Source organism: Pelobates fuscus, chromosome 2 (genome assembly GCF_036172605.1).
Source record: "Pelobates fuscus isolate aPelFus1 chromosome 2, aPelFus1.pri, whole genome shotgun sequence".
NCBI lineage: Eukaryota > Metazoa > Chordata > Amphibia > Anura > Pelobatidae > Pelobates > Pelobates fuscus.
This window is the reverse complement of record NC_086318.1, coordinates 216469846-216614024: the sequence shown is the minus strand read 5'-3', so window position 1 is coordinate 216614024 and position 144179 is coordinate 216469846. Positions and strand designations below refer to the sequence as shown.

The 144179-nt window shown below is 42.6% G+C and overlaps 1 protein-coding gene across 5 annotated transcripts; it reads left to right on the top strand.

Moving 5' to 3' along the window:
* Positions 1-49375: 49375 nt before the first annotated feature.
* MTCL3 (MTCL family member 3) lies at positions 49376-115337 on the top strand. Of its 5 annotated transcripts, XM_063443170.1 has the most exons (8): positions 49376-49591; positions 51970-52194; positions 56886-57044; positions 58307-58378; positions 61061-62233; positions 67088-67375; positions 81735-81886; positions 86450-86617. In XM_063443170.1, the coding sequence occupies exons 1-6, from the start codon at positions 49412-49414 to the stop codon at positions 67196-67198; spliced, it is 1920 nt and encodes a 639-aa protein (XP_063299240.1). In that variant the 5' UTR covers positions 49376-49411; the 3' UTR covers positions 67199-67375; positions 81735-81886; positions 86450-86617. The 5 variants fall into 5 exon arrangements, with proteins under 5 accessions (XP_063299240.1, XP_063299241.1, XP_063299237.1 ...); XM_063443171.1 differs by lacking the exons at positions 49376-49591; positions 51970-52194; positions 56886-57044; ... (1 more) ...; positions 61061-62233; positions 67088-67375 and adding exons at positions 92173-92424; positions 97984-98292; positions 98386-98465; positions 102425-103634; positions 114411-115337 and having other exon boundaries at positions 81725-81886; XM_063443167.1 differs by lacking the exons at positions 49376-49591; positions 51970-52194; positions 56886-57044; ... (2 more) ...; positions 67088-67375; positions 81735-81886 and adding exons at positions 82406-82996; positions 92173-92424; positions 97984-98292; ... (1 more) ...; positions 102425-103634; positions 114411-115337.
* Positions 115338-144179: the final 28842 nt, after the last annotated feature.

Below are 144179 nucleotides of genomic sequence, written 5' to 3'. Positions count from 1 at the left end.
GTGTGGAGAAGTGGTGGGTTAGCCGCCATGGGACACCCATGGGTGTGAAGTGTTCGAGAGCCATACTGACGGATGAGTCAGCCTATCAGGGTCAGATCTAGGGACAGTCTTGCACTTTGCATTAACACCTAGCTAGCGGCCACGGGGTTTCTGTGCCTTTGGGTTAACACGTCCTCCTGGTACTAACTTAATAAAGTTTTATCTCTTAGAATCTAACATTTCATAGGGGGGACTGATGTGGGATTATTTAAAAATCCTTATTGTACGTGTATTCAATTATTGCACTAACTCCATTTTAACTTTATACTGTGACAATCCTCCATTTTGTCCTCCTAACCAGACTTCTTCAATCCTCCATTTTGTCCTCATAACCTAACTCGTTCATTTTAAAACTACCTTACATGACAGAATTTCCCAGCACATCTAATACAATAGACAAAGACTGTATTTTCTATAAAGACATGATTAACACAGGAATTGCTGACTTTTCCTTAGATTTGCAACATAGTATAATTTGAAGGCCATGAGAACACAGTAGTAATGAAATGTTCTATTCATAAGAGACCTTGCACCTGGCCACGAGGCCTGAGATCACCGACCGTGTAAAATGACGCTCAAGACCCCTTGTCCCCCACCCGTGTCCAGAACAATCCCACCTCTTGGTGGGTGGACACGGGACTAACCACTTAGTTTTTTGAGCCAATTAATAATATTGATAGGTGGACACTAATCCCGACACTTAACAATTAATCCAATTAATGATGTTTATTTGCTGATATTCTAATAATCAATGATGACGTAAAATGTCTCTTAAAAGGACCTGCGCGTCCGCTTTTTAATCACTTGCCAATAAATTTTCTCGAAGTTATTTTAACCTGAACCTTGTGTGTCAGACTTAATTACTTCAGCGTATATACGCAATTTAATTTTATTGATTTGGACAGGAACAGATAGACATTTAAACATTTTGGTTTACTGCTAAAAAGTACCATAACAAACATATGCGCGGTTCGATCCGCCCCCTATTCGTCATCATTGAGTAAACTTTGGCCCTGTGCCTCACAGTCAGCAGACACATTCCAGCCAATCAGCAGCAGACCCTCCCCTTCAGACCCACCTCCTGTACAGCATCCATTTTACATTAATTGTGAAGCTGCATTCTTAGTGAGAGGAGGGACAGTGTAGCTGCTGCTGATTTGATAGGGAAATTGATAGCTAGGCTAGTGTATTCAGTGTCCACTACAGTCCTGAAGGACTCATCTGATCTCTGCTGTAAGGACAGCACCCCAAAAAGCCATTTTTAGGGCTAGAACATCAGTCTGCTTTTTTTTCCTGTGTAATCTAATTGCAGTTGCCTGCCTGCCAGCTTCTGTGTCAGGCTCACAGTGGGTACTGTGCCCACTTGCCCAGTGCCACCACTCATATCTGGTGTCACAATAGCTTGCATTTAAAAACAAAAAATGTTTTTCACTCTAATAGATTGAATAGCAGTTAGTTGTCTGCAAGCGTCTGTGTGTCAGGCCTACAGCGTGTACTCTGCCAACCTCTGCCAGTGCACAGTGCCACTCCTATCTGGTGTCACAATAGCTTGCATTTAAAAACAAAACAGTTTTTCACTGTTATAGATTTAATAGCAGTTAGTTGTCTTCAAGCGTGTGTGTCAGGCCTACAGCGTCTACTCTGCCAACCTCTGCCAGTGCACAGTGCCACTCATATCTGGTGTCGCAATAGCGTGCATTTAAAAACAAAAACATTATTTTCACTGTAATAGATTGAATAGCAGTTAGTTGTCTGCAAGCGTCTGTGTGTCAGGTCAACAGCGTGTACTCTGCCAACCTCTGCCAGTGCACAGTGCCACTCATATCTGGTGTCACAATAGCGTGCATTTAAAAACAAAAAAAGGTTTTGACTGTAATATAATAGCAGTCAGTGTCCTTCATAAGTGTGTGTCAGGCCTACAGCGTGTACTCTGCCAACCTCTGCCAGTGCACAGTGCCACTCATATCTGGTGTTACAATAGCGTGCATTTAAAAACAAAAAAAGTTTTTGACTGTAATCTAATAGCAGTCAGTGTCCTTCATAAGTGTGTGTCAGGCCTACAGCGTGTACTCTGCCAACCTCTGCCAGTGCACAGTGCCACTCATATCTGGTGTCACAATAGCTTGCATTTAAAAACAAAAAAAGTTTTTGACTGTAATCTAATAGCAGTCCGTGTCCTTCAAGTGGGTGTCAGGCCTACAGCGTCTACTCTGCCAACCTCTGCCAGTGCACAGTGCCACTCATATCTGGTGTCACAATAGCGTGCATTTAAAAACCCAAAAACTTTTTTCACTGTTATAGATTGAATAGCAGTTAGTTGTCTTCAAGCGGGTGTGTCAGGCCACTAATTAACCACTAATCCAAAAAAAAATGCCAGGCAGAGGCAGGTCACCCCGCAGGGGCCGTCGTGGTCGTGGTGCTGTGATTCCCTTTTGCCCTAGAATAATGCCCAGTTTTCAGAGGCCACGTACCCTGAACTTGAAAAGTTCTGAGGACATAGTTGACTGGCTAACACAGGACACACAATCTTCTACAGCTTCCGCTCGGAACCTTGACGCACCATCCTCCTCCAGCTTAGCTTTGGGCACCTCTCAAGATACCACTCACCCGCCTGCCGCCACCACCAACACTAGCACCACAGCCGCTTCACTTGATCTGTCAGAGGAGTTATTTACACATCCGTTTGAAGAAATGAGTGATGCGCAACCATTATTGCCAGAGGATGTAGATAACAGGGATATGTCTCAGTCAGGCAGCATTACACACATGGACGTACGGTGTGATGATGATGATATTGTACTTGTTGCTGCTTCCTTTGCTGAGTTGTCAGATACAAGTGAAGCAGTTGATGATGACGATGCGTCCATGGATGTCACGTGGGTGCCCGCTCGGCAAGAAGAAGAACAGGGCGAAAGTTCAGATGGGAAGACAGAGAAGAGGAGGAGACGAGTTGGAAGCGGGGGGTGGGGGGTCGTCGCAAGGAGCTAGTGGCACAGTCAGACAGCATGCATCGGCACCCAGGGTCAGCCCGACAGTACGCCAATCAACGCATGCTGTGTCCACCACCAGAATGCCGTCATTGCAGAGCTCAGCAGTGTGGCATTTTTTTGTGTGTCTGCCTCTGACAACAGCGATGCCATTTGCAACCTGTGCCAAAAGAAACTGAGTCGTAGGAAGTCCAACACACACCTAGGTACAACTGCTTTGCATAGGCACATGATCGCACATCACAAACGCCTATGGGATCAACACATGAGTACAAGCAGCACACAAACTCAAAGCCGCCATCCTCCACCTGGTCCAGCATCTTCAGCCACATCAACCACTGCTGTCCTCCTTGCCCCCTCTCAACCATCCGCCACTCCGTCTCTCGCCTTGAGCAGTTCCCGCTCATCTGCCCACAGTCAGGTGTCTGTCAAGGACATGTTTGAGCGTAAGAAGCCAATGTCACAAAGTCAGCCCCTTGCCCGGTGTCTGACAGCTGACTTGTCTGAACTATTAGCCTGCCAGCTTTTACATTACAAGCTGGTGGAGTCTGAGGCGTTCAAAAAATTTGTAGCTATTGGGACACCGCAGTGGAAGGTACCCAGACGAAATTTCTTTTCACAAAAGGCAATCCCCAACCTGTACTCGATTGTGCAAAAGGAAGTAATGGCATGTCTGGCACACAGTGTTGGGGCAAGGGTCCATCTGACCACTGATACCTGGTCTGCAAAGCATGGTCAGGGCAGGTATATCACCTACACTGCGCATTGGGTAAACCTGCTGACAGCTGCCAAGCATGGAATGCTTGGCTCTGCAGAGGAGTTGGTGACACCGCCACGACTTGCAGGCAGGCCTGCTGCCACCTCCTCTACTCCTCCCACTCCATTCTCTTCCATAACCTCCTCGGCTGAGTCCTCTTCTGCTGCTGCGTCTTGCTCCACATCAACGGCATCCCCCCAGCTCCCCAGGTACTATTCCACATCCACTATTCCACTATTCCACATTGTTTGTGACAACGGAACAAATTTGTTGGCGGCATTGAAGTTGGGCAAGTTGACACATGTGCCGTGCATGGCACATGTGTGTAATCTGATCGTACAACCCTTTGTGCATAAGTACACAGGCTTACAGGACGTCCTGAAGCAGGCCAGGAAGGTGTGTGGCCATTTCAGGCGTTCCTACACGGCCATGGCGCACTTTGCAGATATCCAGCGGCGAAACAACATGCCAGTGAGGTGCTTGATTTGCGACAGCCCGACACGTTGGAATTCAACACTCCTAATGTTCGACCGCCTGCTCCAACAAGAAAAAGCCGTTAATGAATATTTGTATGACCGGGGTGTTAGGACAGCCTCTGGGGAGCTGGGAATTTTTTTGCCATGTTACTGGACGCTCATGCGCAATACCTGTAGGCTCATGCGTCCTTTTGAGGAGGTGACAAACCTAGTCAGTCGGACCGAAGGCACCATCAGCGACATCATACCATTTGTTTTCTTCCTGGAGCATGCCCTGCGAAGAGTGCTGGATCAGGCCGTAGATGAGCGTGAAGAGGAAGAGGAAGAGTTGTGGTCACCATCACCACCAGAAACCGCCTTATCAGCATCGCTTGCTGGACCTGCGGCAACGCTGGAAGATTGTGGACCTGCGGCAACGCTGGAAGATTGTGAGGAAGAGGAGTCAGAGGAGGAATGTGGCTTTGAGGAGGAGGAGGAAGACCAATCACAACAGGCATCCCAGGGTGCTCATTGTCACCTATCTGGTACCCGTGGTGTTGTACGTGGCTGGGGGCAAGAACATACCTTCATTGAGATCACTGAGGAGGAGGAACGGGAAATGAGTAGCTCGGCATCCAACCTTGTGCAAATGGGGTCTTTCATGCTGTCGTGCCTGTTGAGGGACCCTTGTATAAAAAGGCTGAAGGAGAACGACCTGTACTGGGTGTCCACGCTACTAGACCCCCGGTATAAGCAGAAAGTGGCTGAAATGTTACCAAATTACAACAAGTCGGAAAGGATGCAGCATTTGCAAAATATATTAAAACGTATGCTTTACACAGCATATAAGGGTGATGTCACAGCACAATGAGAATCTAACAGGGGAAGAGTTGTAAGTAATCCTCCTTCTCCCACGACCACGCCGGTAAGGACAGGACGCTTTACAGACGTGTTGTTGATGGAGGACATGCAGCTTTTTAAGTCCTACGCATCGCCACAGCCCTTTGGGGTTCACCCTCAGAGAACGACTCGACCGACAGGTAGCAGACTACCTCGCCTTAACTGCAGATATCGACACTCTGAGGAGCGATGAACCCCTTCACTACTGGGTGTGCAGGCTTGACCTGTGGCCTGAGCTATCCCAACTTGCGATAGAACTTCTGGCCTGCCCCGCTTCAAGTGTCCTGTCAGAAAGGACCTTCAGTGCAGCAGGAGGTATTGTCACTGAGACGAGAAGTCGCCTAGGTCAAAAAAGTCTAGATTACCTCACCTTTATTAAGATGAATGAGGGATGGATCCCGAAGGGACTGACAGTGTGCGATACATTCGACTAAAAGAGGCCTGATAAGATGAGCTGCCTTGGGCTAAAAATGGTCCACACCCTGCTGTATTTTAGCTCTGAATGCCGGTTGACTTGCGTGACTTATCCGCCACCAGCTAGGGTTCAAGCCGCAATGTTTTAGGGCACTTTCTGCCTGGGAAACAAACATCAATTTTTCTGGCCGCTGCTACAGCAGCGGCTGCAACAATACCTAATTTGTCAGGCATGTGTACATGCCTAATTTTTCGGGCCTCTGGTGCTGCACTGTGGCTTAAAAAACCAAACCAAAAAAAAGGCACATAACAGGGATTAAACTGATAGGAATAGTACTACTTAACACATCACTCCTATCTGGTGGCACATTAGATTGCACGCGCAGTGCCCCAAATTTGAAGTAGGAGGACCGACCAAGCATCTTTTTCCATCTCCCGGTTCCTAAAATCGATGCCATATACACGTCCCCTGATAGGGCGCCAGCCCGTTATTCTCTTGGGCGCCAGCTCGTTATTCTCTTTTTCACTTCACTAGGGACACTTTACTGCACTATGGGCACTTAGACCCACTCTTTGTCTTGCACAGTGTTATTCCTAGCCAGCATCTGTGATGGGAAATCAGGCAGTCATCTAAACGTTTAGATTGAGCTTTAGCTTAGAACAACCTTGCAGGTGTTTAAGGAGATTAGGGCTAGTTTAGAGGATTCTTCTTATACCTCTCTGAGTCTTTATAGCCCTTCTACCTATCCAGCATTTCTGGAAACTAGTGTATCAGCGTCCCTGAGGACAGGTGTCAATCCATATCTGCCAAGTGACCCTATGTAGGGGGAACAGTCCCTATTCTGCTCTGTGTCAGTGTGTATCAGGGTCTCTGAGGACAGGTGTCAATCCATATGTCAAGGTGTCAATATGTCATATGTCAGGTGTCAATCCATATCCATTGTGATTTAGGAATGTTAGGTGATTTATGCCCTTTATGGATTAAAACCAGACTCTGCATCAACTGTGTAATTTTCCATGGGAGTTTTGCCATGGATCACCCTCCGGCATGCCACAATCCAGGTGTTCACACAACACACACACACACACACACACTGCATACACTGACACAACACACACACTACATACACTGACACAACACACACACTACATACACTGACACAACACACACACTACATACACTGACACAACACACACTACATACACTGACACAACACACACACACACTGCATACACTGACACAACACACACACTACATACACTGACACTACATACACTGACACAACACACACACACTACATACACTGACACAACACACACTACATACACTAACACAACACACACACACACTGCATACACTGACACAAGACACACAAACTACATACACTGACAAAACACACACACTGCATACACTGACACAACACACACACACACACACTACATACACTGACACAACACACACACACACACTGCATAAACTGACACAACACACACAAACTACATACACTGACAAAACACACACACTGCATACACTGACACAACACACACACACTACATACACTGACACAACACACAGACATACACACTACATACACTGACACAACACACACACACACACTGCATACACTGACACAACACACATACTACATACACTGACACAACACACACACACTACATACACACTAACACAACACACACACGACATACACTGACACAACACACACACTGCATATACCAACACAACACACACTGCATACACTAACACAACACACACTGCATACACTAACACAACACACACACTGCATACACTAACACAACACACACTCTGCATACACTGACACAACACACACACTGCATACACTAACACAGCACACACTGCATATACTAACACAACACACACTGCATACACTAACACAACACACACTGCATACACTAACACAACACACTCTGCATACACTGACAAAACACACACTGCATACACTAATACAACACACACTGCATACACTAACACACACAGTGCATACACTAATACAATACACACACTGCATTCACTAATACAACATGCACTCTGCATACACTACACACTAACACACTCACTGCATCCACTATACTGACACACACTCTGCATTCGCTACACATTACCACACTCTGCATTCACTACACTAAGACACACTCTGCATCCGCTACACACTAACACACTCTGCATTCACTACACTAACACACACTCTGCATCCGCTACACACTAACACACTCTCTGCATTCACTACACATTAACACTCTGCATTCACTACACTAACACAGACTCTGCATCCGCTACACACTAACACACTCTCTGCATTCACTACACATTAACACACTCTCTGCATTCACTACACTAACACACTCTCTGCATTCACTACACTAACACACTATCTACATTCACCACATTAACACACTCTCTGCATTCACTACACATTAACACACACTCTGCATTCACTACAAATTTACACACACACTACATTCATTACACTGACACACTCTGCATTCACTACACCCTAACACACACTCTGCATTTATTACACACTAACACACACTCTGCATTCACTAAACTATGCACACACTCTGGATTCACTATACTGACACACACTCTGCATTCACTACACTAACATACACTCTGCATCAACTGTACACACAGCATCCACTACACAAACATCCTGTATTCACAGTACACACACTACATCCACCACAAATTGAAACATTCTGCATTCACTATACACAGACAGTGTCTAATACACACACTTCATCCACTACAGACACTGCATCCACTAAACACATTTCATCTAGTACATACAAACACTACATCCACTACACAAACACACACTACATCACTGTACACACACTACATCCACTACTCAAACACTCTCTGCATTCACTACACATTAACACTCTGCATTCACTACACTAACACACACTCTGCATCCGCTACACACTAAAACACCCTCTGCATTCACTACACATTAACACACACTCTGCATTCACTACACATTTACAAACACTCTGCATTCACTGCACTAACACACACACTACATTCATTACACTGACAAACTCTGCATTCACTACACACTAACACACACTCTGCATTCATTACACACTAACACACACTCTGCATTCATTACACACTAACACACACTCTGCATTCACTAAACTATGCACACACTCTGGATTCACTATACTGACACACACTCTGCATTAACTGTACACACAGCATCCACTACACAAACATCCTGTATTCACAGTACACACACTACATCCACCACAAATTGAAACACTCTGCATTCACTATACACAGACACTGCGTCTAATACACACACTACATCAACTACAGACACTGCATCCACTAAACACATTTCATCTAGTACATACAAACACTACATCCACTACACAAACACACACTACATCACTGTACACACACTACATCCACTACTCAAACACACTCTGCGTTCACTATACACACTGCATCCGCTACACTAACACACTCTGCATCACTGCACAAACAGTATCTAATGCACACAAACACTACATCCATTACACACATTCTAATTCACTTCCACTATACACACCACATTCAGTCCCGCATCATTGTCAGCGGACTAGGTAGGGCGTGGGCGGGCCCAGGAGGGAGGGGGAGGGGTGGGGAGGGTGAGGAGGGGGGGGCCCAGACTTTGTGCTTTGTCAGGGGCCCCAAAATTTCTGATGGCAGCCCTGACTAGGTTTTTTTAACAATGAGCAGCCACTAGACATGCCCCTACTCGCGATATAGCGAGTAGGGGCAGCATTTAAGTAATATTTACTTAGTATTAGTAAATGTGCCTGAGAGACCAATTTAGGTCTTTCAGCCTTTTGGTAGATAGCTCCCTAATACCGTGGGAATACCGCGGCACGAATAGGATTGGAGTTTCATTCATTAGAATGAAATTCCGATCTGAATAAAGTCCCAAATTTCGTCCTAAAACAAATGGAGAAACTGTTCTCATTCTGTTAGGACGCAATTGACAGGACGTTCGGCAATACTGACAGGATAATTTCTCTGACCACCGGAAATGAAGCAAACTTTGCTCCTCCGCTGGTCAGAGATGGTCAGGCGTAGGAAACCCCCATAAGACAAATAGTCCCTACTTCGGCTTATGTTTTAAAGATAACTAGAGCAGACAGGAAGAAATGAAGAACAGATCCTTACAGAGGGAGAGAAGAGGAATCGATTAAAGAAAGGTAAGTTCGGCATGACAGTGCCGCTTTAAATGATTATCTTGTTTCCCCTAAAGAAACTTTCATCATACAAGCACAAAGTGATGATATAATTATTTAATATTACCTGGTCGCCATCTAGGGGTCATACTCAGTAATTACATTATTCAATGGTGATCCACTGCAACTTCAATAATTGATCAAATGTTTTATTTGTGAATGTGATAAATTTAAATATGTGCTTGGACCACTGCATAACTGATTACATTTACACTATACGTTATTGTTACCATGTTCACTTAATATTAGACTTGTACCCAGACAGAAAGCTCGGTTTGTTTGAATTGTTTCATTAGAAAATTAAAAAAAAGATTCTTTAGGACTGAATTATGCAATGGTTTGGTTTGTCCGAATTTTGGTTGCATGTTTTACTTGCAAATGAAATTTGGATAGGGGCTTGCATCTTAACCTCTCACTCCTTCCTTAAATTAATAAATAAAAGCCCTTAGTTGTTCTCACAAGGTTGCATACCCTTGTTGAGCTGGTAATATATGTACCATTTTGAAAAAAACTCGAGGGAGCAGGCAAAACACATTTCTTTTATTTCTTATGGGATTCATATTTAACTGTAGGTTATAAGAGAATGGCACAATCATAAAACAAAACATGGTAACAAAGAAAAGTCTACATACCCGTAGTTCTTAATACTGTGTATTGCCCCCTTTAGCATCATTGACAGCGTGCAGTCTTTTGTAATAGTTGTCTATGGGGCCACTAATTCTTGCAGGTGGTATAGCTGCCCATTCGTCTTGGCAAAATGCCTCCTGGTCATGCAAAGTCTTTGGTTGTCTTGCACGTTTGAGATCTCCCCAGAGTGGCTCGATGATACTAAGGTCAGGAGACTGTGATAGCCACTCCAGAACCTTCACCTTTTTCTGCTGTAACCACTGGAGGGTCAACTTGGCCTTGTAATTAGGGTGATTGTCATGCTGGAAAGTCCAAGAGCGTCCCATGCGCAGCGTTTGTGCAGAAGAATGCAAATTGTCTGCCAGTATTTTCTGATAACATGCTGCATTCATCTTGCCATCAATTTTCACAAGTTTCCCCGTGCCTTTAGAGCTCACACACCCAAAACATCAGTGAGCCACCACCATGCTTCACAGTGGGGATGGTATTATTTTCACTATAGGCCATGATCTATTTTGGTCTCATCACTCTAAATTACAGTGTGCCAGAAGCTGTGAGGCGTGTCAAGGTGTTGTCGGGCATATGGTAACTAGGCTTTTTTGTGGCATTATGGCAGTAAAGGCTTCTTTCTGGCAACTCGACCATGCAGCTCATTTTTGCAGCTCATTTATTGTGCTCCTTGAAACAACCAGACTGTCTTTTTTCAGAGCAACATGTATTTCTCCTGAGGTTACCTGTGGGTTTTTTTTTGTATCCCGAACAATTCTTCTGGCAGTTATGGCTGAAATCTTTCTTGGTCTACCTGACCTTGGCTTGGTATCAAGAGATCCCTGCATTTTCCACTTCTTAATAAGTGATTGAACAGTACTCACTGGCATTTTCAAGGATTTGGAAATCTTTTTACATCATTGTGAATCTTTATAAAGTTTCATTATCTTGTTACGCAGGTCTTTTGACAGTTCTTTTCTGCTTCCCATGGCTCAGTATCTAGTTTGCTCAGTGTATCCACATGAGAGCTAAGAAACTCATTGACTACTTATACACAGACACTAATTGCAATTTAAAAAGCCACAGGTGTGGGAAAGTAACCTTTAATTGCCATTTTAACCTGTGTGTGTGTCACCTTGTGTGTCTGTAACAAGGCCAAACATTCAAAGTACCGTATATACTCGAGTATAAGTCGAGTTTTTCAGCACATTATTTGTGCTGAAAAACCCCAACTCGACTTATACTCGAGTCAATGTCTGTATTATGGCAATTTACATTGCCATAATACAGACAATGGGGCTGTGTGCGTTTACTTACCTCTCCTGCAGCTCCTGTCAGCTCCCTTCTCCTCCGCGCCGGTCCGGTCAGCACCTCTGTCAGCTCCCAGTGTAAGTCTCGCGAGAGCCGTGGGGTCATGGTGCAGCTCTCGCGAGACTTACACTGGGAGCTGACAGGGGAGCTGACCGGACCGGCGCGGAGGAGAAGGGAGCTGACAGGAGCTGCAGGAGAGGTAAGTGCTTCCTGCCAGCCCCCCTCCACTGAACTGCCAATGCCACTGGACCACCAGGCAGTGAGAGCCCCCCTCCCTGCCATGTATCAAATAGGGAGGGGGGACAAAAAAAATAAATAATAATAAAATAAAAAATAATAAAATAAAAAATAATAATACAACAAAAATTATTAAAATAATTTAAAAAAATAATAATAAAAAATGCCCACCCCCCACCAAGGCTCTGCAACACACACACACACACACTGCACTCATACACACACACTGCACTCATACACACATTGCACTCATATACACACACTGCATTCATACACACACACTGCATTCATACACACACACTGCATTCATTATATACACACACGGTAAATAAATATTAAATTAATATACTTTTTTTAGGATCTAATTTTATTTAGAAATGTACCAGTAGCTGCTGCATTTCCCACACTAGTCTTATACTCGAGTATATATGGTATATGAAACTTTTGATAAGGGCCATTTGGGTGACTTCTGTTATCATTATGATTTAATAAGGAGCCAAACAACTATATGATAATAAATGGCTTTATATGATTACTGTCCTTCAATAAAAGCCATTTTTTTTTTTACATGATCAATCATAGTTTCAAAATTTCACAATTTCTGCCAGGGTATGCAAACTTTCGAGCACAACTCTAATTTTGGAAAAAAATGACAGAAGTTGGATAAGGGGAAGAATGTTGGTTGTGCCTGTCAAACAATAGGTTGTTTCTAGGGGGACACAGCACATCATTGTTAAAATGGAGTAATCGCCGCATTGGCTCATGGCAATCCCTCTTCATAACCCCTGGGAAAAGAGGAATGGGTGCTTGTGCCAGTAGGACCTGACATTTTGCTTTATCACAATACCCTTCACTAGGGTTAGGGCCAAAAATGTTTTCATTTCTGCGACATCAGTAGGGTGTCACATGTTTTTTCTACTGTAGTCTGACACGGAATTCAAAGACAGCTACTGGCTGGCATACAGGTCACTTATGTCATTGCACATAAATAGCCTAAAATAGCTCACACTTGCTCACAAACATCTACCATTGTTGTGATGTCAGGTGTAGCCATGAATGGGGGTATTTCTGAGACAGTAAAGTTAGGGGGTTACATTTCCTCTGGAACCGTGGGGCATCCTTCAAGTCGACGGTGGTGGGGCACTATCACTGGAGGGGCTCACTGTCATAGGCTATCATAGTGTCACTGCCTGAGGTTGCCAGAATGGTGTAATCTCCTGCACCATATAGTAGCACTCTACATTTACCTGTCACATCACTCTGATTGGTTAGCTTGAAATCAAGCCAATCAGAGTGCGCTGTGTCATTTTACACAGCGTGAGAAAGTTCTTTGGAATTTTCCCACGCTGTGTAATTTGACTCATAACTCTCTGATTGGTTACTTTCAATTCACCAATCAGAGTGTTGTTATGAGTCAAATTACACAGCATGGGAACATTCCAAATAACTTTCCCACGCTGTGTAAAATGACACAGAGCACTCTGATTGGTGGATTTCAAGCTAACCAATCAGAGTGTTGTGACAGGTAAATGTAAAGACTTACCTGCCAGTCTCTTCATTTACCTGTCAGAGCACTCTGATTGGATGGCTTAAACCCACCAATCAGAGTGCTCTGAGCCTAATTGCAGGGCGGGGCAAGGCTTTATAAGCCTTCCCCCACCCTGCAGGGCTCAGTCTGCGCGGAGCCCTCCATGGGTGAAAATGTATATATTTTTTTTTAAAGTGCGTCGGTTATTATGAATTTTTAGAAGAAAGAAGACATCAAATGGTAAGTTTATTTTTATTACAGGTATTTAGCTTATAGTCCCCCCTCATTATTTTTAGGATGAGGGTGGTAGGTAGGGTTTTTTTTTTGGGGGGGGGAGAGGGTGACGGGGGGGGTTGCATTTTTATTTAGGGCCCACAGCCCAGGGGTGGGGGCCAGGGGGGAGGACAATAGGTTCCCCCGCTTATTCTAAATTTAGGGCCCCCACCCGCCGCTAAGGGGGGGGCCGGGGGGCGGGAGGTCAGTAGGTCCCCCCTCATTGTTATGCAGGGACCCCACACACCGCACAGGGGTGGGGGCCGGGGGAGAGGACAGTAGGTCCCCCCCTCATTCTTTTTTAGGGCCCCCACCCAACGCTCAGGGGTGGGGGCCAGGGGGGAGGACAGTAGGTCCCCCTTATTCTAAATTTAGGGCCCCCACCCACTGCTCAGGGCTGAGGTGGGGGACAGGGGCTGAGTAAGGTGACAGGTAGAGATGTCCCGAATAGTTCGCTGGCGAATAGTTCCCAGCGAATATGCGATGTTTGGTCCGCCCCCTATTCGTCATCATTGAGTAAACTTTGACCCTGTACCTCACAGTCAGCAGACACATTCCAGCCAATCAGCAGCAGACCCTCCCTCCCAGACCCTCCCACCTCCTGGACAGCATCCATTTTAGATTCATTTGGAAGCTGCATTCTTTTTTTTTTTTTTTATTCTTTTTTTTTTTTTAAGTGCAGTGAACATACACGTAGTGACAATGACATATGGTGCAATGCAAAACGTTGGAATACAGACTTAGAGTTATGAAACAAAATGTCAAGAGGAACTGCACATTTTTAAAATATAAAACAATCATGCTAGGTAAACTTGTCTTGATATAAGTGAAAAGCATGGCATAGGGGAATCGTCAGACATGTTGAGAGTGTTCGTAAGTTTGAATACACATGCTTGAACTGAAGAGGGGTAAGGGGATTAACACCACCAGTTATAGATCAACATGTGTGAATCAGAATATCAAAACTAGAAATAAGTAGACTAAATAACCTCTTAGTGAGTGCTGTTAAATGCTAGACAACTGACTACACCTCATAACAAGGGCATTTTAGATTCTCAGCAGCAGAGATGTTTTAGCCAATTCCTCTGACATGCTTCAGAGAGTGTTCGTATCTACTCGCATCCATGTGCCGCTTAGTAGTGCTTCCACCGCCTGCCGGGTGCACCAGAGGATCGCTCAGACCACGAGGGTCAGCAGGTCGGCGCATCAGCACCCTTGCTCCCCGAGCCCAGTCCACTGTGGAAGAAGATGCCTGGTCGCCCCCAGCCCTCCAGCTTCAGTATAAGTAACCTGTGAGGTTCTGGGATCGGTCCTGTTCAGTCGTGGGCGGCTGGTTGGCGTGCCATCACCCCTGGCTCTCTGTTCCGAAGGAGAGCACAATGCTGGGGCACCACTGGAGATCTCTTCCATCCTAGGTGAGGTGAGTAGCAAAGCCCTCTGCCGTGATTCATCTGATTCCAGAAGGCTGCACAGAGAGCATCAAAGGCTGCATGGAACTTAGCTTCCCTGTGTGGGCTTGATTGCTCTGTCGGAGTGGCGGCCATCTTAGCTGTGACACAATGGCTCGTTTTGTCAGGGTGAGTAGTGGCCATTTAGCCTTGTGGGTTACTTTAGCCTTTCCCTGGTGGGGACCAGGATAACCCCCACCGGTCCAGAGGGGGGGGGGGGGGGAACGGGGCTGTAGATATGAGGTGCAGACACGATGAGAGCTCCAGGCCGGGAGATCGGCCGCTTCTCCCTGCCACAGAACCCCCAGAGCAGATAGGTCGCAGGACAGTGCGTAGTCATAGGCTGCTACAAACTTGATCAGGTAAGCTCCCTGGTGTTCAGGAACAGGTAAGTGTTCAGTGAGCAGCCTCCAAAGGTATTATTCCCTCTGTGGGTCTCACTTTGCAGGCTGTATGCAGGGAGCTCACTTCATGCACGTCCGTCCGCCATGCTGGCCAGGCCCCGCCCCCCCCGGACGCTGCATTCTTAGTGAGAGGAGGGACAGTGTAGCTGCTGCTGATTTAATAGGGAAATCGATAGCTAGGCTAGTGTATTCAGTGTCCACTACAGTCCTGAAGGACTCATCTGATCTCTGCTGTAAGGACAGCACCCCAAAAAGCCCTTTTTAGGGCTAGAACATAAGTCTGCTTTTTTTTTTTCTGTGTAATCTAATTGCAGTTGCCTGCCTGCCTGCCTGCCAGCGTGTGTGTCAGGCTCACACCGTATACTGTACCCACTTGCCCAGTGCCACCACTCATATCTGGTGTCACAATAGCTTGCATTTAAAAAAAAACAAAAAACTTTTTTGACTGTAATATAATAGCAGTTAGTTTCCTTCACACGTGTGCGTTTCAGGGCCTGCCAGGGCACAGTGTCACACCAGTGCAACTCATATCTGGTGTAACACTAGTGTACATTTAAAAAAACAAACATTTTTTGGACTGTGAAATAATAGCAGTCAGTTTCCTTCACGCGTGTGTGTTTCAGGGCCTGCCAGGGCACAGTGTCACACCAGTGCAACTCATATCTGGTGTAACAGTAGTGTACATTTAAAAAACAAAACACTTTTTTGACTGTGAAATAACAGCAGTCAGTTTCCTTCACGCGTGTGTGTTTCAGGGCCTGCCAGGGCACAGTATCACACCAGTGCAACTCATATCTGTTGTCACAGTAGCTTGCACGCATAGTACCACTAATCGAAAAAAAAATGACAGGCAGAGGCAGGCCACCCCGCAGGGGCCGTCGTGGTCGTGGTGCTGTGATTCCCTTTGGCCCTAGAATAATGCCCAGTGTTCAGAGGCCACGTACCCTGAACTCGAAAAGTTCTGAGGACATAGTTGACTGGCTAACACAGGACACCCAATCTTCTACAGCTTCCGCTCGGAACCTTGACGCACCATCCTCCTCCAGCTTAGCTTCGGGCACCTCTCAAGTTACCACTCGCCCACCTGCCGCCACCACCAACACTAGCACCACAGCCGCTTCACTTGATCTGTCAGAGGAGTTATTTACACATCAGTTGGAAGAAATGAGTGATGCGCAACCATTATTGCCAGAGGATGTAGATAACAGGGATATGTCTCAGTCAGGCAGCATTACACACATGGACGTACGGTGTGATGATGATGATGTTGTACCCGCTGCTGCTTCCTTTGCTGAGTTGTCAGATACAAGTGAAGCGGTTGATGATGACGATGCGTCCGTGAATGTCACGTGGGTGCCCGCTAGAAAAGAAGAAGAACAGGGGGAAAGTTCAGATGGGGAGACAGAGAGGAGGAGGAGATGAGTTGGAAGCAGGGGGAGGTCGTCGCAAGGAGCTAGTGGCACAGTCAGACAGCATGCATCGGCACCCGGGGTCAGACAGACAGCACGCCAATCAACGCATGCTGTTGCCACCACCAGAATGCCGTCATTGCAGAGCTCAGCAGTGTGGCATTTTTTTTTGTGTCTGCCTCTGACAACAGCGATGCCATTTGCAACCTGTGCCAAAAGAAACTGAGTCGTGGGAAGTCCAACACCCACCTAGGTACAATTGCTTTGCGAAGGCACATGATCGCACATCACAAACACCTATGGGATCAACACATGAGTACAAGCAGCACACAAACTCAAAGCCGCCATCCTCCTCCTGGACCAGCATCTTCAGCCACGTCAACCACTGCTGTCCTCCTTGCCCCCTCTCAACCATCCGCCACTCCGTCTCTCGCCTTGAGCAGTTCCTGCTCATCTGCCCACAGTCAGGTGTCTGTCAAGGACATGTTTGAGCGTAAGAAGCCAATGTCACAAAGTCACCCCCTTGCCCGGCATCTGACAGCTGGCTTGTCTGAACTATTAGCCCGCCAGCTTTTACCATACAAGCTGGTGGAGTCTGAAGCGTTCCAAAAATTTGTAGCTATTGGGACACCGCAGTGGAAAGTACCCGGCCGAAATTTCTTTGCCCAAAAGGCAATTCCCAACCTGTACTCGATTGTGCAAAAGGAAGTAATGGCATGTCTGGCACACAGTGTTGGGGCAAGGGTCCATCTGACCACTGATACCTGGTCTGCAAAGCATGGTCAGGGCAGGTATATCAACTACACTGCGCATTGGGTAAACCTGCTGACGGCTGCCAAGCATGGAATGCGTGGCTCTGCAGAGGAGTTGGTGACACCGCCACGACTTGCAGGCAGGCCTGCTGCCACCTCCTCTACTCCTCCTACTCCATCCTCTTCCATAACCTCCTCGGCTGAGTCCTCTTCTGCTGCTGCGTCTTGCTCCACATCAACGGCACCCCCCCAGCTCCCCAGGTACTATTCCACATCCCGGATACGGCAGTGTCACGCCGTCTTGGGGTTGACTTGCCTGAAAGCATAGAGTCAAACCGGACCAGCACTCCTGTCCGCCCTGAACGCACAGGTGGATCAGTGGCTGACTCCGCACCAACTGGAGATCGGCAAAGTGGTTTGTGACAATGGAAAAAATTTGTTGGCGGCATTGAATTTGGGCAAGTTGACACATGTGCCATGCATGGCACATGTGTGTAATCTGATCGTACAACGCTTTGTGCATAAGTACCCAGGCTTACAGGACGTCCTGAAGCAGGCCAGAAAGGTGTGTGGCCATTTCAGGCGTTCCTACACGGCCATGGCGCACTTTTCAGATATCCAGCGGCGAAACAACATGCCAGTGAGGCGCTTGATTTGCGACAGCCCGACACGTTGGAATTCAACACTCCTAATGTTCGACCGCCTGCTCCAAGAAGAAAAAGCCGTGACCGGGGTGCTAGGACAGCATCTGCGGAGCTGGGAATATTTTTGCCACGTTACTGGACGCTCATGCGCAATGCTTGTAGGCTCATGCGTCCTTTTGAGGAGGTGACAAACCTAGTAAGTTGCACCGAAGGCACCATCAGCGACATCATACCATTTGTTTTCTTCCTGGAGCGTGCCCTGCGAAGAGTTCTGGATCAGGCCGTAGATGAGCGTGAGGAGGAAGAGTTGTGGTCACCATCACCACCAGAAACAGCCTTATCAGCATCGCTTGCTGGACCTGCGGCAACGCTGGAATGAGGATTGTGAGGAAGAGGAGTCAGAGGAGGAATGTGGCTTTGAGGAGGAGGAGGAAGACCAACCACAACAGGCATCCCAGGGTGCTCGTTGTCACCTATCTGGTAACCGTGGTGTTGTACGTGGCTGGGGGGAAGAACATACCTTCAGTGAGATTACTGAGGACGAGGAACGGGACATGAGTAGCTCGGCATCCAACCTTGTGCAAATGGGGTCTTTCATGCTGTCGTGCCTTTTGAGGGACCCTCGTATAAAAAGGCTGAAGGAGAACGACCTGTACTGGGTGTCCACGCGACTAGACCCCCGGTATAAGCAGAAAGTGCCTGAAATGTTACCGAATTACCGCAAGTCGGAAAGGATGCAGCAGTTCCTAAATAAATTAAAAAGTATGCTTTACACAGCGTATAAGGGTGATGTCACAGCACAATGAGAATCTAACAGGGGAAGAGGTGAAAGTAATCCTCCTTCTCCCATGACCACGCCGGCAAGGACAGGACGCTTTACAGACGTGTTGTTGATGGAGGACATGCGGAGCTTTTTAAGTCCTACGCATCGCCACAGCCCTTCGGGGTTCACGACTCGACCGACAGGTAGCAGACTACCTCGCCTTAACTGCAGATATCGACACTCTGAGGAGCGATGAACCCCTTGACTACTGGGTGTGCAGGCTTGACCTGTGACCTGAGCTATCCCAATTTGCGATAGAACTTTTGTCCTGCCCCGCTTCAAGTGTCCTGTCAGAAAGGACCTTCAGTGCAGCAGGAGGTATTGTCACTGAGAAGAGAAGTCGCCTAGGTCAATAAAGTCTAGATTACCTCACCTTTATTAAGATGAATGAGGGATGGATCCCGAAGGGACTGACAGTGGGCGATACATTTGACTAAAAAAGGCCTGATGAGGGGGACGTAACAGGGATTAAACTGATAAGAATAGTACTACTTAACACACCACTCCTATCTGGTGGCACATTAGATTACACGTGCAGTGCCCCAAATTTGAAGTAGGAGGACCAACCAAGCATCTTTTTCCATCTCCCGGTTCCTAAAATCGATGCCATATACACGTTCCCTGATAGGGGACGTAACAGGGATTAAACTGATAAGAATAGTACTACTTAACACACCACTCCTATCTGGTGGCACATTAGATTGCATGCGCAGTGCCCCAAATTTGAAGTGGGAGGACCGACCAAGCATCTTTTTCCATCTCCCGGTTCCTAAAATCGATGCCATATACACGTCCCCTGATAGGGGACGTAACAGGGATTAAACTGATAGGAATAGTACTACTTAACACACCTTATAATAACGCAGAGAGAGGCAATGCAGAGAGAGGAGTCTGAAGAAGTGGAGTCAGAGGAGGAAGGTGGCTTTGAGGAGGTGGAAGACCAAACACAGCAGGCGTCCCAGGGGGCTTGTTGTCACCTTTCCGGGACCCGTGGTGTTGTACGTGGCTGGGTGGAGGAAGAGACCTTCAATGACATCAGTGAGGACAAGGAACGGGACATGGCTAGCTTGGTATCCAACCTTGTGGAAATGGAGAGTTTGCAGTTGTGCAAATGGACTGTTTGCAGTTGTTTGCGGTGCGTTAAACGGGGAGTTTGGTCTGTCACTGTGAAGCGGGCATAACCCTTACACTACCTGATCGCTACATCATCATACCTGATGCACGTTATTCCAAACAATTTAGGAATGTTAGGTGATTTATGCCCTTTATGGATTAAAACCAGACTCTGCATCAACTATGTAATTTTCCATGGCAGTTTTGCCTTGGATCCCCCTCCGGCATGCCACAGTCCAGGTGTTAGTCCCCTTGAAACAACTTTTCCATCACTATTGTGGCCAGAAAGAGTCCCTGTGGGTTTTAAAATTCGCCTGCCTATTGAAGTCTATGGCGGTTCGCCCGGTTCGCGAACATTTGCGGAAATTTGCGTTCACCGTTCGCGATCTGAAAATTTTATGTTTGCGACATCTCTAGTGACAGGGGCTGAGGAGGGGCTCAGGGCTGAGGAAGAGGGACAGGAGCTTAGGAGGGGGGACATGGGCTGAGGAAAGGGACAGGGGCTGAGAGGGACAGGGCTGAGGGAGAGGGACAGGAGCTTAGAAGGGGGACAGGGTCTGAGGAAGGGGGACAGGGACTGAGGAAGAGGGACAGTGCTGAGGAAGAAGGAAAGGGCATGGGCCGAGGAAAGGGACAGAAGCTGACAGGGACAGTGCTGAAGAAGAGGGACAGGAGCTGAGCAAGGGGGACAGGGACTGAGGAAAGGGACAGGCACTGAGGAAAGGGACAGGGACTGAGGGGGACAGGGTTGAGGAAGAGGGACAGGAGCTTAGGAAGGGGGACAGGGCTGAGGAAAGGGACAGGGTCTGAGGAAAGGGACATGGACTGAGAAAGGGGACAGGTGACGAGGAAGAGGGACAGGGACGAAAGAGGGAAAGGGAAAGGGGCAGAGGGGGACAGGGCTGAGGAAGAGGGACAGGGGCTGAGGGGGACAGGGCTGAGGAAGAGGGACAGGAGCTTAGGAAGAGGGACAGGGACTGAGGAAAGGGACAGGGACTGAGGAAGAGGGACAGGGCTGATGAAGAAGGACAGGGGCTGAGGAAAGGGACAGGGACTGAGGAAGAGAGACAGGGCTGATGAAGAAGGACAGGGGCTGAGGAAAGGGACAGGGGCTGAGGAAAGGGACAGGGACTGAGGAAAGGGACAGGGGCTGAGGAAGAGGGACAGGGGCTGAGGAAGAGGGACAGGAGCTTAGAAAGGTGGAGAGGGCTGAAGAAAGGGACAGGGACTGAGGAAAGGGATAGGGACTGAGGAGGGGGACAGGGACTAAGGAAAAGGACAAGGGCTGAGGAAAGGGACAGGAGCTTAGGAGGGGGCATGGGCTGAGGAAAGGGACAGAAGCTGACAGGGACAGTGCTAAAGAAGAGGGACAGGAGCTTAGCAAGGGATGAGGAAGAGGGACAGGGACTAAGGAAAGGGACAGGCACTGAGGACAGGGACTGAGGAAGAGGCACAGGGCTGAGGAAGAGGGACAGGGACTGAGGGGGACAGGGACTGAGGGGGACAGGGACTGAGGGGGACAGGGCTGAGGAAGAGGGACATGAGTTTAGGAAGGGGACAGCTGAGGAAGAGGGACACGGACGAGGAAGAGGGACAGGGACTGAGGGGGACAGGGCTGAGGAAGGGGGGCAGGGGCAGAGAGGACAGGGACTGAGAAGGGGGACAGGAACTTAAGAGGGGCTGAGGAAAGGGACAGAGAAAAGGGACAGAGGAAAGGGACAGGGGCTGAGGGGGACAGGGCTAAGGAAGAGGGACAGGGGCTGAGGGGGACAGGGCTGAGGAAGAGGGACAGGAGCTTAGGAAGAGGGACAGGGACTGAGGAAAGGGACAGGGACTGAGGAAGAGGGACAGGGCTGAGGAAGAAGGACAGGGGCTGAGGAAAGGGACAGGGACTAAGGAAGAGGGACAGGGCTGGTGAAGAAGGACAGGGACTGAGGAGGGGGACAGGGACTAAGGAAAAGGACAAGGGCTGAGGAAAGGGACAGGAGCTTAGGAGGGGGGCATGGGCTGAGGAAAGGGACAGAAGCTGACAGGGACAGTGCTGAAGAAGAGGGACAGGAGCTTAGCAAGGGATGAGGAAGAGGGACAGGGACTAAGGAAAGGGACAGGCACTGAGGACAGGGACTGAGGAAGAGGCACAGGGCTGAGGAAGAGGGACAGGGACTGAGGGGGACAGGGACTGAGGGGGACAGGGCTGAGGAAGAGGGACATGAGTTTAGGAAGGGGACAGCTGAGGAAGAGGGACACGGACGAGGAAGAGGGACAGGGACTGAGGGGGACAGGGCTGAGGAAGGGGGGGCAGGGGCAGAGAGGACAGGGACTGAGAAGGGGGACAGGAACTTAAGAGGGGCTGAGGAAAGGGACAGAGAAAAGGGACAGAGGAAAGGGACAGGGGCTGAGGGAGACAGGGCTAAGGAAGAGGGACAGGGGCTGAGGGGGACAGGGCTGAGGAAGAGGGACAAGAGCTTAGGAAGAGGGACAGGGACTGAGGAAAGGGACAGGGACTGAGGAAGAGGGACAGGGCTGAGGAAGAAGGACAGGGGCTGAGGAAAGGGACAGGGACTAAGGAAGAGGGACAGGGCTGGTGAAGAAGGACAGGGATGAGGAAGAGGGACAGGGACTGAGGAAAGGGACAGGAACAGGGACTGAGGAAAGGTACAGGGGCTGAGGAAGAGGGACAGGAGCTTAGAAAGGGGGAGAGGGCTGAAGAAAGGGACAGGGACTGAGGAAAGGGATAGGGACTGAGGAGGGGGACAGGGACTAAGGAAGGGGACAGGGCTGAGGAAAGGGACAGGAGCTTAGGAGGGGGCATGGGCTGAGGAAAGGGACAGAAGCTGACAGGGACAGTGCTGAAGAAGAGGGACAGGAGCTTAGCAAGGGATGAAGAAGAGGGACAGGGACTAAGGAAAGGGACAGGCACTGAAGACAGGGACTGTGGAAGAGGCACAGGGCTGAGGAAAAGGGACAGGGACTGAGGGGGACAGGGCTGAGGAAGAGGGACATAAGTTTAGGAAGGGGGACAGCTGAGGAAGAGGGACACGGACGAGGAAGAGGGACAGGGACTGAGGGGGACAGGGCTGAGGAAGGGGGACAGGGCTGAGAACAGGGACTGAGGAAAGGGTCAGGGACTGAGGAAGGTGACAGGGACAAGAAAGAGGGACAGGGACTGCGGAAAGGGACAGGGGCTGAGGGGGACAGGGCTGAGGAAGAGGGACATGAGCTTAAGAGGGGGGATAGGGGCTGAGGAAAGGGGACAGGGACTGAGGAAAGGGACCGGGACTGAGGAAGAGGGACAGGGCTGAGTAAGAGGGACAGGAGCTTAGGAGGGAAGCAGGGGCTGAGGAAAGGGGACAGGGGCTGAGGAAAGGGGACATGGGCTAAGGAAAGGGACAGGGGCTGAGGAAAGGGACAGGGGCTGAGGTGGGGGACAGGGACTGAGAAAGGGGACAGGGACTGAGGTAGGGGACAGATACTAAGGAAAAGGACAGGGACTGAGGAAAGGGGCAGGGACTGAGGAAGATGGACAGGGCTGAGGAAGAGGGACAGGAGCTTAGGAGGGGGCAAGGGGCTGAGGAAAGGGGACAGGGACTGAGGAAAGGGACAGGGGCTGAGGAAGTTGCAGGGCTGAGGAAATGGACAGGGGCTGAGGAAAGGGACAGGGATTGAGGAAGAGGGACAGGGGCAGAGAGGACAGTTGCTGAGAAGGGGGACATGAACTTAAGAGGGGCTGAGGAAAGGGACAGAGGAAAGGGACAGGGACCGAGGAAAGGGACAGGGGCTGAGGGGGACAGGGCTAAGGAAGAGGGACAGGGGCTGAGGGGGACAGGGCTGAGTAAGAGGGACAGGAGCTTAGGAAGGAGGACAGGGGCTGAGGAAAGGGACAGGGTCAGGGACAGGGACTGAGCAAGAGGGATAGGGCTGAGGAAGAGGGACAGGAGCTTGGGAGGGGGGAAGGGCTGATGAAGGGGGACAGGGACTTAGGAAAGGGACAGGGACTGAGGAGGGGGACAGGGACTGAGGAAAGGAACAGGGGCTGAGGAAGAGGTACAGTGGCTGAGTGGGAGGGACTGAGAAGGGGGACAGGAACTTAAGAGGGGGGGCAGGGGCTGAGGAAAGGGACAGGGACTGAGGAAAGGAATAAAAAACCAAAAAACCTAAAGTGCATTCCCCCCTCCCTGAGGCTTACCTGGGAGAAGAGCAGTGGAAGTCTCGCCCCCTCCTCCTGACATCATCAGGAGAGGCCGGTCAACTCCACTGGCTGCAAGCTGCAGGGAGAGAGGTGAGTTTAAAAATCAGAGGCAGGGAATTCAGATTTGTGCTCCCCCCTACTCTGGCGGCTGCTTGTGACAGCCCTGGATCCTGCAGGACTAGTAACGGGAACGGCGTTCCTGCTGTGGAAAAAGTGCAGGAACGCTGTTCCCACTCGACTCGAGCCCTGACTATGTCAATTATATTTAACATCTTTCCCCCTATAAATGGGTGTTCCCAGTCTTAGAAGACTCGCCAAACCTAGACTATTGTCTGTTGAAGCCACCCCTGCTCATGTATGTGATCCATTTGGACCAATTCCAATATGGATGAAGTACAAAGAGTCTCCAAGTATACCTTATGATCAACTAGAGTGTGTCACTCAGAATCTGCCTCTCTCGCCTCAAAATGAGGAAAGAGAGGGACAGAGAACAAAATCTCAGCCAATCTTGCAATTCATTGGTGGACACATTGTAACATCAATCACATGCCTCCGACCACCAGCATTGAAAGCAGGCTGGAGGGAGGGCCAGAATGTTAGGGCATGCTATGCCCCCCTAACAATGTTAAAGCTCTCCAGCTTCCATGGAGGCCAGAACTGCGGATGACTTGGCCAATTCCTCTCCACCAATGGCAGCCAGAATGGGCTCTGTGACAGCTGCTACACCACCTCTTCCCGTGCGACTCGGCTCTACTAAAATGACAATAAGGCAACCATCGCCTGATTCTTTGGAGGCAAGTGCACTGGATGCCTTGGATAAATTCCAGGCCTTGATGTATGCCAGACCAGGGGCCCGGGTGGAGGACAACATCCTGCCTGCCACTTAGGCAGACATTAAAGCTCTTCTCTCACATATTAAAGAACTGTTTGCTTCGGATATTGCAGGGGTGAGGAAAGAGATGATCACACTGGTGAGCCGCATACAGGTAATCAAAAAGATGTTGACACTACAGAGGTAAATAGAAAGACATGGCTACTGCAGTAGCACAGCTACAACAGCAGCAGCACATTTATGTGACAAACTGGATTTTTAGGATGAGGACTATCTGAGACTGTGCCCCTAGGGATGCTGCCTCATTTACTTTTGATTCTTTGGACTTCCTTACTGACCAAGGGTAAGCTGTGGAAACTCACTTCTGAGGGGCCAGGTCTTCCAGAGCACCAGCGTATGTTCCTCGAGACTTATTATCACCTGATATTCCTTTTTGTGAATTTTGTCTTGCTATGAGATCTACGTATATGACTTATTTTCTCAAACGTATCCCGCCAAACCTTCCAGCGTAGTTGTTTCTATATACCTTCTGGTTAACTTCTCCACATAGTGATATACAGTGATGGTATATCTTGATCCTATGTCGGTCAAATTGTTCTAAATTATAATGATTTCATGTTTCATTTTTCTGTTTTTTATTTTCTGTTTGGGTTTCTCTTTGGAATCACTCGTCCTTTATCTCTCACTTCATACTCCACATTCCTAGACCAATTTATGGGCATCATCTATCTAGCTTCCTTTAATGTCAAGGCCTTGAACACCTGGAAAAGTAATCATTGGCTCCAACAGATTTTCACCAACTTGGAGCTGACGTGGTCCATATTCAGGAAACACGTTTAAGAGCACATTTAGTTCCCACTCTTAAAAATCATAGATATTGGGTACTTCATATTATGTGGAATCTAAATCTTGGGATGTGGCCATATTACTGACAGCTTAATGTATTTTTGCAAAGGGTTACATTAGCAATACTATGGTCACATGTCTAGTTTTTCCGCTGGTCTCTATGTAACATGAACAATTTGGTGAGAGTATCACCTTATTGGAAGGAGTCTGTTATATAACCCTATATGCTTTTCTAGAAAACTATGCCCATGCTCATTCTATTTCTACACATGAACAATTTATTTTGCTGTTGCACATAGACCAACTTTTTGACTGCCGGAGGATTATATATCCCTCTGAGAGAGATCACTCTGTGTCAAAAACTTATTTTAAGTTGGACATGTTTTTCTTGCCTCGTAGAGTCCTGCATCTCATGTTGTCTGTAGAATACGTCTCTACAACTTATTCATGCACCCCTCTCTATTTCTGTTTTCATTCCCTCAATTCTCCCCCTAAGCATCCGCAACAGAAATTAAATGATCTATTGTTAAATGTCCCTAATATTTTTCTCAAGTTTGTAAATCCACCGAGCAATACGTTTTAGACAATAAACATCTGGAAATAGCTCAGTAAATGTGTGCTTAGAGGGGTCATGATCAGTATGGTGGCCAGAACAAAGACATTTAGCATGAAAAAGATGCGGGACCTTCTGTGGGAGATTTGTGAGTTTGAAGAGATCCACATGTCTAACCATGCTCTTGCCCTCTACAAAAAACTAACAGATAGACATTCAGTATTGCCAGGGCTTTCTTTAACACAGACACATACACTGACACACACATATACTGACAGACATACTGACAGACAACCTACTGACACACACATACACTGTCAGACATGCTGAGACACACAGACATACACTGACAGACACACAGACATACTGACACATTCACACTTTTAAATCTACTCCCCATTTCCTACCTTGAAGGATTGCCACCCTGGGGTCCAGTGTGATGGCTGAGGCTTTTGGAGGTTGCCGACTGGCAATCTGGACCAGCTCCCCTCCTCTCTGCATCCCTGGTGTGGTCTCTCCCGTGCGGCTCTCTCTGAGAGGAAGTGACTCACGGCATTCACTTCCTCCCATGCTGACAAAAAGCAAAGGGACCCGGTCTTGTGTTTAAAAAAAAAAAAAAAAGTAGATCAGAAAAAAAGAAAAGAACAGATTCTGAGAGAAGAAAAGAAGAGGAATATATTGGGAAATGGTAAGTTCGGTGTGACAGTGCCGCTTTAAGGAACACTCACACATAATATCTCAGGAATGGATGCACACAAACATTGGCGATCATTGACATGCAGTTTCACTGACCAATACACACACATACTCTCAGATACACATACCAATGCAGACTGGCAGATACACACTGGCACATAATCACTGAAGCACATACACTTACTGGCACGCACAATCATGTACACTCATTATACCCATACAAATACAATGACATACTCGCTGGCGCACACAGTGACTCATACACACACACTGACACACACTCACTGACACACACACAATGACCTAAACAAACATGCTGACGGTTGTGCGTTATGTTGTTCCTTGGCACACCCTGTGTATGTGTGTAAGCATGTGTCTGTTGAATGTTGTGACTGTATATGAATATAAGTTTGCGTGTTTATTTCCCCCCAAAAATGGGTGTTTTGAGCATTGTAGAGGGCCAACAAATATTACTTGCTTAAATTGCAACATTTTTCTTTAATGACCAGTTTTCCCAAGCAGCCTTAGGTTGTGTTTTACATACTTTTTTTTGTCATTGATCGTTATTAATCTATTTGACTCTTTGATATCACTATGATACCTGGTACATAACGGTAGCTTTTTTGTCCGGTCCCTGCAATTTATATCCACTTCTTTATGGATATGGATGAAATGGGTACTGCTGTTTAAGTTCTTAAATCATGGAAAGCGACTCTTTTTTAAATTTAATTTAGTGCATGTTGTGTACTGCGTAAAATAAATTGTAATGCTTTAATAAACATGTTTATATTAAGGGTGACTGGAATATGTGTTTTTTTAAATTAGTTTTTGATTTGCAGAGTTATAACAAGGATATTGTCACAGAAATGAAACAGGCAACAACAGAGGACATATCCATCATTTAGCATGTATGCAGAAAACAGCACATTTTAGATTAAAAAATAAATAAAAGCCAGAAATATCAAAGTGCTATGTGGATATTATAAAAACAGAGAAAAAGAATGGAAAGGTTGAAGATATGCACTGATAGCAAAGTGGATAGTTTAGAATATGTAGCTTGACAGACATATTAAACTCAGGAGTCACCTCACTTCTCATAAGGTATTACAAATAATAGCCCCCAGTGCAGAGAAGATACCATTGATAAAAGCCTGCCTAAGCCTAGTCAATACCCAATCTATAGGGCTGCTTTACCTGAATGTAAAGTTCACTGAGGCCATAACCATGCAGGTAGTCAGTGAGATGTGCGCAGGAATCACTCCATGAGGCCCCCTCAGGTCTTCGCCATCTTGAGGGAATAGGGGTAAGAAGACATCCAGATTGTGATCCTGTGGCTTTTCCCAACCATTTGTGCTCTTCAAATGCTTAGGCAGAGCCTACGTACACCTACTGGGGTCGGAGCAGAAAGTGAGCAACTGTTGCTTGTACAGATGAAGGGAAGACATGGCCGCACTGAGACACTGACCCGCACCAGATTACAGGTATACCCATAAAGACAGAGGAGGGGTAGCAGCCTTGAGCTTGGACGTATGGGAAGTGATGCACAGGGAGGTTAGACAGCGCATTAGTATGCAGACATAAAGAGAAGGGAACTGGCCCAATAGTGAGCGGGCTGGACGGAGAGGGTATGACAGGACTGTTAAATTAAAACTTCCATTTCTGTTATCGTTAGAATTGGTTAATGTCTCTCTAGCTTTTCTCTCTTGAAATCTTCTTCCACTTCTCCTTCCTCTACACTTAAATTTATCTTTCTTACTCTTGTTGGGTAAGGTGTTTGGACAGATGGGTTGTTGTGTGTACCGATCTCTAAAAAATGATCATCAAGTTTTTAGAGTCTATAGATAGTATCTGGTATCTATTTGGTTGGTGAATAGGGGATGTAGTGTGATTTGTATGATTTGAATTTTGGTAAGTGAATCTGTGTCTCTGGGTCTGGGAATGGAGTTATAGATGTCTTGACTAAGTGTAGTTGGGACAGAGGTAATAGGTTTAGTGAACCTATGTGTGGGGTGATTTTCATGGGGAGATGATGTTGCATGTTGATTCGAGATACGGTGGGATGAGTTGTGATTTCTGGGGGGTGAATTATAGTGCTTGTAGTTGTCTCTATGGTATGGGACTGTCAGGATCGGGTCAGGGATCCAACACGCAGAGTACAAAGAGTAGCTGATACGTATACCGGTCCTTAGAATGGCCGGACTTAACGTATAACTACGAAAGAATGGTCAGAGACAAGCCGAGGTCGAGGGAACGAGAAGACAGGTAAGCGAGAGACAAGCCGGGTCAAGGATAACAGAAAGACAGGAGAGTAAATACCAAAGCCGGGTCGGAACCAAAAGACAAGAGAATAACAAAGCACTGTGTGACTAGGCGGACTAGAACCACGACAGGGCAATGAGTGAATGAGAGAGCCACTGTTAAGTATCCTGGCTAGGGAGAGAAGACACGCCTCCGGCGAGTCCTGATTCGTCTCCCGAGATTTGAGTGGCAGGACGTTCCGGGTTGGCGTCATGACGTCTACCTCCGGTCCTCCTGTTATAAAAGGAAGTGACTCCCTCGCGGCCGGCGTTAGCAAGACCGAGTGAACCGCGAGGGGCCGAGGAGACATGCCGTCCGGACGGATAAACTTCTAAGTCTCTACCTCTCTCAGAGGTAGAGACCTCAGGTACCCTGACAGTACCCCCCCTCTCAGATACGCCCACCGGGCGGAAGGAGCCGGGGCGAGATGGAAAGCGGGAGTGAAATGCCCTGCGAAGGCGAGGAGCATGAACATCCTCTTGTGGTACCCAACTCCTCTCCTCAGGACCATATCCCTTCCAGTCAACTAAATATTGTACTCTCCCCCGGGAGACACGAGAATCAATAATGGAGTTAACCTCATACTCCTCCTGACCCTCCACCTGAACAGGGCGCGGAGGGGCGATTGTGGAGGAGAATCTGTTACAGATTAGAGGTTTCAGCAATGACACGTGAAAGGAGTTCGGGATGCGTAAAGTAGCAGGGAGGGCTAGACGATACGCCACTGGGTTAATTCGAGTCAAGATCCTGTAGGGACCAATATAACGAGGAGCGAATTTCATGGAAGGAACTTTAAGACGAATATTCCTAGTACTCAACCAAACTCTATCGCCTGGAACAAAATTCCGAGCCGCCCTTCTACGTTTGTCAGCATGTTTCTTAACCAGTACAGAATTGTGTAGAAGAATCTGTCGAGTCTGATCCCACAACTTCCTCAAATTGGCCACATGGACATCAACCGACGGCACTCCTTGGGAAGGAGAAACCGAGGGAAGAATAGATGGATGAAAGCCATAGTTCATGAAGAAGGGGCTTGAATGCGTAGAGTCACAAACGAGATTGTTGTGCGCAAACTCCGCCCAAGGAATCAAACCGACCCAATCGTCCTGGTGTTCGGAAACAAAACAACGTAAGTATTGCTCAATCTTCTGGTTGGTTCGTTCGGCAGCTCCGTTAGACTGAGGATGATAGGCGGACGAAAAATTCAATTTGATGCCTAATTGAGAACAGAACGACCTCCAAAAACGTGAAACAAATTGGGAGCCTCTATCAGAAGTGATCTCCGAGGGAATCCCATGCAAGCGAAAAATCTCTTTAGCAAAGATTTCCGCCAATTCAGGAGAAGTCGGGAGTTTAGGCAAAGGTACGAAATGTGCCATCTTGGTAAATCTATCGACTACGGTGAGGATAACCGTGTGCTTTTTAGAAACAGGCAAATCCACAATAAAGTCCATTGCCACACAGGACCAAGGTTTGTCAGGAATTTCCAGAGGTTGTAGAAGGCCACACGGAAGTGAATGCGGTAGTTTAGTTTTAGTACAGACCACACAAACTCCGATAAAATCCTTAATATCCCTCCGTAACGAAGGCCACCAGAAATCCTTGGAGATCAAAGAATACGTCTTGCGAACACCCGGATGGCCAGCCACCTTACTCTCGTGAAGACACTGTAAGAGCTCCAATTGGAGTTCAGGAGGAACGAAAAGTCTGGAAGCCGGAGTCAGTCTAGGTGCCAGATGCTGCAAGCTCCTTATCTGATCAAGAAGCGGAGAATGGACTTTGAGAGTAGTGTTAGCGATAATGTTACACTTGGGTACTATAGAGGACAAAACCGGCTCAGATACGGCAGCAGGTTCATATTGGCGAGATAAGGCGTCGGCTTTAGAATTCTTGGAACCTGGCCTATATGTGAGTACGTAGTTGAAGTGAGTGAGAAATATGGACCAACGAGCCTGTCTAGATGATAGATGTTTAGCCTCTCCAATATAGGATAAGTTTTTATGATCTGTCAAAATAGTAACAGGATGCAAAGTACCCTCCAATAAATGTCTCCACTCCTTCAAGGCCATTATAACCGCTAGTAGTTCCCTGTCACCAATGCCATATCTGCTTTCAGTACCTGACAATTTTTTGGAAAAGTATCCACAAGGATGTAAAGGCTTATCTACACCCAACCTTTGGGACAGAACAGCACCTATACCAGTCTCAGAAGCGTCAACTTCGAGTAGGAAAGGTAGTGTAGTATCAGGGTGAACTAAAATTGGTGCGGAAGCAAACAGCTCCTTGAGTGTCCTAAAAGCCAGAAGTGCTTCAGTAGACCAATTCTTAGTATCAGCCCCTTGTTTGGTCATATTGGTGATGGGAGCAATGATAGAGGAGTAACCCTTAATGAAACGTCTGTAGTAATTGGAGAAACCAATAAATCTCTGGATAGCCTTGAGACCCTTAGGTAAAGGCCAATCTAATATGGATTGGAGCTTCTCTGGATCCATTTCAAACCCCTCCCCAGAAATTACATAACCAAGAAAGGTAGTTTGGGATTGGTCAAAGCTGCATTTCTCTAGTTTGCAGTATAAGCCATGCTGAAGAAGTTTATGTAAAACCCTTCTGACTTGTCCGTGGTGAGTTTCAATATCCCTGGAATGTATAAGTATATCATCAAGGTATACAATCACACAGTCATCTTGAAACTCCCTAAGAACCTCATTAATAAGATCCTGAAATACCGCCGGGGCATTGCAGAGACCAAAAGGCATTACAGTATACTCATAGTGCCCATAACGAGTATTGAATGCAGTTTTCCACTCGTCACCGTCGTGGATTCTCACCAAATTATAAGCACCTCTAAGGTCTAACTTAGTGAAAATTTTAGAACTTTTTAATCGATCAAAAAGCTCGGTGATCAAGGGGATCGGATATACATTTCTGATGGTTATCTTGTTAAGACCTCGGTAGTCAATGCAGGGTCTTAAAGAACCATCCTTCTTTTTAACAAAAAAAAATCCAGCCCCAGCAGGCGAGGAGGATCTTCTAATGAACCCCTTGTCTAGGTTTTCACGAATGTACTCCTCTAGAACTAAGTTTTCATTCGTAGACAAAGGGTATACATGACCCCTGGGGGGCATGGTACCAGAAAGTAAATTAATTTTGCAATCAAAAGGCCTATGTGGTGGCAAGGTATCAGCCTTTCCTTTGTCAAATACTGCCTTTAAATCTTGATACAAAGACGGTATCTGTACTTTGGTAGAGTCGGTAGCGTTATTAAGTGAGTTGACACTACAAAGAGGTGACACTTTCTTTAAACAATTCTCTTGACAATCCTGACCCCACGAAACTATTTCCCCTGATCTCCAATCTATAACGGGGTTGTGTCTTTTAAGCCAGGAGTATCCCAGGACTATGGGAACAGAAGGAGATGAAATGAGTAGTAGGGATATTTCCTCCTTGTGTAGAATACCAGTAGTTAAGTAAAGAGGTGTGGTCTCCCGGAAAATCACAGGCTCAACTAAAGGTCTACCATCAATGGCTTCAACAGCTAAGGGTGTCTTCCTTAACTGGGAAGGGATAGTGTGTTTGTTGAGAAACTTTTGGTCGATAAAACTCTCAGCAGCGCCGGAGTCTATCAATGCCATAGTCTCTAAAGTTCCCTTCTCCCAAGTTAAAGAGACCGGTAATAGGAGTCTATGTTCTTTGTAGTTATGAGTAGAGGACAAAATCGAAACACCCAAGGTCTGTCCTCTAGAGAAACTTAGGTGCGAGCGTTTCCCGGACGACTGGGACAGCTCAAACGTACATGACCTCTGGACCCACAATACATACACAGTCCCTCCCTTCTCCTGTACTGTCTCTCCTCCTCTGAGAGACGAGTAAGGCCTAGCTGCATAGATTCTGAAACCTGTGGATTTTTGGTTTCAGAACTTTGAAATGATGGTGCTAGTCTAAAGGAAGATTTACCGGTTCTATCTCGAGTATTCTGTCTCTCCCTTAGACGTTCGTCAATACGAGAGATAAAGGAAATTAAGTCCTCCAGATTCTCGGGAAGCTCTCTTGTCGCTACCTCATCAAGTATTACATCAGATAAACCATTTAAGAATACGTCTATATAGGCCTGTTCATTCCATTTTACCTCTGCCGCCAAAGACCTGAACTCTAGTGCGTAATCCACAAGTGTTTGGTTGTCTTGTCTAAGGCGCAACAGTAATCTGGCTGCATTGACCCTCCTGCCAGGAGGATCAAAAGTTCTTTTAAAAGCAGCTACAAAGGAATTATAGTTATAGACTAATGGATTATCATTCTCCCACAACGGATTAGCCCATCTCAGAGCTTTCTCAATGAGTAAGGTAATAATAAATCCCACTTTTGCCCTATCCGTAGGGTATGAACGGGGCTGTAGCTCGAAATGAATACTGATCTGGTTCAAAAAGCCACGACACCTCTCAGGAGAACCCGCATAACGTACAGGTGGGGTAACTCGGGAAGAAGCACCTACAGTAGCTACCTCTAACCCTGAACCCACAGAAGAAGCAGACATATTACGCATCTCCTCAGGTGGATTAATAGGGCGAGACAGCAGCGCCTGTAGTGCTAGAGCCATCTGATCCATCCTATGATCCATGGCGTCAAACCTAGGATCAGGAGAACCAAGCTGACAATTTGTACCTGCAGGATCCATGGCCCTGTCGTAATGTCAGGATCGGGTCAGGGATCCAACACGCAGAGTACAAAGAGTAGCTGATACGTATACCGGTCCTTAGAATGGCCGGACTTAACGTATAACTACGAAAGAATGGTCAGAGACAAGCCGAGGTCGAGGGAACGAGAAGACAGGTAAGCGAGAGACAAGCCGGGTCAAGGATAACAGAAAGACAGGAGAGTAAATACCAAAGCCGGGTCGGAACCAAAAGACAAGAGAATAACAAAGCACTGTGTGACTAGGCGGACTAGAACCACGACAGGGCAATGAGTGAATGAGAGAGCCACTGTTAAGTATCCTGGCTAGGGAGAGAAGACACGCCTCCGGCGAGTCCTGATTCGTCTCCCGAGATTTGAGTGGCAGGACGTTCCGGGTTGGCGTCATGACGTCTACCTCCGGTCCTCCTGTTATAAAAGGAAGTGACTCCCTCGCGGCCGGCGTTAGCAAGACCGAGTGAACCGCGAGGGGCCGAGGAGACATGCCGTCCGGACGGATAAACTTCTAAGTCTCTACCTCTCTCAGAGGTAGAGACCTCAGGTACCCTGACAGGGACGTGAGGTTGGCTTGGGTAGGGATTCCCTAAATTCCTTTGAGGGTAAGTTCTGCTGGGGGGGTAAGAGGGAGGGTGTGATGGATAGTCAGAATAATATGTGTTTTGTTGAGTGGTGTGGACATTTTGTCTCCTTTGATTATGATAATCAAAACTGGGTTGGTGATGCGAAAGAGTTTCTGAGGTGTATTTCTTTTTATTGTTAAGATGGTAAGTTCTTACTTGGTTATTAGAATAATCATATTTGTCCCTGATGTATTTTTTGACTTTTATGTGTTTTGTATCCATTTCAACTTTCTCTATCTTGTTTTGTGTTATGATAGAGTTTTGTTTAAAAACTTGTGTTCCAGTGAATGGTAGGAGTTTACTTTGGAGGTTCTTAATTTCAACATCTAACAGGGATAATTTCTTTGTTCTTTTTAAAAATAAGGGTTTCCATTAGACCAAACATGCATAGTTCAAATTTACTATTCCATTCCTTCATGAATTCATCATCATCTTGGTCTGAGGTTGGGAGTTTAAACAAATCTTAGGCCTCTAGGGGTTATCTGTTCGTCTATGTATTTCTTAAGTGTGGCTATTTCCCATTTTAGTTTGATTTCTGATGTTAAAGATTTTTCAAGTGAGATAAAAAGTTCTTGTTGGTTATAAGTCTCTGTTATGGTGGAGGTTGGTATAGTGTCTTCAGTTTTAAAAACATTGTTTATATCGATAGTATAATTATTTCCAAAATCAAAGATGGACATGTTTGGTGGAGTAGTATAAAAGCAGCTATCACCAGAGGGATTGAAAGGCAATGACAGACAGTAAAAATATGTACAAAGGATCTGCGCTAATATACTTGATCTTACAGAGATAAATATAAGGCAGCACACCTGAAAAATAGGGCTCCCTCACAGGCCCTATAGAGTGAGTAGACAAAACAAAAAAAAGGTAAAGGGGGAGGCGGCGCCACAGGTGAAAAAAAACCTTATTAAAAACTATACAAGCACATATACAAGACACTATATAAGAGAAAATACATAGAAGATAAAAAAAAAGTTCCAAATATGGATAATGAATAATAATCAAGAGTCCAAAAAGTAAGTCTAAAAGAGTCTATGCCTGATAAAAACAGCAAAAAGTCAGAATAAAACCTTGTATAAGAAGTCAATCACAATCTTGTCAGAAACTTTCTGCCCGACTTAAAAACTGCGGCTCCTGGTGCCCCGATCGTACCATGTGCGCTGGTGCCCCTGGGTCGTCTGGAGGGTCTCGCGGAATAGATAGGTGAGTTCCTCCATCCGGTCCCTAAACTCCAGGACATAGGGGATGGGGGTCCATTCCTGATTCCCTGCTACCTCCCAGTGTTCTCTGACAAGGTCTAGATGGCCCCTCACTCTCCGCCCAAAGATCAGCTTGAACGGGGCGAATCCTGTGGATTCCTGGGGCACCTCCCAATATGCAAACAGGAGATGCAGCAGGAACCTTTCCCAATCCTTATGATTCGCCACAAAGGTACGGAGCATTTGCTTCAACGTGCCATTGAAACTCTCGCACAGGCCATTGGTCTGGGGGTGGTAAGGGGAGCTCGGGATCGGTTTAATGCCGCATAACCTCCACAGTTGGACGGTCATTTTGGCAGTAATCTGGGAGCCCCGATCTGAAATGATCTCCCGGGGAAAACCCTCGCATCAGGGTTTCGGCTACAGTCTAAGCCTGAATGTTGCTCAGGGCGACTGCCTCGGGATACCGAGTTGCGTAGTCCACAATGGTCAGAATATATTTCTTCCCAGAGGGGCTAGGCTTAGCCAGGGGACCTATGATGGGACGTGGGATCCCGCTGCTTGCCACCTGTTGTAGTGGGCCTGCTAGCAACCAGGCTGGTTGTTCCTGCTCAACCACGTCCTTCCCTAGAAGGGAGTCAGTTAAAATACAGAGAGACCCATTTCCCACCCAGTAACCGGATGACACACAGTCCTGGGGGTACAACAACTTTTTTGGCCACACTTAGCTTTATACTTTTCCCCATGCAAGGGGTGGATCACACAGAAAGACAATGTCCCCTCCCAGGGTCCTCCCTCTCCCAGGGGTCATATAATGGATCCGGAATCCCAGTCCCTTTGTTCTCTGTTCCCGCCATTCAGTGTCCTCTCCCAGGGCCCTCCCCCTCCCTGGAGTCGCCTGATGGAAATGTAACTCCAGTCCCATTGTCCCCTGTTCCCGCCACCCATCCTCAGGGTTTCCCACCTCCGGGGACAGGGGGCAAAAACTGTACTTGGGAGGCCTAGCTCGGGAAAGCTTCCCGCCTCCTGGACTCACAGTTTCAGAAAGCCCACCAAACCGCCATTGTCCCCAAAGAGTGTCCCCACCAATCTCAGGTACCCCCAGAATGGCAACCGCCATGAACCACCTCCGTTCGCGGGGTCCCTGAGTGAAACCAAGCAAGGGAAGCGTCTCCTTTCGGGACACGAATGCTCCCCCTGGCAGCCCCCTTGTCTATAAGAACGGTGGCCACCCAGGGGAGCACTCATTAATTTCTTCCCTTGCAGTTTCACACTTATGTTGCAAGTTGCCAACGTTCTAATTGATTGGCACAAACATTCCAAGGGGCACTGGGTAGGTCCTCGTTCGGTTCGGAAGCAATCCACGAATGCTCCCCCTGGACAACGTTCGTACAACGGGCCGCCACCCAGGGGAGGCACACGCCTAGGCTTCCCTTGCAGTTTGTGGGTTTGACACCTCATTAGAAGTGCGAACGTTCTAAACCAACATTTTAAATTAGTTGTCGGAGTTATCCCCATTTGTGAGGTGAATGCATTTCATTTTGTGTGGGACAAGAAAGTGTTCCCTGATGGCTCTTTCAGCAGGATAATGCACCTTGCCACATGGCAAAAAATGTTAAGGATTGGTTTGAGGATTTCAAGGTGTTGTCTTGGCCTCCAAATTACACAGACCTCAATCCAATTAAACATTTGTGGGATGTGCTGGAACAACAAATCCGATCCATGGAGTCCCCAACTTGCAACTTGCAGGACTTCGCTGCTAATGTCTTGGTGTCAGATACCACACTACACATTCAGAGGTCTTGCAGAGTCCATGCCTTGACGCATCAGAACAGTTTTGAGAGCACGAGAAGGACCTACACAATATTAGACAGGTGATGTTAATGTTGTAAAACGCAAACAGAAAGATCAGCACCGTACAACATCAGGATTAATACACTGAACAAAATTATAAACGCAACTTTTGTTTTTGCCCCCATTTTTCATGAGCTGAACTCACTAACACATTTTAGAGTGGCCTTTTATTGTGGCCAGCCTAAGGTACACCTGTGCAATAATTATGCTGTCTAATCAGCATCTTGATATGCCACACCTGTGAGGTCGATGGATTATCTCGGCAAAGGAGAAGTGCTCACAAACACAGATTTAGACAGTTTTGTGAACAATATTTGAGAGAAATAGGCCTTTTGTGTACATAGAAAAAGTCTTAGATCTTTGAGATTAGTTCATAAAAAATGGGGGCAAAAACAAAAGTGTTGCACTTATAATTTTGTTCATTGTAAATACAAATACATTTACTCAAATTTAATTGAGCAGATACACAGCTCAATGAATAAGGTGTGAGTGGTATAATCTAGGATTCTTTCGTGAGATCCTCTCTGGAGTGATGAACAAGATGCCAGGCAAAAATAAAAAAAAGCAACAAAAAAAAGGAAAATGGCACAATCACAGTATAAAAGTAGCCAAAATCACTTTAATTAGAATGCTTTTAAAAATTCACAACACGTTTCATCCCACAGAGCTTTATCAACTGGAATAAAAACATTTTTTTTTACCATTTGATAAAGCCCTATGTGTGAAACATCTTGTGATTTTTTTTAAAGAAATCCTAGGTGGGGATTATACCATTCATGCCTTATTCATTGAGCGATGTGTCTGCTGAATTAAATGTGAGTGCATTTATTTTTATTTATTACTCCTGGTTTAGTATACACAGTAAGCACTATCTTTGTCACTGTGTATTTTTGGGGCTCGTGGTCCCAATACCGCTGTAAAAACTGTGCTGCTGACTACACTACTACTCTTATCCTACAAGTAGGGATTATACCTCTGTACGCCCATCATACTTGGTCTTAGCTCTATAAAATGTGAGTAGGACCATAAAAGGGGAGAAAAGGCTGCGCCAAGAGATACAATAAAATAAGTCCCAATAAAAATATAAAAAGGATATATATAAATATATATAAAAGTCAATATAAAAAGGAGGATAAATGTCTATGTTGCGCTGGTGTTCTCTCTTCTTATGATGCTTTGGATCCTCCCGTGATATGTAAAATATAAAAGGGAAAAGGACCAATGGTGCAGATTGTGGGGTACGTGGAAAATGAAGAATAAAGAATATTTATTTTGTTTTGTATATACCACATCTTATCTTCAGAGAGCACTATCTGTTATATATTTTTCTCCCTTCTCCTGAGAATTGGACAGCACCAGTGGATCAGAATTTCCTGATATCCTACTAGCAGGGATTATACTGCAGAACGCCCATTCCACCTGAGCTGGTTATAGCTCATACAAATGTGAGTTTATTACATCTTTATTCTTCATTTTCCACGTACCCCACAATCTGCACCATTGGTCCTTTTCCCTTTTATATTTTACATATCACGGGAGGATCCAAAGCATCATAAGAAGAGAGAACACCAGCGCAACATAGACATTTATCCTCCTTTTTATATTGACTTTTATATATATTTATATATATCCTTTTTATATTTTTATTGGGACTTATTTTATTGTATCTCTTGGCGCAGCCTTTTCTCCCCTTTTTTCCTGTACATCCTTATCCCAGAGGGTTAGAGGGTGACCCTCTGTAAGGTTGCTGCCTCCTTTGTATATTATTAGCGCTAACCTACTCTACACTTTTTCTAGGACCATAAAAGACTTGCATTTTAAAAGTACTGTAGCGGAGAGGTAGTATAACCCACGGTATCTCCGCTGGGTAACAGGAACAGCATAAAATAATCCAGGTATATAAATACAGCATACAATAATCCCGGTAGCGTTGTAAGAATTCTTCCTTCCCAAGAACTAGACGACACATAGGCTGGGAGTCAACTGTGCTTTTAATCACAGGTCACAGTATTGTCAGGGTATTTATATCGGCAGACATTTTGTGCTATGATAGAAATACAAAGTATATATTCTGAAGTCATTGTTGAACAGACCAGACTCCATTTTGTTATTTTCAAGTTGACAAAGAGACACAAGATTTCTATCCCTTCTCTAAAACTGACCGCTTTGCCCGTGCTGAATGGAATGTGTAGTATAAACAAACCAAATAGATAAGACATGAAGACGGGGGATGGACAGACTGTCTAAAATGCTAATGGAATAGAATAAATTCTAAACCCAGACATAGGTGACAGAGAAGATTAAATAATTTAATTTTACTTTCGATATTGTACAAGATTCCCATTGTAGTCTAAGTTGAAACTTAGTTCACAAACTGTCATATTAGGAATTACTACAGAATATGGAGACACATAGTCTGAAGAAAACCTCTTGATCTGACAGAAAATATAAAATTATAGTGACCATAAAGATAACGAAAATGACGTCAAAATAGCCACCAGGAAAAGTTAACTCTTTCCTGGATAGGTATGTTTAGTGGGACAAGACTGCCATCGACAGTCCAAATACTAAAATGGTTACCTAGAAAGGAACCACACCCACAGTGATGCTATTGGTTATCACCTAAGGAATTTTCCCTTTAAAAAGTCATTCAGAGATTCAGGGGGGAGATCGAAAAAAAAGGCTAAGAGGAGGATTCAAAGATTGAAGCAGTCGGGGGCAAGACACTCCATGCAGAGCAAGAGAGAAACATTCCTTGACACTTAGCTACCTGAGAATATCTGATGAGAAAATATCTACTTAACTGGTAAATATACTGGCATTTAATTAATTAATTACAATTAATTAAAATCTAGTAGCATGATATATGACTGGATAAAATCGCGATCAGATTTCAATATTTAGAAATCTTATTAATAAGAAATACATTATTACACTTTTTACTCTGCAGGTAAAAACAATAACTTTGTATTTATGTGACATATCACATGTTAGAATATCGTGACATTTATCCAGCTGTATTGATTTGCTCTAAAATAAGATAAAATATCTGTTAGACAAATCAATTAAAATCAGCTTATATAACATAGTAAGATTTCTCATTGGATGGATCAAGGAAGTGACTAATGACTGTTTAAATTTTATTTTATTTAAAATTACATAAAATAGATCTTAAATCCCTAGAAGAGGTCTAGCCAGCATTGAAAGGGTTATTTCTAACTGCCAGCTGAAAGTTTTTATGGCTTTATTGCTCTACTCTGCAGCTCTGTCTCCCTGTGAAACTTTCACATTCCTTCTCTGTGAAGAAAGTCGTAAATCAGTCTTGACAGCTAATGTGTAGATTCTAAACTACGTCTTAGCCATTTTTTATATCACCATATTGTATTGCATATTCATGTTATACTGAATTTCCATTGATTATTATCATTCATGTTACTCATCATTATTATTTAAGTTGTTAAAAATAAATTATCTATTTTTATAACAATTTGTGATTTATTATATGATATACATTTCACTTATAACAATAAACGTTCTTTGGGATCTGAGAATTAAATTAGTGGGTAATTCTCTCTGTTTACTATTATTATCCCATACATATCCCCACAGTATTTATGGGATTCCCCATGCAAGGGGTTTCCCTACTGACATTACAGGGGTTGTACAGTAGGGGACTACATGGGGAACATAACAACCTGGACATTTCTCCCATCATGCACTGCTGTAAGAGAGGGATACTCCCACTAGAAAATACAGTTAAGTGGATTATCCCTCCGTGCAGCAGAACTGATATTTCACATGAAAATGCATAACTTTTACATTATTCATTATATTTAAATGAATGGACGTTCGGTAGATAGCTGGGGTCTGAGCGCACATTTCGTGAAAGTACCGCTCAGATCCCAGCATAACTAACCGAACGCCGCACGAAACACACATTATTTTTAAGTTACATTCAAACTACCGATTGACCTTAGGGAAGCAAACCACCGAAGGACCGGGGCTCCCGAACGGCTTGGAAGTCCAGCGGTATTCGTGCCGTCAAGTAGCCGATTTTAGTTCCAGGCGCTCCACGACCAAATACCGCTGGGCTAAGAAAGGATCCAAGATGGCCAACCGCCACGTGGTCGGTAGCCAAAGGCGGCCACCCTGAATCTCGCTAATTGCCGATGGAAACAATGTTTCAATATTTAATGGGAGTCACACGACCTCCTGTGTGTGGTCTCCCATTCGGTAGTTTGTTCGTTTCACGAACAGTGTTGAAATTCACTGTTCGTGAAACTACTGTATGAATGCTGGTGGCTTTCATGCCACCAGCATACGAATGCTCTTGTTCGCATGAAATACATATACATGAATACACTTGGTTCTAACAACCTTAAAGCTACAGAAACACATTTATGCATATACAGTCTTAGGTGGCTAGTTTTGCCACAAGTACCACATAATATTGTAACATATTGCACTATCTTTGTCACTGTGTATTTTTGGGGCTCGTGGTCCCAATACCGCTGTAAAAACTGTGCTGCTGACTACACTACTACTCTTATCCTACAAGTAGGGATTATACCTCTGTACGCCCATCATACTTGGTCTTAGCTCTATAAAATGTGAGTAGGACCATAAAAGGGGAGAAAAGGCTGCGCCAAGAGATACAATAAAATAAGTCCCAATAAAAATATAAAAAGGATATATATAAATATATATAAAAGTCAATATAAAAAGGAGGATAAATGTCTATGTTGCGCTGGTGTTCTCTCTTCTTATGATGCTTTGGATCCTCCCGTGATATGTAAAATATAAAAGGGAAAAGGACCAATGGTGCAGATTGTGGGGTACGTGGAAAATGAAGAATAAAGAATATTTATTTTGTTTTGTATATACCACATCTTATCTTCAGAGAGCACTATCTGTTATATATTTTTCTCCCTTCTCCTGAGAATTGGACAGCACCAGTGGATCAAAATTTCCTGATATCCTACTAGCAGGGATTATACTGCAGAACGCCCATTCCACCTGAGCTGGTTATAGCTCATACAAATGTGAGTTTATTACATCTTTATTCTTCATTTTCCACGTACCCCACAATCTGCACCATTGGTCCTTTTCCCTTTTATATTTTACATATCACGGGAGGATCCAAAGCATCATAAGAAGAGAGAACACCAGCGCAACATAGACATTTATCCTCCTTTTTATATTGACTTTTATATATATTTATATATATCCTTTTTATATTTTTATTGGGACTTATTTTATTGTATCTCTTGGCGCAGCCTTTTCTCCCCTTTTTTCCTGTACATCCTTATCCCAGAGGGTTAGAGGGTGACCCTCTGTAAGGTTGCTGCCTCCTTTGTATATTATTAGCGCTAACCTACTCTACACTTTTTCTAGGACCATAAAAGACTTGCATTTTAAAAGTACTGTAGCGGAGAGGTAGTATAACCCACGGTATCTCCGCTGGGTAACAGGAACAGCATAAAATAATCCAGGTATATAAATACAGCATACAATAATCCCGGTAGCGTTGTAAGAATTCTTCCTTCCCAAGAACTAGACGACACATAGGCTGGGAGTCAACTGTGCTTTTAATCACAGGTCACAGTATTGTCAGGGTATTTATATCGGCAGACATTTTGTGCTATGATAGAAATACAAAGTATATATTCTGAAGTCATTGTTGAACAGACCAGACTCCATTTTGTTATTTTCAAGTTGACAAAGAGACACAAGATTTCTATCCCTTCTCTAAAACTGACCGCTTTGCCCGTGCTGAATGGAATGTGTAGTATAAACAAACCAAATAGATAAGACATGAAGACGGGGGATGGACAGACTGTCTAAAATGCTAATGGAATAGAATAAATTCTAAACCCAGACATAGGTGACAGAGAAGATTAAATAATTTAATTTTACTTTCGATATTGTACAAGATTCCCATTGTAGTCTAAGTTGAAACTTAGTTCACAAACTGTCATATTAGGAATTACTACAGAATATGGAGACACATAGTCTGAAGAAAACCTCTTGATCTGACAGAAAATATAAAATTATAGTGACCATAAAGATAACGAAAATGACGTCAAAATAGCCACCAGGAAAAGTTAACTCTTTCCTGGATAGGTATGTTTAGTGGGACAAGACTGCCATCGACAGTCCAAATACTAAAATGGTTACCTAGAAAGGAACCACACCCACAGTGATGCTATTGGTTATCACCTAAGGAATTTTCCCTTTAAAAAGTCATTCAGAGATTCAGGGGGGAGATCGAAAAAAAAGGCTAAGAGGAGGATTCAAAGATTGAAGCAGTCGGGGGCAAGACACTCCATGCAGAGCAAGAGAGAAACATTCCTTGACACTTAGCTACCTGAGAATATCTGATGAGAAAATATCTACTTAACTGGTAAATATACTGGCATTTAATTAATTAATTAAAATTAATTAAAATCTAGTAGCATGATATATGACTGGATAAAATCGCGATCAGATTTCAATATTTAGAAATCTTATTAATAAGAAATACATTATTACACTTTTTACTCTGCAGGTAAAAACAATAACTTTGTATTTATGTGACATATCACATGTTAGAATATCGTGACATTTATCCAGCTGTATTGATTTGCTCTAAAATAAGATAAAATATCTGTTAGACAAATCAATTAAAATCAGCTTATATAACATAGTAAGATTTCTCATTGGATGGATCAAGGAAGTGACTAATGACTGTTTAAATTTTATTTTATTTAAAATTACATAAAATAGATCTTAAATCCCTAGAAGAGGTCTAGCCAGCATTGAAAGGGTTATTTCTAACTGCCAGCTGAAAGTTTTTATGGCTTTATTGCTCTACTCTGCAGCTCTGTCTCCCTGTGAAACTTTCACATTCCTTCTCTGTGAAGAAAGTCGTAAATCAGTCTTGACAGCTAATGTGTAGATTCTAAACTACGTCTTAGCCATTTTTTATATCACCATATTGTATTGCATATTCATGTTATACTGAATTTCCATTGATTATTATCATTCATGTTACTCATCATTATTATTTAAGTTGTTAAAAATAAATTATCTATTTTTATAACAATTTGTGATTTATTATATGATATACATTTCACTTATAACAATAAACGTTCTTTGGGATCTGAGAATTAAATTAGTGGGTAATTCTCTCTGTTTACTATTATTATCCCATACATATCCCCACAGTATTTATGGGATTCCCCATGCAAGGGGTTTCCCTACTGACATTACAGGGGTTGTACAGTAGGGGACTACATGGGGAACATAACAACCTGGACATTTCTCCCATCATGCACTGCTGTAAGAGAGGGATACTCCCACTAGAAAATACAGTTAAGTGGATTATCCCTCCGTGCAGCAGAACTGATATTTCACATGAAAATGCATAACTTTTACATTATTCATTATATTTAAATGAATGGACGTTCGGTAGATAGCTGGGGTCTGAGCGCACATTTCGTGAAAGTACCGCTCAGATCCCAGCATAACTAACCGAACGCCGCACGAAACACACATTATTTTTAAGTTACATTCAAACTACCGATTGACCTTAGGGAAGCAAACCACCGAAGGACCGGGGCTCCCGAACGGCTTGGAAGTCCAGCGGTATTCGTGCCGTCAAGTAGCCGATTTTAGTTCCAGGCGCTCCACGACCAAATACCGCTGGGCTAAGAAAGGATCCAAGATGGCCAACTGCCACGTGGTCGGTAGCCAAAGGCGGCCACCCTGAATCTCGCTAATTGCCGATGGAAACAATGTTTCAATATTTAATGGGAGTCACACGACCTCCTGTGTGTGGTCTCCCATTCGGTAGTTTGTTCGTTTCACGAACAGTGTTGAAATTCACTGTTCGTGAAACTACTGTATGAATGCTGGTGGCTTTCATGCCACCAGCATACGAATGCTCTTGTTCGCATGAAATACATATACATGAATACACTTGGTTCTAACAACCTTAAAGCTACAGAAACACATTTATGCATATACAGTCTTAGGTGGCTAGTTTTGCCACAAGTACCACATAATATTGTAACATATTGCACTATTGGCCTTCTTCTTTGTTTTATTTTGTATATCTATACGGTTCCCAATAAACTTTGAATCCCGTATCCCTATAGAAAGGACAAAGAGACTCCTCTATGGGATTTAGCTGCTATCTTAGTAAGCTTGCTACTTCTTCATTGTTTGTTTTAGTGTTTTAATATTCTTAACACATTGTTCATATTTGGCGCAACCTTTTCTTCTTTTACGGTTTTAATGTTGTGACTGATCTGCGTATATGCTTGGTGTTTTTTTATTTTTTTACTATATATACTATATTGCAGGCTTCTTTTATTTATCCTGTGGAGACAAGTGGTACAACTGGAATTTAAAATGAGACAATGATGAGAGCAATTTTCCACTTTACTTATGAGTATAACACTGTGCAGTTAGAGTATCTTTGCTTTATATACTATCATAATACATTTTTGTACCTGGTTTTAAAAGCGGTTTATCTTTTTTTTTGGCCAATCTTTCTTTTATTGAGGCATAAAATTTATGGGTACAGAATAGAACAGGGAGACAATAAAAAAAGTCATACAGGATGGGGTATCACAGTTCACTATACATCATCTCCGAAGATTGTCGGCCTCTTTTTTTTTTTAAGTAAAGTGTATTAAAGGCGTTGTTTAGCATTAAGTGCCTGCGTGCTTAGTGTCGGGGTACGTCTTATAGTAGGGATTAAGGCACCTCTAAATGTGAGTGTGTTGAGCGTGGGACCTTAGTTAGATGAGCTCAAGTAGGTGTGTGTGTCGCAGCTGGGTGTGGTTGACTAAGTTGCTAGCGGAGAGTGCGGCAGGTCGTGTGCGGTATGTTTCAAGCTGTATTACGCACTCTGGGTGTAATGGGGGGGGGGTGACAGTGGCTTAATACATATTATTATTCGAAGGCTTACAGAGCCAAAAAAAAAAAAAAGATAAAAAAACACAACAATGTATGGTGAAAGAAAAGAGAGAATAAAAACATAAACCAAAAGCAACAGCATTGGAAATTACAAATGTGGAATGGGTCAGGTATGTCTCTTGTTATGTGCAACAGGTAAAGGGCGTGTGTGCCCAGCGCTGTTTATCTTTGGTGTCATGTAGCCTGCATATCTGGATAGTTGATCCAGCAGCACGGGACATGCTAGGTTCCAGAAATATCTAAGGCTAGATATTTAAAGAAAACTTGATTACCCCAACACTATGAGAGATATAGGCATGTGTCAGGGCATATCCCGCCCACTTTCTATGTTATGTCCTCTCCCCTAAACTCATGTATAATCTGCTGATGATGATCTCAGTGCAGACATAACTGTAAACAAGCACATACTGCACAGACAGGTAATCAATGCAATCTTGCCATGCTATCTAGAGAGGAGTGCAGCAAATTTCTGTTCCCTAGCATCCCGTCGTCCCCAACAGTGACATGGGGGGAGGGGACCATGTAGCCAGATAGAGCACTATACTGCTGACCTTTCTTTTTATTATAAATGGCTGCTTTGAGAAGTCGATTTATAAATAAGTAAAACAATTACTCTGTTAGTATACGGGTCATTGAGTTTTCTCTTGGGTTGGGTTGTGCTTCTGAAATTTAGCAACACCCCGGATCGCTCATTGTTCCTTTGAGGCCAGGACTGCCTATTAATTACACAGTCAGCCGTTTAAATTGTGCCATTTTGTCAGATTGATTTTGGATTGTGTGCAAAGGGGGATATATAGAGAGCAACTGGGATTTAAAAGCACTTCTTCATTTGCTTCTCTGCAATTTTAAGATGCCCGGTTTTCCTAATAATGCTCCTATACAGAAAGCAGGGCTCCATTATTCTTAGTTAGACATGTGGGTACACTTAGTTCCCTATTCAAATATAGTAAATGTTCATGTGGCTTACCACCTCCCTAGAGCCCTGGTTTCCACCTTACAGCATGTTTCACAGTGGGTCCTATTGAAGTGAATTTATATCTAAATTGCAAAATGTAGGCTAAAATAGCAAAAATTGGGTTGGAATATATATATATATATATGTATATACTGGGTTTAATTACATGCTACTAATACAGCAGCACACATAGCTGAGCCATGGTTCACATATTGATCATTTATAAAATAAAATGTATGTGTGTGTTTATATCTATCTATCTCTATCTATCTATACACACACACACATTATTTTATAAATGATCAATATGTGAACCATGGCTCAGCCATGTGTGCTGCTGTATTAGTATTAGTAGCATGTAATTAAACCCAGTTAATTAGTTAGTCAAGTAGCAGGATACAAAGCACGTCCGGGAGTTTACAGTTAATGAAAAGTAGTGCTTAGATTGATGCTTTTATATATATCTAATTAAAATAATTTCTTAATTAAGCATAACACCCCCTTTCCAGGCCCCCCCACCCCATTCACCCCTCTTGTATTGGATAAAGCCAGCCCCCCCCCCCCCCCCCTCCCCCCTGTACTGGGTGTTGGGGTCCCCCTTCCCGCTCCTCCTTGTATTGGGAGTTCTGGGTCCCCCCGGTGCCCCTCCCTGTATTGGGAATTCTGGGTGTCCCCTCCCTGTATTGGGAGTTCTGGGTGTCCCCTCCCTGTATTGGGTGTTCTGGGTGGCATTGTCCTCCAGTGATGGCTTAGTCTGAGCTCATCCTGTCTCTATGAAGCGACCAGGAGGGGGCGCTGCTGCCTCCTCTCCAGTGCTGAGCCTCGCCTGCATCCTGAGGGCAGCAGCATCAGCATCCAGCCCAGTGTGAGCATCCAGCCCAGTGTCAGCCAGTCCCAGCCCAGTGTCAGCCAGTCCCAGTGTCAGTGTGAGCGAGCTCAGTGAGCGGCCGGAACCGGCAGACAGTCCCCGCTGGCACACTCATGCTGAAGCCCGGCCGCCAGTCCGCTCAGAGCAGCAGCAGCAGGGCGGAGAGGCCGCAGGGAGCTGTCCAGGCCGGGGCCGGTGCTGAAAGCGCAGCATCCAGGGCGGAGGCCGCGGGCGGGGCGGCGCCATCACCGGGAGAGCTGGAGGGCCACCGGGAGGAGCAGCCCGAGCCCGGCAGGGCGGCCGAGGCGGCCGGGGACGGAGCCCCACGGAACATGAAGGCCAAAGGGAAGAGCCCCCCCAAGGGCGGGGAGGGGGTTACTGCAGCGGGCCGGAGCCCCAGGAAGCAGGGCGGGGGCGGGGGGTACTGGAAGGAGGGCTGCCTGCAGTCTGAGCTCATGCAGTTTCACCTGAAGAAAGGCCTGGCCGCAGCCAAGGGGAGCGAGGCCCCCCACACCGAGATCGAGACCCCCCGGGGGCCACAGCCAGAGGAGGAGGGGAGCCCGGGGGGGGCCATGGCCCAGACAGACCCGGGAGATGAAATGGAAAAACTGAGAGATGAGAATGAAAGCTTGAAGGTGAGAGAACAATGGGAGCAGGGAGGAGCCAAGCATGGAGCCATGTATGCTGGAGCCATGTATCATGTATGATGGAGCCATGTATCATGTATGATGGAGCCATGTAGGATGTATGATGGAGCCTAGCATTGAGCCATGTATGATGGAGCCATGTATGATGTATGATGGAGCCTAGCATTGAGCCATGTATGATGGAGCCATGTATGATGTATGATGGAGCCCAGCATGGAGCATAGCATTAAGCCCTGCATGATGGAGACTAGCATAGAGCCTAGATGAAGCCCTGCATGGAGCCCTGAATAGAGACCAGCATGGAGCCCAGGCCCTCTATTGTCTGCCACTTGGTGATGTCATCTGTCATCAGAAAGCCAGGCTGCACAGCTGGCAGGCAATAACATGCTGCACTAACCCAGCATGTACTGTGTCTGTCTCATAACTCAGCCCCCAATATGCTCTTATTCAGTGTATCAATGTTTTCATTAAAAACAGATATCTCTTTTAATATGAATTGCTGATGAAACAGCTTTCTATGAATGCCGCTTGCACTTTATTTTGCATTGCATGAAGCCAGAAATACATAGAAGTATTAAATCCAGGCAGGGTTTCACATTAGCGAGTACTTATTTCCTTTCTTTGTGAGACTGAATGGTTAATTCGGCCTGTGAATAGGTTATTAAAAGAAATAAACAAAAAAAACAACAACACATTTGTCTACAGTGGACCTGATCTCATAAAGCTTAGAAAAGTATCTCACTTTTAGTGCACCTGAACTAATCAAGGCAAAGACAAGCATTATTCTAGGGCAGGGGTAGGCAACCTTTTAGCGGCACTGTGCCAAAATATGATTGTGATGTCCCGTAGCGTGTCATTCCGATTTCTTTAAATTGAGGTGTGCATGTTGCCATATTCTGCTTGTGCTATTTATACTGCATTTGCTTTGTATCATTGTATTTGTGCGTATATGAGTTATTATATTGTATGTTCATTAATAGTTTGTGGTATCATGTATAATACCTATGAATTTGGGCTGTGTATGGGGGCTACTTGTTGAATTGTGTGTGAATGGATATGTCACATTGTGTATTTGGTAGTGTATGTGTGGGGCTGTTTGGGGTATTGCATGTGAGAGGCTGCATGTGGGGTTGTGTGCATGTATGTGGATTGTTGGTGGTGTTGTTTGTTCGGACGGTGTGTGTGTGTTTGTATTATTTGTATGAGGGGAGGGTTATTCTGCAGCTCTGAGGCTTCCCTGGGTTTTAGTGGGGACCAGGCTGGCCAGGTACAGCTCAAGGACAGAAGCTGCAACAGGAAGCTGTAGGCTGCTCTACTCCAGTGTGGATTCCCATTCACAAGTGCTGGGAGGAAGTGATCTGAGGTCACTTCCTCTACGTTCTGCAATGCATAAATGGAGGATTGTCCTTCATCACCTTTTCGTATTAGCAGATATCTGAAGTTTCACTGGGACTCCTGACAGGCCAGAGCCTGTTTGGCTCTTGTAGCCTTGAGTGCCGTGCAAAGGCACCTCGAGTGCCGTGCATGGCACTAGTGCCGTAGGTTGCCTACCCCTGTTCTAGGGCAAACTGCCTTATATGGAGCAATCACCAATCTAACTAATACAGTGGTGCTGAATATTTGGGGAGGCATGCCACATACTATCAATAAGCAAAACAATTAAAAAAAAAATCCCTAAACATTTAGAATGTATTAATAGCTTTGTATTTAGCACTTGTTGTTATTTACCATTTAAAAGGAGCTGTGCTAATTTTCACAATCAAATCGATATATTTAAAAAATCTAACAATTTTAGCACGTGATTTCACATTAACAAGACACTATTTATCCTTTGAACCCTCTCATTTTTTAGCAGTGAATATGTTTATTCCCTATCATAGCAGTGCAATTACATGCAGAAAATATGCACAGAGTGAAAATTATAATGCCCATTGATGCTTGTTTTCTCACAGTCAATTTTTAGTTACTTTTTCATTTGCAAGTGTTAGTACATGTCCTCCTTAATACTTCGTCCTAGAACAGTACATGCTTTTCCTTGTTAAATATTTTCCTGCGTGCTTTGTAATGCTCATCTTAAAACCTCAATAACAAGCGGAGCACTGAAGGCCTTACTTGCCCAAAGCTTGCAATTAAATAATGGAGACACATTTATTTACATTAATGGTAAAGCAGATATAGTCATATAAAATGCACAATGTGGTTAGTATTGTTTGGGATTTTATTTGTACATTGTACTGTAATTCACAATTCTTATTTTTGTATGCAACCAAAATAATTTCCAAGCTAGCTAACCAGCTTCGATATTAATCACCCCTTTTCTTGTTCTCCTCTGATGTCTTTCTTTCCTGCCTAATTTCCATGAGAAGAATGAAATAGAAGAGATGAGGACAGAGATGGATGAGATGCGAGACACCTTCTTTGAAGAGGATGCCTGTCAGCTGCAGGAAATGCGCCATGAACTGGAGAGAGCCAATAAGAATTGCAGGATACTGCAATACCGCCTGCGGAAGGCAGAGCGCAAAAGACTCCGCTATGCACAGACTGGGGAGATAGATAGTGAGCTACTGCGTAGCCTGGAGCAGGACTTAAAGGTGAAGTATAGTTAGCAGTTGAATTTTTATTGCAGTGACAGCAACTCAAGTTCTGTCTGCTTAATTATAATTATTATTATTTATAAAGCACCAATAAATTCCTCATCGCTGTGCAATGGGAGGACAAGTATTTGTAACCAGACGAGTTGGACACACAGGAACAGAGGAAGTTGAGGGCCCTGCTCGAATGAGCTTACATTCTAGAGGGAGTGATGTATAGTGACACAAAATGTTAGCTAGGGTAGAAAAGTAGGTTAGATTTTTAATTGGATTTTTGTTTATACACTAGTGGAGTAAGCAACACAAATGTACCGTATATACTCGAGTATAAGCCGAGTTTTTCAGCACATTTTTTGTGCTGAAAAACCCCAACTCGGCTTATACTCGAGTCAGAGTCTGTATTATGGCAATTTGCATTGCCATAATACAGACTGGGGGGAGAGGGGGGCTGGCAGAGCTGTACTTACCTTTCCTGCAGCTCCTGTCAGCTCTCTCCTCCTCCGCGCCGTCCGTTCAGCACCTCGGTCAGCTCCCAGTGTAAGTCTTGCTCCACATTTTTTGTGCTGAAAAACCCCAACTCGGCTTATACTCGAGTCAGAGTCTGTATTATGGCAATTTGCATTGCCATAATACAGACTGGGGGAGAGGGGGGCTGGCAGAGCTGTACTTACCTTTCCTGCAGCTCCTGTCAGCTCTCTCCTCCTCCGCGCCGTCCGTTCAGCACCTCGGTCAGCTCCCAGTGTAAGTCTCGCGAGAGCCGCGGCTCTCGCGAGACTTACAGTGGGAGCTGACAGAGGGAGCTGCACAGACCGCGCGGAGGAGGAGAGAGCTGACAGGAGCTGCAGGAAAGGTAAGTACAGCTCTGCCAGCCCCCCTCTCCCCCCCACTGAACTGCCAATGACACTGGACCACCAGGGAAGGAGCCCCCCTCCCTGCTATGTATCAAGCAGGGAGGGGGGACGAAAAAAATATATAATAAAAAAAAAAAAATTATAATTCAGTTTAAATAATAAATAATAATAATAAACAAATATAATAATATTACAAAATAAAAAATAAAATAATAATTAATAAAAAAATGAATAATATATCAAAACGCCCACCCCCACCAACACATACACAAACACACACTGCATCACACACACTCACACTTCATTCATATACACACACACTGCATTCATACCCACACACTGCACTCATACACACACACTGCATTCATACACACACACTGCATTCATACACACACACTGCACTCATACACACACACTGCATTCATACACACACACTGCATTCATACACACACACTGCATTCATACACACACACTGCACTCATACACACACTGCACTCATACACACACACTGCACTCATACACACACACTGCACTCATACATACACGCACTGCACTCATACATACACGCACTGCACTCATACATACACGCACTGCACTCACACACACTGCACTCATTATATACACACACTGGAAATAAATATTCAATTAATATATACGCACACACACTGCACTCATACGCGCACACACTGCACTCATACACACACACTGCACTCATACACACACACTGCATTCATTATATACACACACTGTAAATAAATATTCAATTAATATAATTTTTTAGGATCTAATTTTATTTAGAAATTTACCAGTAGCTGCTGCATTTCCCACCCTAGTCTTATACTCGAGTCAATAAGTTTTCCCAGTTTTTTGGGGTAAAATTAGGGGCCTCGGCTTATATTCGGGTCGGCTTATACTCGAGTATATACGGTATGTAATTTCCTAGCCATATAGCATGAGTCAAACTTTCAAGTCCCATTCTACTAATTAGGCCAACAAACTTACTCTCCACTGAAAATTTCTAACTGCTACATGTGACTGGGCAACACGACTGAGTTACGTGGTAAAGATAAAGGCTAAAATAGTCTCAAGTCCATCAAATTCAGCCTGTTATCTGTGTTTCTGTGGTTGATTCAAAATAAGTGGAGAAAACAAGAGAATAACATTTTTTTGACTGCCATTTGGCACTTGAATTTTTCCATGGATCTGCCAGCTATTGTTACACATATTACTTTTTGCAACTCCCAATATTCTTAGCATGTGAATGCACACTAACTTTTGACCTTACTGTTTGTAGTTGTTACTGCTATGGCAATTACATAGCATCACATACTAAGGAAATAGATCATATATTGTATAAATTAAATTTATATCATGTAGTACATTGTTTAAAAGGTAATCACAGAGCAGCGGGGGAGCAGGACATTGTGAACTTTGCAGTGATAAACACTTTATCTTTTAAAGGGACGTCCACATTGAAACAGCTGTCTCATTCAAAAGCTTTAGCTTTGAATGAGAGAGTTGTCTCATTCTGCAGGCTGAAAAGGCAGGTAAATATGATTTTTTTTCTTCCTTACACTTTCCACACCCACTGTAGGGGGGACACTGATCTAACCCTAGGAATGCTGGAAAAGCGCATGAACAATTGGAAGATCTTGCAATATCATCAATGATGTTGCAGAGGACTAAGAACCACATCTGAGATGTTCTACGTGGGTTGATTTTCCTCCATTACACTCTGGGATGGTCTGTGCGACAGATACAATATACATAGCTGTGTCTGTTTTTATTGCATTGAACAGTGGCAGATATGGATGGCAATGAACTGAGGGCTGGATAAATATGGCTTCTTATTCTGGTAAAAACATTATTATTATCTACAGTGTATGTTTTTGTGTGGTGGAGCTGGGATGTGATTATGGCTTGTGCTATGCATCTGCAGGTGGGTGAAGTTATAAAGGGAGCTTACTGCATATACTCACGTTGGAGTGGGGCATGAGAATGTGAAAGTGACCAAAACCAGCAGTTAAGAGCTTTCTATTGACCCCATGTGTGGTACCATTAAAAGGTTGCAGAGTTAAGTGCATCATAAGCAACAATTAGCAATTCAGTAACCTTTACATGGCAACTCCTATGATCCACAGGCAGTCTGTAGTTGGTTGAGGATAAATGGCGTTGAATTCTCCAGATATGGCAATGGCAGGGAAAGCTAATTTCAAGGAAATGTTGTACACACTGCACGGTGAGGATATATATATATATATATATATATATATATATATATATATATATATATATAACAGATAAAATTCGGATCTTGTAATACCTTTTTTACTATATAACTTATTATTACTATGCCATCTCTTTGTGTATTAGTAAACCCTTGTCATAAAGTTTTATAATTTGACCAAAACTACAATGATTCACTTCAATAACCATATCTATATGAAAGTTATATAGAACACAGTCTCCAGTTATAAGCCCAAGAATTTTCTCTGATGGGTGCAGTTGGCTACAACATATTATGCACATATATTCTGTGTATTTATTTATTTATGGATATGAAATAAAATATCAGTAATACATTTTTAAAAGTAAAATAAAATGCTAATGTATTTGATTACTTTGATAAAATTATACCCCATAAGAAGATTTAGGATAGCCTTGCACATGCAAAGTTGCCAAGATTAAAATCAACAATTTTTCAAGAATGTCAATAAAACACATTTTACAGTTAGTGATCAGCTGATCTAATCAGGAGGTGCTTGTTCTGTTGAGGTCCTGGCAGATTAAAACAGAAATGTAGATTATTTGATAGACAAACTGATACCTTTTTAGATAAGGGAAATATTTTTCTAACAGAAGGATGAGCACTCATGGGACTTAGTGCAAAGACATGTCACAGAAGTTTATTTCGTATACTTTGCAAACTGTTAATGTTTCAGACTACGCATGGTCCTTTCTCAAGACTTGAACTTGTTATTCATTGCAGCAATTGAAGTACTCCATGCACTGGTATGGTCAGGGCTAGTGGCTAATGAGCATAGTTTTAAAATCTCTATAGAACTTTAAACTGATGGCTTACAACATTTCTGATTAGCACTGCAAATATGAGCCATTTATCTACTGTTACCTACCAGTTTCATGGTGCATTGGTTGCTTATTTCAAGTTCATACCACAGACTTGATCTGCAATAATATGTATTTAACCCCTTAAGGACCAAACTTCTGGAATAAAAGGAGAATCCATGACATGTCACACATGTCATGTGTCCTTAAGGGGTTAAAAGAAGCAATAAAAATAGCCTATCAATATGATTTTTTATGTTAATGTTAAAATGTTAATTCCCTACATATTATTTATCTCTGTACAATATTACTATGTTTTCAGATAACAGTGATAACTTTTTAGACAAAGCTTGATTGTATATGGGTAATTATGCCGCAGCTACCCCGGATTACTATATAACTTATTATTAATATGCCATCTCTTTGTGTATTAGTAAACCCTTGTCATAAAGTTTTATAATTTGACCAAAACTACAATGATTCACTTCAATAACCAGTTATGGTTATATCATAATTGCTTACTGTGTATATCAATTAGCATTTAACATGTTGGGTAAGTGTTCCCCGTCGTACTATAAGCAACAGTGATTGCTCCTTTTAAGAATTTCTCCCAAGATTTGAATGAGAAGATTCGTAGAATTTTTGCATTTCCAGTCTGATGTTGACTGTTTTAGAAATCTTACTTCATTGTGTGATAGTGACTGCATATTAAAGACAGTAACCTTTGTATTTATAGTTCCACTTAAAAATAACACACCACGTGTTTTCCTTTAGGTAGCCAAAGATGTATCTGTGAGGCTTCATCATGAACTAGAAAATGTAGAAGAAAAACGCACCAAAACAGAAGAAGAAAACGAAAAATTACGCCAACAGCTTATTGAAGTTGACATAACCAAACAGGCGTTGCAGAATGAGCTGGAGAAGCTCAAAGAGGTTGGTCCAAAGCCGCATTCCTTCTTCTTTTCAACACACCCTAGCCATCTCATTTTGCTTAATGCAACAGAGTTGTTTCATGCTGCAGCACTTTCTACCATCCCCTGACCTGTTCTGCAGAGTCAGCAACACACAAAATAGTTGATGATTCATTCTGCACACTCATGGGAATCAGTAAGTCTTCATCTCTTCACTTTAGCTCTGCTTTCATACCGAGTAAGATATATTTAGTTACTACTTTGGCTCCTGACATCTATCAATAATACATTTGGATATCTTTAACATGAAATATATATATATATATATCTTATTCTTTATTCATTCAAACTCCTGTAATGTTTGTTAAGACATTGGCAGTTGTGATGTCTATATGCCAATGTTATTTTTTATTCCCCCTTTATCCTCCCTTCATTCCTGATTTGTTGGGTAGACTTAACATTGCTAGAATTTTTACTAGAAAAAAGGTTTAATTGTGCCTTGTTAAAATAGCATATTATCTATGCATGCTCAAATTGGCATATTTGGTTGCTAGGGCAGTCATCATATAAAGACTGCCCTGAATCAATGAGTGGTTATACTACACTTTGCTTTTTCTTTCTTGAAGAAATAGGCCATGTATAAAAGTCAAGTTCATCTGGGATGTGCAGTGTTGCAGGTTTTTACTGGTTAATATACCAGTAATGCATAAAGAGTTAATCTGTGAATGCCACCCTTAACCCCATGCCGTTGGGGTGACAGCCTGTTCGTGAATATTTTTAAGTGTGCTTCTTTGAGAATCAAATCTAACAATTTTGGCTCAAGGTTTTTCAAATATGCTCACATCCCTCCTCCCTCAATTGGGCATATTAATACCCTTGCTTTGTCTCTCTGCTGGATTTATCTCCTTAAATCCCATAAATTATACATTTAAAAAAATATTTAGTTATTTATGTTTTTGTTTGTAATGCACATATTTGCCTTTCTTAGACCATGTACTTTTAAGTTGCCAAATACATTACGGTTTAGCATGTTTTTTTCAATATTTTCAGTGAGAACAAGTGAAATGGGTAAAAAGGGAATTATGCATATACATTAATTATTGAAGACTTTCTTTACACTGCTCTGTTAGTGCAATATGCACAGTGCACATCTATTGACCATAACAGTTGCAGATGTGCACTGTTAGCTTAATAAAATATCATATTACTGAAGAATTAAGCTCGCTTTGTAATAAAATTACACTGGTTATATTGTTTCTTAAATAGTTTTAATTATCCATTTAGTTGTCTCTTAAAAGAAGAGGAAGCAAAGATGCCCAAAAATCTGAAAAGAAATCTCAACAGACTCCACAAGAGGTATGTGAATTATTTAAATTTTTATGATACAATATTGGGATTAAGTTGCAGATGGAAAGATTGACCAAATCTAATACATGTACAGAAAAAAAATGTTGGAAAAGCCATCTTGTTTTTAGAATTAAAAAACTTTAAACAACAACGATTGAAAACCTTGCCAAGGATGTACGTGCCAAATTTCATTCAACATCTGTATATAAAGATCTTTTGGTATCAGAGACGTAACTAGAAACCACGAGGCCCTGGTGCAAAAATTGCCCTGGGGCCCCCCCAATACGTCTAACCCCCACCCCTTACGTCCCTGCCCCCCATACCTCTACCCCTCACACATCCCTGCCCCCCCCTCCACATACATGCAGACAAACAGATACACACAAATACATATAGACACATACATACAAACACACACACAGAGGCACGTATATACAGACATACATACACACACACACACACACACACACATACACTAAGACATGTAGACACACACAGAGACACATAAAGACAGACACACACATGTACATACACATACACACAGACATACAGACACATACAGACATACACACACATACAGACACCCAGATATACTTATACAGACATTCTCTATCACACACACACAAACTGTTAAAAAACTGTTACCTGGGGTCCAGTGGCTGCCTCATGCTGATGGGAGTCAGAGCTCCCACTCGGACTCCCTCTTCTCCTCCTGCGCGGCGCTCTGTTGGCTGGGAGGAAGTAACGGCTTCCTCCCAGCTCTGACATCATCACTGGGGCTCGGTCACGCTCTTAAAGCGCCGCAGCGCTGACGGGCCCCAGGAAATCCATTGCCACCCGATGGGCTCCTTTAATGCAGCCCAGGCGGCTTTTCCGCGCAGTTGGGGCCACACCAAAATGCTGGCGGGCACCTCGGTTGCAGGTGTGGACAGAGCGGACGGGCACCCTTGAATGACGGGCCCGGTCGCAGCTGCGACCCCTGCGATTGCGGTAATTCCCCCAGTGTTTGGTATAAGATGTTCCAAGACCTCCTGGATTCACACATTTAGATTTTTCTGCTGATTTAGAAGGGAATCCACTTTAAATTTCACATTTTCCAGGCTCCTTGTGATTACTGCGGTTAGTCACAGAGAGGCCTTTTAGCAAGCAATATGGAACAAGCCTTGAATTTTGCCTCTTTCCAATGTGAGTAATCTCTGGGAGAGAGGTTACATGTTTTACCGTAAGCTTCCATTGTCTGTACTGATTATAGATTGAACTTTTAAAACTCCCTTAACCCCTTAAGGATGAAAGCAATTGTCAAAATCAAAGCAAAACCTAGAATTTGAGCTTTATGTCTGTTCAACCATAATTTACCTCTTTCATATTAAGTGCACCCACACTTTTTATATATCATTTTGTTCAGGAGAAATAAGGCTTTAATTTCACATCAAATAAGTATGTATTAAACATAATTTAATATGAATAATATCTAAAAAAAAAGTGTGAGTAGATAATACATTTTGTTATTTTCCAAGTTCTGCATTTTAACTGTTGAATTTTATAATACCGTTAGCATAAAGAGCTTGCTTATTTCAGTTTTTACACATTGATATTTGCCAGATTGGTTTGCTGGGCCTATGTTTTCTTTGTGACAGTATGGCAGCCGAGGAAGGAAAATTACCCCCATCATGGCATACAATTTGCAAAAGTAAACAACCCAGGGTATTCAAAATTTGGTATTGAGGTAGGAAAGCCAGCATACAGTAAATATGCACTAGTATACGTTAATACAGAAATTGGAACATAACTCTTCTGATATATTATATTCGCATCTAGGGAGTTGCGTAGTCCTTACTAATGCCGTTTGCCTCCAATTGAAGATTGTGGCTTAGGACAACATCAGGCAGCAGCTGCAAAGTTATCATTAAAATGTTAATGATGGGAAATATTTTGGGGAGGAAATATTTTTTTTTAAAATGTTTTGCTTGCATTCATTTTTACACAACCAGTTCTACTAATTAAAATACTCTAAATAGATTCATATATCAGTAATGATTGTTAAATGCTTAATATATTTAGGATCTAAATAAATGTTCACCGCTAACCCTACAACTAACTACAACCATAACCTGATACTAGCTCTAACCCTACCCTATTTTACCCATAACTCTACCATAACTAACCTTACCAACTCAAAATCTAAGGAAACCCTATGCTAACATCAATTCTGATGTTAGAAAAATAGTTTCTTATTTAACACAGTACAGAGTCTGTTATACTCAGTGTAATTATGAATGGAGCCCTGTATCCAAGCACTGTGTACAGGTTCTGGGCTGCTGGCAAAGCCCAGCACCAAAAGGAATACATATATTCTTCAGCACTATAAAATATATTTTGCAAAATAAAAGTTTGGTGGTTTTTGAAAGAGCTGTCTGCTCTTGTTCATCGCCGTTTTATTTTAGACAGCAAACTGATCAGCAGAATTGTGATACGATTGACTATCTGTCAATCGTAAAAATATGGTACATCAAACCCAGCATATTATAGAAGGGAAAAAAGTATTGTCCAACTTTTTAATGAGTGTAGCATGTTATTGAGCACAATGGCCCTGAGCAGAACCCAAGTTAAATCAGCAATGTTATACATAAAAAGCCCTTGAAAGGTATGTTTATATGTTTACTTACTTTTTTTTTTTCTTTTGATGAGGAGGACAGTGAAGATCTGAAGTGTCAGCTGCAGTTTGTCAAAGAAGAAGCTATGTTGATGAGAAAGAAAATGGCAAAAATTGACAAGGACAAAGACAGAATTGAATATGAGTTGCAGAAATATAAATCGTTCTATGGGGATCTTGATAGCCCTTTACCAAAAGGAGAAGCAAGTGGTCCTCCCACAACAAGAGAGGCTGAACTCAAATTACGACTTCGTTTAGTAGAAGAGGAAGCTAACATACTTGGCAGGAAAATCGTGGAACTGGAAGTTGAAAATCGAGGTCTAAAGGCAGAATTGGATGATCTCAGGGGAGATGACTACTCTAGTGCATCAAATCCTCTTATGAGGGAACAGAGCGAGTCTGTGTCTGAATTGAGACAGCACTTGCAACTTGTTGAAGATGAAGCTGAATTGTTGAGACGGAACCTTTCTGACTTAGAAGAGCAAAACAAGCGCATTACTGCAGAAATGAATAAGTACAAATTCAAAGCTGGAAGAGATGAAAGCTCTCGACATAATGACAATGTGAAAACAGAAGTCTTGCAGGAAGAACTAAAAACAGCACGTCTACAGATCAATGAACTTAGTGGTAAAGTTATGCAGCTCCAATATGAAAATAGAGTGCTCATGTCCAACATGCAGCGCTATGATCTTGCCTCTCATCTAGGTATTCGGGGAAGTCCAAGAGACAGTGATGCAGAAAGTGATGCAGGGAAGAAAGAAAGTGATGATGACACACGCCCTCCCCATAGAAAGCGGGAGGGTCCTATAGGTGGTGAAAGCGATTCAGAAGAGGTTCGAAATATTCGCTGTCTAACTCCCACCAGATCTTTCTATCCTCCTGCAACTGTTTGGCAGAAGAGTTTTGCTGAGAGGCAACAGATGAAAGACATTCGTTCTGAAGCAGAGAGACTAGGAAAGACAATTGACCGTCTTATTTCAGACACAAGTACCATTATCAGTGAAGCCAGAATTTATGTTGCCAATGGTGATCTCTTTGGACTGATGGATGAGGAGGATGATGGAAGCAGAATCCGTGAACATGAGCTTCTGTATCGGATCAATGCACAAATGAAGGCTTTCAGGAAAGAACTTCAGACCTTTATTGACAGACTAGAGATTCCAAAGTCCTCTGAAGACCGAGGTGCTGAAGAACCTCTTTCAGTCAGCCAGGTATGTAAATGTTTAAGTCAAAATGGATCATGTGAGGTGTTTCTTACACTTTTATTGTAGGTTAGATGGCACAAGTGCCCTCTAGTGCCCATTTAAGTCAAAGCGTGTTTCATATAATGTCACTAACTATAGATGAATGCAGACACTTAATATTCTTTTTATAACACTTAATTCATTCTTCAGCTCCTGCTAAATCCCCTGCTTTTCCCTTAGAAACATACAGAATATGTAAAATATAAGAAAATAATGTAGTTGTGTGTGGAATAAAAAGCAAAATTAAAATTATGCTAAGAACAACTACATAAAATAATGTAACCGTAAAAATGGTAATGGGAAGTGAGTGTTCAAAAGGATAATTTTATAAAAAATGAAATTAATTATAAATAATCAATTATAGAAGGGTAATGTATTCAGTAACTTTATAAGTATATATAAACAGAACGCCACAAATCTATAGCATGTCAGTCAATATATAAACAGAATGCCACAAATCTAAACACATATGCAAATGGAAACTCATATAGTGTAGTAAATTTTATGAAGCTCCTGCATCTATAAGAAAATTGCTCACTAGCAACTTGTTCAAATCACATCCAAAAAGCCGCATACATACTAACAGCTCCTAAAGAAACAGTTATGCCAGTCCATGCAGCAAACGTGTTCACCTCAACAGGGAAAAACAGTGAATCGCATTTGCAGCACAGACTGGCTTAAAGGGACACTATAATCACCAGAACTACTACAGCTTAATGTAGTTGTTCTGGTTTGTATAGTGTGTACTTGCAGGCTTTTTAATCTAAACACTGTCTTTTAGAGAAAAGGCAGTGTTTACATTACTGTCTAGTAGCACCTCTAGTGGCAGTCACATAGACGGTCACTAGAGGTGCTTCCTGGCTCTGCATGGACGTTCCTCATAGAGATGCATGGATTCAATGCATTTCTACGAGGAGATGCTGATTGGCTCAGTGAGGCGGTTTTCCTATGGGAACGCATTGGATTGGCTGAGATAGTCTAGTTTAATGATCTCAGCCAAGGAGGCAAAGCAGGGGCCGGGACCTGCCTCTAAGAGACCCGTGTGGCACTGGAATAAAGAAAAAATCACCTTTTACTTTGCTGACAGGGGGGCCATGGACCTTAGTGTGTTTTCACAGCTATAGTTACAGGAATACATGTATGTATTTCTCTCACTATAGTGTTTCTTTAACTTTAAAGGATCACTATAGGGTCAGGAACACAAAATATTATTCCTGACCCTATAGTGAAAACCCACCATTTAGGCATCTTGTCGTTGTCACCCCCCCCCCCCCCCCCCCCTCCTTAGCCCCCTCAGAATGGGTTAAAACTCACCTTATTTTCAGCTCTTTACGGGTTTGCCAGCGCTGGCATCGCCCCCTTGGTGACATCATCAAAAGTGCAGATTTTTTGCCCATGGGCAAACCATTGGATTGGCTAAAATCTGCAAGGGGGCGGGGTCAGACACTGTTTTGGCCAATCAGCACCTCCTCATAGCGATGCATTGAATCAATGCATCTCTATGAGGAAAATTCAACGTCCCCATGCAGAGCGTGGGGATGTTGAACGGCAGGGCTGCTTACTGTGTAGCCCTGTGCCAGGAAGCCCCTCCAGTGCTCATCTGAGGAGTGGCCACTTGGAGATGTCCTTAGGGGGGAATGTAAACACTGCCTTTTCTCTGAAAAGGCAGTGTTTACATGAAAATGCCTGAAGGGAGCTATTATACTCACCAGAACAACGACATTAAGCTGTAGTTGTTCTGGTAACTATAGTGTTCCTTCAAGTTCCTTCAAGTAATTTTCTTATAGATGCAGGAGTTTAATGAAAAGTTATTACAATATGGGAGTTCCCTTATGTGCTTACTTTCAGTTTTCTTGAATTCCGATCTGTGTTACTCTGCTTTAGTGAATAGAAAACCCTATTGACATTTTGTTTTAATTTAACTGGTGATAACTACACATTGGACTGCTTTGATGTAATTTTATGAAAGGGGAAGATTACCTAAATGGTGCATGCAGATGTGACAAGTGTATATTACTTTAAATTTGTATGTAATGTTCATATAGTCCTATCGATGAGTACTTAACAGTTGTTTTTTCTTAACAGTGATTGACTGCAACGTTGACTGTAAAATATACATTTTACGGTTTTAATTATTTATTAATTTGTTTAACTTTTGTTTTATAGTTTTGTTTTTATTTATTTATTTTTTAAATAAAGCCCTGTTTTTTTGTTACTAGAAGAAGAAACATTCAAAAGTAACCAGCAAATAAGCAATATCAAAAAAACATTCAGTTGGGTCTGGAAATACTTGGACACTAGCACAAGTTTTGTTATTTTGGCTGTTAACCAAAATAAATTCAAGTTACAGTTAAATAATGAATATGGGCTAAAAGTGCAGTCTCTCAGCTTTACTTTGAGTATATTCACATATAAATTACAGCTCTTTAAAATGTAGCCCCCTCTTTTTCAAAGGACCAAAAGGAATTGCACAATTTACTCAAAGGCTGTTTCATGGACAGGTGTGGGCTATTCCTTTGTTATTTCTTCATCAATTAGGCAAGTAAAAGGGGGTGGCATTCGCATTTGGAAGCTGTTGCGTAAACCCTCAATATACAGTAAAACGAGCTCTCAATGTAAGTGAAAAAGTTAATCCTGCAAAAAAAATAAAAAATGAGTCAGAGAGATAGCAGAAGTTAACAGTGGCCAAATCACCTGTCTGGTACATTCTGATAAAAAAAATAATAATGCACTGGTGAGCTCTGCAATACAAAAAGGCTTAGACGTCCACGGAAACAACAGTGGGGGATGATCGTAGGCTCCTTTCCATGATAAAGAAAAGCCACTTCACAACATCCAGCCAAGTGAAGAACACTCTCCAGGAGGTAGGCATATCATTATCCAAGTCTACCATAAAGAGAAGACTTCACAAGAACAAATACAGAGGGTTCACCATAACTTGCAAACCATACATAAGCCTCAAGAATTGAAAGGCCAGATTAGGCCAGCCCAGTTCTGGAACAGCATTCTTTGGGCAGATAAATCTAAGATTAACCTGTGCCAGAATGATGGGAAGAAAAAAGTATGGAGAAGGCTTGGAATGGCTCATGATCCAAAGCATACAACATCATCTGTAATACATGGTGGAGACAGTTTGATGGTATGGACATGCATGGCTTCCAATGGCACTGGGTCACTAGTGTTTATTGATGATGTGACAGAAGGCAGAAGCAGCCGAATACATTCTGAAGTATATAGGGATAAATTGTCTGCTCAGATTCAGACAAATTCAGTGAAGTTAATTGGACGGCGCTTCACTTTATAGATGGACAATAATTAAAAATATACTGCGAAAGCAACCCTGGAGTTTTTTAAGGCTAAGAAGTGGAATATTCTGCAATGGGCGAGTCAATCACTTGATATCAAACTGATCAAGCATGCATTTCACTTGCTGAGGACAAAACATAAGGCAGAAAGACCCACAAACAACAACTGAATACAGCTGCAGTAAAGACTTGGCAAAGTATCACTAAAGAGTAAACCCAGCACCCAGCACTTGGTGATGTCCATGCGTTCCAGGCTTCAAGGAGTCATTGCCCGACAAAGTATTAAAAATTAACATGATATTTATAATTGTGGTCATTTGTCCAATTACAATAAGGGGACTGTGTATGAAAATGGTTGCAATTACTAAACATTTCATACATTATTTTTGTTCAATCCCTTGAATTAAAGCTGAAAATCTGTACTTCAATTGTATCTTGGTTCTATCATTTCAAATCCATTGTGGTGGTGTACAGAGCAAAAATTATGAAAATTGTGTCAGTGTCCAAATTTTTCCGGTCACAATAGTCTTCAATCAGAATTTTTCCAATAAAAAACAGCACCAAGAACTTTTAGAGCAGCATTTGATTGGCACAGAGTGGTGATGTGCAATGCTCAATCTTGATGATCTCAGTCACAAAGGCAGAGCAGTTGCGACGAGGCCAGCACGGCGAGGGAAGAAATGTAAGTAAAGCTCACCTTTCAAACCCTCAGGGGGAGACGTCTAACCAGGTAGGGGAACATTTTAGCGTTAGGAATATATGTTTGCATTTCTAACACTATAGTTTTTCCTTTTATAACAAGAAGCTTCACACAGCTAAATGTACATGCTTTACTTATCCAAATGTGAATGAATGATATTTTGTAAAGGCAAGTAGATTTCTATAACATTAACTATGGGTTAAAATTTTCTTTAAATACAATTCTTAGTAGTTTTCATTTATATATATATATATATATATATATATATATATATATATATATATATATATATATATATATATATATATATATATATATACATTTAAATGGCATGCCGGGCAATTAAATTACATTGACTTGCAGTGCTGTGTGCAAGGATTGCCTGAGTGCAGATATATTCATACAGAATTTCTATGCAGATGCATTAACAGCCCTGGAGCATCATAAGAGACAGTCACCCTGAATTTGGAAGTGCTGCAGAGTTAAGTATGTTTTTTTACTTAACCTCTGCAGTCCGGTATTCACCCCACTTAACACGTTAATAGCGTTTACTAGGGAGAATTGAGCTTTGACTTCCACTTAAATTGACAATTTCAGTTTAATAAAAAAGCACCAAAGACTTTCAAATAATCATTCTGTATGTATCTTTTAGTTCATGCTTGTATGCTATAAATAAAACATTGGATTTCTGTTTTTGTATTTCTGGGCCAAGCAGTTCATATTTTCTGCTGTTCTCTTGCTTACTGTATTTGTAAAATGGTTTAAGAAAGCACAGTTAGTGATTAAATGTTTCTGTCTCTGTATTTACCTCCCCAGATGTTCCAGCCTATCATTTTACTAATCCTCATCCTAGTATTATTTTCCTCTCTTTCCTACACAACTATATTTAAGCTCGTCTTCCTTTTCACCCTATTTTTTGTCCTGTAAACCCTTTTCACTATTTTTTTTATTTGTTCCATGTAGTGTTTCTTTCAGTTATGTTTTATTTTGTCCACTCATCAAAATAAGAAGTATAAGAAATATTGTTTCTGCCTGTGCTACTGAACCAACACTGAAGACTAATTTGTACAAACTAGCATTACAATCATCTCACAACTTTTACAAGTAAGTCAATTATTTATCTTCTATAACTGCTGTACTTGCCAAAATAAATATTTGGATAAGAAACAGATGCATAAGGGATGATAAACAGTTAGGGGAAACTGTCAGAACTATTTTTGAGAGCAGTTTGACAAACGTCACGGCTCTCCTCATCACCCAAACACAACCTCTTGTCAGCCACACTGATAATGTGGGATTTACTCTTCTGCATTATCAGTTTTGTCAGACCTGGATGCTGGTAATATGAACTATGGGTGAGTTAGTTCCTAAATAGTTTGACAGAAATACAGGGGATGGTTCACAGACACTCGTGTCAAAATAAATACTAAACTGAACTGTAGTGATTTTGTTGTTTAAAGTGCTGCTTTAAAAATTACAGTGTTGTTTTTAGCATCTTATTTCCCACATCACTGAAGTGTACAAAACCAGCTTCATGCATATTACACTAATCTGCCACAACATTAAAACCACTGACAGGTAAAGTGAATAATATTGATTATATTGTTTTAATGGTACCTATCAAGGGGATGTATCAGGCAGCACGTGAACAGTCAGTTCTTGAATTTTATGTATTGGAAGCAGGCAAGCGCAAAGATCTGAGTCACTTTGTCAAGGGCCAAATAGTGATGGCTAGACAACTGGGTTAGAGCTTATCCAAAATGGTAAGTCTTGTGGGGTGCTCCTGTATGCAGTGGTCAGTACATAACAAAAGTGGTGCAAGAAATGACAACCAGTGAAGCTGCCTCAGGTTCATGGGTGCCATGACTCGTTGATGCACACGGGAGAGCTAAGGCTAGCACAACTGGCCTGATCACGCAGAAGAGCTACTGTAGCTCAATTTGCTGAACAACTTAATGCTGGCCATGATAGAAAGACGTCAGAGCACACAGTGCATTGCAGTTTGCAATCCAGTTACGGTGCCCATGATGACCCATGTCTACCGCCAAAAACTTCTTCAATGGGGTCGTGATCATCAGCACTGGACCATTGAACAATGAATGAAGGTTGCCTGGCCTGATCATGTTTTCTTATAGATCAGGTGGACAGTTGGGCACATGTGCATCATTTACCGGGGGAAGAGATGACTACAAGATGCACCATTGGAAGAATGCAGGCCATCTGAGGCAGGGTTATGTTCTGGGCAATGTTCTGCTGGGAAAACTTAGGTCTTGGCATTTATGTTGATGGTAGTTTGCCAAGTACCACCTACCTAGAGATTTTTGCAGACCAAGTACACCCCTTTATGGCAGTTGTGCACTCTACCACACAGCAAAATTCCCAATATCTCAATCCAATTAAATATCTGTGGGTGGGCTGGAAAAACAAATCTGATTGATGGAGGCCCACCTTGCAACTTGTAAGACTTAAAGAGTCTGCTGCTAATGTATTGGTGCCAGATACCATAGGAAACGCTCAGAGGTCTTGTGGAGTCCATGCCTCAATGAATCAGAGCTGTTTTAGCAGCACAAGGGAAACCTGCACGATATTTGTCAGGTGTTTTAAATTTTGTGGCTGGTCAGTGAATGCGCTCCTGTGTACTCTCAATTGATCTAAGTTGGCACATGATCTCATGCCAACATACTTTACTAGTGTGCAATCATCAGAACACTCCTAGGACCACTCCTAGGTCAACAGCTTCCTTTGAACAATGTGGAGAGCAGCTTTAGCATAGAAAGAATATACTAGTTCATGTTTAGAAAGACAGGTTACTTGAGAGCTGTAAAGTAGACCTCAAACTAAGTTTACAGTCAGGGCATAAACGCACACTTATTATAGCATAACTAAAAATCTGAATTTGGTAATTTTAAATGCTAATCATAACCAGTATTGGTCAGATAATCAACTTTACACAATACTCAACACCTTATTTATTGAAAGATACCCAGCAGCTTATTCAATTAATAAAAAATTTAAATAGTAGAGTTTCTTCAGCCCATCTTATTTATTATAGTTAAGATTTTTAAATTCCTACAGAGCCATGAAATGTAGCATGCTGTAATATAAATCATCATGGTTTTGTTTTCTCTAGAGAAGACATCACAGTGTTTTTACCAGTTAAATATTTCATTGCTTAGATTCCAGCAATTATTGCTGAAGAATGGATCTAATTCAACAAGAGAACCTATCATATACATTGACCATTGATATACAGTTCACATAAATCTAGCTTGTTGAGTAGTTGACCGAAGTCAACTGACAATGTTGTTTCCAATTTATCAATGCTGAATCTATTCACTAGCCAACAATTGTAACTTGGACATTAGCCAGTGCTCATAATTTTGCAACCACCTGTTGCTTTTCAAAATTATGTGCTCTTTCTGCTGACATCATTTTATGTCAGGCAATTTTTACCTTTATTAAGTGACCTGCAAGCAACATTGAGTTTCTTACCAGACATGCTTTGTTTTAAGACTCCCCATTAAAGGGGCACTTTAAGCAACAAAACAACTTTAGCTTAATGAAGCAGTTTTTGTGTATAGTTCATGCAAATGCAATCTCACTGCTCAATTTAGGAGTTAAATCACTTTTGTTTCTGTTTATACATGCCTAGCCACACCTCCCATACCTGTGACTCACACAGTATGCATGAAAAATGGTTTCATTTTCAAACAGTACAATGTGTTTACTTTCTAGGTTTTTCTCTCCTGCTCTGTTAATTGAACTTTAATTACACATATAAATATCCCACAGGTTTGTTAACAGAGCATAATAATAATAAATTAAAGCATAATAATAATTATAAATTAAACAGTGCAATAAAGGAAGTTTAGATCTCTTTTTACAGGAAATGTGTAGGGAGACTGCATGGGTCACATGCAGGAGAGGTGTGACTGTGGTTGCATAAACAGAGTGAATTAACTCCTAAATGGCAAAGAATTGGTTAATGAGACTGCACGGGAACGATTTATACACCAAATCCACTCCATTAAGCTGAAGTTGTTTTGGTGCTGATAGTGTCGCATTGGGGCAGTGGCCTGCTCTCTTTTCTCACTTCATTTGCAGAGGGATGAGGCTTTGTTATCTAACCAGAAGCACCTTCAAATTTAAAAGAAAGAAAAAAAAATACGCCGCCATGGTCACGGTTGTCTTTTTTTTTGGTAAGTTTTATTATTTTGTACTGGTGCTCATGGACGTTTCATTGTGGCCAGTGACTTTGTCACTAATTGGTTTTATCACATCGGGATATGAGAATTCATGATATTACTGTATTTTTCCTTGAGATGACCCCAATTTTTTAGCCTAAAATTAAGAAATCAATATTTTTAACATCAAATAGAACATCAAATAGAACAACTTTGATAATATAGAGGTGACTTCTGGGGAGAACAACACACTTCTGATTCTCACGACCCCCCTGTGCTACGGTACTCTGTGAAGTTAATGGCTCTATAGTGCATGCTGTGAGACTACAGCTCCCACAATACATCAGGTGGTGTGACGGCATGCTGGGACATCACAGTAGTATTCCCTCTGCTCCCTGATGCCTATTTGCTCCCCCATAAATATAAATCAGAAAGCAAGACTTACCTGAGGTGGAGCAACCCTTACGATGTCTGCTGTTGCTCCCACGCATATAGGGATCTCTTTCTCCTTGCCACGGCATCCAGAAGTAGATCGACGGGAGGGAGTCCAGGTATGTGTGTGGACCTTGGCACACTGAAATGCGGCAGCCGCCATCTTAACTGAGGCCCCGTGCACAAGACGACCCCCAATTTTAGACTAAAAAGATTTAGGAAAAAAACATAGTCTTATACATGGAAAAATACGATGCTTAGCTACAAGGTGGCGGTTTAAAATATGAAGCCTTGCAAATGGAGAGTAGTCAAACCTTGCAACACTCCTATGTGGGATCTGGCCCCCATGTGAAACAAGCTTTAATCTAATTGTAGGCATAGATGTTAGAGGTGGCACTTTTTATCATGCTCTTCCACAAGGGGAGCCACACCTGTTTTAGATGTCCAATCTCCTTTCTGGGTTTTTCAACTACTTCTCTGGGCATGTCCTCTTGATTGTGTGCAGGGGTGTTGCTATGAAGTTAGAATTACTGTGGCTTCAAGTAAGCCCCTAAAACCCCACCCTAAGTTGAGTTCTAATGATTTAGCTTTTAAGTGAGAACAGATAGCAGATAGCTTCCTTGATAGTTGGTTAAACTTGAATACAGTTCATGAGCCATGAGTCAACAACCCTATGGTAGGTTACTGGCATCATTCAATTGTAATAATATAAATACATGCTTCAATCAAGCCAGTGTTTCCATTTCTACTCCCAACCTGCTGCCACATGACCTGCCAGTAAGGATGTGTAAGTTACATAGTGCTCTATTGGAGCAAGGCACTATATACATGTATTCTGTACTGAGAGTGGTCTGACCAATGAAGTTCCAGCATGTAGCTGTAGAGTGTTCAAAAACGTCAAAGCTGACAGGAGCATAGCATGCAAAGAAACAAAGTAAATCAGTTTTGTCTCTACTTCAGGATTTTAGATACCACTCAATAGGACCTGGGCTTTAACAAAAAATAGTCCCAGCATGGCAAAATTTTGCCAAAAATGACTTATTTAGAACCTTTTTTTGAAACGTGCCTACATAGTTAAAGTTTGGCCATTTTAGCCTGAATTTTGCCGTTCAGATGTCAATTTAAGTTATGGGAATTAACTTACTTCTACATACTTGCATCTTTCTTGGTCTCTGTGGCATTGTTCTCTCTTCCATTCACTCTAAACTTTCTAACATGTCCTTTTCTGTGTCATTTGTTGTTCACTACTCCTCTTCAATGCCCCTGTCAGACTACATAAATGCTCTGTCTTGGGTCAGAGCTTCAGATATCACCTTTGACGACACTCAGATCTACCTCACCACCTCTGATCTCTCATCTTCTGTCCTTTCTTGAGTGTGCAATTACTTAGCTGGCATTTCTTCGTAGATGGCCTCTCACCACCTAAAGATAAATATGTCTAAGATTGAGTTCCTTCTTATTGTAGCTCTACTACAATTTCTGACTTCCCTTCATTGTTGACGACATCACTATCTCCACATCACTCCTAGTCTGCTTCCTCGTAGTTTAACTTGACTCCAATCTGTCCTTCGTCCCACAAATCCAATCACTTTCTTAATCCTGCGACAACCATCTACACAATATTTAATATACTTATAGCTGCCCTAACCACCTACACAATATACTTATTCATCCCCTTGTTATTTCTCATCTAGACTACTGCAAAAACCTACTAACTGGCTTTATCAACTTTTTCCATGCTAGACTGTAAGATTTCTCTCACGTGTCACCAACCCTCTGGAATGTACTTCACCATGCTGTCAGATTTTCCCCTAGTTTTCTTTTCTTTAAGCACTTGCTAAAGACATTCTTGTTCAGGGAAGCCTTCCACTCATGCCAGCACATTAATTTAAAAAAGAAATAGCCCATGGGGGTCAGACTGACCCGAATATTAGTATAAAGGAGGTTGTAGACCTCATTTAAGCACCCACCTGCCAAACTACTCTTATGGATTGAAAGTAATTATGCTACATTGGGAACAAAAAATGCAGTGTGTATAAAAGTATTAAGCTTTAAATAAAATTACAGCTAATTCAGTAAATAATCAACTAAATTAGATTTTTTTAGAACTATTTTTGTGTTTAGCTTGTTTAGGCAGAGCCCTCTTGACCTACTGTTCCAGTATCTTAACCCCTTAAGGACACATGACATGTGTGACATGTCATGATTCCCTTTTATTCCAGAAGTTTGATCCTTAAGCGGTTAAACATGTTTTGTTAGAATTGTTTGTCTTTTTTTTTCTATTGTACAGCATTGCAGAATAATTTGCTATAAATTGTTACAAATTGAACTACAAGTTCCAAATATGTTAAGAACACGTGAACTAGAAGGGACTTCTGTTGTTACACAATATACTCCCTGCCAAACAATGAAAAATCATAGAAGCCATTAACATAACAAAAACTAAGAAGATTATCTTGTCTCCTGTAATCCTCCTACTGATTATTTGTAACAATCAGAGATGAGAGAGATGGAGCACTCAATTCCATTAAAGAGACACTCCAGGGGGTGGAGCCTAACCTTCGAGCAGTCTAGATGTGCAGTGCACGAGCTCCTGCAATTTGGGCCGATTTTGGGGTGCTAACCCCAGCCACCAAGCTACAAAGCCTCAATAAGTGCACTGCCTAAGTCAGGGGTTTACAGTCAAGCTTCCTGATACCTCACCCAACACTCTACACCGCCGGGAGCCTTTACCGTTCCATTGCAGCCTACTGGGGACGGAAAGGGAGAGAGGCGGCCGATCTCCCCGCTCTCTGGTTCGTAGAAGGGACCAGCTACACTCCAAGCCCCCCCTCTGAACCGGTGGGGAATATCCTGGTCCCCACTGGATACTCACATGTCATCCTAGTGGCACCTACTGAGCTTTAAGAGACGCAAAATGGTCAAGCTCTAACTTTACAAGATCGCTGATTCCCATGGCCCAGATCCAGCCCACAGAGACTCATGTGGCTCTATCAACCGCTTCCTACAATGGCTCAACGAGCATTTCCAAAACTTCTGGGCCAAGTTGGAGGCTGAGCCTGGACCACCCAGTCTGGGATACAGAAAGGAGACGAGAGAGTGGTGCTACCGAAGAGGAAGTGGTCAACTCAAGGTACCAAAACCTCCAAGGCGGCACGTTACCCTGCTAAAGTCTTACCTGAGCAAAGGGCTACTCGAACTGAAGCCTTGGTGCGTCGCCCACGTGGACAAAAGATCTCCTGCATTAAACAACGATTACCAGTACGCTCCTTCAGGTACCACCTGAGGGGTACCTGAAATTCATATTTGGAGACTAGGAACAGCTCAATCAGCTATAGCGAAAAGAGTAAGCCCACAAGCAAAATAAACTGAAACCTCTTTCCCCTAGAGAGAGAAATGCATATTTTTCATTGTATTTGAGAATTGCATCCTCAGTATTTTCCTACAAGGCTGAATTCAAAAGGAATGTCAAATTCAAGGTCAGAATAGCCAAACCGGACTTTGAGAATGTTTTTACCTTGAACTTGAAATTTACTTTGAATTTTCACGTTAATAAATCACCCTGTTAGTATTTGAATTGTATTCCAGGATCTACTTGTCTTTAGGGTACAGGAATTGCAATGATTATAGACTTTAGATAAAGTCTCATAAGTCTTTGTGTGATATAATTTTTTATAACTAATATTGGAGATTTAACTATATGAACATAATGCCATAAACATATTTTCCATTTTGTAAAGAAACTTGTTTGTACTCCATTTATATTTTCTAACTTTCTGGCAAAAAGTGGCTTGGAAAACAATGTGTTTCTTTTTACAGTGTTTTTCCAGGGATTTCCATTTTTAATCCCTCTCGCCCTCACCCATGGGTGGTAGGTGGGACTTTAATATTGAAAAGAAGGGATGCGCAACAACTCCCATGCATGGTATGGCAGGTGGAGGCTCTAAAAATAATTAAATGGGTGGGGGAGGGGGTCGAACGTGCCATTCCCCAACCCAACAATAAGTGACATGGACCACCTCTCCCCATTACACCTTCCCAAGCTCCTAGCCACTACCCATTACATTAATTTAAAACTACCTCCACCACTAACCATAAAATTAGTTAGGGGGGGCATTGAACTAATACCTATAACATTTAAAAAAAAAAAAAAAAAAACATGATTACCATCTGAAGTCTTTCTTCTAATTATTCTGTTCTTCAGACCTCAAAAAGAGGTCAAACTTAATTCCAAAATGACATCCCAGCTGATAATTTTTTTTAAAAGGTACCAAATTGCAACCCCCATCCCCCGCCCCCCCCCCCAAAAAAAAAATCCCAGACACAATACAATTAGTCAAACTTCTCCTTGCAAGGGCTAAGTGCATACTAAGCTTATATAAAACAAAAAGCCCTTATAAGAGCTTTCCTACGTTATGCAATATTAGTCAGACCCCCTGATTGGTTGGCTTGTAGGCTAACCAATAAATGTAATGACTGAATGGTGCAGAACGAAATTTTCCATTCAGAAATTCTGTCATTTATTCCATTCATATTCGAATGCTTATTGACCAAAAACCTGGATTTTCGGTTATTTTTTATTACTTCCAAATACGAATGTACAGGTCACACAAACACCACAATATCTTAAAGGTATTAAACCTCTCAAGTATCTCTTTACTACTTCTCATCTCAGTTAATGCATCTCACAATCTCACCCCACTAGTATCTGTAAACTACTATAAGTCTGTCGACCAGTTTCTGTATACCACTTTGATCTTTGTTAATCTCAAAATTACAAAAAATAAAACATTTTTGTCTTCTTTACTCCCTACATCTATCTGCTTCCTCATTCAGTGTCATTCCACCTTGCCACCTCCCTCTTATAACAGCTCATTCTCTGTAGCTACCTCTAATTCTCTTTGACAGATAGATGCCACCCAGCTGCCTCTCTTATAGCTCAGCTACCCTATCTGTTTGAAAAGAAAAGGACTGCGCAGGATGGGTTCTTTAGTAAATTCAAATATGCTATTTTTTTTTAATAAAGCAAGCCTACTTGCATGTTCTCTTCTAACGCCAGCAGGGGTCAGTAATGTGTGACGTTATGAAGTTACAAGTCTCTAAATTCAGGGCTGCAAAATCAAGTGAAGGCCAGCCACCATGAAGGTGGAAGTCACTTTTAACCCTTAAGGAACTGGAAGCTGCCTTATGGTATTCCAGGCTTCAAAAGTCTGGTTTGTATAGACAAGTAGATGGAAGCTCAATTCGTTTGATTGCTTCCAAGTCTCTAAAAAGGCCCCATCCCATAGAGATTGCACCTGTGAAATAACAGGGGGTGGATGTAGTCATCAATGTTGGTTTTGCAGATTCTGAATTGTGAAAATAGGATCTTGTTCTTTGAAATACAGAGCACATTTTTTGTTTCAGTCTATCCATGATGATGGGCATCTAGCCTTAAAGGACTATTGGTCAGTGATCTAGTCCTTCTAACCCTGCAATGTAAAACATTTCAGTTTCTTAGAAACTGCACTGTTTACATTGCAGAGTTAAATCCACCTCTAATGGCTGTCTTCACTAGAGGCGCTTCCGTAGCACTGACTGGGTAAAAATCGGTCACGTGACACTGAAGCCCCCAGGGGAAAGCATTGACTGCTCATGTGTCCCTGTTTTAGGAGAGACAGTCCCTATTTTGGGCCCAAATCCCACTGTACTTCTGTCCATCTTTTGTAGGAGCTCCATATTATTAGTGTGTCTAAGTGTGTAGCCGAGCTCCACAGCAATAATACAGTAATGTGTCTTTAAACTGCAATAACTGTGTTTAGTAAACAGTCTAGATACATTGTTCTTGCTGCATATTACATTATGGTTACACAAATAGTTATTAATAAGTCACATAACATTTCTCAGAACAGCCCTACCTCTGGCCACACCACTTACACCCCTGAAATAAATATGTCCCTCCTTATCCATTTGGAATGGCAGGATGTATGTTAAAGTCACTTCCTCCCCTCTGTTCCTGGAAATATGTCAACATGAGAGGTGTCTTCCGTAACCTTTAAAAAAATAAATTAAAAAAAGTATAATAGCCAGAATTGTTTAACAATGTCCATATGTCTTCATCTTGTCTGTGCACTAAAACAGACATCCTTTAAGGAAAAAATCCTTATGTACATTATAAAAAAAAACTGCATTACAACGTGAATTCACACAGTTATGTGACAGTGTAAAATAAATAAGTTTTCAACTGTGACTGTTCTGTCAGCAACACGTGCCTAATTTTGGGGCATAGCAACATCATTTTCTTGCAGGCCTAACATAAATTCACATAATTTTATGGACAACGTAGCTCTAGATGCCCCTTTTGCCATGTAGAAAAGATCAGCCTGCTTGTAATCTATTGTTTTTTGCAGAAGTGAATGCGAGAAGTACAAAACTATTCCATAACTGAAAGACTACATGGGAGGTCTCTACTCTAGCATGCCTTCTTGGTTCTCTGCCAGGGCTGGGTGTGGATATGAGTCATGTATACATGATTTAATCACTGCGGGATAGAAAAAACAGGCAGAGTTAATGTTATGTCAGAGAGGTTTTAGTCTTAGTAAAAACAAGATACATTTGCCTTTAAATGTTGTTAGTGGTTAATTGAAGTTCAATTTAATACATATATTATTTAAAGGGGCTGTTACACCTTTATTTAACTGCTTCAATGCCAAGAAGTTATTTGCATGAAATATATATATGTAAAAGCTAAATATGTATATATATTGGACAGCTAGTATTTAACCCATTAAGAACACATGACATGTGTGACATGTCATGATTCCTTTTTATTCCAGAAGTTTGGTCCTTAAGCGGTTAAAATTATGACAAGACAGCATTTTCTAATTTTCCTATTTAGGGTCGAATACTTTTGGATAAGCTCAAATGCTTGTTCTTGGGTAGAACATTGGCTTAAAAACAGAGTACAAAAAGTTGTCGTTAATGGTAAATTTTCAAGCTGGACAGAGGTGGCAAGTGGTGTCCCTCAGGGGTCTGTTCTGGGACCCCTTCTATTTAACATGTTTATAAATGATCTTGAAGACAGCATTGAAAGTCATGTTTCACTGTTTGCAGATGACACAAAACTTTGTAAAATAATACAATGTGAGCAAGATATTACTTTGCTGCAGAGGGATTTAGATAGACTGGAGGACTGGGCACTCAAATGGCAGATGAAATTTAATGTTGAAAAATGCAAAGTTATGCACTTCGGCGTAAAGAATACACAAGCAACGTATACCCTTAATGGAAGCGAATTAGGGATAACAACACACGAAAAGGACTTGGGAATTGTTATAGACAACAAACTATGCAACAATGTGCAATGTCAATCAGCAGTGGCCAAGGCCAGTAGGGTATTGTCATGCATGAAAAAGGGCATTCATTCCCGGGACGAGAATATCATTTTGCCTCTTTATAAATCACTGGTAAGACCACACATTGAATATGCTGTGCAATTTTGGGCACCTGTTCTAAAGAAGGATATTATGGCACTAGAAAAAGTGCAGAGGCGGGCTACAAAATTATCAGCTATGAAGAAAGGTTAACAAATTTAAACCTATTTAGTTTAGAAAAACGGTGCCTGAGAGGGGATATGATAACATTATACAAATATATTCGAGGCTAATACAAACCATTGTGTGGAAATCTATTCACAAACCGGACTTTATATAGGACACGAGGTCATGCGTTTAGACTAGAAGAAAGAATATTTCGTCTAAGGCAAAGGAAAGGTTTTTTTTACTGTAAGAACAATCAGGATGTGGAATTCTCTGCCTGAAGAAGTGGTTTTATCAGAGTCCATACAGATGTTCAAAAAGCTACTAGATGCATACTTGCAAAAACAGAATATTCAAGGATATAATCTTTCAATGTAGGGTAATAACTGCTTGATCCAAGGATAAATCTGACTGCCATTCTGGGGTCAAGAAGGATTTTTTTTCCCTAGCTTGTTGCAAAATTGGAAGTGCTTCAAACTGGTTTTTTTTTTTGCCTTCTTTTGGATCAACAGCAAAAAACATATGTGAGGAAGGTTGAACTTGATGGACGCAAGTCTCTTTTCAGCTATGTAACTATGTAACTATCTCTGGCAATTGAATAGCAGTTCTACCATTGATCTGTATGGGGGAAATGCTGTTAGTTCTAAGAAATTAGCTAAGATACCTAAAAAAAGTGAAAAGCATGTAATTTATTAAGCTTTTTATTTATTTTCTCAGATTTTGCAGAAAAATTAAGAGGTTTAAACAGGGCTGGCAGTACAGTAAGGCAAATTGGGCACTTACTATACATTACCTTACATTGCAATAGAAACATTCTTAAACTCTCAATACATTAACTGGATTTGGGAGGATAGGGACGGCTTTCCTTCTTACGGTACATTTAGTCCAGTGACTGCCTGATACACAAGTCTGAAGCCAATTGAAAGACTATAAAGTCATTGTTGCGCTGTATCTCTCTCTGCCCTGCATTATACAGATGCATGGTGTTAGCATATTACATATTACAGGAAGTTACTGTACCAGTGTATGCGGGCATTACACCAAAAACATATACAGGCATTGCTTTTATGTTCCCCTTTATGAGTCCCCTTTCTTACAAATGCATTTCGATTCAATTTTTACAGACATAACTTGGATCCACTGGGTCACTTATGCAAAAATAATAAACTGTCACTTTTGTCACCCCTCTCCTCCCCCCCCCCCAAGTAACATACCTATGTGGGATGAGAATGGAGGCTGAGTGTGATTGTAGTGGTTAGTTAAGTGTGTGTATGTATGTGTGGGGCTGGTAGACTGTGATTTTTTTGTGAGTTCAGGCTTAGTGTGAATGAGTGTGGAGTGGCTGAGTGTGACTATATGTGCGGTCAGCTGAGTGTGTTTGTGTGTGGAGTTGGCTTGGTATGATTAGGTATAGAGTTGACTGAGTGTGTTTGTGTGTGGGGGTTGTTTGTGTTAAAAAAAAGAAATAAGAAAGTGTTTTGACCCCCTCCTGCTTATCTCTTTGCAGGAAAGGGACTAAATCTCTGTTGGTTCAGTGGGGGTATGATCCCTGCTGGCAGTATCTCTGGTGGTCAAGTGGGGGAGTGTGTGAAGGCTCCTGTACTGTTCCGACTTTGGTGACTCAGCCCCGATTTTCAGGTTCTCTCGTGTCTGCCCGCACCAGAGATGCTGTCCCTCTTATGGGGACACCAGGGAACGGTCTCCAAAAAACATAATGCAAGGACACAATTAACAGTGCTCTTGCAGGGTTGCCCTACGTGGGCACTCCCTGTGGAATTGACAGGCAGCCTTTGGCGTGTATTAACGCAGGCTGACCTGTCAGTTAATCATAAGGGAACCACCATCTTCCTAGTAGGGTCCACCCTCCTTTGAACAGAGATAGTGGCGTGATCGCTTTACCCACCGGTATCCCAATTCTTTGGATTCCAGAGTTGGGAAGTGTTGCCTGTGGTTTTCACCCCAAAAGGGTGTAGACCACATAAACACTCTTACACTCCAGCATTTAGTGAATGAGTCGAGTGTTACCACGGTAATCCAGTTGCGGTAATTTGTTATTTAATTGGTATTATAGCAAATTATGGTTTTCCTAGGATAGGTCCCAGCTAGGCAAATACCCCCACCACCCTGCAATAACAGCTGGAACTGTAAGGCCATGCCTCAGTAGCAACCATTGCAATCCAGATAGTTTCAGATTAATATTACTAGCTATGCATCCTACGCTTTAAATAAATGTTATGCTTTTTAAAAATAGTTAGAACTCAGTAGTGAGGGGGCAGAACAGTTGTTTAAAGGAGCAATTCAAGGACCATAACCACTGCAGTGAGCTAGAAAGGTTTGACTTGACTTGTACCTGTGGTCTGCCAGTCACCTGCCTTCACTACTCCAACCTGAGAGTTGGAAGCTCTCTGTCTAAGCTAAGTGCAGGGTTTACTGCTAAGTTAGTATTGCATGGATTAGATCAGTAGAGCTGACGGAAGCTCCTGTTTAGAAGCTTCCTGTTCTCCTTAGTAAGTAGTGGAGAAGGGGAGCAGTGCTTGTCAGAACCCAAGTAATAGCTTAAACCATTCTATTTTTCTGACTACTTAGAAGGGGGGCAGGGCACTCCTGGCACCATAGTCACTACAGTATTTAGTATTTATGGTACTTGGAGTGTTTCTTTGAATGCTTTGTATGGAAAAAAAATAGCTAAAATTCCAGCAATATTTTGTTAAGAAAAAAAACAAACAACGACTGTATTAATTACAAGTTATAACCTGAATCCGTTTCTTAATGTATTCCTAGTAATTCCTTGCCAGCTTCTACGTAGCACATCTATGATCTCATTTGGATTACATAAACCCTCTTTTGAAATATTAGAAAATTGGGCTATTAAGTGCAATCTCCTTTGTTCCAGATAGTTTAGCATAATTGATTTAACAGTGAAGCCAGATTTCCATTTTCTTCTAGCAGAATTTTTCCACGCAGGCATAAAGAAGAAAAAAGGCATGTCTTATATAACTTGGGAGTAAAACTGGCTGCTGATGCAGATTTGATATAAAGCCACATTGGTTTGTTTTTAGTTTCATGGGACTCTGAGCTAAACTACTAAAGACTAAAATTGTCCTGGACTTGCAGTTGTTTACACAGAATACCAACAGATCTAAAGTTACAGGAATGGGGGCTGGATACAGAGGCTTTAAAACCATCCACTCCCAAGCTTACGTCACTGGGGGTTCATTTGCCTCGGTCATGCTAAACTGGATTAGTTTATAGCATTTGAAAGTTGCATTTTTTTTCTCTAACGGTTTTCCCCAGCACATCGTAACTGAATTTTGGTTTCTCCTGCTTTAGCTGGAAGAGTTACACGCCTGCTATGTAAAAGAGCCAATGCAGAGAGATTCCGTCTTTCCCAATACATTTTACATCCAGCTGCCTGTGGTGCTGCTTTGAGAAAAATACATTTTCATCACTGCAAGTGTACAAGTGTCAAGAATCCCCAAAAGGTATGTTTATATAGACGTTTTGATGTTTACTGTCCAATACTCAGTAAGTGCAATAAAAAACATTTTTGTGTGTGTATATGTGTTGGAATGGCTAGCCTAGATGAAATGTAATTCTGCAGTCGGAAGCTTGTGTTGTGATCTCAAAGTGACATTTCAGCTGTTCAGGAGGTGGTTGAGGCTATGATTTATTAGCAAGCTATTATTGACAAGTGCTGCTGTAACTATTATGACTCCAACATGTTATCATAGAACTCCTACTTGTTCTTTACTGAGATAACCCGTCAATAAAAGTCTCACTGAGCTTAGATACTGTATGATAAAAACAGATTGTTGTCAACAGTGGAAAAAATATAATGTATTGGTTGCGCATGTGAGTATTTTTATATTCACCCAGAAAGACATGCCGTAAAGTCTACCTTGTTAAAAATAACAACCCTACCCTGACGTCAGTGGTATATCGGGTTTAGGAACTGCTCTGCTCACATAGATTTTTATTCTGCATTCTTGCATGTGGTAGTTAGAAAGCTGTGATTGTGGACTGGAGTTGGAACGCTTCAATCTGTAAACAGAGACGTTTGGGCAAAGATTGTCAATTATGTAAACTAGTGTAGATGACAGCGTTTTGGTGACCTTGAAAGGGAAATAGGATATATCACATGCACAAGCAAAGGACTGATGCCAATGACTCATGATGAACTGATGGCTGGCACTGTTGATGGGTATTTCCACATAGAGAAAAGGAAGGTGACAGAAAGAGGGCTAGAGTAGCTCGAATTTCCACCTGTTATTTTTGGCCAGAGTATGTGGAATGGGGACCAGCCACAATTTTGTCATTGCCATGGACACAGATGCAGGTATGAGTCTTGGAACTTCTCTGACACCATCAGTAAGGTGAGGGACAGAGACAGGAGCCGGAGCCCTTCCAATAATATCACACCCAGCTCAGAGGCCACAAAAGGAGACACCCAAAGAGATGACAAATATGGGTTTTACAAGCAGCACTTGCGCTTAAAGAGAAAATTGGAAAAAGTGAAGACGTTCCATGAGAAAGAACGAGAAATATGGGCAAAGGAGAAAGAACTACTATTGAAAGAAATCACTGAGATAAAAGTAAATTGGCTGAATTTTGGGTCTATAGAGGGTTATTGGATGTATGTCATATTATTGGGTGGCGTGTGAAAATGGTGCAAAGATAAAGTGTGACATCCAACTGTGTGCATATACATATCAGAACCAATAGATACTAAGAACACCATGCATAATGTGATGTTTACAATTATTGTGATATATGCAGAAATTATTCTAATCCATTGGACTATGGAATGGGTTGCAAACCTTGTGTGTACTAAATATAATATATTGTGTTTTCAAATTCAGTACTGTTTGGTGAGTGACATCAGACGTGCAGTTTTATCCACAATGCACAATATGACTGACAATGTTTAGTGCAGTGGCCTCTAATCCCAGTGTAGTAACAGGATATACATGTACCTGCATGCCCAAGATTAGTGGGAGTTACATTCAAAGACAGCAGCTGTAATCTACTGCGGTCAGCTTTAATGTTGCCTGATGTGCCAGGATAGTAGCTATGGAGATAGCGCAATTCTATCTGCCCAGCTCTTTATCCAACATACTATTGCCTGCAGAAAAACAAATATCATCTACTGCCTGGGAGTGTAACTCCCTCCAGTCTCTGGCAGGCAGGACATCGTTTGTACCATAAAATTAAACTTCAATTAAAGTACTGGACCAGTCCTGCTATACTGGACAAAACAGCCATGAATACAATCTCAGGTATTTTACTCCAGTGTAGTGAATTTGTTACAGAGCTATGTAAAAAAAAATCACCACACTGGACTAAAGCATCCTGACTTGAGTGTTTGCGCAAATATTTGGTATTAAAATGATTAATTGCATTTTTGGGGCAAAAAGTGAGTTTCTGACATGTTTGTTATTATTGTTATTATCTGTGGTAGTAAAAACACACTTCATTTTATGGCAATTTTTTTTAGAAGGAATGGTAAAATCTCATATATAAAAAAGATATTAAAAATTAAGGTTCTGTTTTTTTCACAAAACACTAAATTTTAGAGAACTGAAAACCGAATTGCAAAATGTACGCAAATATAGGCAAGTTGTGATTATAGCTATAATGTATATATTTTTTCCATTATTTTAGCCTATTTTTTCATTGCTATTTTTGCCTAAATTGTACAGTCCTGTTTTCAATTCAGTGAATTTTAGTATGAATAAATTATTATTTTAAGAGTTCACTTTTTTAAAATTAAATTATATAATTTTTAAATACGGTAAGTCTAAACTTGGATATTTGCCATATAAGACATCTTTTTGCTTGCATGTGGACAAATTAGAAGCATAAACTGTCAGTCACTAAGAAAATAATGGCTGCAGATATTCAGATTGTTTCTGAGACACAGTGTATTAGTTTTTTAATGTAATAAACAGGCCCTTATTACAGCACTAACATAAAAATAACACAAAGAACATATTTATTCTCTATGTGCCTGTTCATCAGTGGAAACGTTTAGAATTCCAGGCTTTAATTAAATTAATGTATCATTGTAAAATATTAAACAATTCTCTTTCTATTTATGTATACAATAGGTAAATGAGAGAACAAAGTACTTGGCTTTTGCAATATACATTTTATTTTGAAACCTTTTTGCACATGTTGTTATTTAATAGCTAATTACTCAATGCATTCAGTGCTATATAGCACACCACAATGCATTTGCAGTATTTGTATTTTACAAAATGTTTAATTAATTACTCTTCAACATGTCACAGCAGTCTCACTGTAAGCCAGTGTCACAAACCTAAAAAAAAACAAAAAACAATATTTGACAGCCACAAACAGAAGTAAATTCAGTCTGGCTGCATTTGGGGTCTAGAGAAAAGTCTGGCAGCATTAGAAGCAATGAATACACACGATGGATGGATGGATGAATTATGTTATTATCTCTGTTCAAAGATTTGAGGTTATATGCCCAAGCTGAAATTAAAGTAATGTATTGTTGTAAACTTTAAAACAATAGGTATCAGGTTTTACAGTATTTCTATATTAAAAAAAAGTTAGCAGTTAACTATCTGATAGTGTGCAGGTAACTTTGTTTTGGTTTTGTTCATATAATTGGGCTAATGAATTCTACAGCCAATGCTGCCACCCAAGAGACGTGTATGTCGACGTACAGTCCATCAGAGTACGTGTGTTTGGCCGTTGCTAAAGATTGTAGAAGAAACCAGTTACCATCATTTATTGTTTTTGAAAAGTATAAAAAAAAGACGGTGTGATGTAAAAATGACAAGAATTGTAATACATTAGAACAATGCAAATGAAGTTGCCATTAATAATTTACGTTAATATTAGTTACAGCAAAATAATTTGGTGTGAGGGACTGAATATATTTAATTGGCACAAGAAGCAGATTTACTTTCCAAAGATCATCAGATGAATCATTGACAGATGTGCATTCTGAACGCTCACCAAATCTTTTCTAAGACCATATTGAGTTATGTTTCTTATTATTGAGGTCTGAGGAACATTATCAGTTGTAGATTTTGCATTTCAAAGGAATACATCAGCAAATCTCTGGGATTTTGCTTAAATTCTATGTATTGTTCTGAAGCTGCAGAGTAGCTGAGGGCTGAAACAACACAATCAAAGGGCCACTCCTTTCAGATGTTAACCTCTAGAGTACCACTGAAGCATAGAGAATGTGGTACATATTGATCAACTGGCCTCTGCACAGCTGCTAAAGGGAAAGTTATGAGGACTGGCAAGAAAGAGTATGTATAGCGTAGATTGCAATGACAACATGGAATTGGTCAGTTCATTGGTAAACTAATTATTTAGAGAGATAATTATTTTAATTGTTGTTGCTGGCCTCTAGTAATCTGCTGCCAGTTTTAATGTGTCATCATGGCAGTCATAGTCCAACATCAGGGGATCTACCTTTGGGCAAATTCCTATAGGAATTAAGAATCACATGCTGCCATGGTGTGCAGGAGCTTTGGTTAAATTTTGCATTTACCTAAGATAAATTATAGAGGAACTTGCTTTTCATTTCTATAATTTAAGATGTGATCATGTACAAAGCCTTAAGAAAGGACCTTAAGGGGTTCAAACAATTGATGGGGATCTATGTTTGGTTACATGGAATAACACTGCATTATATAACTCCTCCCGTAAAGGGGCTGTATGTGTTATGTCATGGTAGAGCTGTGTGAAAACAAACAATGTTTTATTATACTCTTGGATAAGAGGAGATCTACTAGCTAGAATATTCTGATTCAAATCTCACAGGCATCATGTGATTACATATTATCTCTATGATGCAGTTTTATTTAAAACATCACGCTGACTTATAGCAGTGGCATTTGTTCTGAAAGTACTGGCTTGTCTTGCGGTGGATGTTTTATATGTAAAAGCCAAGAACTTGGCTTAGCCAAAAGTGTGGAGAGATTTATTCCATCTTAGAAATTCTGTGTACTTTCATTGTATGTGTTGTGATAGTCCATCACATAAGAGTTTGTGTGTTGCAGGCAGGTGAAAACAAAGGGATCTTGCTGGAGCTGAAGACTGTCTTGGAAGTAATTCAGACGGAACAAAGAAAAGAAGAAAAGAAATGGACTGACTTTCTGCTACAATTTCTAAGTGATCGATGTGGGTGGGAACTTGAAAGAAGAGAACTTCAGCATCACGCCTCCCAGGTATTTAAATACAAATGTAATATGATAACACTTATATATTGGAAGTCAGATGATATACATTTGTTTAGTATAGAGCTGATCCTAACACTGACCCTTCAGCCTGCTTCCTTGAGCTTCTGGCAAAGATATCTCTAATGAGACAGAAAGGGGTATTTTTTTATATACACCCCTTTACTTATTAACCCTTAATAGGGAACACATGGGATGGGTAGCAGCATTGTAACCAGGCTGTGTGATACTAAGTAAATACAAATACAAAAAGAGAAGTCCTGCGCTTAAGCAGCAAGGACTACAACACACATCAGCCCCAATATATAGTAAAAACCAAAGAAAAGAAAATGTTACTTGCGCTTTCTCCTTAATCCCTATGTATATTTAGACAAATGACCTCCATTTGTCTAAATATACATAGGGATTAAGGAGAAAGCGCAAGTAACATTTTCTTTTCTTTGGTTTTTACTATATATTGGGGCTGATGTGTGTTGTAGTCCTTGCTGCTTAAGCGCAGGACTTCTCTTTTTGTATTAGTATAGAGCTGAAAATAACCTGTAAATGTAATGACTTGGTGGAGGAGAGTCACGTGGGAGATAAAAACAGACTTATTCTGTAGAATTATAAAAGGCAGGTGCCCAAAACGTAAGTCCTAACAGTTGTAAAGCTACAACTCTGATGATACAATGTCAGTCTTCATGTACTTTGATGGAGCATAGATCCATTTCCCCTGTCTTGCAAAGTGAATGTATGGGCTGTCTATTATTTAACAAGGTCGGAGCAGAGGCAACTCTCTCTTTTGTCATTATTTTCTGCCTGAGATAAGTCTGGGACTTAAATATTGGACAAATATGTGGGTCCCTGACTATGTACTAAACCAAGCATGTCAAACTCAAAGACTAAGACGGGCCAAATAAACAAGGTTTACGTTTATGTGGGTCGCAAAAAAATAAAAACGTCAGTTTTCATAGAAACATAGGTTTATTTCAAAAAGTACAGTATAACAATAAATTTCCTAACTGACACTTGACGTCCTCACACTTGTAGGGCTTTAAAGTAAACAAAAAAGAGCTATTTTATTTTAATGAAATGTGCATTTGCATATAACCAATGTTTCAGATAAACTACCTTGACATATTAAGAAATGTTTGGTAATGGGACTGAAGTGGTGAATGTATGCTGTTGCACATCTGTCAAAAACAAATTACGTTATCTTCTTTATTTTTAAGTTCTATGAGTGTGTTCTTCACTTTGGCTGAGATCATCAAACTTGATGATCTCAGCCAAACCAATACTGGAGGCTATTGTGCATGTGTGGCAAAAAGCTGCACGGCCAAACAGCATCTCTATGGGGAGTGTTCAGCACCTCCATGCAGACCCAATTTAACACACTGCCCCTCTTCCCATTCTAATACACTGCCCACAAATCCAATACATTGCCCCTCCACTGTTATACACTGCCCACTTCACCCAATCTAATACATTGCCCCTTAATCTAATACACTGCCCCTTTTCCCTCCGCTCTAATTCAAGAGACTGCCCCCCCTCCCATTAATACACTGTCACCCCTCCCCAATTTAAAACACTGGATCCTCCCTCCCCCAAGTTAATACACTGTCCCTTTCCTCTCTTAAATTAATACACTGCTTCCCCCCGCCATCACCACTCTAATACACTGGCCGCCTTCCTCAAATTAATACACAGGCCACCTCCCTCCCCCAAATAAATACACTGCCCCCTTTCCCCAAGCCCCTGTTCTCCTACCTTACGATTTGCTGTTGTCACGTATTCCTTGTCTCCGTGTGACAAAAACTGAGATAATTACCTTCCGAAGATAGAAAGGAGTGCTGCTCGGTGGTCTTCTACTATCATGACTGGCTTTTGCGACTTGTCGGTGGCCGCTGGCCGCTGCGGACTCACACAATTTAATTGCCCCATGTCCATCCACGGTAAAGAGGACGTTGACGTGCATGTGACGTCGCGCAAAAGACGAACACGCGCGTTTTGGGGTCAAAGGCTAGGTACAGCCAATTGAATATGCAAAGGGGTTATTTAAAGTCTCGTATTCCCTTAGCTCATTGCCCTGTGGTGGTTTCCTCTAGATGGTTATCCGAGAGTGTGTTCCTCATCGTGTTTTTCTGGTTTTTGACTTTGGCTTCGTTTTGACTTCCCTGATTTCTGGTACACTTGACTTTTGACTTTTCCTTATCGCTGTGTATCGTTCTGTGTCCCTGACCTCGGCTAGTTTTCTGACTATTCTAATGCCCGGTAAGACGTTACCCTTAGTTCTAGGGAGTGATACTATTCTGCGTGCTGGATCAATATAATCCTGACAGCTGTCCGTTCTTCAGCTCCAGCCCTGCTGAAGCAGGCTAGATGCTCCTTCTGGCACTGCGAGCAGGAGGGAAGGGGGAGTGGCTGCTCTGGTCTGCTCTGCAGACAGACAACCACTCTGCCCTCTTGTGGCCGGGAGAGCAAGTATCAGGAAATATTTTTCCTGTCTTGCTGCTGGTCGCAGCCACAGCAGAAAGCGGCCCCAGGGCAGGCGGGCCGTAAAAATATTCATTGTGGGCCGCATGTGGCCCATGGGCTGCATGTTTGACATGCTTGTACTAAACCATAGCATGGGGTCTATATTGCATCACTAAAAATGTATTTAGCAGACGTATCTATTCTTTCTAGCATATGTACTGCAGTTATTTTTGTAGGCACGATGTAAATTTTAATTATCTATATTGCCTGGTGTCCCCTGGCACTGTCCCTACATTCAGTGTTTCAACATTTACTAGCAGTTTATTACTGAATAAGGGTCCCTGGCCTCTACCGGAGGTAAGGCTGTGAAGGCAGAGATAACACACTTCCTTCTAACCATACAGATTCATAACAGCAATGATGGCTGGGACATGCTGAAAGTATTAAGCAGACATTCTCAGCTAAAGCCAAAGCACAGGGGGATGGGCTGCTGGAAACTAACATCTAACATTAAACATGGTTTAACATTGAATAAAAGGACAGCGCCAGGGGTCTTCTGACACTATAACCACTTCAATGAAATAAAGCAGTTACAGTGCCTAGTGTCCTTTCAACCACAATTTACAAAGGGTTCAATAAGCAGTATGCTTTAATAGCAAGCTATGAATTGAAATTAATTATGTAGTAATATATATTAATGTGAGTATTGTAATCATCGTAACAATGTTATAGATTATGTTATGTAATATTCGTAAATATTGTAACGAGGTCCCTAGAGCACAGCTAATGAAGTAAAGAAGGGAGACATGAAGTCATGCATATTACAGATGTTCAGGAGAAGGTCCCACATGTGTGATTGTTGCATTGACAAATGGGGTCATATATGAAATGTATGCATTCTTGGCCACTAAACAGTTTGTTGGCTCTAGACACACGGCAAAGGGTGCAAGCAGTTTTTTTTCCTTTTCTTTTGAACTGTTTCCTTTGCTTTTTAAAACGTTACAGCAAGAGATGGTGAGTGTGGCAGATGAAGAGTAAGTCTCTTTTTTTCTCTGGCTACTATACACGTATCTGTGGTGAAGGAGAGCATGTCTTGGGTGCCCTTCATAGCTGCTATGCCATCCTAAATTGTGCTTCTAGAGGGTGCGGACTGTAATTTTCACCAAGTCAGTAATTATTCTAAGTGTAATTCATTCATCCCCATGAATTAAGGGTTTTGAAAAAATAACAGGCAGATCGTATAATATAAACAAATATGACCTACAATTTTTTAAATAAATGTGCCACCCATACCTTGGGTAATGATCTTCAGACATTATATGTGCATTCTATTAATCTAATTGCTTATAATGCTTGAAAATATAAATATTACTCATGAAAGTCATTGCTGAATAAAATAAAATGTTCCAAAACAGAATCAAGCACGTAATATCAAATACATTCTTGCTTATTGAGCAACAGACAGGTTATTTGACTGTAGTTTTGCCCTGTATAACAGAATGCAGTGATATGGTTAAGTACTCTCAAAATTATTCCAATAGGCAGGAAGTACTGGAAGTACTGGCTGTTGCATGAACTTGACATAACAAAATCATAGTTGCCAAAATGTGAATTTTTTTCCAGGGACACGTTGCAGCACAACTATCAATTACTACCTTGAATATTTACCACACCCACTACCGCAAAGCTCTGCCCACACATGCATTACCCACATCATTAATCTCTGCCTACTTATCAGATTACAGGGTCTACTCAATAAAGGGAACATGGTGTTATAAAGGTTTACTCGATAAAGAGAGAACTGCAGAGAATTGAGATGGTAATTTTAAAGCAGTGCACTCCCATGAGCATGCTGTGCCAAGAATTGCCGCGTGTTACCATGGCAACACTCCGACACAGCATTCTGAGTGAAGAACGCCTGGAGCCAGAGGACCTGCAGGCTATACACAACTCACCATCACCGGATCAACAGGGCAGAGCACCCCTTACACACGCACAGCATCCCTGACACAAAGCACCTCTCACACACATAACACCCTCACACAGCACCTCTGACACACACACTCTCAGCACCCCTCACACACACTCAGCACCCCTCACATACACTTAGCATTCCTCACACACACAGCACCGCCAACACACACAGCACCCCTCACACACACATAGCACCACACACACACAGCACCCCTGACACAAATCACCACACACAGAAGTATTTTAGGCCTACCTGGCACTGGAGACTGTTGATGGGAGGTCAGGTAGCCATTTCCGGTGGGGGGCAGAGCTTGTGGGAGGCGGGGCTTGCAGACGTTTGTGGAGCTTGCATCATGGGGAAGGAGACTATGTCCACGAGGCGGAGCAGCAGCCTGTGTGCCGGGGGAGCTGCTGAGAAATCGGAAGGGAGACTATCAGTGCTCCCTCCGTCCCCCAGCAGCCCCTCAATGCAGCCCCCAGCATCTCCCAGCACCACTTTCCTGAATTCCCTCGGACTGTAACAAGCTGTTACAGTCCGAGGGAATATAATAAAAGCACATGGCCAGCAAGTTGCCGGGACTGTTCCGGGAGAGTAAATTGCCGGGACAGACTCCAGCTTGCTGGGACTGTACAGGCAAGAACGGCATAGTTGACAACAAAAGCCACACCTAAGGAAACTAAAAGTGGCAATAGTTCTGTTAATGCACACTTTCCACATCATTTCCTGGTACTGAGATTGACCTATACTTAAAGGGGCACAATAGTCACCAGACCAACTACCGCTTAATGGGTGTGTATAGTATGTCCCTGCAGGCTTTTTAATGTAAACTATAAAACAGTTTTTGCATTACTGCCTAGTAAAACCTCTAGTGGTCGTCATTCAGTGCTGCACAAATTATTCTGCATAATGCTCTAACAGATGTATTCCATATATCTGACAAACAATATAAAATGTTTGATCAACTGAACTTAAAATTGTTAAATACCGTAATTGTATTTATGTCATCATGTAAAATTCCAGGCATTTTTATTAATTGGAAAAAAAAATTTATAATGACCTTGTAAGCATCAGAGTTGTTATTTTTCTTTCTTTTTTCCTCACACAATCTCATTCATAGCCAGGAGCCAATTCTGCCAAGATATGCACAAATAAAACAACGCCTATCATCCATAAAGACCAGAGGAAAGAGAGAGAGGTGCAAAAACGATTACTGGAAGACACTCACTCTGCAGCCATGGAGCTGAGAAGACAGATAGAGAATAATGAAAGGAACTGGAAAGTTGAAAAGATGGAATTAATGGAACGATTTGATAGTGAAAGAAGAGAATGGGAAAGCCAGTGGAAGATAATGCAGAGGAAGATAGAAGAGGTACAGTGGGTATACAATTTTAGAAAAAGTACAATTATTACAATGTTGTTGTCACCAGCAAGTTCCATTCCTCTGCACAATAGAAGAATGTTGCACACTGTTTGGTATGTGGTATGGCATCATTGTATGTTCCCGAACATAAGCATATTTGAGAACATTACAAAGAATATGCCTTAATTAAATGCTTACTGGCTCAAAGGTATTGAGATGCATTTGTGAGAATTCCGCTTGGATATGAGGTGACTCAAAAAAGACAGGGGACTGCACTGGAAAGAGGGGATCGGATTTTGAGATAAGATTCCTTGGAGAGATGGAATGAAATGGAAAGAGGAGATTTAATAGGAAGTTTTGTAACTTTGATGAATTGTTATGGTTAATAATTTTTTTTTTTTTTTTTTTATTCTTTATTTTTGCAGTGCATATGGTGGTAACATTCAGGCACGTGGTACCCCAAAGGCAATCCACATGCATATTTCAAAACAAAGCGTGTATAACATGGAAGCATTAGGGTATGGTAGTACAATGCACTATTTTTATATTTATGAACAGGCTTAAATCATGCTATTTAGGCATATTTTAGATTATAAGATAGCTTTTCAATAGTGTTATCAATCGCTGTAATCACAGTAGGTATCTGAAGGTCTATGTGAGTTAACGGTTACACAACATCACTTTTTATAGTTAGGGTAAACAGGTTTGCTGAGACATTCTACGATACATTATTGATAATGGTAAAATGTAGCTGGAACCTAACTTGTCAAGTTTACTGCCCTTTTTATGTTTACTGACAGCAAGATAGACGAATATGGTGCGCTTGTAATTTATGCTAGGATGCTATTTGTGCTGCCCTGCATATCACATTGTTAACCATGGATATAATTCAACAGTATATCTGTGAGTCACAAAACCAGTCCGTGTTGCCACAAGAGAAAGAACTGGCTAGTAGTACAACACATAGCACTTGTATAGCAATAGTTAACAGCACTTTTTCCTGTAGATTCAGCGTATGTTGTGTTCTAGATCTGTTTTGAGTCCAGGGGGTCCCGGGCAAGGGGCTGCCTTTTCAAGCGTGGGTACGGTACCTGTCTGAGAACTTGCGCCAGTCGAGGGGTTGAGACCTGCAGGCCGTGATTCAGGCGAGCTGTGGATGCCAGCTTCCGTGGTTGTTGGGTCGCGTATAGCTTGCTGTACAGGCACCATATCAGAGCTGCAGTCCCGGTCACCTTTCAGACGGTGCCCCGCAGGGGCCAGGCAGAGCTCCTTCATTGTGGATTATTCAGCTGGCTTGTGGTCGTCGCATGAGCTCAGCCCGATCTGCGCAGGGTAACCCCCTGCATTTGAGCTTGTGGGAAGCCGAGACCGCGGGGGCTCAGGAGGTGAGTGTCCTGTTGAGGCTCTGTGTGTCTTGTGTGTTTCATGTGGCTTAATGGGTCGAGCCTGCTTAAACCGGTGGGCTGCCTCGTGCAAGATGTGTGCGGGGGGAGCTCATTTTTCGGTTCCCGCGTTTATGGCCTCCGCCATCTTGGATGCAGGCCTTAGGCGGTGAAGTCTCAGGGCCTTAGTTGTGCTTTGGTGGGTAAGTGTGGCTGCAGGTTGTGGACCGGGATTACCCCCACCGGTCCAGAGGGGGGGGAACAGGGCCGGGTTCGCCAAGGTTCTGTGTGTCTGCTGGGCCCCTTCAGACAGGATAGTGGAGCAGCGGCCGTCCACTCCACTCACCGCCGGGAAGGTCCCGCTTGGGACCGCGAGGACCTCCCCTCCGAGGGACTAAAACCGGGAGAGCAAGCCTCGCCTCGGATCCGGTGCCCCCTGCACTTGGTGGGTCGCGGTTGGTGGTGGTTCTATTCCCTGAAATGCTTGGGTTATAGGCTTATTTGTTGGTGGTTTGCAGGAGCTGATTTACCCTGTGACCGTCCAGCATGGCGGTCCGGCCCCGCCCCCCGTTATGGTTAATTATTAATGAGCAAGCAATACAATTCTGTGATTAGTTGGGTAACCAGAAAGTATACCTAAAATACTTTCTGGATACCCAAGTAATCACAGAATTGTATTGCTTGCTCATTAATAATCTGTGGAATGTAAGTGTAACTGTTGAGAGAAGACTGGTTGGAGTAAACGTCAGAGCAATGTTGTTGGGAGATTATAGGAAGAGAAAAGCAAAGTGGTTGTACAGTGTTTGTTAATGATCTAAATGCCTGGATTAGCACATTGAACTTTCATCTGGAATTTTTGGGGAGTCAGTGGTAAGACTAGAGCCAGGTATGTAAGGTAAGAGTTGCAAGAATCTAGCTCCTAGCAATTGAATTAGCATTTTGGTTCATTCTGGTATTATATACGGATAGATCGCAGCCATCGTATTTAAGTCAAAATAGTGGGATTTAGAAATGCCTACATTCCATGACACAAAGCTGTGTAGCTTCTGATAGTCTACTGATATCAGAAGTTATGTTGTCTGCACAGTTGCAATCAATGCAGGAGTTGAAGGATTACCTAACATTTTTTTTTTCTGGAACTCCTGAGGCAGACAGATGATTGCTCCTTAAAAATTCACTTGAGAAGTCAGTCTAAAGAAACATAAATGAATAGTCAACCAGCCTCAAGACACACTACAAAGGATAGATCAGATTATTATTATTATCGCCATTTATATAGCGCCAACAGATTCCATGGCGCTTTACAATATTATAAGAGGAGGAGAGAGTAGAGTGCTGCCCTTTAGGAGAGAGCAAGAGACATGTATGTAAGGTAGAGGTTACTCTGAGAGGCCATACATTTTCCTAAAGAGATTGGTTTTAAGGCACTTCGTAAACAATTGAAGATTAGGGGAGAGTCTGATGGCGGTAGGCAGGCTATTCCATAGGAAGGGAGCCACCTGCGAGAAGTCCTGCAAGCATGAGTTGTGAGAGGAGCGGACAGGAGAAGGTAACAGGCAGAGTGGAGAGACCGAGAATGGGCATACCTATGGATCTGTGAAGAGATATAAGAGGGGCTAGAATTGTTCAGTGCTTTATAGGTATGGGTTAGCACTTTGAATTGACTCCTATAGGATACAGGAAGCCAATGTAAGGACTTACAGAGGGGTGAGGTGTTGGAGGACCGACTTGAGAGGAAAATCAGTCTGGCGGCAGCATTCATTACAGACTTTACAGGGACAATGCGGCTTTTGGGAAGACCAATCAAGAGAGGGTCACAATACGTAAGAAAGTGCCGGATACGGGCTATGTTTTTAAGATGGAATTTACAGGATAAGGCCAGAGTCAAGTATGATGTCAAGACAGTGCGCTTGCAAGGATGGACTTATGTGGATACCACTAACTTGAAAGGAGAGCAAAAGAGGAGGATCAGTATTAGAAGGAGGAAAGACAAGGAGATCGGTTTTAGAGAAATTGAGTTTCAGAAAGCAGGAGGAGATGGAAGAAAGGCAAGCAGTGACACGTTGCAGGACGGCAGGGGAGAGGTCCAGGGAGGAGAGATATATCTGGAGGTCATCAGCGTAAAGGTGGTAGTGGAATCTAAAAGAAGTAATACGTTTTTCAAGAGAGACAGTATAAAGAGAAAATAGAAGGGGACCAAGGACAGAGCCTTGGGGGACTCCGACCGAGACAGGACAAGGGGAGGAGGTATCATTAGAAAAGGAGACACTGCAGGAAAACCACGAGAGGACAGAGTCACAGAGACAGAGTGATTGAAAAGTTTGAAGAAGGAGAGCATGATCAACGGTGTCAAAGGCAGCAGAGAGGTCAAGAAGTATTAGTATGGAGTAGTGGCCTTTGGATTTAGCTGTGATTAGGTCGTTAGTAACTTTGATAAGAGCAGTCTCAGTAGAGTGGAGAGGGTGGAAGCCAGATTGAAGAGGGTCAAGGAGAGAGTTGGAATTGAGGAAGTGAGACACACGGGGAAAGACAAGTCTTTCCAGAAGCTTTGAGGAAGGCACAAGACAAAGGGGAGAGAGATCTGATAATGTGAGATGGGACAGGATCGAGCAGGCAAGTGGTGGGGAGAGAGGAAAGGAGAAGTGCAGCCACCTCTTGTTCAGTAGCCGGAGGAAAGTCTGAAGGGTAGGAAAGGCATGATCTACGTGTGGTTGAGAAATAGAACGGCAAGGTGGGGGAAATTATTTCCATAGCTGTTCAATCTTGTCGGTAAAGTAGCATGCAAAGCTATCGGCTCTAAGGTTAGTTTGGGGGGTGGCCACATCAGGGCAAAGAAGAGAATTAAAGGTGTCAAGGAGATGCCTGGGATTGCGGGAGAATGAACTAATGAGAAAGGAAAAGTTTGACTGTTTGGCGAGGGCAAGGAAGGCAAGATCAGCTTGAGTTACATTTTTAAGTAAGATTGTTGGTGATTTTACCCAATTTAGATAGTAAAAATGTGTGAGTAGGGGCTATCTTAAATCAACCTCCCCAATCATCTTCATCAGAATTTAGTGGACACACTTTAGTAAATACCAATGATCATACAAGCTATTTTCAGGATTCATATTATTCGATTTAATTTCGCTTAACAAAGCATGCACACTTACTACAGTCATACACATATCAAGAAGTGTAAATTAGAAAATCTAGAGAGGCATGTTTGGATCAACAGCAAAAAAAAGATGTGAGGAAGGCTGAACTTGATGGGCGCATGCCTCTTTTCAGCCTATGTAACTATGTAATGCATGGCAAAAATGTACATACTAAAACTTAGATAGGCTGGCTAATAAAACTTGATGGTTTTTTTTATCTTGATACATACAGTAAATGTATACTGTTCTTACACAGATGTCATGTGACAATATTTTTGTCAGCTGGAAGCAGCTTCTATTGTCTCATAAGGTGGCTGCTAACATGCATAACTATATATATAAAAAAGGGAAATTTAATTACGGTTAACAGAAATTCTATTACTGAAAAATGAGAGCTTGAAAAGTAAAATTAGACAATGTATTAGTTTTGTTTTGAATAACATACTTCTTAATTCTATAGCATATGTAACTGAAAAGAAGCCCCGGACTAAGATCATTTTAAAGAACAATCATATAAAGAAGTTACACAACATTTTTCATCTGCCTGTGTATTTAACATGTGTTTTCTTTTTTGAATTTTAAAAACAGTAACACAAATATCACATTTTAGTTTATATTTTTAAGAAAAGAATTTGCAACAATGCTTAATCCTCATATATAATAGTAAGTCAAAAATTACATTGTATGCGATAAAACCATTTCATCTATAGCCATCTTTTATTACAAACGATCTCTCTCATGAAAAACTACTTTATGCCAAGTGACAGTCCCGATAGATTATAAGGTGTTGGGAATTAACCCACCAGTTCAGTCATGGGGAAATCTTTACATAGCATATGGTTGTGTATATACATATAAAAATAACTTAATTCAGAACCTTCCAGAAATGTTTTTGGCCCAATAATGTTTTTTTATCAAGCCTTTTTAAGGCTGAAACGCTGCTGGAGGGTTCAAAATAAAGTCACTGTTCTGAGAATTTTTGTGTGCGAGATCTTTTTTTCATAACATTCTGGATTACCATCTATATTGGTGACTTCCTATTTTGTTGACAGCTTTATCAGGAGGTGAAGCTTCGAAGGGAGAACAAACTGAATGAAGAGGACACGGAGATCAAGGGAAAAACATTGCCTTTTTCAGCACCTTTTGTTTATGGTGAACCCAATGAACAAAATCACACAACAAAACACATTCAACAGTATAATGCAATCAACAACAACAAGGAACCAAGTACAAGGACTCTGTCAAAAGTGTATCCTAATCTAAGTGAGGAGCCAATACTGGAGTTACCCCATCACAAACTGGAGCATGAAAATTGCTTTGATCACAAAATGTCCAAAACAGACAATGACACCCTGAATGATGTGAGTTATTACTTTACTATGCAATATCCACTATATTTTGTATTTAAAAAAAAAAAAAAAGTAATAGAAATTTAAATATTTCTATTGTTTCAGGCACTAAAAGAAATCGCCAGAGTGAGTGAGGAACTATGTAAATACCAAGAAGAGATTCGCAAGAAAACCAGCTGCAAAAAGTAGGTGTTCAAATAATGCTTAAGCACAGTAAAGGAAACATTTATTTACATAGTTTATTGAATTAAATATATTTGGGATCATCTCTCACACTAATTGAGCTGCTATAGTGTTTTTGAGAGAAATTCCCCATGTGTCCTTGTTACCCCTCCCCCCCACCACCCCCAAGACATTTTTGTTTTGAATGCAATACTCAAAAGGTGTGACATGGATAACATCAACAGCAGGAAAGTAATCATGGATTATCGACAGTGGCAAAAGGATGTTCAATCAGTGACATGTATCCTAGTTTAACCATAGCACCCCTAGCTTGTGTGACATGAAATTTACCAATAAGGTTTCAAATCTGAAATTGCAGACATTACTCCTCTGGCTTTCAGTTCATTCAGGAAATTTTTGATGTCACAGGAAGTACTATAAAAATAAAGGCTGCTTGGATCTAGACAACCCTTGGCAGTGAAGGAAACATTTAAAGGGACACTATAGCCACCAGAACAACTACAGCTTATTGAATTTGTTCTGGTAAGTAGAATCATTACCTTCAGGCTTTTTGTAAAATGCAGTGTTTAAATTACAGCCTAGTGATAACTTCACTGGCTACTCCTTAGATGACTGTTAGAGATCCTTCCTGGGTCATGGCTGCCTAAAATGCATCCAAACATTCAGTATCTCCTCCCACTGCATGCAGACACTGAACTTTCCTCATAGAGATTAATTGATTCAATTCATCTCTATGAGCAGATGCTGATTGGCCATGGCTGTGTTTGACTCATGCTGGTTCTGCCCCTGATCTGCCTCCTTGTCAGTCTCAGCCAATCCTATGGGGAAGCATTGTGATTGGATCAGGCTACCACTTCTGATGATGTCAGCAGACTGCTTGTTTTTTTTTTTTTAGGCAAACAGCATGCAGAGTTACAGTTTCTGGCTTGAGTACAGTAAGATTTTGCTATATTTATGGAGGCATGAGGGTCCCAGGGGGGCTAGATGGTGGTGTTAACACTATAGGGTCAAGAATACATGTTTGTGTTCCTGACCCTATAGTGATCCTTTAAGGTTATAATCATTAAGTTTCCACAAATACTATAAGGTGAACCCTATTTTATATTACTGTTTGTTAACCACTTATTATAAGGTTCTGTGCTTGTTGCATTCAAAATAAATAATTCCAAGATAATAGTTAAAGCTTTGTTTATTTAATGAACCCATGATCCCATCAAGGAAAAAACATTTGACCCAGACAACGAGCAAAAGTACTTTATAGTAAGAACTGCATAAAATAATTCTTACAAGGAAAGTTTCTTGTATTTTTTAAATACATAGATGGGATCTAATGCAAAGTCAACCAGAACATTATGAGAAATAATGTTGTTGTTTCTACATATACCGTATTTCTGATAACACTTTCTTTCTTTTTATATTAACATGGCTTGATTAATTCAACCTAATCAGTAATTAACAAAAAACTGTTTCTCGGTGTACTTATCTGGTCAATTTCTTGAAACTTACAACTGACATGTAACAGTATCTGTAAAAGATCTCCAATCAGCAAATCAGCAATACTCTCTAAGATCACAGAGTGACTGCCCAGGGGTAGTAATGCAATGGCAGTCCAGATGTCAGGTTTAAGTAATAAAAGTTGTGTTTTGCCAGTTTACCTAATGAGGTCCAAGACTCTACATTGCAGTTGCTATATTTTCGTTGAGCATTATTTTTATTTTTTTATTTTTTTTACTTTATCTTAAAAAATTATTCCTCAAAATTGTATGTTAGATGACTCACTGAACTGAAATTCCAAGGAAGCAAAGCAGATTTCTCCTTATCCTTGTGTCAATGTATTAATGCCATTACTGATACCGTTGAACAGAGCTACAGATGTTTAACATTAAAACATTTCCTGGGATTTATATATCTATTACAAAGTGATACTACTATTGAAAAGATGGAGAGGAATGCACTTAGGACATGATTTTTAAAGCAAATCAGCAAACTCAGTTGCCTAAGAAACTAAATATGTTGCCATATTATTCCCCTGACCTTGCAAAACAACATGAAACATGTTGGATCAGTTCATACTGTTTCCTAATAAAATAACCCTTGTTTCTATGTTTCTATATAATATAGTTTCACTCCTGCAAAAGGCAATGATGTTGACATAAAAGCTCATTGCCAACAAAAAGCCCATATCAATCATTTAAAGAGACACCATAGTCACCCAGCCCACTTCAGCTCAATGTAGTGCAGTGAGTGCAGTGTCCCCGTGCCCTTAACCCAGCAGTATAAAACATTGTGGTTTTTGAGAGTTAAGTCCCCTTTAGTGGCTGTCAGTATGACAGCCACTAGAGGGGCTTGGTCACATGACATGGAAGTCCCATAGGGAAGCATTGATTCTGTTCTTTCCTGTGGGAAAGTTTGAACGCGGGCTCCTCTATGAGGAGCATTGGATTGGACCATCATAGAGGAGGCCCTATCTACAAATAGGGACAGTAACACTATATCATTAGGAATACAGCTTTGTAATACTAGCGCTGTAGTGTTCTCTTCAGTGTGATTGTCTTTGGTAGTACATGTTTTTGCTACTAGTTAAATGGTCACTAAAATCTAAAATAACTTTTGCTTCTTTTAAAGTAAGAAAACCTATGAATGCAATGATTTTATAGTGCTCAAAAAGAATCGCAAGTGTTTTTTGCGGAACTTCACTGCCTGAATGCATCTGTCTGAAAGAAAATAGATTATTCAATAGAAATAATTAATCACTGTTCCCAATTAGTAATGTCAACCTTCTCATTAAAGTATAACCGTTGGCAAAATAAAATAACATTAGTAATTCACATCCCTATATTTATCTATATTCTGGAACTGGGTGCCTCCATCTAGAATCAAATCCATAGTGTTACAAACAATAAACAATGGGTTTATGTAGTAAAAGTGTCATGCTTGTTTTTCACATCTTCAGACATTGGCACATTTTGTTCCTGTTCTGACATGCCGTAATCTCTGAGAATAATTGTTTCCTTGCTAGTCAAGTTGTGTGGCTCATTTATCAGTGTCATTTTCCTAGCTTATTTATTTTAAATTTTTTTTACAGACTGCATAGTTTCAAAATAAGTGTTTGTGAGTCTAATGATACTATTGTTAAGAAATAACTAGGCGAAATAGTTCAGTTAAAATTAAAATAATAAATAAAATATATCTTACATAGTTAAAGAAAATTACACACGTGAGGATGAGAACAGTGCCCCCTTTTTATATATAGCACGCAGCAGTATTAAGGAAAAAAGTTATGTTAGAAAAAATGAACTTTAAGGCACACTAAAGATAGTACATTTCCAAACATGCCAAACAAATCCATACAAACACAACACTTTATGTGTAAGTCACAATGTTTCTCCACCTCTAAAACAATATGTGTTCACTGTCAGTCAGCTGGATTGTTATATCTATTGCTAAATCTTTTTTTATATATTTATATATATTTAAGAGAAAATTGGACTCATTAAAAAAGGTTATATGTGATTTTCAATGTTTTGTTCAATGGTATTATTTCCATAGAAGGGACATCCTTGTTCATTAGACTATTTAAAATAGACCTCCTCCTTCAAGAACATTTAGAGTAAACATTCACCCTGTCTTATCTGTCTTCTCTGATTAGCAGGCTTAGCTGCTTTCTTAACTGGTTGGCAAGCTCTGCCTCAGCTTTGAGTAGCATGCCGGAGCTAACTAGGGCAAAAATGGGACCTCACTTTTTAACCATCCTCAATGCATGGTGAGTATAACATGCTCCCATAGAAAAAACTAAATACTAGTACATCCTAAAATATAACACTTTGACAGTTCACCAATTTTAATTACAACAATTATCATTTTGCTAATGGTTATTCATATATAATATTAAGCAATTTAAATGTATGTTACAAATAAATTATATATAATTACATTTTTTTATTTCTTTTCAAATGAACAGAATTGTGTCAGTTCCATCCATTGGACAAGCCAAAGAAGCAAAAGACAAAGCTTCAAAAGTTGAGAACATTTTTTTAAGCAAAAATACCCAAAATATTGGTGAAAATAAATCCAAGGGTACCACTAACATGAAAGCCACCTTGTGTGACAATTTGAGTGCACATTCGGAACTAGTGGACATGCCTTTGGAAGTACAAGATTCATCATATCCATCCTGGTGTTTCTCATGGCACTTAACAAATTCACAGTTTCCTGAAATGGATAAAACACTATTGTCTAATAAAAGCAAAATATGTCCCGATGCCTACCCCACTGCAAGTAAGAAGGAGGTGGTTGATAACCATGCAGAGTTTATGGTTAATACAAACTATGACGGGATATGCCACATGCAGGTTCTTTGTGATTTTAATACACTTGAAGACAATATGACAAAGACTTTCTTAAATAAGAAAGCATGTGCTGAAAAAGATAACCGAAATGTCCCCGCTTCTTCATGTGACTTACAATGTACTGGAAATATGCATTCGGATATGTTATTGTTAGAACATTCTCCTTTGGGTTGTGGTTCTAGTTATAATAGTACAATGAAAAATGGAAAGCTTGCAGCAAAGATTGATGAATTTAATAGAACTGTATTTAAAACAGGCAAAGGCAGTGAATTATTTCCTGAACTACCTCTCGACATGTCCCAAATTGGTAATGAAGAGTCTTGGAATCATTCATTATGTGACTGTCCTACAATTGTTACTACCAGTACAAGCACATGCACACATGCTCCTGAAAAAACTGTGCAAGCGTCTGTAGACCGCAACCTTCATAGTAATAGCAAGAGTGTGAAAGTGGCAAGTCAACCCTTTCAAACGACTGAAACGCATAATACAAGCAGCTACCAGACTATGTTACAGGAGCACAACTGGAAGCCAAGCAATTTGTCAGGACGACCTCGCTCTGCAGACTCCAGGTCCAATTATAGAGTTGTTGAAAAGCTTTTGAAGAGCTATGAGAATAAAACTGCTTCTCCGTTGGTTAGTTCTAAGCATTCGTCCAGTAAATTGACACAATCAGATTTCCTACTGACAGATTCTGGCTCAGAAGCACTGACTCAGTGTTTAGAAATGCTACAGATTGAAAAATCGACAAAGACTTTGCAGAATGACATTTCCATTTTTTGGCAACCTAGGCAAGAAGCGTTGAACTTCAAGCCACCAGAGGTAAACATTTAATTGTGATAAATATATATGAGTTCTCTTTTTAAGAAACATATACAAAATAAAAGGGTTCCTATAATATACATACTATTAGTTAAAGGAACATTCTGAGCACCATAACCACTACAACTCACTGCAGTGGATATGATGCCAGGACCTATGATGCCAGGCTTACCTTATTGTTAGTAGTCAAATGTTTTTGAATGGCATGACTTTTACATGGGGTATCACCACTTCAAAATCAAAAAGAGGTTTTGTCTCTCTATCCAAACGTGTTGGATTGGAGACAGAGGTCAGTATGGTGGTATCAGCTCCTCCTAAGGGCTTGGACCCTAACTTCCAGCTATCGCCACTCCCAGCCTCCACTACAAACGCCAGAAAGTTTGAAGTTCCTAAATATGAAATTTTGATAGCTCTCCTGAGTTAAGCCTTGCCGTGCAGGGATTAGCTCTGTGGGATCTTGGTGTGTTCCTTTAATGGGATAATATAAACCTGAGAATGTTTTGTAATTTCTGCTTTGTTTTATTCAGTCAGTTAAAGGGTACTCCAGGCACTCAATCATGTTACCTGAAATTTGCTGATTGTGTTACAATCAGCTATAATAGGTGTTTATTTGAATTAACCTTCTTTAGTTTTTTTGTGTTGCTTTTTTTGTTTAATTACTTTTCCTATAAACGCTTACCCTTTCTTTCTCTTCATCCCAATGTAAGTACTAAAATACTAACGTGCACAATGTAATGACAAGAGATAGAAAGCTGACAATGTACCTCAACACCCAGAAACCATCACTGTGACCATAAAGCACTGTTTATGGGATATATGCTGTAGCACTACTACATACCTCCCAAATGTTTATATTTAGGAGGGACAGTCTCTATATTTGGGCCCAAATCCCTTTGTTCCTCTTTTCTCTTCTAATATCTAATATGTGTTTTCTAGGAGCTCAGTATTGTTTGTGTGTTTGAATGTATAACAGAACTCCCCAGCAATAATACTGCAATAGATGTGTTTTCAAAATTACTCGTATTCCCTAAAGTTAAAGTGTCTCTGTTTGTCCATTTGAAATGTTAGGAGGTATGATACTATAAAAGATTAGGATTAGCATCAGATGAGTCACTTTTGGTGAGATTGGTTTACTGTAGAAGCTTCAAGTCTGGGGATTCGCCATAAATGCAGGCACTTCAAGTGCATCTTTTTTTATAAAAAAATAATTTTTTATTTAAACATCTTTTTATAAATTTAATTTATTGTTTTTGCATATATTTTAATACATTATCTATGTGTTTCTTGTTAGTCTCCATGGTTTTCCAAGGTTTTAGCTCATGGATCACTATGGCTCTTGTATTTTCACTATTTTTTTCAGGAAACAAGAGGAAATACTAGGGATCAACCGATATTAATTTTTAGAGCCGATACCGATACCGATAATCTGTGAACTTTCAGGCCGATAGCTGATAACTTGCTGATATTCTGTACATTTACCATTTTGAAAAAAAAAAACTATTTCAAAAGGTAAATGCACAAAATATACATGCCACATGTAGTAGATGCAGTGTGTTTAGACAGGGGAGCTGTGTGTGTTTGTGTAGTGGATGCAGTGTGTATTTGTATAGTGTGTATATAATGAATGCAGGGTGTGTTTGTGTAGTGTGTCTAGTGAATGCAGTGAGTGTTTGTGTAGTGTGTGTATATATAGTGAATGCAGTGTGTGTGGTGTGCGTAAAGTGAATGCAGTGTGTGTGTAGTGTGCGTAAAGTGAATGCAGTGTGTGTGTAGTGTGCATAAAGTGAATGCAGTGTGTGTGTAGTGAATGCTGTGTTTGTGTAGTGTGTGTATATAATGAATGCAGAGTGTGTGTGATTGTATAGTGTGTGTATATAATGAATGCAGTGTGTGTGTGTTTTTGGTGTGTGTATATAATGAATGCGGTGTGTGTATATATAATGCAGTGTGTGTATATAATGCAGAGTGTGTGTAGTGTGTGTATAATGCAGTGTGTGTATATAATGCAGAGTGTGTGTAGTGTGTGTATATAATGAATGCAGTGTGTGTTTGTGTAGTGTGTGTATATAATGAATGCAGAGTGTGTTTGTGTAGTGTGTATATAATGCAGTGTGTATATAATGCAATGTGTGTTTATAATGCAGAGTGTGTGTAGTGTGTGTATATAATGCAGAGTGTGTGTGTGTTTCTGATAGGATGTAATTTGTGTAAAGGGGGGGGGGGGTATTTTTTTATTTTAATTTTATTTTGTATAAAATTATTTATGTTTTATTTATTTTTTAGTCCCCCCTCCCTGCTTGTTGCCTGGCCAAGGAGGGGGACTATGGCATTCCCTGGTGGTTCAGTGGCATGTACTGAGCAGTGGGGGGGGGCCGCAGGAAGCTGTTCCTTACCTCCCAGCAGCTCCTCCAGCTCCCCAGTGTAAATCTGAAGGTCTGCGTGCCGCGCGGAGCATTGCCATGGTAACCCGTGGCAACGCTCTGCGGGCGCGGGACTCGCAAAATTTACACTGGGGAGCTAATTAACAGCTTCCTGCGGGCCCCCCCAGGACCGTGCGGGCTTGTAATGAGCCCGACGGTCCTGGTATGTATTATCGGCAATATCGGTATCTTTATTGGCCGATACCGATATTGCCAAAAATACTGAATATCGGCCGATAATATTGGTAAAACCGATAATCGGTCGATCCCTAGAAAATACAGCATTTTGAAGTCCATATAGTCCTGAACAGTTGTCTAAGTTAACCTTTGCTGGAGGTTATCTTCATGTTGTCTAAGCTCACAACTCTTCAGTGGGTTCCTTTGGACAAGTTATCATTTAGCCCCCTTTTTTAATGAGCGTTTTTGTTTTTTTCCAGATTATGGAGATTTATAGCTTGTTGCAATACTCTTCCAGATATCTGCTACACATATACTTGTACAGGGCTTCTATTAGAAATGTTGGAGCCCCTTACACAACTCAAAGCCTGGGGCCCACCTGGAGTCTGCCCACATGGCCCACCACCCATTCCACCATCATGCGTGTACAGTGGATGCAGCGTGTGTGTTTGTATATTTAATCCAATTTGTGTGTAAGAAATGTAGTGTGTATAGTGTATGCAGTCTGTGTATATATTGTATGCAGTGTATATGTGGTGGATGCAGTGTGTGTTTGCATAGTGGAAATAGTGTTTGTGTGGTGGATGCAGTGTGTATGTATATTGGATGCAGTGTGTGTGTGTTTGTGAAGTGGATGCAGTTTGTTTGTAACGGGTGCAGTGTGTGTAGTGTGCAGTGTGTGTTTCTATAGTGGAAGGAGTGTGTGTGTATAGTGAATGTAGTTTGTGTGCTGGGTGCCATGTGTATTTGTATAGTGGAAGCAGTGTGTGTGTGTAAGGAATGCAGTCTTTGTGAAGTAGATGCATTGTGTGTGTATTAATTTCTACAACATCTTAAAAATAGATGAAAAACACTGTTCCATAAGAGACCATTGGGTGTTCAATATCATGGATTCATGCTACAGCTAAGGTCTTAAATAGGTTTCTGCAAGTTCCCACCTTCTGTATGGAAACCCTGAGGTTGTTTTTTCCCTCTTTGTAGGAAGGTTCCTACAAGTCGAAAATTTATGAATTATCCCTATCAACCCTGATCACTATAAGTTTGTCTCTTGTGTTCTTGGATCGTGATTGTTTGTTATGCTACCTTGTGGTATAGCCATGGCCCTGCAAGTCTTTACCAAAGTGTTTGGTGCCCTGCCTTGGGAACACAATCCCAGCCTTTCAGCTCCCCTAAACCTGGATGACGTCCTTCTCCAGCCAATCAAGCAGTCCTTCCAATTAATCAACTTCTCTTATTAGTGTGAGACTATGGATAGCATGCCAACTCATCTAAGAATTCCCTAGTTCCCAATACCAGGGATATGGTATCCTTTCTAAGTTTGGTACTGAAAATGGCCACCATGAGAATCTTCCTCATGGACTCCTGTCGCCAAAGCTTTGCTCTATCCGTCTCATGTTTTCTAGCTCTGGAAGATTGATGTGGATTTTGAATCTTGGTAGCGCCCTTGGACACAATATATTTTGCTATCTTTTACCTTTGGACCCCTACAACAATGGTGACTCTTCAGATCTCTGTCAGAGAATTATCCTGGTTCCTCTAATGAGGTACTTTTTTCACTCTTTTTTGACCCAAGGTTGCTCATTTCACAGTCCATGGTGGGGGGGGGGGCTCTCACTCCCTGGTGGTCCAGTGGATGGGAACTGTGTAGGAGGGGGCTGCAGAGCGTTTACTTACCTCTCCTGCAGCTCCTGTCAGCTCCCTTCTCCTCCGCGCCGGTCCGTTCAGCACCTCTGTCAGCTCACACTGTAAGTCTCGCGAGAGCCGCACTATGACCCCGCGGCTCTCGCGAGACTTACAGTGTGAGCTGACAGAGGTGCTGACCGGACCGGCGCGGAGGAGAAGGGAGCTGACGGCTTATACTTGAGTATATACGGTAACTTTAACATTAAAAAGGCAGTGAATACTGCTCGCTGGGCTCAGTCCTTAATGGCCTTCGCCTTCCTCATCGGCTTCCACTTGCCAGACTACGGGTCCGCAGACATGTCAGCCAATTTCCTGGGGTCCCGGGATCAGCTGGGGGGCGATAGGTAAGAGAGATATGCCTCCAGCCCGATGCCTTTGTCAACACCCTCTGTCCACGGACTCGGTACCTTTTCACAGCCAAGTCCTGGCCCCTCCAAGGGGCAGTTGGAAGATCGAGGAGGCATCTGCCGCCAGCGGCGTGCGACATTCCTCCCGTGTGGTCGATGTCTCAAGGTCATGCCTCTGGTGGCTTTCGACCTAGGCAGGCGGTCGTTGCTGCGGTTAAGCGTTTGGGTGGGTGTGTTGCCTGGAGGTGTCCCTCCTGTTGCCGTCCGTTGCCTCTCCCCAGCTCCCACTTTAGTAGGCAGTGGCATGGCGTTCCAGTTTCCAGGTCCTGACGGGCTCCAGAGAGGTGTCACTCGATTCAGCAGTGCACCCCCAACATGGGTAGTGCACCCCGGTAAGTCTTGTGGCTATGTAGCTGCTGATTATACCCCGCCAGGCAAGAGCTTGTGCTGCCCACGTCTGCACAGCTCGGAGGTCAGGCTCCGCCCCCGAGGTTCTAATAGTTGAACCTTGGAGGCTAATTTTCTCAGCTGCTAGATGTTTTCTGTGGGGGTATGGGGTCTACATTTAGAAGTGTTCACCCCTCTCTTGTGGACAAGTGGGAAATCTTGAATTCAGTATGTCAGCTTCAAAATTCAATACAAGATGTTGGAAACTTGGACTCTCCCCCTACATCCAAACATAATGGTCATGGGGTTGTTCAGACATTTGGACCTGAGGTGCTTGCTTTTAATATGGCATGGTGCTTGAATGTCAAATTCTGAGATAGATTGGTTTCTCTTGCATAGCAATTGGTACCCTCATACAATGATTCCTGTTTCAACAAACATCTATCATGAGTTTGCACTTGTGTTGTAGGATTATTTACAAAAGTTATTTCAAAGTGAATTTTAAATGTAAGGCCCGCATAGCTGAACTGAAAGCATAGCTGACTTAGAGAATTAATCCAGTTTGGCTATTTTGACCATAAAGGACCACTATAGTGCCAGGAAAACGTTTTCCTGGCACTATAGTGCCCTGAGGGTGCCCCCACCCTCAGGGTCCCCCTCCCGCCGGGCTCTAGGGTGAGGAAGGGGTTAAACTTACCTCTTTCTCCAGCGCCAGGCGGGGAGCTCTCCTCCTCCTCGGCTGAATGCGCATGCGAGGCAAGATGCGCATGCGCATTCAGCCAGTCTCATAGGAAAGCATTATCAATGCTTTCCTATCGACTCTGGCGTCTTCTCACTGTGATTTTCACAGTGAAAAGCACGCAAGCGCCTCTAGACAGCGACTAGAGGCTGGATTAACCCTATTATGAACATAGCAGTTTATCTGAAACTGCTATGTTTATAGAAAAAAGGGTTAACCCTAGCTGGACCTGGCACCCAGACCACTTCATTAAGTGAAGTGGTCTGGATGCCTATAGTGGTCCTTTAAATTTAAAATTATCTTTGAATTCACCTTAAAGTCTTACTTTACACAATAATCCTGGAAGTAAATGTTATAGGTAGGAGTTCTTCAGTACATCCAAAGTGCTGGAATTTCTCCAAGATAGAGGCTAGTCTGACAGTACTTTAAAGGATCAGATTTCTGCTTTCTCAGTACTCTCTGTTCCTGATGTTCACACCTTTGTGCAAGGCTCTGGACCATATTTGCCTGGTGATTCATCCTGCGACCACATGAAGTCGGAATCTGGTTCTCTGGGTGTTTTACTTTCATCCTTTGAACTAATGCACAAGCCAGATCGGAAGCATTTGTCCATGAAGGTTCTCTTCTTGTTGACTATTTCTTTGGTTAAGATGGTGTCTAAGTTGTAAAGGGAAAGTATAAGCAGTTTTGTTGTATAGATCATACCACTGCAGTCTCAGAGCTCAATGCTTTACTATTTAGGAGGTAAATCACTTTTGTTTTTGTTTATGGAGCCATAGGCACACCTTCCCTGGCTGATATTCACACACCCTCCATTAAAAAAAAAGGTTTCAGAATCAATCATGTCTTACAGCACAGTGTGTTTACTTTAAACAATCATATATCTTGTTTACTTCAGACAATCATATATCCTGCTCTGTTAATCGAATCTAGCTACTAATTAATAGAGCAAGAGATAAGAATCTTTAAAAACTTTTACATTAATATTGACATTTTTACAGCAACAATTTATTCTGCAGCCATTTACGGTGTTATAAAGGGGGAAATTTAACAAATTAGACATTAACAAAATGTTACAAGAAGAATAGGCTGATCAGGACCCTGCTCAAACGAGCTTACATTCTAGTGGAGGTGGGTTATAAAAACAACAAGAAGAGCATCAAAGGGGATAGCAACTCATCAAGTTGGGAAAGGTGACAGTGGAGTGTTGTCCTTTAAGAGAGAGCAAGAGACAAGTTTATGAAGTAGAAGTTACTCTGGGAGGCCATAAGCATTTCTGAAAAGGTGGGGTTTGAGGGACTTTTTAACTTATTGAAGAATAGGGGAGAATATGATTGGGGAAGGCAGGCTGTTCCAAAAGGGCAGGCTGTTCTGAAAATATAAGATCATGCTACCTGCGCGGGAGAATTAGCCCACTGGGAAAGACCGGGGGAGGAAGCAAATTAAAGAATTTTTTTTTTTTTTTTTTTTAATTCTTTATTTTTGAGTGCTTGATTGAACATAAGCATCTCACAATGCCACAATAGCATATGCAAGGTTGGTATTATTACAGCATTTAACAGTTATGACATTTAGGTTTAGCACATTTTTGTATATAGTTAGTCGAGTAAGACATACACGTCTTATGGTTGTACACAGGAACGAAAGTAAAGCGTATAAACTAGACGTGGCGAATAGCAGGTAAAAGAAAATAAAGCTAAAAAGAGTAAGGTCAACAATTATACTGTGTTAGCAAACTATTAAGAGGAGTCAACATCCACTAGGCTTGAGTACAAACGAGGAGGCACAGGCAGGCAGTCTACTTCTCTATCCACATTAAGTTACATACTTTGAGCTTTAGATCGCTCTCGTCAGGGTTAATCTGTGCCCCTCATGGTTCATGCCATGGGGAGAGCAGAACATGGTTAGAAATGAGTTGGAGGTACAGTAAACTACCATGGTTCCTTTATCAAAATTATCTCTGTCTGTTTAGGCCTATCAGTAACCTTAGTAAACAGTAAATGTTAGCTACACATTAAGCTATGAAAGTGAGACAGGTGTAACAGCACAGTTTTAGAGTGCGAGCGTTAAAACATCAGGCTTTACAGCTTCAGTGGAATCTGTCAGCCCATCAAATCCAGCACATTTTGATATGAGGATAGGATGGGTGTTAAGCACAATGTGCAGTTACATTAGACATACATACAGGTGTATATTCAACAGGCTATCAGTATTGGCTTCAACAAAAGTATGAAAGAGAAGGTAGAGTCTGTGATTACTGTGGGTAGGCAATCTAGGCAGAGCTACAGTGTGTGCAAAAGAACAAGAACAGTGGGGCAACAATGTAGGAACAACAATTTAGGAACCATGGAAATAAAGTGGATGGCACTTTAAGCTACTTGCTCTGTGGGCTCTGTGGTACAGCAAGTAAAGTTCATAAGTCTATCAGCCGATGCCCATAGAGGGGCAGTTCCTGTTACCCCTGCTTACTCCGATGGGGGTTTTCTCACTGGTCCTGGCCTCCCAGTCGTTGGGCCCAGGCTTCTCCAGGCTCACCCTCCAGCTCTCCGTCCGTGCTTTGTGTCGCTCCCCTGCCATGGCGTACCGTGACTGGGATGTAGCTCCAGCACTGAGCAACAGGGTAGACCTCCTTGTTGTGGCACTTGTTGCTGCCTCGGCCGTAGAGGGTGGAGACGTGTTGTGCTGGCTTCTGATTTTTTGCTCGTTGGCAGCCATCTGAGCTGCAACTCGGTGGTCATCGCGGCAGGCACCCCCATTTCTTCTCTGCCTAGGTACGCTTTGCTGGTCGGATGCTGTCGTGTGTGGAGCAGATTTTACCCGTTGGCGGGTCCCGCTTTGGTGTGCGGAAGCGTGGGTGCCGGCTCCCGAGGTTTCCCGCCTTTGCGGTTTTCTGTTCGTGCGTTGCCGGATTACCGCCCTGAAGGTCTGCAGTGGGGATCCGTAAAGGCGTCTGCGGGTCACCGGCCGGAGCCATGATGCCACCGTTTGGGCCGCTTGGAGGTAGGACATTCCCCTGTCACACAGTGCCGTGTGGAAGCTCGAGCAGAGCAGGTCAAGGGCTGCCAGGGAGTGTGATTGGAGATGGGTGCCAGTGTTCCCTCTCTGTGGTTCCTGCTGAGCGGTCGTCGTGGGTGAGCCCCTGCAGGCTCGTGCCTCCGCTGGTTGGGCAACTGGGGTCGTTTGCCCAGCAGGCTTGCAAGTGTCTGGTGGTGCTGCGCCATATGCTACCGCCATTTTGGAGGCCTCACCGCCCGCTTTGCTTGAATTGGACGCGGGTATGGTCGGAGGGTGCTGGGCGTAGGGCTCCGCTGTTGGCAGGGACCGGGATGTCCCCCGCCGGTCCATAGGGGGGGGAGGGAGTGTGCCATGCTCGCAGGCGACTGTGTGCAACTTACTGGAGGGTGGCCTCCTTTCTCTGCCGCCTCCCGCGGTAGGCCCCACGCTGCCTTTGCTGTGTCCGGTGGTCCCGGGGGTCGGGTTCGGTATCAGTCGATTCGGGACGGTCTTCTCAGACCGATGGGCCCCCTTGCAGGAGGTTAGTGGCATTTTTGCTCTTTTTGATCGTCGTTTTAGTGCCTGTTCTGCCGGAGCTCGTGGAGTGTACGTCTTCTCTGGTCGCTGGCTAAGCTCCGCCCCCCAAATTAAAGACATTTTGACTGGAGCCACGGGTGGTTTAAGTGGAATGCTAACGTTCCATAGAATTAAAGAAGGACTATTACTTGAAAGGACGTAGGGAAGCCAGGGAGCAAAATGGCCAAGGGAGAGAAAAGCGGTACCAGGGGGCGGTAAATAAGGGCAACATTTGCAGAAATAGTTTTGAACTGGCAAATTGAGTGATCATTCAGAAATGCTACCTCTACATGAGGCTTTGGCTGCTAGCTCTGGGTCCTGAGTGCAAACGTATTAAATGTTGTTTGGGGCACAGGCTGTAACAGAGAGTCTGCGGTTAGGTAAGAGAAAAGGCAGTGTTTACATTGCCCCTAGGGACACCTCCAAGAACGTATTAAATTCCTGGGTCAGTGTTGCCGAAAAAGCAGCCCTGATGTTCAGCGTCCCCACACTCTGTATGGAGACGCTGAATTTTCCTGATAGAGATGCATTGATTTAATGCATCTCTATGAGGAGGTCCTGATCGGCCATTTGGCCCCGCCCCCGTGCCGATTTTGGCCAATCCAATGCTTTGCCTATGGGAAAGCATTGGATTGGCAAAAAATCGGCCGTTTTGATGATGTCACAAAGGGGGCGGAGCCCGCACCGGTGGACCTGCGTGGCGCTGGAAATAAGGTGAGTTTTAAACTTTTATAAGGGAGCTGAGAAGGGAAAAGCCACCTAAATGGTAGGTTTAGCACTATGGGGTCAGGAATACATGTTTGTGTTCCTGACCCTATAGTGTTCCTTTAACACAATATGGCCATATGGTATTACTGAATGTCAATATTTGTTTGCTAAGATAGGAGATTTTAAGTACAAAAGAAAAAATTACTTGCGCACTATCCCAAATCCCTATTCACATTTAAATAACTGGAGCTTTTTTAGTTTACTCCAATGGCCATTAAAGTATAAGCTCACCTGCCAAGTCAAAGCGAAACCTCTAAGGTGAGTGCTACGCTAACAATTCACTATGCTGTTTTTAGCTAAAAGGAAAAACTTCTTATTAGATAGAGAGGCGTATTTAATAAACCCCTACACACAAGGCGACAGAGTACTCCTTTCATCATTAACACGACAGTGGACTGTAATAGTAATGATGCTCAGAGTAACCCTTTAAGTACTAAAACTAGGGAAACAGCATTTTATACTTTCAGATGCTTGGCTCTAATTCAAGGACAAGTGTTCATAATGTAAAAGTTGGTAAAATGATGTTCTAGTCTTTTGGGTAATAGTAATACTATGTCACATACATTAAATTGCTTTAAAGCGACTCACTCGATAAAATAACAGCATTACTAGCTTTGCCTTTTTTCTTTTACTCCCTATATTTTGTGATGTTTATGAAATAAGTAGTATGTCTTTTCTGTTTTAGACTTCTTCATCAACGACATCCCCAAATGGGAAAGGATTTTCACGTCCTGCAAGACCCACAAATCAACGTCCTCCTTCTCGATGGGCATCAACAAGATCCTCTTCACGATCATCAGCTATTATGAGAACGGAAAACTAGTTGTAACTGCTATCTGTATTTTTATCCTTCTCACGTGGAAATTCCTCGGGTATAAACAAATTTTATTTTACAGTTTGAAATGTCAGCTACAGCTCACAGGCAGCTGACTGTAAGATATTATTGTCTGCAGCTGAGAATCCATCCCTATAAATGAATAAATAAATCCTATGGCAAAAGTGTAAATAAAAAAGAGCAACAAACACCCACTAAGCCACGATGGAAAATACCTATACCTTTATGACATGGGAACTTGAAAGGCAGCTAGCTGAATTTTCTGGTTCTATATTACATACAAGGTGTTTAGTACTAGTTAGTATCTTAACATCAGTTTTTGTTCATGGAATATATACTCTCCTGAACAAATATTTTGTAACTCCAGATTGATCAATCTAATCTTCAGTGTTTTATGACCAGCGGAAACATATTTCTGTACTTTTTATATTGTGTAGTTTACTTGGCAGTTTATTTATAAATGTTTGTCTTCATTTTGGATAATATTAAAAAGGTAGAATTTTATAAAATTCTCTGTTGTTAAAGAATTATACTACATACACAGTTGTAAATGTCATATGCATGAAACATGATCATATTGCATGTTCGAAAGTAGTGAGTGTTTTGTGTTTAGACATTGCTGGAGCAATGTTTATATCTAAAATTACAGGACATTACAACTATTATTTACCTATCATTCATTATTTGTAAAGAGAAAAAAAATCAGTAATATGAATAACTGCTATTGTGTTTTGAAATAGCTGACAAATATGTTTTTGTTTTTTTATGTACAAAAAAACGTATTACATTAACCCCTTAAGGACCAAACTTCTGGAATAAAAGGGAATCATGACGTGTCACACACGTCATGTGTCCTTAAGGGGTTAAGCCACAACTTATGTTAACTGTATTAAACAAAAGGCATGTGTCTTAGTTATTTTTGTTATATTGAATGATGTTCCTTTGGTGGAATTGTATTGGATGAGGGGCAGATCACAACAATGTCTATTAAAAAAACACCATGGATTGGCTTATGTTGCTAATATACCTGCTTATCCTGCTATTATGCTGTTACGTTACAATATGGCTTTTTAATGCATAGAGCCATTCCACAAGAAATAAAACTTGATTATCTAGTATATATAGGACCATTACATGTCATCATTGTCATCATTTACTGTAGTGTCTTGGTAGTCTTAGTCCATTTGTATGGTTCTTTATTTTCTAGTGTAATTCAGGATGTCATACAAGTAAGTATGTTTGGTTTTAAGTCCACATCAGTGAGTATGGAAATGGTAAATTGGAGCAAGGGCTACCACAAACGTCATAATCATCATTGACCATCATTGTTAGCATGTTTCAATGTGTATATCATAGTTTAGTTCATTCAGCAATTTCCTTGTGTTTTTCAATATACGTAGAGTCCAGATATAAACTTAGCCTGCATTTTGGCATTTGCTTGTGTACACAAATATTGCATCAGCGGCTCCAAGAGATATGATATCGCTTTTGTGCCAGAAATTCTACACATTGCACTTTCCGATATGTTTCCATCATCTCTTATTTCAGATTGTAAATTATATTGCTTCCGTTTTACATCCTGTTGACACTCGCAGGGAGTCATATGTTTGTTTATCTAAGTGGTTTATCTGGATGGGCACAGCCTTGACAGTTTTGTGCAGTGTATGGCACCAGTGAGATAAAAAAAAAAAAAAGAAATTTCATATTCCCCCATTTTATATTTGTAGGTGCCATTAACTCATTAGAAGTAATATGTACAACTAAGGTGCTTAAGAGTACTGTATACACATAAAAAAAAACACACAAAAAATATTTGGGAACATAGTAGAATGAAAGTGGTACATTTATTGACTAGCAAAGTAGATTAAAGTGTAAGCTATTTAGATCCCCTGTTCTAGACCATGCCTACAAAAGATAACTAGGTGATCTTGAAAGCTTGCTTTCTAAACAAACCTAGTTAGTATATAAAGATATCAGATTTATGCTACTTCTTTCCATTAATGTACATCTTTTTTTTTTTTTTTTGGTTTTGTTAGTTTTTTTTCAATTTTCTTTTCTTTCCAACTATATGACAAGGCAGTTCCCAAGAGCATGCTGGTGTGGTTACATAAAAGATCCATCTATTTTTAATCTCACCCACACACTCTAACCTATGCCTCGGCATATAATGTCTATTTGTGTTCTTACAGAGGTGCTCCTCTGTAATATTCGTGCCTACAAGATTTAAGGATGTTATTTATACCTTGATGTTTGAATCTCAGATTAGATAGTAGCAGATGTACAGTAACCCATCGTTTTAGTAAAAGAAGAAAGCCATGTTTTTCTCGTAATTCATTTAAATGAGATAAAAGCCACAAAGGAGAGAATATCCATGCAGACTTTGAATGGATGCTGGCCAAGTGCTCCAACAAAACATTAATGGCCAATAAATCTGTGATCCAGCAACTTTCCACAGCTGTCTTTACTGTGGAATTACTCATATGTTCTCTAGCAGAGATTCCTAAATGTCTGATAATGATAACTTGATAACGGGGCCTTGCTGCATGTGAGCTCATTCAGGTTAAAGGCCGTTACATGCCAGATTGAGTTGCTGTATTTGATTCTGGATTTCAGTGCAATCTCTATTTTCAGTGAGTATTTGATGTTTTAACTACACGACGTGTAATCCATGTTCTATATTTATTATGGAAACCAGGGGTGGTAAAAATGTTTAAGCCCCAAGCTTTGGTGCCTTTAATTCTCTGTGATCTGCATTTGTTTGTTTTTTATATGGTTGTATGAATAAAGTATTATCTTGAAAAATAAAAAAAGAGCATTAGAGGGCCTGTGTTGATTGGTTCATGGAGAGACTAAAAATAGGTTTTATGTTGGTTTTTAATAAAACCCTGTTTTTGCTAAAATGACCATAGCTGGAATAGACCTCTTCACTTTCAAAAACAAAGATATCAAAAATAAACTTACCCTTGATCCCAGCCTGATTCTCGTCTCATGACATCTCCAACACTACAGGGTAAGTGATGTCCCAGAGGCAAGGCTGAAGGAGGAGTGAGGGCAGCATGGATGGGATGCAGTTCAAACAAGCTACATAAACTGATACCGGAGAAACTGACGGAAGCCAAGCACAGAGAGATGGACACAGGTTTCTTCAGGAAGGAAGAGATTCTTTATTGGATCACCGATCGGGACTCAGAGGGACTAACGTCACCAAAATACAGCAAGTTCTGAGCCCCGGACAATAGTGCAGGCTCCTTATATAGGCACATAACTCCTCCCATATTAAGCTCCACCCGCACATTCTCTTAACCAATCAACACAAATAAGAATTAACTTCCTGTTTGACCGCATGGCTTGTCCAGCACAATGGAGGAGGGGGAATACTATATCCTGTATTCTTGCACATGCTCCGTACACTACTGATCGTATCTTGCCTCGTGCAACCAACTGATCGATACGTCAGCATATGCACGTACACATGCCACGTGGTAATCTCGGCCTACTAAATTTATTTTTACCGAGATTCCACCACATTCCCCCCTTTGATGCCTCTTGATATTTTACAATTACTTGAGGCATCACTTAACCTTGGTTTGCTTACACCGCAAGTTACCTTGAACCAGACCAGACTTATCTTATGATGTGAATCTTTTAACACTCATCTTCCTGCATTGGTTCTCCCTGATCTAGAGCCTTATACTTATAAATCGCCATTATCTGAGCAGCAGCCTTCCTCTCTGCTATATTTCCTATCAGGCTTTGCACAGACCTAACTACTAGGGGTATAAGACACGGCAGGAGTAGACACAACATTAAAATCAGTAGGACTCCACCTACCACTGCCTTAAGCCCTCCAAACCACTCATACCAGCTACCAAACCAACTACTTGGATTATACCCTTTCCATACCTGAGTAGGCACATGCGCTAGTTTAACCATATGGCTAGTAAGCTCAGCTATTGCTTGCCCTTCGTCATCTATTTGAAGACAGCAATTGCTCAGGTTAAACTTCCCACATACACCTCCCTCTACTGCCAAAAGGTAATCCAAGGCTAATCTATTTTGGTAGACTGCTGTCCTCATCCTGGTGTTATGCTTCGCTAGAAGATTGAGCGCTTGTGATGTCTCGTTGGTGATAATCTCAACCACCGCCTGTAATCTTATAATACGGTTGAGCATATAAATAGGGGTTCTGTAACCAAAGGTACCATCCTCAGCCCACGTGGCTGGCCCATAATAATCTATGATACGCTGGGGAGGCCATTCATTATCTTCCCAGGCGCCTATCTCTATGGGTCCCCTTTTCTTCCTATGATTCACATCATACACTTTAACACCTAAAGTCTCACCTGTTTCAATTGGTAACAAGAAGAAGGATGGTTTGAGCATACCCAACACACATGCCCCTTCCCAGTCCTGTGGCAACTCCGAATAGGCTTTCTTACCACAGATCCAGTACAAATTTGCTGGGGCTCTCCAGGTAGATGTGATGGATAAATCAAACCACACATCCTTTAAATTGGCGTATCTAGCAAACGGGTTAGATGGTTCTGAGACATTTGAAGCCGACCACCAAGTTGTATTCTTTGTATCATCATCATAAGCTTTTTGCCCTAGACAAGTTAATTCTCCTACAGAAGTGTTATACATTATTCCTTTCCTTGCTATGCATACATAACCTATGATGGAGGTCTTTAATCTCCACTCAGATTTACCTCTAACACTCATATGATAATCGGCTTGTGTAGATATTAATTGGTCAACTGCCTCAGAACCGGACATTACCTCCTTTGCTTCCCAAGGCCATTGGTCTCCCATGTTAGTACCTCCACACACATAGCAGTTGGTAACATTAAGACTACCGGCAATACTTTCGGCTAAATCGATGAACAGGTTTTTAGCATTATGGGGGATCTTATTATCTATACTCATCTCTTCATAAAAGGAATGGTATACTTGATGAGTTTGGGAGGATACCGTATCAGTCTCTATCCCTATAAACAATACTGTCCCAGGATCTAAACCCGTCCCGTATATTTGAAACCCAAATAAATTGCCATATTTGTCTAAGAACTTATCGGGGTTATTTATAAGTATATGGATGGGATTACATTCCATAGACTTACAATATGGGCTAGTCGGCAACTTAGTCACTATCATGTCTTTGTCTACTGTCTGTCCCCAAGTCGCCCATCCCACACAAGACCAATATGGGCAAAAGTTAAAGTCTTTATTTGGGCATCTAGGACTTACATATTTATTTTTACTACTGGGACAAATATATTTATCATTAGACCCATACGTCCTCTCCCATCTAAGATCCCCACATACATTCCACGGCTTTCTACCACTCGATATCGCTTTACACGCATCAAATAGCAGAACACCCGAAGAATGTACGGATTCTAACACCGTCTTATTAATTAGGGTCCCCTGAGGATCTCCATTCCTGAGAGTCAACCAAATTGTACGAGGTTGATACTCCGGACTGAAGCACTTAGGTTCTCCTACTCCTAAATGGCACACACTATAGTCTATATTTAGGTATCTACATCTCGATACATCTCCTTTACACTCGTATTGTGAATGCCAAATTAGGGTTTGGGAAATATGGTTACCTGTTCTCGTAGTCTTAATGCATACCTCACAGCTAGGAGTGTTGGTACCTCTACCTTCCTGAATATAAAAACACATATAAATAAACACTATCAAAAGCACATCTTTCGCCGTCATCCTCAGTCTTCGTCCGTGCGAAGGCGCCTCAGCTTCCAGGATGTGAGGGCTGCAGGGAATGGAGTTCTGCTCGTCTTCACAGGTGTCCCTTCGAGACTTTCCTGGCTTATATACTACGTGTTGGTAAGCGGACAGGCTTTATTATGGCCTTCTCACTCACGCACCAAATCCCAAAAATAATAAAATTTGTAATCCACAATAGTTCCTCGTTACTCCGACTGAGTAGTGCATTTTAACCGGATCTTGCAGGGATTCTCTGGATCTGCTGTTACTTGCCAAGAATCGACTGCTGCTGGTTTAACCCTGGAGTGATGTATCCACGGAGTCACTTCGGCTACTTTTATCGCTGTAGGGGTAGACAAAAGAACAACATAAGGACCTCTCCACTTGGGCCCTAACGGTACATTATTCCACTCTTTAATCCACACTTGATCTCCTGGATGATAACTATGAACAGGGGGATGAATATTCACAGGTAATCTATCTTGTACCCATTTCTGTACCTCCTCCATAGTCTTACCCAACTCTACAACCTGCTGCCGGGTAATTCCTTCTCCCAACTGACTCAAATCCCCCCTTAAGTTACCAAGTACGGGAGGTGGTCGCCCATACATAATTTCAAAAGGAGAGAGGCCCATCCTTCTGGTAGGGGTACTGCGGATTCGCAATAGAGCTATGGGTAAGAGAACGTTCCACTTAAGTTGGGTTTCCTGACACATTTTAGCCAACTGGTTCTTTATAGTTCTATTCATTCTCTCTACCTTACCAGAACTCTGGGGTCTATATGCAGTATGAAGCCTCCACTTTATACCAAGCATATGAGTCAGTTGTTGTAGGCACTGATGAACAAAAGCTGGACCATTGTCCGATCCTATAGAACAGGGTAGTCCATATCGGGGTATTATTTCTCGTAGCAGGAATCTTACAACTTCTCCTGCTTTCTCTGTACGAGTAGGACATGCTTCTACCCAGCCTGAATAGGTGCACACAATTACCAGCAGGTAACGATGTCCACCCGATTTAGGCATCACTGTAAAGTCTATTTGTAGATCGGACATGGGGAGTCCCCCCATAAACTGGACTCCTGGTGGCTTTACTGGTCCTTGTCTTGCATTATTTTTAGCACACGTTACCAGGGCCGGTGCAAGGATTTTTGCCGCCCTAGGCAAAAACAATTTTGCCGCTCCCCCCATATGTCCTGCCCACCATGTGACATCACAATGCCCCGCCCATATGCTCTGCCATATGGGCCAACGCCAGTCTTCACAAAGTGTCTTTTATCTGAAAAGACAGTGTGTTTACATTAAAAAGCCTACAGGCACAGGCTATAGACACCAGAACCACTACATTATGCTGTAGTGCTTCTGGTGACTATAGTATCCATTTAATGTGAGGTAAATTAGAGATTAGTGTCACTAATAATATATTGGATTGCCTACTTACCACCAGATGAGGACAAGAGGCTGATGATGGGCTCAGTCTGGCTCCACAGGTCTGGTGTAGAAGAGGCTCTCTGGAGACTGTTTTAAACAGTGCTCACAACAATTAACGAACAGGAAGCAGCTCCAATTTTTAGGGCCCCTTACACAGCTCAAGGTCTGGGCCCCCAGGGGGCATACGCCTACAATGCCCACCCATAAATCCACCTACATGGCCTATCCATGAGTTGGGGATTTTTTATGTGTGCAATTTGTGTAAGGGATGTAGTGTGTTTATATGGGATGTAGTGTGTGTTTGCGTGTAAGGAATGCATTGTATGTTTCTGTGTGTGTGTGTGTGTGTGTGTGTAAGGGGTGCAAGGTTTGTTTCTGTGTATGTAATTGAATGCAGTGTGTGTCTGTAAGGGGTGCATTAATTATGTAAGAGAACGTAAGGGATGTATTGTGTGTGAGTAGGAATGCATTGTATGTTTCTGTGTGTGTGTGTGTGTCACTTAGTGCTCTCCCTTGGCCCCCTGTCCCTCTGCAGTCCCCCCTTGGTAGTCTTCTCACTCCCCTCTCCCCCCCTTAGTGGTCCTCCCTCTCCCAAACCCCTTAGTGGTCCTCCCTCTCTCAAACCCCTTAGTAGACCTTCCCCTACTCCCACCACCCCCTAGTGGTAATCTCCCCCCCCCCTTAGTGGTCCTTACCCTCCTTCCCTCTCCTTAGTAGTCCTCCCTCCTTACCCCCCTTTGGTGGTCCTTCCCCCCCTTAGTGGCCCTCCCTCTCCCAAACACCTAGTGGACCTCCCCTCCTCCTCCCTCAGTGGTCCTTACCTTCCCACCCCCCTCCCCCAGTGGTCCTGACTCACCCCTCCCCTAGTGGTCCTTACCCCCCTGGTCCTTAGCCCCCCCCTGGTCCTTACCCACTCCCAGTGGTCCTTACCTCCCTCCCCTCCCCTAGTGGTCCTTTCCCCCCCTCATGGTCCTTATCCCCCCCCTGGTCCTTACCCACCCCCAGTGGTCCTTATCCCCCCTCTCCCTCCCCTAGTGGTCCTTATCCTCCCTCCCCTCCCCTAGTGGTCCTTTCTCCCCCTCATGGTCCTTACCCCCCTGGTCCTTAGCCCCCCCCCCTGGTCCTTACCCACCCCCAGTGGTCCTTATCCTCCCTCCCCTCCCCTAGTGGTCCTTCCCCCCCCCCCCTCTCCCTCCCTCCCCTGGTGGTCCGTTATTCCCCCCCCCTCCCCTAGTGGTCCGTTATTCCCCCCCCACCCCTAGTGGTCCGTTATTCCCCCCCCACCCCTAGTGGTCCGTTATTCCCCCCCCCACCCCCCCTCCCCTAATGGTCCGTTATTCCCCCCCCACCCCCCCTAGTGCTCCGTTATTCCCCCACCCCTAGTGGTCCGTTATTCCCCCCCCCCTCCCATAGTGGTCCGTTATTCCCCCCCTCCCATAGTGGTCCGTTATTACCCCCCCTCCCATAATGGTCCTTACCCTCCTCTCCTGCCCATGTAGCGTGGCCGGGCGGCGCGGAACCAGGGACAGGAACCTCTGTTTCCTGTACCCGGCCGCCGGCGGACTGACAGGAAGTGCTCACTCAGTGAGCGCTTCCCTTCAGTCCGCCGGCGGCCGGGTACAGGAAACAGAGGTTCCTGTCCCTGGTTCCCCGCCGCCCGGCCACGCTTCATGGAGAGACCGGCAGGAGGGAGCGCTCTGCGCTTCCCTCCTGCCGGTCACTGAAACCCGGCCGCCCTCCATGCAGCAGTGCTGCGCCGCCTGGGGCTTGTTAAAGCGCTCAGGCGGCATAGCATGAGGAGGCGCACCGGGGACAGGGATCCGGCGCCCCCTGATAAGTTGCGCCCTAGGCGGCTGCCTAGGTCGCCTTACAGGTGGCGCCGGCCCTGCACGTTACACATCTTCGTACAATGGCCTGAGTCAAGTTGGACAATCTTGGTATGTAGAAATGTTTTCTGAGAGATTCTTCAGTACTGTCTCTCCCAGAATGTGTCCCGTTGTGATAATTTTGGACAATTTCTACCGCTAGTGATGCTGGTATGACTATTCTTCCATCTTCTAGCTGATACCACTTGTTCTCCAAATACTTTCCTGGTTCAGTCTTTAACCACTCCTCTTCTTGAGCTGTATAAACTGGAGTCCATTGGGACAGTGGAGTTGGTATAAGAGCAGCTATATGCCCCACATACTCCTGTCTTCCTGATTCAGCAGCACGCTTAGCTGCACTATCTGCCATCCGATTTCCCTTGGTTACATCACCATCTCCTCTCAGATGCGCTCGACAATGTATGATACCGACTTCTTTCGGCTCCCACACTGCTTCCAATAGTTGTAGGATTTCAGCTGCGTATTTGATTTCTTTGCCTTCTGAATTCAGTAGTCCTCTTTCTTTATACAAAGCTCCGTGGGCATGAGTGGTTAAAAACGCATATTTGGAGTCCGTGTAGATGTTCACTCTTAAACCTTCAGCCAATTGTAACGCTCGTGTCAGTGCTATCAATTCTGCCTTTTGTGCTGATGTTCCTTTCGCCAGTGGCCGAGCTTCTATCACCTTGTCTATTGTTGTTACTGCATATCCTGCATAGCGGATCCCTTCTTTCACATAACTACTGCCGTCGGTATAATATTGAACATCGGGGTTCTGGATGGGAAAATCACGAAGATCTGGTCTACTTGAGAATACTTCATCCATTACTTCCAAACAATCATGTTGACTTTCAGTAGGTTGTGGCAAAAGGGTAGCTGGATTTAAGGTGTTTACAGTCTCTAAATGCACTCTGGGGTTTTCACACAACATTGCTTGATACTTGGTCATACGGCTGTTACTAAACCAATGATTTCCTTTGTAATCCAACAACGTCTGTACTGCATGTGGGACTCGTACATAAAGTTCTTGACCCAGAGTGAGTTTATCGGCTTCAGCTACTAGCAGGGCGGCTGCAGCTACGGCTCTTAGACAAGGTGGAAGTCCGCTGGCCACTGCATCCAATTGCTTAGACATGTAGGCAACAGGTCTTTGCCATGATCCCAAGTACTGTGTCAATACTCCCACAGCCATTCTTCTTTGCTCGTGTACATATAAGTAGAATGGTCGTGTGTGATCAGGTAGACCTAATGCTGGGGCACTCATCAAAGCCTTCTTCACATCTTCAAATGCCGTTTGCTGTTCTTGGGTCCATAAGAAGGGGTCGTGCTCTGTACCTTTGATAGCTGCGTACAGAGGTTTTGCCAGTATCGCATAGCTGGGAATCCATATCCTACAGAAGCCTGCTGCCCCCAAGAATTCTCGCACTTGTCTTCTATTCTTGGGTATTGGTATTTGGCAGACAGCTTCTTTTCTCTCTGGCCCCATAATTCTTTGACCTTCAGAGATATGGAATCCCAGATATTTGACAGTTGGCAAATACAACTGAGCCTTCTTTCTAGACACCTTGTATCCTGCCTTCCAGAGAATGTGCAGTAGATCGTGCGTTGCTTGCTGACAGATTTCTTTTGTAACTGCTGCTATCAACAAGTCATCTACATATTGTAACAATACACACTCTCCTGGGATGGACTCGAAATCCAGTAGATCTTGACTTAGGGCTGAACCAAATAGGGTAGGTGAATTTTTAAACCCTTGGGGCAGTCTTGTCCAAGTCATTTGGCGTTTTGAGCCCGTTACAGCGTTCTCCCATTGGAAAGCGAAAATACATTGACTTTCTGCGGCAATTCGGAGGCAAAAGAAGGCATCTTTGAGATCTAAGACTGTGAAGTAAGTAGCCCCGCCCGGAATTAAAGCAAGCAGGTTATATGGATTGGGTACAACTGGATGTATACTAACAACCGCATCATTGACTGCTCTCAAGTCCTGCACAGGTCGATACTCATCTGTACCGGGCTTTTGAACAGGCAGCAATGGGGTGTTCCAGGGGGAAGTACAGAATTTTAGGATACCATACCGTATGAACTTATCCAGATAGGATTGGATGTTCTTCTTAGCCTTCTGCGGGATGTGGTATTGTCTTAGGCTCACTGGATAAACCCCAAGTTTTAGTTCAATTTTTATAGGTGGAATATTGCGGGCCAGTCCTGGTGGGTTGTTCTCTGCCCAAACTCCTGGTATGTTAAATAATGTCTCATCACTCCTAGGGTTTTGGCTAGTCAACACTGTATAAAGTCGCCACTCTTCTTCCTTTGGTACGGATAATGTCATGATACCTGAAGGTCCATTAAACTTTAAAGATGTTGTTCCATTTGGTAGGAACGTAATCTGCGCTTGTAATTTTGATAGCATATCACGTCCCAGCAATTGGACTGGACATTCAGGCATATAAAGGAATTGATGTTTTACTACGTGGCCTCCCAATGTACAGAGTCGACTTTTAAGAACCGGTTTTTCAGCACTTCTTCCAGTTGCTCCTATCACAGTAATAGTCCTTCCAGATGGAGGAGCAACTAGATTAGTCACCACTGAATGTTCAGCACCAGTGTCGATCATGAACGCACTCCTTTTCCCCCCTATTGATACATCGACCATAGGCTCCGCTCGACCAAGGGGGATGGAGCCCGGTCGGTATCAATAGTCCTCCATGACCGTGTCAGCCAATCCTACGAAGTCCCTGCCTTCTCTATCGCGGGACCTTTGCGCTGCTGGAATATACTTGTCTTCCCTAACACTTCCTCTGTTCCCATTATTCCCTCTATTACCATTACTCCCTCCGGGGCCTCCTCTACCTCTCGCTCTGCCTCTAAAGTTTCCGTAGCCTGCCCTGGGTAGGTCTCTCTCGTACTGCTCTCTTTGCGGACATTCGTTCCTCCAATGCCCTTCTTCCTTGCAATACGCGCACTGATTCCTACTCAAAGGCTCCCTACTCCATCTACTATCGCCTCTATCTGGGCCCCGTCTATCTACGCCTGCGATCGCTACCGCTAGCATATCAGCCTTTTTACGCATCTTGCGCTCTTCCTCTTTCTTGCTTTCTGTTTCCCTATTCATATAAACCTTATTCGCTACCTCCATTAGTTGGGTGATTGACATACCTGCAAACCCTTCTAACTTTTGTAGCTTGCGCTTAATATCTCCGTAAGCTTGGCTGACAAAGGCGGAGTTCACCATTCGGGAATTATCTGCGTCTTCCGGATTAAAGGGGGTATACAAGCGGTATGCCTCCAATAATCGGTCATAAAAGACACTGGGCGCTTCATCGCTTTTCTGAATCACCTCAACTGTCTTCGACATGTTAATAGCTTTCTTTCCTCCGGCTTTCATGCCAGCAATTATAGCGTCTCTATAGGCTCTGAGTTGAACCATATCGGCACCATTTACATTCCAATCGGGATCGGTGTTGGGATAATGTGTTGCGGCCCATGCTGATGGATTGGCTTGGTTTAAAGTACGGGCTTTATCCTCTAGTGCTTTAATGGCTGCTTGATTTATTCTTGTCCTTTCCTCATTGTTAAACAAAGTCATTAATAACTGCTGGCAATCAGCCCATGTCGGGTTATGTGTCTGTACTATTGAGGTGAACAGATCAGTCATAGCTTGTGGTTTCTCAGTATACGAGGAATTGTGGGTCTTCCAATTTAAAAGATCGGTTGTCGTGAATGGGACGTATACAAAGACTGGGTCAGCATGTGCCATTTGGCCTGCGGCATCGATATAGGCTGGCCCAGGATTCAGACGAAGAGGCATCTGATAGTGTCTTAATTGTTGGGCACCGGTCAACTGTCGGGTCTGTATGGGGCTACGTGGAGGGGCGTCAGTCATAGGTTCCAGTCGGGGAGAAATAGGGTATGGGGATGTGGGAGCTTGGTTTTGGGAAAAGGTTGTAAATAGAACACTTCGAGTCGAGCTAGATGAAGCTTGACCGGAAGTCTGAAGTGGCGCCAAATCAGGATATTCGTTTTTAATGGGGGTTGGTTCTGATTCCGGAAGGGGAGATTTAGTACGAGGGGGGGTGGATCCTGTACTGGAGGAGGAAGCGGAAGTGGATGGGGGTAATGAGGGGAGGGTTGCAGGACTTCCTGCGTTTGCGTCACTTCCTCTTAACGGAAAGTAAGGGGGCGGCAAAGGGATCTCGGACTCAGGGGGCGTGTCCAAAATGGGCCTAACACCAGTCCTAGTGGACGAACAAGTCCTAGCTACCATGAGGCGACATTGCTCCTCGTGGCATGTCCGGAGCCATTTTGGCGAGTCATTTACGGCCTGTCTCCAACAATCAATATAAGGAAACTGGCCGTAAAGTTCAGGCCTACCTGATACAGCCACGTGTAAGCGCTGTACCAGAGTTGGATCCAAACTGCCACGTGGCGGCCATGCCGCAACCAAAGTAGGCCACTCCCTAGTACACAAAGTGACCAAACGTACAGGAGACATTTTAACCCCAAAATCACAAGTTTTGAATCCCTTTTTAAAATTCTTCACCATACAACCTAAGGGATCCGGAATCGTTGACTGCGACGCACCCATACTTAACAATGGAACGTCGTTGACAACGAATACTATACACGCGTACTATTCAACAGTCACACCCGTTTCCTCTGGCAACAGCACCACGTGGTACAGTTACCAAGTGAAACGTACACAATAACAATAAACACTCAGGGAATTCCCGTACACACACAGCTGTTACACCAGTCACTATATAATCAATATTATGCCCTTTGGCGTAACTATACAGTCACCCACGCTATAATTCTCTATATACGAATTACCCGTCTATAACACACCCCAGTAACATCGTCTTTTACAAATAGCGGTTACAGTACGGTTAGCATAGGTCAAAGCACAAGTTAAGGTCACAATACAATTATTAGTGGTTATGGTGTTAAACATGCAATAGACGACAATGATTAGTACTTATATACAGTGTCAGTAAATATACAGGGTTATGGTACCGTGCACTATAATACAGCAACACACTATTAACACTCTCGCTAGACGGCTGAGCTCGCGCTATCTAACAAGATATACACTTTACTAAACAATCGTTAACACATTTACAATTCCCAACTAAACTATTGGCCAGTACCTTGATGGACTACCTAAAACTATATACACCCGTTTTGGTTAGCCACACTGCCCAATCACCACATATAGCGAGCTAGAGAACCGAATTTACACAGGCGCCTCTTAGTCGCACTATCAAAAGTCTAGTGGGTTCCAAATTTACACGCCTTCCCACTTAGCCCAGATAGGTTGAGAGCTAGCGAACCGAATTTACACAGGCGCCGCTTAGTCTCCCGGTCCCTCCGACCTAGCGAACGTAATATACACCCTAGAACGCTAGTCTAGACAAGACACCGGTGTCCGGCTAGGGCTATTTACACCAGGACCCCGCCTGACTAACAAAATCAAACGGTCTGACTAAAGAGCGTTCGATCGAGCGGTGCGCCTTCGCTCCTTCCCTCCGACAGAGGGGGCAGATACACAGATTCAAAACCCCTTTGGGCCTACCGCACAATCGGTATACCCCTAGTGGGTCCTGCCGTCTAAAACAGCAGTTGTCTTACCTCCTCGTTCCTGAACCTGAGTTCACACTCATCGACGGGGACACCCCAGCACTTCTCACGTAGAGGCCGATGATCTCCTGGACAACAGACCAGTGGCGCCGAGACGAAGGGAGGTCCACGCAGAAGTTCAGGGGTGCAGCCGTAGAGAACGTGGGCAAAGATAGACCGTCTCACGCCTCTGCCTCTCAGCTACCGTTGAACGATGAGCTTCCCGGCCAATGCACCAAATGATACCGGAGAAACTGACGGAAGCCAAGCACAGAGAGATGGACACAGGTTTCTTCAGGAAGGAAGAGATTCTTTATTGGATCACCGATCGGGACTCAGAGGGACTAACGTCACCAAAATACAGCAAGTTCTGAGCCCCGGACAATAGTGCAGGCTCCTTATATAGGCACATAACTCCTCCCATATTAAGCTCCACCCGCACATTCTCTTAACCAATCAACACAAATAAGAATTAACTTCCTGTTTGACTGCATGGCTTGTCCAGCACAATGGAGGAGGGGGAATACTATATCCTGTATTCTTGCACATGCTCCGTACACTACTGATCGTATCTTGCCTCGTGCAACCAACTGATCGATACGTCAGCATATGCACGTACACATGCCACGTGGTAATCTCGGCCTACTAAATTTATTTTTACCGAGATTCCACCACAAAACCTTGTAATTGTCAGTGACATGATTAGTATCTACCTTCCTCAGAAGTGCATAGTTATACATGGGATCCTTTACATTTTCTTACCACACAAATATCCCACTGCAGATGTTGCCTGTTGTATTCTAAGAGTAAGATAACTTAAAGGAACACTATAGTCACCTAAATTATTTTAGCTAAATAAAGCAGTTTTAGTGTATAGATCATTCCCCTGCAATTTCACTGCTCAATTCACTGTCATTTTGGAGTTAAATCACTTTGTTTCTGTTTATGCAGCCCTGGTGCTTGTTCTGGTGCTATTTGATACACACAGACATTACTATACATTTAAGAGATTGGGAACTCTGCAGCACATACATTTATACACAGTGACTCATCCACAGGGCCATTTGGGACAGATAATGGTTGTCATAACAAAAAGTAATATATCACCTGTGGTAAAAGAGTGAATTACTGATAATGGTTTCCTTTGAGAAAGGGATAATCTGTAAATCTCCACTACAAATGGTAGACAATACAGCACTATAATTGCCACTCCCCTTCTAACACTACAGCACAGACTGACTCACTGATAATGAATAATGTCTGTCTGGCTAAGCTGTTGAGTGCGACTGTGCATGTGTAGAATTTATATCATTTTTTTTAAAGGGACACTATAGTCTCCAAAGCAACTTTAGCTTAATTAAGCAGTTTCGATGTATAGATCATGCCTCTGAAGTCTAAGTGCACAATTCACTGCCATTTAGGAGTTAAATCACTTTGATTTCTGTTTATGCAGCCCTGGTCACACCTCCCATGGCTGTGACTCACACAGTCTGTATAAAAAATTGTTTCATTTTAAATCAGATAGTAACTTGATTACAATTTTGTATTACCAGCTCTCTAAATTAAACTTTAATCACATACAGAAATCTTCTGCAGGGTAACAGAGCAGGAGTTAAGAAATTCTACAATAAACAGAATTTGCAATAAAGGAAGTATAAACATTAGATGACTCTTTACAGGAAGTGTTTAACCCCTTAAGACCGCAGGACGTACTATGCCGTCCTTATTTTGGTGGCTCTAAAATCCGCAGGCCGGCATAGTACGTCCTGCGATCTTATGTACTTACCCGGTCGCCGGCGATCCCACGCCGGCGATCGCGGTATGGGGGACTTACCTGGGAGCCCAGGGAGTCCCCCTGCGTCCTCTTCAGCCGCCCAGGGCCATGTGATCGCGAGGTCCTTGCGAGGACCCCGCGATCACATGGACGGCATAGCCGTCCAAGGCATTGCCAGCAGGGGGAGTGCCTGTAATGACAGGTACTCCCCCTGCTGTCTGAAATTCAAATAAAATCAGTTAAAACAGTGTAAAAATAAGATTATATATACTTAGATCATATATATATTTATTATATATATGATCTAAGTATATATATACACATATACACATATACACATAAATATACATACACTGTCTACATGTATTTTAATATTAATATATACATAATTATATATATATATATATTAATATCAAAATACACGTACAATGATATTGATTAAATATATATATAATTTTCATTATATATATATTTATATATAATAAAAAATAAATAAATATATAAATACGTTAAAAAAATAAATAAAAAAATAATTTAAAAAAAATAGATAAAAAATATATAAACATGCGTAATTTTGTTCTAACTGTATTTTAAAATTAATATATATATATTGATATCAAAATACATGTAGAACGAAATAATATATATATCTATATACATAAGTATATACGTATATATCACTATGTATATACCTATATATAAATAAAAATAATTAAAAAAAATTATATACATATATATACACACATATATATATACACACATATATATATAATAATTCTACGCATATATTTATGTAATAATTTTACATAATTAGGTCATTTTATTAATTACAAATTGCAGGACCTGCCTGCCAACCCAGGCCAAAAGTTCAGGGAATTACATTGTCTAGCACTATATTTAACTCTGTAACTTTCCAAGACACCATGAAACCTGTACATGGGGGGTACTGTTTTACTCGGAAGACTTCGCTGAACACAAATATCAGTGTTTCAAAACAGTAAAATATATTACAACGACGATATCGTCAGTGACAGTGACATTTTTTGCATTTTTCACACACAAATGGCACTTACACTGACGATATAATTGTTGTGATACGTTTTACTGTTTTGAAACACTAATTTTTGTGTTCAGCGAAGTCTCCTGAGTATAACAGTACCCCTCATGTACAGGTTTTATGGTGTTTTCAAAAGTTACAGAGTCAAATATAAGGTTTGCGTTTCAGTTTTTTCACATTAAAATTCGCCAGGTTGCCTTTGAGACCGTATGGTAGCCCAGGAATGAAAATTATCCCCATGATGGCATACCATTTGCAATAGTAGACAACCCAGGGTATTGCAAATAGGGTATGTTCAGTTTTTTTAGTAGCCACTTAGTCACAAACACTGGCCAAAATTTGCGTTCAAATTAGTTTTTTGCATTTTCAAATATTAACACTAACTTTGGCCAGTGTTTGTGACCAAGTGGCTACTAAAAAAGACTGGACATACTCAATTTGCAATACCTTAGGTTGTCTACTTTTGCAAATGGTATGCCATCATGGGGGTAATTCTTATTTCTGGGCTACCATATGGTCTCAAAGGCAACGTAACCAATCTGGCGAATTTCAATGTAAAAAAACTGAAATATGTAACACGCTATATTTGACTCTGTAACTTCCCAAAACACCATAAAACCTGTACATAGGGGGTACTGTTTTACACGCGAGACATCGCTGAATACAAATGTGTGTATTGTATTGCAGTAAAAGCAAACAGTATTATGACATTCACAGTTAGAATGTCACGTAGAACTAAAAAAATTTAAAAAATTCTTATTTTCTCCCATTTTTTAAATATTTTTTTCATATTAAATTATGTTCCATACCTAAATATTTGATGTTAAACGAAAGCCCCGTTTCCCCTGAATAAAATGATATATAATAATGGGGGGTGCATTTAATATGAAAGAGGTGAATTATGGTTGGACAGACATATAGCGCAAATGCCAGGTTTTGTTTACGTTTTTTTGGATCACAACTTGTACATTTGGCTGCGGTCTTAAGGGGTTAAGAAGGCTGTGTAAGTCACATGCAGGGAGGTGTGACTAGGCTACATAAACAAAGTGATTTAACTTGAGCAGTAAGAATGCAGGGACATGATCTATACACCAAATCTGCATCATTAAGCTAAAGTTGTATTGCTGACTATAGTGTCCCTTTAAATCTGTCCAATCAGAGAGCACATCAGATGTGCTCACTATTGTAATCTGAGCAATCAGAGAGCACTAGACATGCCAGAGGTCATTTCTGAAGTGCCCCATTTAATTCCTAGAATGGCATATAATATGAATCAATTTAATCCATTACTTACATGGTATTCTAGAGGCAGTGCACAGCTCTTGTAATGCAAGGGTTGCGAATTAAATTCACACAGGGTTTTTTTCTGCTTATTTTGTACACATCAGATTCAGGGGTTGTGGTTTCAATCCCTGCTTTGTGATTTTCTTTCCTGCTCATTAAGTTTCCCAAGTGTCATGTAGCAAACAAATATATTATATTAATATAGTTAGTGAATACGCTTATTGAAACCAGGTCAAACTACATTAATTTCATTTATTGAGTTTCTGTAGAGTGAACAGGTTTACAATTTTGCATGTTTATCCATGTAAAATAATATAATATTAAAAGAGAAATTTTTATACACCCAACAATTTGAACAAAGGCCAGTAACACAGAAGTCATCAATTAAAGGATCACTATGGGGTCAGGAACACAAACATGTATTTCTGACCCTATAGTGTTAAAAGATTACTGATGTTTTCAGCTTCACTTGAAGAGGAGTCACAATTTGTCATCCATCAACACAGCTAACACTTTAATATCATTTAGAGTTGTGCAGCGGGAGTATTGAAAAATATCCTTACCTCTGCAGCACTTCTTTGTGGTGGCATCTTCATTAAATTAATTTACATGTGTCAGGGCTCCGCGGGCAATCCTCTTGCAGTACTCACCCTCGGTCCGTCGCCGCCCACGGTCCCCTCTTCTCCTACCTGTCGGCGAGCGGCGTCCTCTCTGCTTGACGCGCCGCTCGCGTCCTCCTCCTCTCCTCCCAGCGGCAGCATGTATAACGGTGCACGCTGGGAGCCGGCACATTTATCCGAACGCCGGAGTCACTCACGTGACCCGCCGTTAAAGCAACAGTACAATAATCACAGTGGGAGGTGTAAATACCTCCCACGTGTGATTGTTAATTCTGATTGGAAATTATCCAATCAGAATTAAGCACAGGAGTTATATACTCACCTTTCCTGTCTGTCAGTGTCCTGTTGTGGTCTTGTGTTACATGTATTGCAGTTTGCTCGTGCGTCTCTCTCTGGTTACCGATTATTTGGCTTGTTATTCCACTTTCCCGTATTCTCCATTCCTTTGACCTCGGCTTGTTTCTCGTTCTCCTGTTTTCTGGTTCCCTTTACTTGGCTTGTCTCCTGACTATTCTTAGTGTGCTTAACCCGGCCACTCTAAGGACCGGTATTGCACCCTTTCCTTCTGTGACCTGTTAGCGTGTTTGGTTCCCGAATCGTGACATTACAACAGGGCCATAATGGAACCTGCTGACATTCCACAGCTATTAGTTAATCAGGAGGCTAGAATGGATGGTTTAGACCACCGTATGGATCAGTTTGCTCAAGCTTTACAAACCATACTGGCTCGTACTGCACACTTGCAACCTGCCGTTCAGGAGATGGCTGCTGCTGTGCCCGAACCCTTTCCCGATCCAGCACCCGTTCCTGCTCACGTAGTTCATATGACGCCACCACAGCGCTTTAGCGGTGATCCAGCATTGTGTCGTGGTTTCCTCAACCAAATTGATATCCATTTGGTGATGAATCCACGTTCCTACCCCACTGACAGAACCAAAATTGCTTTTTTAATAAACCACTTGTCCGGGAAAGCTTTAGCATGGGCCAACCCCATGTGGGAGAACACGTCTCCTATGTCCTTTGCAGATTTTTTGACAGCTTTCAAACGCACGTTTAATCAACCCGGTAGGGTTGCCTCTGCTGGCAAAGCTCTGCTTAGGGTCCGACAGGGTAACAGATCTGTAGTGGATTATACTATAGAATTCCGCACTCTATCAGCTGAAGTGGTTTGGAATAACGACGCCCTCGTAACAGCCTTTCAGGAGGGTTTGGCCGCTTACATACCGGATGAAATAGCATCCAGGGAATTGCCTGTTCTTCTGGATGATGTTATAGACTATATAATTCTTATTGACAACCGTATTAGAGAGAGGCATAGTCAAAGACGGATGAATACTCAGGTGTTACCTGCTCTACCCAGTACTGCATTACTAGCTTTACCCCCTCCTAGTCAACCATCCCCCGAACCCATGTAATTGGGTGCTACGGGGTTAACTGAGGCTGAAAGAGCGTATCGTAGAAGGGAGGGGTTATGCCTTTATTGTGGAAAGAGGGGGCACCTCTGTAGTACCTGCCCTAAATTACAGGAAAACTTCAACACCTAAGGCCTAGAGAGGGGTCGGCCTCGGGTGTTATGACTTTGTCCCCTCATGTGTCCATCTCTAGACCGTTTATTACGGTTTCTCTTTTGGTCAATAAAACCACTATAACTACCAAAGCCTTGATCGATTCAGGTGCGGCAGACAACCTTATGGATGAGAACTTTGCTAAAACCGCAGCCTTGACTTTGATCCAAAAGGCCACACCCTTGGCCGTTGAGGCCATAGATGGTAGACCACTTGAGAAACCTCTGGTGACCCATGAAACCCAAGAAATTGTTATGTCTGTGGGTGCTTTGCACAAGGAAAGGGTAACCTTCCAAATAATTGACTCCCCTACTGCTTCCATCGTTCTGGGTTTTCCATGGTTAGTTAAACACAACCCAGTACTTGATTGGGGTTGTTTAGATATACTCTCCTGGGGGGAATCTTGTCAACGAGACTGTATGGCCCATGTACGTCCTGTTTGTTTACTCAATGTGCCCACGGCTAAACCACTTTCTGTTTCTGTCCCTTCTGTGTATGCAGACCTTGCATTGGTTTTTGAAAAAAGGGAGGCAGATAAGCTACCTCCACACCGTGACTATGACTGTGCCATAAACCTGTTACCGGGTACTATGCCTCCTAAGGGTAAGGTCTGCCCTCTTTCTGAGAAAGAAAATCAGGTCATGGAGGAGTACATACAGGAATCCTTAAGTAAAGGTTTTATCAGAAGGTCCTCCTCTCCTGCTGGTGCTGGTTTCTTTTTTGTTGCCAAGAAAGAGGGCGATTTGAGGCCATGCATCGACTACAGGGGTCTGAACAATATAACGATAAAAAACGCCTATCCTATCCCTCTCATCACTGAGTTGTTTGATCGTGTTAAAGGTTCCAGATATTTTACCAAACTAGACCTCAGGGGGGCTTATAACCCTGTTCGTATTAAGGAGAATGATGAGTGGAAAACAGCGTTCAATACACGTAGTGGGCATTACGAGTATCTAGTTATGCCTTTTGGACTGTGTAATGCTCCTGCTGTCCTAAATGACGTCCTTAGGGATCTACTGCATATCTGTGCTGTGGTATACCTTGATGACATACTTGTATATTCTCCTGATTTGAAGTCACACCATAACCATGTGAGGATGGTGCTTAAGAGATTGTTGCAGAACGGTCTTTATTGCAAATTAGAAAAATGTTTGTTCGACCAGAATTCTGTACAATTCCAAGGGTATGTCATTTCTGAACAAGGATTCAGCATGGATCCTTTTAAATTGGAAGCCATACTGTCTTGGCCTCTTCCCCAAGGACTTAAGGCAATACAGCGCTTTATAGGGTTTGCCAATTATTATCAAAGGTTTATAAAAAACATTTCATCTATTATTTCTCCTATCACGAAACTGACTAAAAAAAGGGTTGCACCCCAGGGTTTGGACTCCTCAAGCCCTTGAGGCCTTCGAGACTCTTAAAAAGGCATTTGCCACTGCTCCTGTGCTACACCACCCAGATCCTTTCCTTCCCTTTGTTATGGAAGTAGACGCTTCCGAATCAGGTGTAGGAGCAGTGTTGTCACAAAGACAATCGTATGCCGAACCTCTCCATCCCTGTTCTTACTTTTCTACAAGGTTGTCTGATTTGGAAAAGAATTACGACGTCGGGAACAGGGAACTTTTGGCTATTGTGATGGCTTTTACAGAATGTAGGTACTTATTAGAGGGAGCTAGACTCAAAATCTTGGTTATAACTGATCATAAGAATCTCTCCTATATAGCAGATGCTAAAAGGTTGTCCTCTCGGCAGGCTAGATGGTCTTTATTTCTTTCACGCTTTCAGTACATTATCACATATAGGCCTGGATACCGTAATGTCAAGGCTGATGCTATCTCCCGACAGTACGAACCTTTGGAGTCAATTGCCCCCGCTCCTCAACCCATTGTGCCTACATCTCAGATAATAGCTGCTACCCGTTTGGTTATTTCATCTCTTTTCCTTGACAGTATCAAGGCATACCAATCCAAGCACCCTCTCAGACACCTATTGGTAGACTATACGTGAAAGTATGCCCCTATCTGTACCCAAGAAACCATGGACACACTTATCCATGGATTTTATTGTGGATCTTCCTTCATCTGATGGACAGACAGTAATTTTGACTGTAACTGATAGGTTCTCCAAAATGGCGCACTTTATTCCACTTAAATAGCTACCTTCTGCGGTTCAGTTGACACAGGTGTTTGCCAAAGAGATGTTCCGCTTGCATGGTATACCACAGGATATTGTATCCGACAGGGGCCCTCAATTTGTCTCTCGGTTTTGGAGAGGCTTTTGTGCTGAGATGGGGGTCTCCTTGTCGTTTACTTCCTCCTATCATCCACTATCTAATGGAGCTGCCGAACTGGCAAATCAGTCTGTGGAGTTGTATTTATGCTGCTTCACGAATGCGCACCAGGACAACTGGTCTCATCTCCTTCCTTGGGCTGAATTTGCCAGGAACACTGTGACTCATTCATCTACTGGCGTAAGTCCTTTTATGGTGGCTTATGGGTTCCAACCCTCTGTCCTTCCCCGTGTGTTCTCCGACAAGGGAATGCCCGCTTTGGATGAGCACCTCGCCTCCTTACGGAAGATGTGGGATCAGGTCCATGCTGCTCTCTCTCGTGCTGCAGTTAATCAGAAGAGATTCGCTGATCGTCGTATGTGTGCGGCTCCTTCTTATGCTCCGGGTGATAGGGTTTGGTTGTCCTCTAGGAATCTCCGCCTCAGGGTTCCCTCGATGAAATTCGCGCCCCGGATCCTTGGCCCCTATAAGGCATTGCGTAGGGTTAATCCCGTGTCCTACTCCCTGGCCTTGCCTCCTTCCATGCGTATACCTAACACTTTTCACACCTCCCTTTTGAAGCCCTTGCTCTGTAATGGGTTCTCTGGGTCTCTCAGGCATTCCGATGCCCCACGCGCGGTCTCTGGTGATGTGTACGAGGTGGCTGCTCTCCTTGATTCTCGTTTCTCTCGAGGTCGGTTACAGTATCTGGTTGATTGGAAGGGTTACGGCCCTGAGGAGCGGTCTTGGGTTTCTGTCTCTGATTTGGACGCGCCCTCTTTGATCCGCTCCTTTCATGCGCAGTTTCCTTTGAAGCCTTCGGCTTCCCGCCCTCTGGGCGGTCCTCGAGGGGGGGGTTATGTCAGGGCTCCCCGCGGTCCCCTCTTCCCCTACCTGTCGGCGAGCGGCATCCTCTCTGCTTGACGCGCCGCTCGCGTCCTCCTCCTCTCCTCCCAGCGGCAGCATGTATAACGCTGCACGCTGGGAGCCGGCACATTTATCCGAACGCCGGGGTCGGCGTTAAAGCAACAGCACAATAATCACAGTGGGAGGTGTAAATACCTCTCACGTGTGATTGTTAATTCTGATTGGAAATTATCCAATCAGAATTAAGCACAGGAGTTATATACTCACCTTTCCTGTCTCTCAGTGCCCTGTTGTGGTGTTGTGTTACCTGTATTGCAGTTTGCTCGTGCATCTCTCTCTGGTTACCGATTATTTGGCTTGTTATTCCACTTTCCCGTATTCTCCATTCCTTTGACCTCGGCTTGTTTCTCGTTCTCCTGTTTTCTGGTTCCCTTTACTTGGCTTGTCTCCTGACTATTCTTAGTGTGCTTAACCCGGCCACTCTAAGGACCGGTATTGCACCCTTTCCTTCTGTGACCTGTTAGCGTGTTTGGTTCCCGAATCGTGACATCATGGTATGCTCTGGGTGTGCCAGCCAAGACAGCCATCTGTGCAAAGTAGATTATAAAATAAAAGTGACTGTATTACAAAAGCACAACTGATAACTCAATATGCAAACAAAAAGTGAAATCTCTGCTTAAATTGCTGTTAAATTCATTAATCCACATTTTCATGATTATTCCACTTCTTTCATAAAACACTGCACATTACTATGCATTATATTGGGAACTGTAAATTGCTATTATTTGTCTCAACCTATCCTTTTATGTCAATATACCAATAGGAACCGCACTTAATCCACATAAGCCAAGGTTGCTAAATTAGACCATGGGCCAGCACAAGACCAATAGTGATAAATACCAGTAACAGAAAAGAGGTACAGGCACTCCAATAGCTTCAGGCATGTTTATTAGAATATGAGGAACACTGTGAACATATCCTTTTATGTCAGTACTGAAGAATAGCTACTACGCTGCTGAATCCAGAGAGGATTGATAAGTATCTCATTTTATGAGGAAAGACGAGGAAGATTGCAACCAGACAAGCGGCATGTGGTGAAATCCTAACCTACTTAACTTTCATAGTCAATATACCAAGTTCATTTATTGTGACGGCTGACTGAGCGTAGCAGTGCATTGAAGGCTGATTCTTAATTGAAAGTATTTTAAAAATTGGGCATACTAGATGGGCCAAATGGTTCTTATCTGCCATCACATTCTATGTTTCTAGTGAGTAGTTAATGCAAGAGGATTAAATTGTAAAAAAAAAAAATCAATTTATCATCCGCATTTGTTTTATAAAAAAATAAATACTTTTATTGTTATCACATTTTATGTCAGCTAGGCAGTTCTTCTGTTTGAAGAGCATGTGGGTGCTATACATGCATTGAGACCTGAAATGCCTACATTCAAGGGAGGAGTGAACTGACAAGGGGGTAGGGGGAACTGCTTCACAGCACAATGCTAAAATAAATTGTGTAACTGTAATCTATTCATATTAATGCATTCTACTTCTTGCAGTATTAATATAAAACATCAAATATAACATTCCAATTTGCTAGTTTGGTCTTAAACTAGGATATTTGCTTGCAAAATGTAACTAGTCTTGCCCTGACTCAAGGCATCACAAGCGTGTTTTTCAATGAATGCCAGGCTGTGCCTTAAAGGACCACTATAGTGCCAAGAAAACATACTCGTTTTCCTGGCTCTATAGGGTCCTTGGGTCCCCCTCACCCTCTGCCCCCCCCCCTGCTATGTTTACAGCAGAAAGGGTTAATCCTAGATGGACCTGGCACCCAGACCACTTCATTAAGCTGAAGTGGTCTGGGTACCTATAGTGGTCCTTTAATACAGTGTTCCCCAACCCCCGGGCCGCGGACCGGTACCGGTCCGTGGATCAAACGGTACCGGGCCTCCCAGGAGTGTGCGAGTCTGCCGGCTAATGCAGGGCTGGCAGTGCCAAAGTGCCAGCCCTGCAATGTGCCTGCGGACCGGGGAGGGAGATCTCTGATCTCCCTCCCCGGTCCGCAGGCACTGTGCTGACCGCCGGCAGCGGAGTGAATGAGGACCCGGGAGCTCTTACCTGCAACTCCTCCGGGTCCTCCTCTCGCGAGATTTGGAGCGTTGCCGCGGTAACCACGGCAACGCTCCAAATCTCGCGAGAGTGAACTCTAGCCCTGTAACACCATCAGCATTAGTCTGCTGGTGTAACACTACCTACTTATCCTGTCTGTCACATACCCTCATATGTACCCCATTTTTATTAACTCTCACATGAACATGCTATATACATTCAGTCTGCGTATGTGTGGGACCGTGAACCAACAATTTTGAGTCTTTATGTGACTGTGTTTGTGATTTTCTCACTATGTATGTGTCTGTGTGGTTTTTTTTATATATGTGACTGTTTTTTTTATTTGTCTTATTAAATCAAAACAAGCGGGCCACGGAAAAATTATCAAACGTTTACCGGTCCGCGGCGATAAAAAGGTTGGGGAGCACTGCTTTAATAGACTTGCATATGAAGCAAAAATCATTTGTTAAAAAATAGCACAACACATTGCTAAGCTTTATCTAGCCTTTGGGTAGTGCAAATGCAACAGAATTTAACTTTTAACAGAGGGCAGGATATTTGTCTCACTAACCTGGGTGTAGTCCAGATATACGGAAACTATATAGTGACTGCTCTAGCTATCAAAAAACTATGTTGACTATATGATTTTAGTCCCAGTGCTAGCCAAATTCCTGGTTCTTGTGAAGGTCTTCGAAGGGTTGGTCCTGGAAGGGATTATTAAATGAAAAAGAAAATGCTAAAAACAGGTCAAATAAAGTGCTTGCTGAAGTGTTTTATTTGTCTGGAGTCTGTCATATTTGTGACAATTTATAAAAGTGGCGATTTCAATAGAAATCAGCACTTTAATAACTGGGGGCAGAAATGCCACCCTGGCTATCACTGAGGATGCAGGGAAGTTTTCTTTCATAGAGCTAATGGAAGCAGCAGGAACAATGCACAAGCTCACTACTGCATTCTCCCCTTCTCAGGAGTTGTATTATAGCTTATTGAGAAGTATAGGAAAACCATGTCAGCTTACATTTCCAGCATAGAGGCTTCTCAATAAAAAACGTTTTATTAGAGTATTCTTCTGAAAATCTGGGCTGGAAAATAGGGGAGGACTTCCAAAGGCGGCTGGCAGCTGTCCAAAGAGAAAACATGCAGATTGGTCATCTACTAAATTGTTAAAACATATATCAATAGAGTATTCCTTTAACATGTCTGTTACTTTGACATTGATATGGGATAAAGAAATCACAGGGACAATACTAAAGGCAATGCTGGTGGCACCTCAGAGAGAGTGATAAAGCACAACCTGGAAATGGCCTTATAACCCTTCACAGTTTGATGGGCAGCAACAATTGCTTCTTTAAGATCTTTACTGATGTCTTTCCTCCTTAATCGAGGGCATTTGAATAGCAGCAGCTATTTGCTACGTAGCCTCTAAATTCCAATGGAAGCAGTAAGGGTGTACTTAGTTTTACACATATGGCTGTTTCATTTATAGCAATGAAGACACCACAAACTTTTAGTGTGTGAGGAACCATGTTAGGCTATAGAACTAAATCCAGGTCAGAGGTAAACAGGAAACATGAAGTTGTACCGGTATAGTCCCAGTTTTCGTAGAACGGTCTCACCGTCCCTAGAAACTTTCTTGGGGAGCATAAATGTCCTGTTTTTCTCCACCCTATTATCTGCCTTCTCGGGCCGATGGGGAGATCAAAGATCTCCCTCACCAGCCCAGAGGCAGTTTGACGCAGCAGGCTAGGACCTGGGAGGCAGAACAAGTCGGCAAGTCGGAGCATTGCCGCACGTTACCATGGCAATGCTCCGACACAGCAGTGTTGTCAGAGTAGTCAGCCTGGCACAGGAACTGCAGGCTGAACTGCACACGCCACCACTGGACCACCACGGATTGAAAAGTATCCCTCCCTCCCTTGCCAAAGGAGTGGGGACAGAGGGGGATATTAGAACGTTTTTTTTATATATATAAATTTGCTTCCTTACCCCTCCAGACAAACACAGCACCCACCACACACACTGACCCTTCCACACAATGACCGTCCCACACACAGCACCCCCAAACATTGAACCACTACACACAATGCACCCCCTGCACACACAAAGCACCCCCCACACACACAGCACCCCTGCCACACACACACAGCACAAAGCCTCACATACACACAGCACATGGAATCCAACACACACAGCACCATACATACACTGCACCGCTCCACACACTCACTGCACCCCACACACACTAAACCCCTACACACACTCACTGCACCCCTCACCTCCTGCAGTCTGTGTGTGTGTTTAGCAGTCTGTGTGTGTATTCAGCAATCTGTGAGTGTGTGGGTGTTCAGCAGTCTGTATGTATTCAGCAGTCTGTGTCTGTATTAAGCTGTCTATGTGTGTGTATTCATCAGGATGTTTTTAGCAGTCTGTGTTTTATCAGCAGTCTGTGTGTGTGTGTGTGTATTCAGCAGTGTGTGAGTGTGTTTATTCAGCAGTCTGTGAGTGTGTTTATTCAGCAGTCTGTGTGTGTGTATTTAGCAGTCTGTGTGTGTATTTAGCAGTGTCTGTGTGTGTAATCAGCATTCTGTGTGTGTGTGTATTCAGCAGTATGTGTGAGTGTATTCAGCAGTCTGTGTGTATGTATTCAGTAGTCTGTGTGTGTGTATTCAGCAGTCTGTCTGTGTCTGTATTCAGCAGTCTGTGTGTGTGTGTGTATTTAGAAGTCTGCATGTGTGTATTCATCAGTCTGTGTGTATGTATTCAGCAGTCTGTGTGTGCGTATTCATCAGTCTATGTGTGTATTCAGCAGTCTGTGTGTATTTGGCAGTCTGTGTGTATGTATTCAGCAGTTTGTCTGTGTGTGTTTTCAGCAGCCTGTGTGTGTATTCAGCAGTCTCAGTATGTGTGTATTCAGCTGTCTGTGGGTATGTTTTTAGCAGTCTGCGTGTGTGTGTGTATTCAGCTGTGTGTGTGTCTGTGTGTGTGTTTATTCAGCTGTATGTGTGAGTGTGTATTCAGCAGTCTGTCTGTATGTGTATGTATTGTATATGTTGGAGGTACCAATAGAAATAAGCTTAATTTTATTGATAATTTATATTTTTATTCATCTGAGCGATTGTGTAGGCAGGGCCCCAGTGCATTGCTTTGCCTGGGGGCTTATTATGCTATTACAATGGCCCTATAAGTGTGCTCTGATCATGCTCCAACAAAATGTAAATGAAATTACACTCATTGGAGTACTAAGAAGGAGATGAGTTGTAACAGCCACTTCGGGCCTGGAATAGGTTAAAGACTTCTAGTGTGTATGTAATTCTCTCTTTTTTGCGATTTTTGTATTGCTAATGGGTGTTCCGTTTTTCTATTTTTAAATCTGGTCGCCCTGAGTATAAGGCAATACAGTATTACCATGAGCAAACAGACTTTCAGTATT

Excerpts from the sequence above, each read along its gene's own strand:
- MTCL3 (XM_063443167.1), top strand. The coding sequence starts at position 82,688 with ATGTGGAATGGGGACCAGCCACAATTTTGTCATTGCCATGGACACAGA. Across the intron at positions 98,293-98,385 it reads ACAATGACACCCTGAATGAT|GCACTAAAAGAAATCGCCAG; the intron begins GTGAGTTATTAC and ends CTATTGTTTCAG. Across the intron at positions 98,466-102,424 it reads AAGAAAACCAGCTGCAAAAA|AATTGTGTCAGTTCCATCCA; the intron begins GTAGGTGTTCAA and ends TCAAATGAACAG.